Below are 121,896 nucleotides of genomic sequence, written 5' to 3'. Positions count from 1 at the left end.
CAAGGCCATCCTGAACTGGCCATGGTACCATGCGAGAGGCTTGTCTGAGGCAGGCAGCATCACTTAAGACAAAATGACTTTCTTTTCTGGTTTCGAAAAACATCTAGAGACTAGAGCTGAAATGTAAAGTGAATCTGTAAAATTCGAAATGACATGTATGTACTCCTGGTAGAAAGTGGAAGGAGAGGGCTGCGACACGTGTTTTGAATCTCATAATCGTGAGAGCAGCAGGTGTGTCGGGAGAGGTGCAGCAACAAACTAGACGCTTACATGCCTACACTGCACTCTAAAATGAGCCCTGTAACAAAATTAGCTAGTCGTATAAACTCTCAGTTCTGATAATACGGTTTATCTTGTTAGGGAGACAGAGTGGCTGTTTAAAGATCTGACTTAAAGGGAAAAGATGAAAGGCACAAAGAGCTTAGTAATTGCATGGAAAATATGTATATGCTTATACAAAGTTCCTGTAGATCGCTGTGGTTAATCCATCCCCTGAAATTTCTAGTAGAAGGCCCCAGAAAATGTTGGGCAGCAAAAAGTCTGGAACAGAAATGAAAAGAGAATAATTCTTTCACTCAGATTAAAACACAGACAAGCAGAACCGTGGTTGCTCCACACACATCCACACCCATGGGAGATGGTACTGAGGCAGTTCTGTGACTGTCCCTGGAAAGAGAGGTGGTGGTGTCAGAAACTGCTCAGAAAAGTCCACTGCAAAATTTGACAGGGCTCAGGCACGGGGAAAGACTTTTTAAAACAGTACATTTCATTTGGATATGTGACAGCTGAGCAATAGCACCGTGTGACTCTCTAAAGACCAGAAACAGTGAGGGCACAATCACCATGGCTTGTTTACAAGGATCAAAGGATGTCCCGTGGGGCTTCCCTGGTGGCGCAGTGGTTGGGAATCCGCCTGCCAAGGCAGGGCACGCGGGTTCGTGCCCCGGTCCGGGAAGATCCCACATGCTGCGGAGCGGCTGGGCCCGTGAGCCATGGCCGCTGAGCCTGCGCGTCCAGAGCCTGTGCTCCGCAGCGGGAGAGGCCACAGCAGTGAGAGGCCCGCATTCCGCAAAAAGAAAAAAAATAAAAATAAAGGATGTCCTGTGAAACTTGTTTGAGATACGTTTATAATACATATATTTTTTTAAGACCATACTTCATTCAGATTTCTTTTGCTTTTTTTTTTTTAATTTTACTTATTTATTTATGGCTGTGTTGGGTCTTCGTTTCCGTGCGAGGGCTCTCTCTAGTTGCGGCAAGTGGGGGCCACTCCTCATCACGGTGCGCGGGCCTCTCACTATCGCGGCCTCTCCTGTTGTGGAGCACAGGCTCCAGACGCACAGGCTCAGCAATTGTGGCTCACGGGGCCAGCTGCCCCGCGGCACGTGGGATCCTCCCAGACCAGGGCTCGAACCCATGTCCCCTGCATCGGCAGGCAGATTCTCAACCACTGCACCACCAGGGAAGCCCTATAATACATATTTTTAAAGAACTATTTCACATAGCAAGCAGAAAAAAAAATCTTTAATGACTTGGACACATTTATGAATGACAGAGACAGAAATGGCTATTCAGCAGAACGATGGTATCTAACTTTTAAGGACAACCATGCTGTTCTGCCAAAGGACTGCTGTTGGTGACAAAAATACCCTTAGCACAATCGGTCACATTCCATGTGGCAATCCTTTAATTCCTATGTGATAAATTTCATGCAAACATTTTTGGAAACTGAGTCGTATTACTACTACTAATATTATATTTTATCTCACAAAATATGAGGTGCTATACCATTCAAGTACCATTGTACTGACCAAAGAAGACTGTCATTAACCATATTCAGGCTTAAATGTTTTTGGAAACAATTCTAATGTAAAGCAAAATGGTTTAAAGATATATCTGGAATGGAAGGCTTCTTATGCAGACGAGGAAGCCTTTAAGGGAATTGAAAATATGCTGTAAAAATTCTTAAATATGTAAACAAGTCAAAAAATAAACGAAGATATGTGATACCAAATAGAAAAATCAGAATATCCATAATATTAAAAGTAATGCCAGAAAGAGTCAAAGGTGTTTACATCTAGCAGTAGATAACACCTAGAGACAGGAAATATTAACACTTAAATTCTCATAAATATTGTTTGGAGCTTTCTGAAAACATCTTGACGGTCGTAAGTAAGTCTGATAGAGTCCCAATGGTAAATTTTAGGTTGCATTTTTCTTCTTAGAAATGGTGAATATTGAAGCAAAATTTGGAGGAGTTAAGGCTATTCATAAAATAAGAAATAGGTCCCCTGCTGCTCTCCTGAAGTCACAGGTACCAAAACCATGCTTTCTCCTGCATAACCCAGGATTCCAGTCTTCTGTTCCTTAACAATGTAAGATCTGGAAGATGAGCCCTGTCAGATTTCCACTCAGCAAACAACTCTGAATTTACCAAAACTTACACTGGAAAAAACCTCAAAAGTGAACTTTGATGAAAGGAAGCTGGTTTTTGAAAAAAAATGTTCCTAAGCAAACATGCAGGCTGAGTTTTTTTTACTTCCTCCATCACAAGTGCCATGGTAAGTTTAAGCTTCTTCAGGTCTGAGTCAGTAGAATAAATGTGCCTGTCTTACGTGTGTCTGTTGGGTAAACCCTCAGGAGAATTGTGAAAGACGGTACCTGGTCACTTGTTGGTTCTTCATCTGTCTCCTGTCTCCCCTGCCCTAACCTTCATGGGCATCCACTGTTTACTGGGCTTCTCTTTAAATGCTCAAAGCTCCCGCACAGCAATCAGATCTACACAGATCTCTCCCCTTCTTAGAACACCTGTCCTTCAAACACATATGTGTATTCCTCTTTTCTCCCAAACCTAAACCTAATCGTCAGGTAGCAAATACAAGGAGGAAAAAAAAAAAAAGTACATTCATACTAAAGTGTAAATGACTAATAGTGATGCTTAGCAAGCCATCTCTTATAAAGGGTGGTTTAGTTTTAAACAGTTGCTTATTGGCCAAATAATTTCCCATTTTTTTCCTTAAACAAGGGCACACTTCATTCTTTCCTACAGTGTGAGGTACATAGGCTTAGTATTTTCAGTAGAAACGGTAGTTGGGAGGATACTGAGAAAAGCTGTTGCTGAGCTGGAGGTGACACTTTCAGTACGTTGGTGAAGGGGAAGAGGTAAGGGAAAGTTTGAACGTGGAAGGTTTTGGTTCCTTGAGCCTCATTTTCTCTTCCTTATTTTTATGCTGATCGGATCTTTTTTCCTTCCTCGGCAACAGACTGTTTCAGTCCTTTGTGGCATCATTTATTTCTTTTGCTCCTGCTGACAAGCTGGAGGCTGAATTATGTGCTCATTCTGAAAATGTTCCTTTAGGCTCTTGCTTCTGAACTTTCTAGCCAATGCAGAGTAAATAGGTACTGTGCTGTATGCAAATGTAGGCATATTTGTCCATGTAGGCAAAGGTGGGGGGGGGAGCATTTTGCAAAATGCCTTTAGAACAGAACCAGACTTTTGAGATGGAATATTTTATAGCCTCATGACAATAAGCTAAACTTTTCGGAAAAAAAGGACAGAGGAATACTTATCTATAAAGTACGTTGGAAAAAATACACACAAAAAACAAAACAGGACTAATACTTCAACAGTGAGTTCACCTCAAGCATTTCATGAATTTCACATGACCCACCCACTTTTTCTCTGTACCTCTGAAGATTACCATATCAGCGGCAATAATACTCTGTTGTTCTAGTGCCAGATTTACATATCAATGTAGCCATGACATTCCTGAATGTAGAATATTGTACTGTTCCCCTTGTTTGTGGTTTCTAAATAAGGTTAATTTTTGTTCCCTTACCCTCCTCTCTTAATCTTATGCCACCCCCTACCTCTCTTCAATCAGTGGTTTGTTTGTTTTTCTTTGAATAGTTTTCCTCTTTTTCTTTCCCCGTCTCTGTGTCATAATCGGGACTATCCACAAATTCACTGTACAACCATGCTGTGTTTTAAAAGTCTTTATCACTCAGCCACAGATGATCAACTCTTTGAGAAGACAGTCAGGGACAGAGAAGTACCGACGGGTCACTTCTGGGGTGACTCTGGGATACCTTCTTCCCCAAATGTATGGTGTGTGTTAAGGTGGGTCAGAAGTTACCATGGTTGATTTCACGGCCACCTTTGTTTCTTTCTTGGAAGGTTTTGTTGTTCATTATTGCTATTTCTAGATTGGAGATGAGTCTAGCACAAATTTGCATGGCAGAATTGAATCAACCAATTTTCATTTCCATTGAACGTTTGGAAAGGGCTGGATAATTTTTAAATTCTTTGACTCTTATGTGTCAAACTTAATGGAAAGCCAGCTGGAGCCTAACAAGCTATTTTAATGAGCTTCCTTTCTCTCTGATGTTCCCCAGGGGCTAGTGCCAAGCAGACCCATGTGGCCCAGGGAGTAACATGATCATCTTGGCTCTGTTTAGACACCTGTGCTCTTTTAGCCAAGCAGTAAGGGGAGCAGGAGAAAGAGAGAGATGAGGGCATGGAAGGCATGCAGATCAAGTAGGAGTGGGTGTGTGCCATGCTGCTTAGGAATTCACTACAAGAAACTCCACAGCAACAGCAGACTTGACGCATCACAGGCCAACAGTGCCTCTATGTGGGGTGTCTGAGAGCACATGAAACATGTTTGTGTGTGCTGGGGAGGAAAGGTGGGGAGGGGAGGGAGGAGACAATTATATGCATTTTTTAAAGGAACTGAATGCTTTGGAGGTTCCCTTCGAGAAGGCAATATAGGAAGAAAAGATTGAAAACCATGGATACAAAATATGTCCAGGACCCTGAGATTACATTCTTCATCCAAGCTTCCTCCCACTCCTTTAAAAAAAAAATTACTGTGTTCACTTTTCCTTTCCCATGAATCAGCCTGATGCTTGGCTCTCCCTACCCACTCTGAACAACTTAGCACATAGATATTACACTTGGTCTGTATCGTTTAGTGATTGTTCTTAGTCTCCTGTATGTGTGAATTTCTCCTTCCTGGATTATAGGCTCCTTGAGGATTTAAATTTACAGAAGCAAATACTTTTCTTCTGTTCTTCCTCACCCCTTTGTTACCAATCCTGGGTACTTCTCAGCAAATGTTTAACATATGACTATACAATACTTCTTCATAAGATTTTCTTCCCTTTACCAAGTCTTATTTTATGATGTGATTGTTTGTTTCTATAAATTAAATTTTTAGTAAATAATTTAAAGTATTTCCACACTTTCTCAAGTGAGCATGTTTATGGTTTCTCAATGTACAGAAATACAAAGACAACAATACACCGTACTCTCCACCACGAGATTTCACATATTTGCTTCATCTCTTTAAAAGTTAAATCTAGGGCTTCCCTGGTGGCGCAGTGGTTGAGAATCTGCTTGCCAATGCAGAGGTCACGGGTTCGAGCCCTGGTCTGGGAAGATCCCACATGCCGCAGAGCAACTAAGCCCGTGCGCCACAACTACTGAGCCTGCGCGTCTGGAGCCTGTGCTCCGCAACAAAAGAGGCCGCGATAGCGAGAGGCCAGCGCACCGCGATGAAGAATGGCCGCTGCTCGCCGCAACTAGAGGAAGCCCACGCACAGAAACGAAGACCCAACACAGCCAAAAATAAATATAAAAATAAATAAATAAATAAAAATGTTACCATTCTTTAAAAAAAAATAAAAGTTAAATCTACACCTAACCACCGCAAGACCCTCTCCATCCCATTTCTCTCTCTCCCTCCCTAGAGAAAACCCCTCTCCTGAAGTTGGTGTACATACTACTTCCCTAGCACGTGTTTAAATTTCCATCACCTGGTTCAAAAGGTCTTAGTCCTCTTTCCTGAGGGCCCGGCGCACTTTTGTGCGCAGACAGGGATGCAGACAGAGTGACAGAGGACTAACCCCAGGGGAAAGGCAGTTCCACCCCGAAGAGGAGGGCTTAGCAGCGGCAAGGGCATAGCTGGAGAGGAGGACTGAGGCCTTACTGGGCGCGGAAAAGGGGTATTAGGTGAGGAAAGAGGAGAAGAACCTGCAAGGAGCACAGGCTTTGCTCCCCTGATCATCAGAGAGGATGCGGCTAGACGTCTCTGAGACTGCCTGGAACGCGGTTTGGAGGTTACAGATGCCCCCCTACCCTGGCTGGGCCGAAAGTTGCAACCCCACATGATGACCTGGTTAGGTGGCCTTTACTTCTGAGGGACTGACCTGCTTTAGTTCCTCTGAAGCGTTGTACAGATCGGACAGAGACAATTCTGCTTTTCTATTATTACTCTTCCTCAGTTTGGAGTTGTCAGATAAAATAGAAGACACATAGTTAAATCTGACTTTCAGATAAGCAATGGATGCTTTTTTTCGTAAAAGTGTGTCTCAAGTATTGTATGGGACATACTTATACTAAAAAGGTACTTGTTTATCTGAAATTCACATGTGAGTGTCCTCTACATTTATTGCTACATCTGGGAACTCTACCTCATTTGAACTTTGGAAGGGTTTAGCAAAGCGCTGTAGGAGTCTGAAAAGGAGTGAGTCAAAGGGCTCTCCAGAATAACATTAATGAAGACAATCTGTCAAATTCTCAATGGCCTAACACAGGCCAAAACAACAAGCTCACTGACTTTACTAAATCAGGAGGATGCCAAGACGTTCTTTGTTATTTACTATTGAGATGTAATTCACATACCATAATATTCACTCATTTAAAGTATACAATTCAGTGGTTTTTAGTATATTCAGAGTTGTGCAGCCATCCCTAAATCAATTTTAGAACAGCTTCATCACCTCAAAAGAAACCCAGTACCTATTAAAAACCACTCCCCATTCCTGGCCCCCCTCCCTCCCTGCTGTTCACCAACCCTAGCCCCCTGCAGCCACTCACCAGCTTTTTGTTTCTTTAAATGTACCCATTCTGGACATTTCATTATAAATGGAATCCGCGATATGTGGTCTTCTGGGTCTGGCTTCTTTCACTCAGTGTGTTTTCAAGGCTCATCCGCGCGCATCCACATTGCAGCATGTATCAGTACCTCATACCTTTTCATTGAGGAATAATACTCCTTTGAATATAAATACCACAATTGGCCAGCCATTCATCCACTGTTGAACACTTGGGTTGTTTCCACTTTTTGACCACTAAGAATAACGCCTTTAGGACAGAACTTTACTGCACAAGTTTTCGTGGGGACACACGGTGTCATTTCCGGTGGGATTGCTGGCCATATGGTAACTCTGTCTAATATCGGGAGGAACTGTCAAATGGTTTCCAGAAGCAGCTGCACCATTGTGCATTCTTAGGTGTTTTGTTTGTTTGTTTTGTTTTGTTGGGGGGGGTTGAATTTTTAAAATAAACAACTTTCAGGGTTTCCTCGGTGTCTATGAGGAGGGCCTGCTCCCAGGGCCCCTCCTTCAGGTCCGCCTCTGCGGGGCTCCTAGGGTCCCCTCCCCACGCCCAGACCGCTGAAACCCAGGGACCAAAACATTGTGGGAAACGTAGTTTCGGCTCCTCCTGCGTAGCGCTCGCCGTCAGGAAAACGGACGCCTTTCTGAGGCTCTGTGGACATTGTAGTTTCCTTTTTGGTTCGCTGCGCAGAGACCGCGGTAAAGAGAGCTACAATCCCCAGAATGCCGCGGTGCTACGGCGGCCGAAGTGGCCAATCCGCGCGCCGCGCTGCCGCCCTCTCTCCGGTCCGGGCCTCTCTGCAGGGCGTTTGTAAACACAGCCGGAGCGTGTCATGGAGGGGGAGGAGGAGGCAGCTGCAGCGAAAGGAGGCGTTCTGCGCCGCCTCCAGGGTCCGCTCTGCCATCCCTGAACTGGTCCCTCGTCCCCGTGACTGTGGCATCAAGGGAGCGAACTGTTAGGCGAGAGGAGGAGGCAGTCAGAACCTTATCCCGTTCTTCCCCCGGGGCTGGGGCCGGGCCGGGCCAGGCCGGCTGAGCCGGGGGAGGGCCGGGGGAGGGAGCGCCCGGCCGGGCCGGCCTGTCTGCCGAGATGGATGACAGTAAGGTAAGTCCCGGGGTTCGCACGCACAGCTGCTGCCGCCGCCGCCTGCTTGTCGCTAAGTGCCCGTCCCGCCGCTGAGCCTCAGCCCCGTAACCCACGCAGCACCCAAGAGACACCGGCCTTAGACATCTCTGCGCCTCCAGCTGTGACCCCAGCTACCCAGACAGGAATTGAGGGAACAGGGCGCTGCGTTCTTCCAGCAAGGGCACACTCCTCTGGAAAATCACACCCAGGGCAAGCCTGTTGGTCAGCTTTTCCAGGTGGTGTAAACCCTAGTCCTCCCGAGATAAGTGAAGAAACTACTGTGCTTTTTCTTTTTGCCTTCCTTTGCCCCCACCCAGCCTTTCTCCACGTTGGAGACCTTAACTAGGGCACCCTGAACCGGCCCTGTTCCCCCTGACGGTCCCCCTTTCTTCTCCCAGGCTCCCTTACTCAATGCCCCATTCATATAATCGGTTCACTCCCCCTCTGAGCTGTTCTGCTAAATTCCTGTTGCTATTCGTCCAGAGTCTGGAATCTAACCTCCTCTAGAAAGCCTTCTCCAAGAAAAGGAATGAATTCCTTCTTGTTAATCTATCTTAATATTCCATCCCCATCCCCCTTTCCCTATCCAGATCACTTATCCCTATGATGATAAGATGATCGACAGTATTCATTATTGGTTAATTCATATAGTTTATGTATAACCTTTGTCTATCCGCGTTAGTGTTGTCTAGTTATATGTCATGAAGATAGTGATGGTCAGTTTATTCATCATCAGCTTATCGATGTTTTAGAGTGTTTAGGAAGTTGGACTTTTTTTTTTTAAGGAATCAGACTCTAGAGTTTGCCAGTTTTCAAAATAGACACTCTTCCCTATGCTTTCCAGAGGTCTTACTTTCCACACTCTCTGGCATGCCGCTTGTGATAGCTTTTCCTTCGTTTGGGTACCCTTTCCCCCTCCACCTAACCAGTAACATTTTGCTGCTATCAAGTTTTTGTTTCACCCATCCTCAGAGAGATTGAAAAAATTTCCATCTTCTCTGTGCTGCTCGTGTTATTCTACCTTATCTTCTCTTCCTGTTCCTGCAGAAGGCTCCGAGAGAAATGCAAGCAGGGAAAGCCCAAGGCAGTACTCTGGAATCAGGACTCACCTAGAGGAAGCTTATTTGTGAAGTAGCAAACCCCTCCTAATAGGAAGTGGTATTTCCCAGACAGAAAGGAGGAGTTCTGAAAGTTTTCCAGAAAAACCAGAAGATAATTTTCCATGACAACCTTTGCTAGCTTGATCTTTCAGTGTTAATTCTGAAATTAAGTCCAAATACTGTGTCCACTATCTTTCCTAGATATGGCTGGGAAAGGATGCTAAAGCAACATATTCTTTAATGTCCTCGGTTTGAGACTCTCACAGTATATTCTACATAATTTTCAGTTGTTTCTTTTTTGAACCTTTGAGACATGTAATAACTTTCTCAGAGTCTTCAGTAATCTCAAATAAATTCAAGAAAAATACATAGGATTTTGAGTTACCTTATCTACCTATAAAATAACATAGGACTTATTTCTAGAAACAGGCAAGCTCTAGTGGAAGGTATAAAGTGTTATGGTTTTGCCTAAAGAGTGAAGTTAATTTTGGGGGGTAGGCTTTGCATAACTTCTTAGAAGGTTCATAGCTAAGCAAAACGAATTCAGTACGCATTCTTTATTAATTCATTGTATTGTGACGGTATTTAAAAACCAGCAGTTTCTTCAATCTTTAATGATTACGGAAAAGAAAAACCACTTCAGATGTCTGTGGATGGATAGTGCCTCTGTGAATACACTACTTTCACTTTGAATACATGTCGTAGCTGTGGTTGAGTAATATTTAAATGCCACGTACGGCAAGACTGGACTGCTCTTTCAGCAGTCAGGTGGTATGAAACAGTCTTTTAAAAAGGCTCCTAGGCCTGCCTTTCCCTGAGCTCTAGTTGTTACAGTCCTGCAAAATTGTATTCTCCTCCTAGTAGATACCTACATACTCACACACAAAACACACTTTTCCCTCACATTATGTATGGGTGATGGAGTCTCAGGATCCGTTCTCCCCTGTATAAGGGGAAAGTTGAGGCTTGGAAGTATATGGTGGTTGTGCTGGTGAGAGCATAAAAGATGACAAACTGGCTGACAGCAAGACCAGGGCAACAGGAAGAGGACAAAGTGGGCAGGAGCAGCAGTTACAGAGAGGCAGTATCTGAATGAGCAGGTCAGGAAACATGATGATGATGTGATGACCTCCCTTTATAAAGATTCTGTATTCTGAGTTGTTTTCATCAGTGGTGGTGAATATGTTTGCCAAGAGCTTTCCACCTTCTGCCGTCTAGTTTCCTGGAGTCAGGGCAGGACAGTTTTGAATGGGAGTGCAGCTTTGCCTTCCAGGTAGGTAGCAATGTGCCTCTTATGTTACATCATAGAGTACTGGTTAATAGTGATTGGATTGAATTGGAACAGAGTGGCATTAAGGAGACTGCCCTAGATGTACCTGGGCTTTATTAATCAGTTTGCTCTATTGAGCCAGCCAGCCAGAGTATACAGACTACAGCTAATGGGAAAAATAAAGCAAGAGACAGACTGGGCATCAAAAAAGGGGGCTTGGGGAAGTGCTAAGTAGCAGATCTCAAATTCTGATTGAATAGATTTCTACTTAGGCTAGTTGGGAAGGAAAAAATCTTGGCTAAGTTATTTAACCTTTTTGAGCTTCCATTCTATCTGTTAGATGGTCAATACCTTCTTCCCAGGCTTTGTTGAGGATTAGAGATCATGCATATGAAGCATCGAATACAGAGTCTAACACATGATAGGCATTCAGAAAATATTATCCTTATCATATTACCTGTCAGTGACTTCCTCTGTCTTTAACACAGTGCAGTCGGCACCAGAGATGCTCATTTTAGTAATTTTTAAGTGTGCGCTGTTGCATGACATTTGCAGCTGTGTTTCCCCCACGCTACCCTCTGCTTCTAACTATGCTCCCAGTAGGACAGGGACAACGGGGTGGGGCATGAAACGACCTTAAACTGTGCCCTTAACTGTCAGATTGTGGGAGAAAGGTAGTCTGCAGAGCCTACCTGCTTGTCCACCGCTAAGAAAAAGCGCTTGTTTTTATGAAAGCCTCTTCTCCCTAACGTGCTGCATTCAATTACAAAGAAAATTGAAATGTGTTATTTTCAGAGGCTTTGATCATAGGCAGAGGGTTTCTTATTTTCTATTTGACTTTCACGTTTATCGAATGAATGAATGAGTAACTTGAAATCTCCTAGACCAGCTGTGTTCCTGCCGCAGACTAAGCTGGGAAAAGACCACCATTCTGTATTGCCCAGCCTGACAGTTTAGGGCCCCAAGTTCCAGCTGAGGGACTGGTGAGAGAGCGGGTCAGCCACTGGCCACAGGATGCTAATATGGGCTGCCCTCCTCCTGCATACTTCCTTTCCACCTGTGCTCCATGTGATTATTTGAAAATGAGGTTTCTCATACCTTCCTCACCCCTTAGGTCATTTGTTCCATTCAGTTGTTCTGAGTACTGCTGGTTCTCACAAAAATTTTAACCTGGCCAAAAATCTCTTTGACATTCCCAGAGCTGTCCTTTGGCCCCCAAAGTCCCTCCTGTTGGCCCCTTAGCCATCCTTTGCTATAGTTGGAACTACCCTCCTTGGGCAGTGCCATGGAGCCCAGAGACTTTCTGCTTTTTCTGTCCTCCTGCTCTGCCCATGCTTTCCATGATAGCAAGACAGAAGAGCCAGCTCGTTTACCAAACCAGACAGTAGATAGTCATGGTTTAAATGTGCCTTCCTTACCTGCGCAGGCTACGGGTACCTTTTAACTAGGGTACCTCTACAGATATCAGCTGAAATCTAAGTTTAAATAACCTTATTCAGAATGTTTTGCTCTTTAAGGTTTTCCTAAAAGTTTGTTCATTTATTCATTCATCGTCAAACATTTGTTGGACACCTAATATGTATGTAATACGAGGCACTGTGCTAGAGATACAAAGACAGGTAAGAGTTTATAAGTATTCTCAGGAGCTTGTGTGTCAGTGGGCTAGACAGACATACAGAAAAATAATTACAACGTGGTGAGGTAAGAAATGAGGGCAGTCATGGCAAAGTGCTTTGGGGGCACTAAGAATGGATGCCTAACTGGGTATGTCAGACATGGGTTCACACAGTAGGAATGAATCTGTAAGGAAGAATAGGAGTCCCTCAGAAAATGGGAAAGAGGGAATATCCTATACTAAAGCATATTGCACTGGGAAATAAGTATTTTGGTACAAGCTAGAGCAGGAATTGGGGAATTTTCTTTAAAGGGGCAGATAGTAAATATTTGTGGGCCATGTGATCGATCTCTGTTGCAATTAACTCTACCACTGCAGCGTGAAAGCAACTGTAGGCAGAATGTAATGAATGGATGTGGTTGTGTTCTGATAAAACTTTATTTCCCCAAACAGGCAACAGGCTGGCTTTGGCTTGCCAGTTGGGCTGGAGTTTACTGATCCCTGAGCTAGAGCATAAGGCACAAGTAGAGGTGTGGGCAGAGATAAGGATGGAAGGATAATCAGGAGCCAGATCATGATTTGCTTGGCAAGTTAAGCTCAGAAATTTGGGCCAGTATTTTTCAAAGTGTGAAATAAAGAAGACTGAATCAGAATTTTGGGGAAAAGGGCCTGGGAATTTGAATTTTGTTTGAAAACCAAGGCACCATAGTTGTTGAGGAGCTATTAAAGGATTTTAAAGCAAAGGTGATAATATCAGATTTGTGTTTTCAAAAAAAATGTTCATGGCTATTTGGAGACTGGATTAGGGTAAAGATGTAGGAACTGGAACAAGACTAGAGGCAGATGGTCCAGTTAGGAAGGAACATAGATTTTGGCATATAACCAGACTTCAAATCTGATTTCCACCACTTTAAGCTATTATGATTTTGGACAGATTATTATTTTTTTATTGAAGTGTAGTTGATTTACAGTTCTGTATTAGTTTCAGGTGTACAGCAAAGTGATTTAGTTATATATATATTTCAGATTATTTTACATTATAGGTTATTACAAGGTATTGAATATGGTTCCCTGTGCTATACAGTAAATCCCTGTTGCTTATCTATTTTGTGTATAGTAGCATGTATCTGATAATCCCATAATCCTAATTTATCCCTACCCCCCTCCCTTTCCCATTTGGTAATCATAAATTTGTTTTCTATGTCTGTGAGTCTGTTTCTGTTTTGTATATAGGTTAATTTGTATTATTTTTTGATTCCACATTAAGTGATATCATATAATATTTGTCTTGGTCTGACTTACTTCGCTAAGTATAATATTCTCTAGGTCCATCCATGTTGCTGCAAATGGCAATATTTCATTCTTTTTTATGGCTGAGTAATATCCCATGGTATGTATATATATATATACTGCATCTTCTTAAGCCAGTAGTCTGTTAATGGGCACGTGGGTTGTTTCCATGTCTTGGCTGTGGACTGCCATAGTACTGCTGTGAACACTGGGGTGCATATATCTTTTTGAATTAGAGTTTTCCTCTTTTCCAGATATATACCCAGGAGGGGGGTTGCCAGATCATATGGTACTTCTATTTTTGTTTTTTTAAGGAACCTCCATACTGTTCTCCATAGTGGCTGTATCAATTTACATTCCCACCAACAGTGTAGGAGGATTTCCTTTTCTCCACACCCTCTCCAGTATTTACTATTTGTAGACTTTTTGATGATAGCCATTCTGACAGATGTGGGGTGATACCTCATTGTGGTTTTGATTTGCATTTCTCTAATAATAAGCGATGTTGAACATCTTTTCATGTGCTTGTTGGCCATCTGTATGTCTTCTTTGGAGAAATGTCTATTTAGGTCTTCTGCCCACTTGTTAATTGGGTTTTTGTTTTTTCGGTATTGAGTTGTATGAGCTGTTTAATATTTTGGATATTAACCCCTTGTCATTCGCATTGTTTGCAAATATTTTCTCCCATTCTGTAGGTTGTCTTTTTTGTTGATGGTTTCCTTTGCTGTGCAAAAGCTTTAAAGTTTGATTAGGTGCCATTTGTTTATTTTTGCTTTTATTTCTTTTGCCTTGGGAGACCAACCTAAGAAAATATTGCTATGGTTTATGTTGGCCAATTATTTTAATCTTTTCAGAACTGTATTTCTTTACCTATAAGTTGGATGTGTTAATAAAGCCTTATTGAGTTAGTGTGAGAATTAAACATTATATATGTATTAAAAAAAACTTAGTACATAATGGGTTCAAAATAAATGCTGGTCCTCTGTGACTCCTCACCAGCTTGGTTAGATTGCTCAGAAGAAAGGCCTGAGCTGAAGACCATGCTAGAGACCATTACAAGGTAGGTTGTGGTTGATGCAGCATGCATAAAATCCTTGAAGGATGAAGAAGGTGGACAGAAGAGAGAGCTAAAGAGACAGAACCCTGGAAAACTTTAAAATGATCAGAAGAGGCCAAGGAATATGACTCAGCAAAATAAACTGAAAAGGAGAGGTTAGTGATACAGGAGAACCAGGAAAAAAAAGGTTGTTATTCCATCTAAAGTAAGTAGTGAAAAAGTATCCATTGGACTTCAAAAACAGGAGATTGTTTATGAACCTCGCATGAGAAGTTTCAACAGAGTGATGGAGCAGAAGCCGAAATGTAGCGGTTGAGGAAGAGTGGGTGGTAAGAAGCAGAGACAGGTAAGTAGACAGGCCGACCTCTCAGAGATACTGCGGGTTCATTTCCAGACTACTGCAGTAAAGCAAATATGTAATAAAGCAAGTCACATGAATGTTTTGGTTTCCTAGTACACATAAAAGTTATGTCTACATTATACTGTAGTTGATGAAGTATACAATAGCATTATGTCTAAAAAAAAGTGCATACCCTACTTAAATAATACTTTACTGCAAAAAAATGCTAGCCATCATCTGACAATGCAGGGTTGCCATAAACCTTCAGTTTGTAAAAAAATGCAGTAAAGTGAAGCACGATAAAATGAGATATGCCTGTAGGCCACTCTTACTGAGTCAGTTTGTAACAGTTTGGGGCATTGCTAAAATACATGTAGTATTATATTTAGCTTCAAACAGTAATAGCTGGGGAAAGGGAGGATTAGGGGTTGGGAGAGGAGAGGCAGGAGTTAACAGTCAGAAATGCCTGCTTTATCTTGTTTCTCCTCTGTTGATGAGAAAAACTGGCAGAAGGGTTAGCAGCAGGAAGATGTGATTGGACTTTCTCTCTTTCTGAAGATCTGGTAAATAAGAAAAGAGAAGAAGCCTAACCAACAGCTGTGAAGGAAGTTACAGGAGCCTTAACACCAAATGAAAGTATAGCTGCTTGTTTTTTTTCTTTAAAGTGGTAAAGAGCAGTGGCTGGCCGCATTCATATCTATCTTATTTTTCTTTAATCGTTGGCAGATAACGTTTCACTTTATGTTTTCAAAAGAAAAGTGAAAAAAGCTTTCCTGCTATTTTCCTTCTTAGCTGGGGCTGACGCTGCCACTTCATGTAAATGCAGTAATTCTCTTAGACTTAACAACTTGAAACTTTTATGGGTTGCCTTAAGAATTAGAGCATTAGGGGATCTCCCTGGTGGCGCAGTGGTTAAGAATCCGCCTGCCAATGCAGGGGACATGGGTTTGAGCCCTGGTCCGGGAAGATCCCACATGCCACAGAGCAACTAAGCCCGTGTGCCACTACTGAGCCTGCACTCTGGAGCCCACGAGCCACAACTACTGAGCCCACGTGCCACAACTGCTGAAGCCCGCGCGCCTAGAGCCCGTGCTCCACAACAAGAGAAGCCACCACAATGAGAAGCCCGCGCACCGCAACGAAGAGTAGCCCCCACTCGCTGTGACTAGAGAAAGCCTGCACCCAGCAATGAAGACCCAACACAGCCATAAATAAATAAATATATTTTTTAAAAAAAGAATTAGAGCATTAGGATGTAAATAAGTGCTAAAAGGGTGGTAAAATAATAAGAGTTATTGATTGGTTTTTGAGATTTTATATCCCTTATGAGAGAGGTTTGGTTTTCTTTTTATTTTTATCAACTTCTATAAGCTGGTGGTAGTGGTGGTCATAGTAATACCAATTTAAATTAAATTGCAAAATATTGCTAATTTTTCTTTGCATTTATTCATCCAATTATCAGTCTTTTAATAAATGCCTTTTAAATGCCTGGCTCTGGGCCAGATACAGTGGGGATTGGAATAGAAAACACAGCTTCTGTGCCTGCGGTGCGCACATCACTTGGAGGAGATAGAACTTAAATCTGTGAGGCCACTAAAAATAACCAGTATACCGTGTAAATTCAGCGTGATGGTGACAATATGTTCCAGAGATTCGGAGACGAAAAATAATGTGTGGACAGAAGGTGACTGTCAGCAAGAGCTTCACAGAAAGAGGGCCAGGGCTGGCCCTAACCAAAGGGAGCATAATATTTGCAGGTTTGGATCGGGCGGCAGGGGCGGGGGTGGAGAGCGTTTAGAGAAATGGTGAGTATAGGGAGGAGTGCAGGGCGTGGGGTGAGCTCCCCAAGGACACAGGCATGACTTGTTGGGAAAAACGAAAGAGAAAATTGGCTCGGTGAGCAGGAGCATGGATGTAGTGGGCTGAATGGTGGCCGCTAAAAAGATACATCCATGTGCTAATGGAACCGGTAAATATCCCCTTATATGGTAAAAGAGTGAATATTATATGGCCCCAAATGTGATTTAGTTAAGTATTTGAGAGGAGGAATTTATCCTGGGTTCTCTGGGTGAGCCCTAAATCCAATGGCAAGTGTCCTCCTAAGAGTGAGGCAGAGGGGGGTTTGACAGACAGCTGTGGAGGCAGTGTGACCACAGAGGCAGAGGTTGGATCCACGTGGCCACAAAGGAAGGAATGCTCACAGCTGCCAGCAGCCGGAAGAGGCGAAGGATGGCTTCTCCCCTAGGGCCTCTGGAGGGAGTGCAGCAGCCCTGCCAGCTTTCTGGCCTCCAGAACAGAGAGAGTACATTTCTGTTGTTTTAAGCCACCAACTTCGTGGTGGTTGTTACAGCAGCTACAGGAAGTCAGTATTCTGGATTTGGTGACCTGGTAAGCAGTGCTGAGCCAGAGGCCTTCCCTTGAGCTGGAGCGTGACATGGCCAAAGGGCCGTTACAGTTTGTTCTTTCTATAATGATCAGGTATTACTTTTTCACAATGAAAAGAAAAATACACTAAAGTTATTTTAATAAGCTGAAAAGAAAGGCTAACTTGGCAGTTCTTTGCAAGATAGATTAACCAGGGAAGTAAGGATGGAAAAGGAGGGATGGGAGGGAGACCCACTGGGAAACCCACAGCAATACTCTGTAAGTAGGGTAGTAATGTAGGTAGTAGGAATAAAGAAGAAGACCTAAATCAGACCTGTTGTAAAGGAACAAACTGGCATGACTTCAGTGGGTGGGCACAGAGGGTCGCAATAGCAGAGGGAAATTTCAGAGATGCATAAAATGAAAACATTTGTTAGTTAGCCTCCTCACCGCTGCCCTCCATCAAGTGACTGATGTCACAGTGAGCTGGATTAAATGAATCCAGTCATTAAACGAATGACTATATAGCATTAATATAGCGCTGCATTTAAAGCATCTGTCAGTTTTAGAGCCTTTTCAGGGAGTTATATGTTCAGGTTAATGAGTCCTACCTAGGAATCTAGAAGGGAAATAGTCACGCTTGATGATAGTGAGTCATCTTGTGACAACTGAGCATCTTGAGTCAGTTGCTGTGATGCTCATCAGGGGACTTGGGTTCTATCTAGATTTTATATCCATGAAATAAAGAGATCACTATGCTTATCTGTGTGTGTGTGTGTGTGTGTGTGTGCATCCCTCTCCCAGCAGCACTCCTGTATGTACTGATATCCTGCCCTTTATAATGGTGTTTATTTCATGTCTGCTGCATTTCAGAAGTCTAATAAATATATTAAAGAGAAGGACCCTATCTTCTTACATTAATATTCCTAGAGTTTGACAGTGTTTGGGGCAAAGTGAGTGTTCAATAAATGGTTGTTAAATAAAGAAATTAATTTTCCCCTCTTTACCTGAAGAAGATGAGGACAACAGTGTTTACCTCCCCTGGTGTGAAATAACATGAGCCTGACACGTGGAGGCCTCGCTGGAGGCCTCGCCCACAGTGAGCGCTTGCTCCCTGCACACCCAGGTTTAGCTCTGAATTTGTTTTTGTTGTTTGTTCCTAAAAAGCCGAAGTAAAATCCAAGAATCTTTGGAATAGGATTTCATCTGGACACTGGAGTCGTCCTCATTTGAAGAAGCCCCTAAAGGGCCGTGCATCTACAGTCACACCTCTTCTTTCCACAGACGTTCAACCCGTTGACTGGGGAGCCTGTGGCATCAGGAACTCCCTCTTGGCTAAATGCAGTAGTTTTATCTTAATTCTCAGCCGTTTGAAACTCATAAATTAGGAGCTTTATGCCTGACCTCTCCCCTCCCTCGTGTTCTTTCTCATCTGCTTGTGTCTCTGTGCCGCCTTGATTCTTTCTTTGCTGCTATTCTTTCTGCTCTCTAAGGTTCATGTCATTTTTTAAAATAGCCCATACCATAAAATTCATCCTTTGCAAGTATATAATTCTGTGATTTTTTAGTGTATTCACACAGTTGTACAATGATCACCACTATCTAATTGCAGAACATTTTCATCACCCCAAAAGAAACCCTTATAAACAAACTGTTATATAATGGAATGTTATTCATATTATTTAGCAATAGAAAGAAACGAGCTATTAAGCTACAAAAAGGTGTGAGGGAACTTAAATGCATATTGCTAAGTGAAAGAAGCCAGTTTGAAAAGGCTACGTACTATATGACTCCAACTATATGACATTCTGGAAAAGGCAAAACTGTAGAGTAATAAAGGTCAGTGGTTGCCAAGGTTTCACAGGAGAGGGAGGGAGGAATAGGTAGAGAGCAGGGGATTTTTAGGGCAGTGAAAATATTCTGTATTATACTCGAATGGTAGATATATGACACGATGCCTTTGTCAAAACCCATACAATTGTACAACACAAAGAGTGAACCCTTAAGTAAACTATGGACTTGACTTCTTAATAATATATCAACATGGGGTTCATCAATTGTAACAAATGTACCACACTAATGCAAGATGTTAATAGGTGAAACTGTGCAGGCAGAGAGAGAGGGGATATATGGGAACTCTGTACTTTCTGCTGAATTTTCCTGTGAACTGAAAACAGCTCTAAAAAACAAAGTCTATTAATTAAAAACAAAACAAAAACTTTAGCAGTCACTCCCTATTATCTCCTTCTCCTTCCAGCCTTAAGCAACCACTAATCTACTTTCTGTTGCTATAGATTGCCTATTCTAGACATTCCATGTACATGGAATCATATAGTATGTGGCCTTTTGTATTTGGCTTCTTTCACTTGGTATAATGTTTTCAAGGTTCATCCATGTTGTACCATGTATCAGTACTCCATTCCTTTTTATGGCTGAATAATATTCCATTGTATGGATATACCGCATTTTGTTATCCATTCATCAGTTGATAGATATTTGGGTTGTTTCCATTTTTTAGCTATCATGAACAATGGTGCTCTGAACATCTGTGTACAAGTTCTTATGTGACATATGTTTTCATTTCTTTTGGGGATACACCTAGAATTAGAATTGCTGAGTCATATGGTAATTCTGTGTTTAATATTTTGGAGGAACTGCCAAACTGTTTTCCAAAGTGGCCACCATTTTACATTCCCAACAGCAATGTATGAGGGTTCCATTTCTCCACATCTATACCAGTTCTTGTTCTTGGCTGTCTTTTTGATTATATAGCCATCCTAGTGGGTTTAAAGTGGTATCTCATGATTCTGATTCACATTTCCCTAATGACTAATGATGTTAAGCATTTTTTCATATGCCTATTGGCCATTTGTATATCTTCTTTGGAGAAATGTCTATTCAGATACTTTGCCCACATTCTAATTGGATTATTTATCTTTTTATTGTTGAGTTGTGAGTGTTCTTTATATATTCTGGATGTAAGTCCCTTATCATATCTATGATTTACAAATATTTTCTCCCATTCAGTGGATTTTCTTTTCACCTTGATGGTGTCCTTTGAAGCAGAACATTTTTAATTTTGTGAAGTCAAAGTTAATTTTTCTTTTGTTGCTTGTGAGGTCATACCTAAGAAACCATTGCCTAATCCAAGGTCACAAAGATTTATTCGTGTGTTTTCCTCTAAGAGTTTTATAGTTGTCTCTCTTACATTCAGACCTTTGTTCTGTTTTGAGTTAATCTTTGTGTATGGCATGTTGTTGGAGTGCAACTTAATTCTTCTTTGTAGATATCCAGTTGTTCCAGCACTGTTTATTGAAATGACTATTCTTTCCTCATTTCTCTATTGTTTTGGCACCTTGTTGAAAATCAACTGACCGTAAATGTAAAGGTTTATTTCTGGATTCTCAATTCTTTTCCATTGATCTGTATTGTATGTCAGTCCTTGTGCCAGTACCACACTATCTTGATTAGTGTAGCTAATAAGTTTTGAAATCAGAAAGTGTGAGTCCTTCATCTTTGTTCTTTTTCAAGATTGCTTTGGCTTTTTTGGGTCCATTGTATTTCCATATGAATTTTAGGATTATCTTGTCAATTTCTGCAAAATGTCAGCTGGAATTTTGATAGGAATTGTGTTGAACCTGTAGCTCAATTTGGGGAATATTGTCATCTTAACAATATTAAGTCTACCAATCCATTAACATGCAATGTCTTTCTTTTTATTAGGTCTTCTTTAATTTCTTACAGTGATTTTTGTGGCTTTCAGTATATGTCTTGCACTTTTTTTTTTTTAATTTTAGGCTGAGTTGGGTCTTAGTTGTGGCACGTGGGATCTTTGTTGCGGCATGCAGTATTCGTTGCGGTGCATGGGCTTTTCTCTAGTTGTGGCACGCAGGCTCTCTAGTTGTGGTGTGCAGGCTCCAGAGCGCATGGGCTCTGTAGTTGAGGCGCGCGGGCTTAGCTACCCCGTAGCATTTGGGATCTTAGTTCCCTGACCAGGAATCAAACCCATGTTCACTGCATTGGAAGGCAGATTCTTAACCACTGGACCACCAGGGAAGTCCCTGCACTTCTTTTATTAAGTTTATTCCTAAGTATTTTATTCTTTTTGATGATATTCTAAATGGAATGTTTTCATAATTTCATTTTCAGCTTGTTCATTGTATATAGAAACACAACTGATTTTTGTATATTGACCTTGTGTCTTGCAACTTTGTTCAACTCATTTATGAGTGCTAATAGTTTTTTTGTGGATTCCTTAGGGTTTTTTATATATAAGATCATATCATCTTCAAATAGAAATAGTTTTACTTTTTCCTTTGTAATCTGAATGCCTTCTCTTTCTTTTTCTTGCCTAATTGCTGTGGCTAGAACCTCCAGTACAATGTTGAATAGAAGTGACAAGAGAAGACAAAAATCCTTGTTTTGTTTCTGATCTTTGAGGGAAAGTATTCAATCTTTCACCTTTAAATGATGTTAGCTGTGGTTTTTTTCATAGATGCCCTTTACCAGGTTGAAGAGTTTCCCTTCTATTCCTAGTTTTTCAAGTGTTTTGGTTTTTTTAAAATCATATAAGGGTGTTGGATTTTTTTTTTAATTGGCATTGGGTCTTTGTTGCTGCGCGCAGGCTTTCTCTAGTTGCGGCAAGTGGGGGTTACTCTTCGTTGTGGTGCATGGGCTTCTCATTGTGGTATCTTCTCCTGTTGCAGAGCATGGACTCTAGGCATGCGGGCTTCAGTAGTTGTGGCACACGGGCTTAGTTGCTCCACGGCATGTGGGATCTTCCCGGACCCCAGGACTCGAACCTATGTCCGCTGCATTGGCAGGCAGATTCTTAACCACTGTGCCACCAGGGAAACCCCAGGGTGTTGGATTTTGTCAAGTGCTTTTTCTGAGTCTATTGAGATGAACATGTAATTTTTGTCCTTTTTCCTTTTGATATGGTGTATTACAGTAATTGATTTTCAGTTGTTAGACCAACCTTTATTCCTGGGATAAATCACATAGTTATGGTAGATAGTCCTCTTTATACGCTGTTAGATTTAGTCTGCTAGTATTTTATTGAAGATTTTTCCATCTATATTCGTGAGGCATACTGGTCTATAGTTTTCTTATGATATCTTTGGTTTGGGTATTAGGCTAATACTGGCTCATAGGATGAATTGGGAAATGTTCTTTCCTCTTCCACTTTTTGGAAGAGATTTTAAAGAATTAGTGTTAATTTATTAAATGTTTGGTAATTTACCAGTGAAGTCACCTGGACTTGTCTTTATGGGAAATTTTTTGATTACTCTTTCAGTCTCTTTATTTGTCATAGGTCTTTTTAGATTTTCTATTTCTTCTTGAGTCAGTCTTGCTACTTTGTGTCTTTCTAGAAATTTGTCCATTTCATTTGTCCATTTCAACTAGGTTATCTAGTTTTTTGGCAGTTTTTCATAATATTCCCGTGAAACCATTTTTACTTTGGTAAAGGTAATAGTGATGTCTTCCCTTTCAGTCTTGAGTTTAGGATTTTGAATGTTTTCTCTTGGTCAGTCTAGCTAATGGTGTGTCAATTTTGTCGGTCTTTTTGAAGAACCAACTTTTGGTTTTATTGATATTTTTTTCCCTGTTGTTTTTCCATTCTCTGTTTTATTTATCTCTAGTCTGATATTTATTATTTCTTTCCATCTACTTGTTTTAGGTTTAATTTACTCTTCTTTTTCTAGTTTCTTAGGGTAGAAAGTTAGGTTATTGATTTTAAAATCTTTCTTCATTTAGGTGTTTATGGCTACTTCTGAGCACTGCTTAAGCTGTATCTCATAAAGTTTTGGTATACTGTGTTTTCATTTTCATTCATCTCAAAGTATTTTTCTTATTTCCCTTGTGATGTCTTCTATGACTCATTGGCTACTTAGGAATGTCTTTTGTGTTTTATCTGTCATATTTATTAAAGACTTATTGTGTACTAAGGTAAAATATGACAGAGTCCTTGGTGCTTACTTTCTAAAAATCATGACCTTTAGTTTTAGCTTATCTCAAAGGAGAAAGTGTTAAAAACAGATAGTTAACAGAAAAGTAGGACCTTTTTAACATATAATGAAGACAGACTTAGAATTGCAGAGGCCCTGCTGAAATCTAACATCTCTAATATCCTACCTTTGTGAAATAAGTTCCCTGTGCAGGGCAAGACAAAATCAATGGCTGGCAGGTTGCTTTTCTTGGTGGTGTGGGTTAGGGAGACAGGCCTTGTGAGTGTTTCCCTTAGGACCTTTTCCCTGCAGCTCACAAATGTGTTTTGGGGAGGAAGAGGAGGTAAAATAGATAGCCGATAAAGAGGTACCATGTTACAAAAACAGCTATTTAAATTTTCATGTGGCCCTATGTCGGTAGAAAGAAAACTACAACAGAAAAAAAGTTAAATTGGGGGGTTATTTTCATAGTTTTCTTTTTGGCGTTTGTGTTGGTGCATAAAAATCAGTACTTTTATTTAGCCACATTAATGTACTTCCTCACAGAATAAGAGAGAGCAAGGGGACAATGTGGTTATCACTGAGTTTATGAAAATTCTAAGAAACATTGGTAAGACTAATTTTTGGCTCAGCACATTTAAGGAATTTGTGGGGTTGATTTCAGTTTTAGTTTCTGGTTCCTCATTTCTTTTTTTTTTCTTTTTTAAAAATACAGCATGTATTTCTTTTTTTTTTTTTTTTCTTTTTGCGGTATGCGGGCCTCTCACTGCTGTGGCCTCCCCCGTTGCGGAGCACAGGCTCCGGACGCGCAGGCCCAGCGGCCATGGCTCACGGGCCCAGCCGCTCCACGGCACATGGGATCCTCCCAGACCGGGGCACGAACCCGTATCCCCTGCATCGGCAGGCGGACTCCCAACCACTTGCGCCACCAGGGAGGCCCTCTTTTTTTTTTTAAATTAACTAATTAATGTATTTTGGCTGCGCTGAGTCTTAGTTGCGGCACGCAGGATCTTTAGTTGTGGCATGAGAACTCTTAGTTGTGGCATGCATGTGGGATCTAGTGCCCTGACCAGGGATTGAACCTGGGCCCCCTGCATTGGGAGTGTGGAGTCTTAGCCACTGGACTACCAGGGAAGTCCCCTGGTTCCTCATTTCTTATTAACTTCCCTTATCCGTTTCCCAGTCTTTATGGTTTATGTAAAGTTCAGTTGTTAAGGCAACTAGTATACTAACCTATATTTGTATAATACCCTTTTTTTTCTAACAAAGTGCTCTCATACATTATTTTACTTAAGATTTATAATAATCCTGTGATGTGTTTCACTCTCTTGAAAACTGGCACACTAATCAGATTTTAGCTGACACCAAAAGCCAATAATTCAGTCTATTACTGAGGAAAAATTAAGCTAGAGAAGTGGTGGTTATGTGGTCTTAAATATAATTTTACAGATGACATAAAATGCAGGAACCCTGGATTCATTTACTGTGCCTTTCTAATTTAAAAAAAGGAATAGAATAATTCCAGTTTAAATATTTTGCTACCATGAAAACTAAACAAAGGGTTATACCTTTTGTTTGATTTTTATGACTATTCTAGCTTTGTGTAAAAAATCAGTGAAGTCTGTGCAGTACACTCTGTCCTCTTGCTGGCTTCTCAAAGGCAGCCATTCCTGAATTCCATTCCTGAATTAATTAAAAACAGCAATATATAAGGTATTGGATTATAGTGAGTGGTATGTGACTGATGACTCATTTTACTACATAAGGAATAGATGTGATTACCATTTATTTCACTATAGATGTGAGTTTAGGCTATAAATATATTGCTTTTTAAAGACTGTATCAATAGCAAATACACTTTGTTTTAATCTAGGGTGATTTCAAAATACTTTATTGAAATTGTGCAGTTGATATAATATAGGTATAATTTAAAATTTAGCCCATAGTAATATTTGGATCAACTAGTTATCCTTCAAGTGCTAATCATATATTTGATTTTGAAAAAGTTTCCTGAGGTATATATTATTATATTGGAATCAAAACGTGATGATACAGAATAGGAAAGCTTTGAAAGACCAGTTTTTGAAAATTAAAACTAATTTGGGAGTAGTACTGAAGCAGCTAGCATTTAAGATGGTGGTGGAAAGGATTTTTTTCCAGAGCCTCAGAGTATTCAGTCTCATTTCAGAGCCATCCTATAAAATGCTAGATGCAGTGGTTAGCCGTCTTGTTATGACACAGTTTCTGGTAAATGTAGCTGATTAACATTTGAAATTTGGTTTTCCTGACCTAACCATGATACTGAGTAAAGATCTGATCTTTATAGGGTACTGGGCATTGTTGGTTTATGGTATTAATAGTGATTCCAAACACACAAACAAATTAGAGTTTTTATATCCAAATGGAGATTTGATCCTTTTAGTTTTGTTACCTGGTAAGACTTCTACATTTATTCCAATGATTTGCCAGTGTTTGAGTTTTGCATCTTCTCTTTTAGAATTGCCTTTAAAGCCTCAACAATATTCCTTTCAGTATACTAAAGTAGTGACATTTTTATTCTCTGAGGGTAATTTTCAGAAAGACCTAGACATCATTTGGAACCTCGTCAGATAAACAAAGCGGACCATCAGATTGGGAATTTAAAGAATAACATATCATTCGAAAATAATACGGTGAAAGTAATATTGTGTTGTGGCTTGTAAGAAACTGGCTCCAAAAGCAGCTTCCAGGAAAGCCTATTCATTGGAATAAATTTACCCCTTTCAAAGTGACTCCTTTAAAGGAAATTCATTTGCTGTATAAGTTCAGTTTCATGTATTTTAAAATTCATCATCTTTATCTCATAGTTACATCTTATATAAGAACTTGGGGAGGTTCCAAAGCTAAACAGTGAAGATTAAATTACTCTGGCAGTCACCAAAAAACTGTGCCTATGCAGGTAAATGAGTAACAGGGATATTGAGAGGATGTCTATGACACCAGTGGGAGCAGGTAGAAATCTCCTGAGACAGTCTAGGGTTATAATTATAGACTTCTAAAGGCAGGAGACAGTTATCCTGAAGATTTCAGGGACTTCTTTGTGTTCCCTTGGGCTCAACAAATTTGAAGAGGGAATTGATAGCCCAATTGTTTAGGATTCTTATTTACTTATTTATACACAATTTTATATACAAATTTTATGTTTTTCTAATTGTAAATATTTAAAAATCATTAAAAAATACAGATGAGAAAAAAGCTTTTTATAATCACACCTATCAGAGAAATCCTCACTGACCTTTTTTTTTTTTTAATCTTTATTGGAGTATAATTGCTTCCCAATACCGTGTTACTTTCTGTTGCACAACAAAGCAAATCAGCCATATGCATACACGTCTCCATATCCCCTCCCTCTTGAGCCTCCCTCCCATCCTTCCTATCCCACCCCTCTAGGTCATTGCAAAGAACGGAGCCGATCTCCCTGTGCTATGCTGCTGCTTCCCACCAGCCAACTATTTTACATTCGGTCGTGTATATATGTCGATGCTGCTCTCACTTCGCCCTCCCACCCCATGTCATCAAGTCCATTCTCTATGTCTACCTCTTTATTCCTGCCCTGCAACTAGGTTCATCAGTACCACTCGTTTTTTTTTTTTTTTTTTAGATTCCATATATATGTGTTAGCGTACGGTATTTGTTTTTCTCTTTTCTGACTTACTTCACTCTGTATGACAGACTCTAGGTCCATCCACCTCACTACAAATAACTCAGTTTCATTTCTTTTTCTGGCTGAGTAACATTCCATGGTATATATGTGCCACATCTTCTTTATCCATTCATCTGTCGATGGACACTTCGGTTGCTTCCATGTCCTGGCTATTGTAAGTAGTGCTGCAGTGAACCTTGGGGTGCATGTCTCTTTTTGAATTACGGTTTTCTCAGAGTATATGCCCAGGGGTGGAATTGCTGGGTCGTATGGTAGTTCTATTTTTAGTTTTTTGTTTGTTTGTTTTTGTTTTTTTTTGTGGTACGCGGGCCTCTCACAGTTGTGGCCTCTCCTGCTGCGGAGCACAAGCTCCGGACGCGCAGGCTCAGCAGCCATGGCTCACAGGCCTAGCCGCTCTGCGGCACGTGGGATCTTCCCGGCCCGGGGCACGAACTCGTGTCCCCTGCATCGGCAGGCAGACTCTCAACCACCGCGCCACCAGGGAAGCCCCTATTTTTAGTTTTTTAAGGAACCTCCATACTGTTCTCCATAGTAGCTGTATCAGTTTACATTCCCACCAACAGTGTAGGAGGGTTCCCTTTTCACCACACCCTTTCCAGCATTTATCATTTCTAGCTTTTTTGATAATGGCCATTCTGACCGGCGTGAGGTGATACCTCATTGTAGTTTTGATTTGCGTTTCTCTAATAATTAGTGATGTTGAGCATCTTTTCATGTGCCTCTTGGCCATCTGTCTGTCTTCCTTGGTAAAATGTCTATTTAGATATTCCTCCATTTTTAACTGGATTTTTTTTTTTTTGATATTGAGTTCCATGAGCTGTTTGTATATTGTGGAGATTAATCCTTTGTCTGTTTCATTTGCAAATAGTTTCTCCCATTCTGAGGGTTGTCTTTCTGTCTTGTTTATGGTTTCCTTTGCTGTGCAAAAGCTTTTAAGTTTAATTAAGTCCCATTTGTTTATTTTTGTTTTTATTTCCGTAACTCTAGGAGGTGGGTCAAAAAAGATCTTGCTGTGGTTTATGTCAAAGAGTGTTTTTCCTATGTTTTCCTCTAAAAGTATTATAGTGTCTTGTCTTACATTTAAGTCTTTAATCCATTTGGAGTTTATTTTTGTGTATGGTGTTAGGGAGTGTTCTAATTTCATTCTTTTACATGTAGCTGTCCAGTTTTCCCAGCACCACTTACTGAAGAGGCTGTCTTTTTCTCCATTGTATGTTCTTGCCTCCTTTGTTGTAAATTAGGTGCCCATATATGTGCATGGGTTTATCTCTGGGTATTCTGTCCTGTACCATTGATCTATATTTCTGTTTTTGTGCCAGTACCATACTGTCTTGATTACTGTAGCTTTGTGGTATGGTTTGAAGTCAGGGAGTCCTCCAACTCCATTTTTCTTTCTCGAGATTGCTTTGGCTATTCGGGGTCTTTTGTGTTTCCATACAAATTGTAAGATTTTTTGTTCTAATTCTGTGAAGAATGCCATTGGTAGTTTGATAGGGATTACATTGAATCTGTAGATTGCTTTGGGTAATGTAGTCATTTTCGTAATATCGATTCTTCCAACCCAAGAACATGGTATATTTCTCCATCTGTTTATGTCATCTTTGATTTCTTTCATCAGTGTTTTATAGTTTTCTGAGTACAAATCTTTCGCCTCCTTAAGCAGGTTTATTCCTAGATATATTATTCTTTTTGTTGCAGTGGTAAATGGGAGTGTTTCCTTAATTTCTCTTTCTGATTTTTTGTTGCTGGTGTATAGGAATACCAGAGATTTCTTTGCATTAATTTTGTATCATGCAACCTTACCAAATTCATTGATTAGTTCTAGTAGTTTTCTGGTGGCATCTTTAGGATTTTCTATGTATAGAATCATGTCATCAGCAAACAGTGACAGTTTTACGTCTTCTTTTCCAATTTGTATTCCTTTATTTCTTTTTCTTCTCTGACTGCTGTGGCTGGGTCTTCCAAAACTATGTTGAATAAGAGTGGCGAGATGGATATCTTTGTCTTGTTCCTGATCCTAGTGGAAATGCTTTCAGTTTTTCACCATTGAGTATGATGCTTGCTGTGGGTTTGTCATATATGGCCTTTATTATATTGAGATAGGGTCTTTCTATGCCCATTTTCTGGAGAGTTTTTATCATAAATGGGTGTTGAATTTTGTCAAAAGCTTTTTCTGCATCTATTGAGATGATCATGTGGTTTTTATTCCTTAATTTGTTCATGTGGTGCATCACATTGATTGATTTGCATATACGGAAGAATCCTTGCATCCCTGAGATAAATCCCACTTGATCATGGTGTGTGATCCTTTTAATGTACTGTTGGATTCTGTTTGCTAGTATCTTGTTCAGGATTTTTGCATCTATGTTCACCAGTGATATTGGTCTATAATTTTTTTTTGTGGTTTTTTGTGGTATCTTTTTCTGGTTTGGGTATCAGGGTGATGGTGGCTTCATAGAATGAATTTGGGAGTGTTTCTCCCTCTGCAATTTTTTGGAAGAGTTTGAGAAGGATCGGTGTTAGCTCTTCTCTAAATGTCTGATAGAATTCGCCTGTGAAGCCATCTGGTCCTGGACTTTTGTTTGTTGGAAGATTTTTAATTACAGTTTCAATTTCATTACTTGTGATAGGTCTGTTTATATTTTCTAATTCTTCCTGGTTCACTCTTGGAAAATTGGACCTTTCCAAGAATTTGTCCATTTCTTCATGTTTGTCGATTTTATTGGCATATATTTGTTTGTAGTAGTCTCTTATAATCCTTTGTATTTCTTAAGTGTTAGTTGTGATTTTTCCTTTTTCATTTCTAATTTTATTGATTTGCATCCTCTCCCGTTTTTTTCTTGATGAGTTTGGTTAAGGGTTTATCAGTTTTGTTTATCTTCTCAAAGAACCAGCTTTTAGTTTTATTGATCTTTGCTATTGTTTTCTTCATTTCTGTTTCATTTACTTCTGCTCTGATCTTTATGGTTTCTTTCCTTCTACTGACTTTGCATTTTCTTTGTTCTTCTTTCTCTAGTTGTTTTAAGTGCAGGGTTAGATTGTTTATTTGAGATCTTTCTTGTTTCTTGAGGTGAGATTGAATTGCTATCAACTTCCCTCTTAGAACTGCTTTTGCTGCATCCCGTAGGTTTTGGGGAGTCGTGTTTTTGTTGTCATTTGTTTCTATGTATTTTTAAATTTCTTCTTTGATTTCTTCAGTGATCTCTTGGTTATTTAGTATCAATTAGATCTGTCTGGTCTGTTGTGTCATTTAAAGCTTGTGTTTTTGTATTTATTTTCTGTTTGGATGATCTGTCCATTGGTGTAAGTGGGGTTTTAAAGTCCCCTACTATTATTGTGTTACTGTCGATTTCTCCTTTCATGGTTGTTAGCATTTGCCTTATGTATTGGCGTGCTCCTGTGTTGGGTGCATAAACATTTATAATTGTTATATCTTCTTGGATTGATCCTTTGATCATTATGTAGTTTCCCTCTTTATCTCTTGTAACAGTCTTTTTTAAAGTCTATTTTATCTGATACAAGTATTGCTACTCCAGCTTTCTTTTGATTTCCATTTGCTTGGAATATCTTTTTCCATCCGTTCACTTTCGGTCTGTATGTGTCCCTAGGTCTGAAGTGAGTCTCTTGTAAACAGCATATATATGGTTTTGGTTTTTGTATCCATTCAGCCAGTCTGTGTCTTTTGGTTGGGGCATTTAATCCATTTACATTCAAGGTTATTATTGATATGTACGTTCCTATTACCATTTACTTAATTGTTTTGGGTTTGTTTTTGTGGGTCTTTTTCTTCTCTTGTGTTTCCTGCTTAGAGAAGTTTCTTCAGCATTTGTTGTAAAGCTGGTTTGGTGGTGCTGAATTCTCTTAGCTTTTGCTTGTCTGAAAAGCTTTTGTCTTCTCCATCGAATCTGAATGAGATCCTTGCTGGGTAGAGTAATCTTGGTTGTATATTTTTCTCTTTCATCACTTTAAGTATATCCTGCCACTCCCTCTGGCCTGCAGAGTTTCTGCTAAAAAATCAGCTGATAACCTTATGGGGATTCCTTTGTATGTTATTTTTTTGTTTTTCCCTTGCTGCTTTTAATATTTTTTCTTTGAATTTAATTTTTGTTTGTGCGATTAATTTGTGTCTTGGTGTATTTTTCCTAGGGTTTATCCTGTATGGGACTCTCTGTACTTCCTGGACTTGGGTGACCATTTCCTTTCCCATGTTAGGGAAGTTTTCAACTATAATTTCTTCAAATATTTTCTTAGACCCTTTCTTTTTCTCTTCTTCTTCTGGGACCCCTATAATTTGAATGTTGGTGCATTTAGTGTTATCCCAGAGGTCTCTGAGATTGTCTTCAATTCTTTTCATTCTTTTTTCTTTATTCTGCTCCTCGGCAGTTATTTCTACCATTTTGTCTTCCAGCTCATTTATTCGTTCTTCTGCCTCAGTTATTCTGTTATTGATTCCTTCTAGTGCATTTTTCATTTCAGTTAGTGTGTTGTTCATCTGTGTTTGTTCTTTAGTTCTTCTAGATCTTTGTTAAACATTTCTTGTATTTTCTCAATCTGTGCTTCCATTCTATTTCCAAGATTCTGGATCATCTTTACTATCGTTACTCTGAATTTTGTTTCAGGTAGATTGCCTATTTCCTCTTCATTTATTTGGTCTTGTAGGTTTTTACCTTGCTCCTTCATCTGTGACATATTTTTGTGCCAACTCATTTTTTTTTTTTAAGGTGTGGGATTGTGTTCTTATCTTACTGGTTGTTTGGCCTGAGGCTTCCAACACTGGAGTTTGTAGGCTATTGGGTAGAGCTGGGTCTTGGTGCTGAGATGAGGAACTCTGTGAGACCTCACTCCAATGAGTATTCCCTGGGGTCTGAGGTTCTCTGTTAGTCCAGTGGTTTGGACTCGGAGCTCCCACCGCAGGAGCTTCCCCCTGACCCCGGGCTCGCGAATCAAGATCCCGCAAGCCATGTGGGGTGGCAAGAAAAAAAAAAAGAAAAATAATAAAGTAAAAAATAAAATTAGACTAAGAAACTAACAGATATGTTAGAAAGAATGTAAAAATAAAAATTTAGATATGTCAATAACCAGTAGGTATATCAGTACCACAATAGTAAAAGAGAGGAGGGAAAGGAAAAAAAAAGGGGGGGAGGCCTTGGCTGTGGAGGGCGGGGCCTAAACAAGGGTGAGTTTTGGGCGGTAGGCGGGGCCAATGCTCAGGACCCACAGGGCTGGAAAAGGCCCTGGGTGCTGTTGGGAGTGGGGCTTAGGCTCAAGGAACAGAAAGGGCCCAGGCATACCCCCCACCCCAGTCTCAGAGGGCAGGGGACCTCACCTGGGAGCCCAGCAGGCTCCCTGGGCCTGAGTGGGCCGGGTGATGGCCCTCCACTCCTCTCCTGCTTTTCTTGGAAGAGTCCCTCCCACCTGCCTCTCCTGATCTCCCTGGCCTCAGTGGCGCTGATCCTGTCTGGCCTCCACTTCTCCTACCTCCTCGGTCCCCATATGTCCTACTGGTTCACTTTGGGGTTCCTCCCGTCTCCTTGGGGGTCAGAGTCTCCCCCCACCAGCGGCCATCAGGTGCCCTAGTTGTGGGGAGATGCTAACTCCGCGTCTTCCCACACTGCCATCTTGATTCCTCCCCGCCACTGACCTTTTATGATCCTTTCTTCTATGTGTTGTTTTATAAGATTGAGATCATACTGAACTTACAATTTTCAATATTTTTTTTTACTTATTACTTAAGTCAATAAAAATTCTATGTGAACAAAATATTTAATGGTAATCTTTTAGTTTTTTACTATCTAGCTACATATGGTTCATAAAGTTTACTGTTAAGCTCTGTAAAGTTTATTATTAAAAAAAGTTTATTATTGAAGAAATAATGAAAACTTATACTATTTCTTCTCTCACATTCATGGTATCAAAAGTATCAGAAAAAGAAATTATGAAGCAAAGAATCATAAGGCATTTGATGGGATTATGCTTTCTTAGTTCCACAGGCTCCATTTATTTGTTATTTGTAAAGGTTTTCCTTGCTAATATGCAGCTGCAGTCACTTTCCTAGACCCAGAACTAGGAACAAAATTAACTGCTTCTCTCTCTTGCTGAAGGTGGTTGGAGGTAAAGTGAAGAAGCCCGGCAAACGTGGTCGAAAGCCAGCCAAAATTGACTTGAAGGCAAAACTCGAGAGGAGCCGGCAGAGTGCAAGAGAATGCCGGGCCAGAAAAAAACTGAGATATCAGTATTTGGAAGAGTTGGTATCCAGTCGGGAAAGAGCCATTTGTGCCCTCAGAGAGGAACTGGAAATGGTAAGAAAGTCTGTCAATAAACGCATGAAACAATCAACCTAAGCTATATTAAAACATGAAGATACCAGTTTTTAGCTATCCAGTTGACGAACATGGGAAAGCATATTAATCTGTTAGCCAGCACATAGGCAAATAAGCATTTTCATACATTGCTGGTGGGAGTGGAAAGTGACTATTTCTTTAAGGGATTGTTTATGACAGAAAAAATAAATTGAAAATAACCAAAATATACAACAGTAGGGGATTGGTTAAATTATACTACATTCATGTATTGGACTACTTTGCAGCCCATGAGAATCACAGTGCACATGTATATTTACTGATGTAGAAAGACACAAGATATTGCTAAGTGGAAAAAGCAGTATAACAGTATATAGCAATATGCATAGTATGATACTATTTGGCCTGGTTTTATTCATTCATTCATTCAGACTTTAGGTAGTAGCTGTAGACACATAAAAGAATAGGTAAAAGGGAATAGAAACCCCATTAGTACTGTGAGCTCAGGGGAGGAGGTGACAGGTTGGAAAAGAGGGAGCTAATACTAACATGATCATTACAAAACTGGGACAGGCTACCCCCAGCTTTTTAGAAGGTAAGAAAAGTCATGAAGAGAGTCCAAATGTACACTATTCAGTAGACTTTTTTTAATACGTTGAATTTGACTTGTAAATTATTTTTCACCTTCTGCACTGTAAGCCACTGGAGGACATATTCTTTGGACTGATTAGTCTTTTATACCCCCGAAGTCCATAGTACACACTCTGGTAGAAAGTAGATGTTTAGTGAATATTTATAAAATAGAGAAAGGAAGTTACAAAATTATTTATTTTAGGAGTAGAAATAATAATGTGACTGTCAGCAAAAAGAGATGAATTCTAATGAGTGGCACTCCATGGGGAGATATTCTATTAGCCAGAGGGCCCTTTTTAATCTGAGCACTACTCCAGCACATCACAAGAAGATTCAGCAGTAGTTTTTCACCCTCTTCTGAACATAGCAGGCCTCATCCATGTCCCAGGTTATAAACAGGAATACAACAGAAGGTGGGATTCCCAGCAGCCACTTTGACCTCTAGTTATGGGAGTTCTTATGTCTAGGATTTCCACCTGTGGCTGCTGAACTCTGACTAGTAAAATTTTATTTAAATATATTTTACATATTTCAGTACAAGCAGTGGTGCATGGCAATGGACCAAGGGAAAATCCCTTCTGAAATAAAGGCCCTACTCACAGGAGAAGAGCAGAACAAATCTCAGCAGAACTCAAGCAGGCACATGAAAGCTGGGAAGACAGACGCTAACAGCAATTCCTGTGAGTACAGTACATGGGAGAGTTTATCTTTAGAAGAGTGACTTAAAGTAGACTTTCTGTTGACCACTTTCCTTGCTGTGTCTTCAAATAAAATAAAATGTTTATGTCATTTGTAATACACTAATAAGCAAGTGCACTGGCATTAGATTCTAAATACTGAAATGCATTATACATGGGGTCTATAAAGAGCAACTGATAAATTCATGGAAAAATTTTAAAGTAGATCCAGTCAATAAGTGAGAGTGTACCAGTCTAGTTATTTTTTTGGCCGCACTGCATGGCTTGCGGGATCTTCGTTCCCCGACCAGGGATTGAACCTGCACCCTCGGCAGTGAAAGTGCGAAGTCCTGACCCCCGGACCGCCAGGGAATTCCCTAGTTACTGTTAATAACAACAATACCTTTTATTCTGATTTTGATTTACAAAGTACTTTCACTTATGTTTATCGTAATTATTTCCTCCAGTAACTGTATTACGTATCATTGTACTTTTTATTTTATAGATGAAGAAATAGCACAGGTGCTGCTTGGTAAGGTGCCCAAGGTCACACAGCTATAATGGTAGAACCTGTCCTCACCTAGTTCAGGCTCTATCTAGTACAGTAGCCCATCACCTGTAAGGATTTTTTTTTAAATTAAGGAGAAATTCACATAACATAAAATTAATCATTTTAAAGTCAGAATTCAGAGGCGTTTAGTACCTTCACAGTGTTGTAAAACTACCACCTCCGTCTGGTTAGAAAACATTTTATCACCCCAAAAGAAAACTCCAAATGCATTAGCAGGTTGCTCGCTATCACCCCCTCCCACCAGCCCCTGTTAACTATGAATCTGCATTCTGTCTCTGTGGATTTACCTCCTCTGGATATTTCGTATGAGTGGAATCACACAGTGTGTGACTTCTTGTGTCTGGCTTCTTTGACCTAGCATGATGTTTGCAAGGTTCATCCACCTTGTAGCACGTATCAGTACTTCATTCCATTTTATGACTGCATAATATTCCATTGTATATGTATACCACAATTTGTTATCCATTTATCCACTGATGGATATTTGTTTCTACCTTTTGCTGTTGCAAACAGTGCTACTATAAACATGCATGTACAAGTATGTATTTGAGTACCTGTTTTCAGTTGTTTTGGGTATATACCTAGAAGTGGAATTGCGGGTCATATGGTAATTCTATATTTAACTTTTATTTATTTTTAAAATTATTTATTTATTTATTTATTTTTATTTATTTCGGCTGTGCCGGGTCTTAGTTGCCGGGTCTTAGTTGCGGCATGCTGACTTCCTTAGCTGCATCGTGTATGTGGGATCTAGTTCCCTGACCAGGGATCAAACCCAGGCCCCCTGCATTGGGAGCACGGAGTCTTACCCACTCGACCACCAGGGAAGTCCCTATATTTAACTTTTAGAGGAACCACAAATTGTTTCCCACAGTGGCTGAAATATTTTACATTACCACCATAGTATATGAAGTTTCCCATTTCTCTGTGTCTTGCCAACACTTTTTATTTTCCATTTTTGAAAACTGTAGCCTTCCTAGTGAAGCGGCATCTGATTGTGGTTTTGATTTACATTTCCCTAATGACTAATGACATTGAGCAACTTTTCATGTGCTTGTTGGCCATTTGTTTATGTCTTCTTTGAAAAAATGTCTCTTTATGTCCCTTCCCTGTGTTTTAATTGAGTTGTCTTTCATTATGTTGTTGAATTGTAAGAGTTGTTTATATATTCTGGATTCTAGAACTTTATCAGATATATGATTACACAGATTTCTCCCATTCTGTAGATTTTTTCACTTTCTTGATAGTGTGCTTTGGTGTACAAAAGACTTTAATTTTGAGGAAGACCATTTTATCTATTTTTAATTTTGTTGTTCATGCTTTCGGTACCGTATCTAACAATCCATTGCCAAATCGAAGGTCATGAAGATTTGCCCTGTGTTGTCTCCTAAGGGTTCTATGGTTTTAGGCCTTATATTTAGATCATTGATCTATTGAGTTAATTTTTCAATATGGTGTGAGATAGAAGTCCAGCTTAATTCTTTTGCATGTGAATATACAGTTGTCTCAGCACCATTTGTTGGAGAGACTGTTAAGGTTTTAGAATGAAGATGCCATATGTTGATTCCTTCATCATTGTGATTGCTTTGGGAGCACTTGAAAGTAGTTATAAGGAAATTTACAAACTTTTTATCTTTTAAAAAATTTTTTATAAAACTGAAGGATTGGCTTTTTATAGCTTTTTTTTAGATGAGGTAACATTTGCCTTAATCTAAATTCAATTAATGAAAAAAAGCCAAATCAGTTCAGTTTTCTTTCAGTCTGTATTTGAAAATAGCCTTCCCATAGATACTAAATTTTTAAAAAAAAGCATGCATTTTGAAACAGATTAACCAAACTTCATTGACTTTAAAAGCATTCTTGAGACTTCCCTGTGCCTGGTGGTGCAGTGGTTAAGAATCCAACTGCCAGTGCAGGGGACACGGGTTCGAGCCCTGGTCTGGGAAGATCCCACATGCCACAGAGCAACTAAGCCCATGCGCCACAACTACTGAGCCTGCGCTCTAGAGCCCACAAGTCACAACTACTGAGCCCCCATGCCACTACTGAAGCCTGCGCACCTGGAGCCCGTGCTCCGCAACAAGAGAAGCCACTGTGATGAGAAGCCTGCGTACTGCAAGGAAGAGTAGGCCCCGCTCACCGCAACTAGAGAAAGCCTGCGCTCAGCAACGAGGACCCAACGCAGCCCAAAATAAATAAATAAATAAATTTTTAAAAATAAAAAAAAAATAAAAGCATTCTTACATTGGTAACTTTATTTTTCAGGGTGAAGAGCATATAAAATGATGAGTCAGTGATTGAAGCCAATATTCTGATTCTTATGGAGGATGAATAGGCAAGATTGTACTTCTTGGCTCCATTTACTACCTACTGCTCAGTCATCTCTGTAAATTTGCAATTTCTACCAAAATGTGTGATCATAGATCTCAAAGGATTTTGCTTTAGTTTTCAACACTTAGAAAATTTACAGACATTCAGACCTGTTCTGGTTGGTATTGCCACCCATGGCATTTAACATGTTGCAATGCTTGAAAGCACAGTAGAGAGAATGAGTGAAGATTATATTTTTTGCACCTCAACTCCACATTGCTTTATTGGTTAATTTATATTCTTTCCATGTAATTCATGTAATTGTATGTGTATGTGTGTTTAGATGTCACTTCCTTTCATGTTTTTGATTGCCCTACAAAGAGAAAACAAATGGGCTGATTACTGACTATAATTTCTCAGCCTTTATGGACCTAATCTTATTTCTCTATATTTACTTGAGTAATGTTTATTTTCTGCACGAACCATTTCTCCTGTGAGCCATTCCAGCATAAGCTGTGAATATGTATTAACAAATATATACATTTCTATTTTTATAATCCATAATGGTGTGCCCGTTTTAAATAATGTACACATTAACAAAATCCATCAAGAAAGCCCTTAAGATAGCCCCTATTTAAAACTTTTGTTGCTGTCTTTTCAAACTGTATTTATACAGGTTTGCTAGGGCCTAATCTGTACTTGGAGAATAATTAGTCAAACTTTATTTTTAAATAAGAAGTAACCTGTTAGGCATTTTAGTAACATACATTGTCTTGACAACCCATACAGTGTGTTTCTATTGCATGTCTATATATGTATAGGGGGAGGGCAGGAGTGAATGTTCACACACATTTCGTTGGGTAATCCCCTAATTTGGAGAATTTTTCTAAAGAAACTAGGATGAAATTAGCTGCTGAGGTGGAGTTTCTGCCTCAAGAGATCTGGAACGAAATGGGGGACACATTGCTGGTGGATTAATGGCGGTAGCCATAACCGGAACACTTGGTTTCTTCCCTGATTTGAGTTTCCTTACGAGTGTATTCTGAGCCAGAGAGAAACACACTGTGGGTGTACATCCGATTCCGCCCTGGCCGTGCCTCCACTCTGGAGTGAAGCACGGAAGCCAGAGTCGCCGGGGGGCCTGTCAGGAGGGGCAGGAGGCAGAGGAGTTCCCTCCAGTTCCCATCACAGCGACCTTTGCTTTCTTCCTGGCTACCAAATGGAGTGATGGTTGAGGAATCACACTCATAACATGATACACTCAGACCTGGGAATCTTTTGATGTCCCGACTGGGGCACTGTAACACTCTGTCTCTTCTCCTTCACATCGTTAAATCAGGAGTTGTGTTCTCTGTTGCTGCTAAATTGTAACTGTTCTTTGCTCTAATGAAGCAAACATTTGGCTTCCAAACAATATGCGTTTTGTTACGAAGTAGTTTAATAGTCTAGCTTGTCTGTGAGGGGGAACATGAGATGGACCACGTGGTTTCAGGTGATGAGGTACCTCCCTCCTTCTCTGAGGCCATGCATTTGAATCAAGTGCTTCCCCTTAGCCTGAGTTCCCGAAGATCTCTTGTGCTTAGGTCGCAGACTCAGATCTCTAGTCTAGTACTGTGTGACAACTGATATACCACTAGCCCAGTCTGTTGGGCCTCTCTGTGTTTTGGAGGACTGGGGGTTTAAGAGTATTTAATGTCCTTTTAGGATCACAAATATAGATAGATTAAAGATTGTTAATATTCAGGCCTTCAGAATTTAAGTTTTTTAAATATAGTGTTCAGATTGTAATGGGTATGTTTTTGCCATCTGGTCTACTCAAATGTATATTTTTATTTTGCAAAACAGCCCAAGACTTACTCTACGTTGCTTTGTTCAGTACCTTTTGAATTCCCCAGAAGAGCTGTTTTCAAAACAAACATTCCAAATGAACGGGGCTCTTCAATGGAATGTCCCCGTTGTGCTTGAAGTGTTTCTCCTCTGGTTGTGATTTTCAATTAGAGGCTCATCTGAGCTACTCCCCTTCCCTCCAGCATCTTTACAAGAGCAGTGACTTTGTCCTCAGGTAGCCGATGTGTAATTTTGGGTGAAAGTAAATTACAGTTTATTTCAGTTTAATCCTAAACCTATCTATTTGGTCTTTTGGAGTAGATCAAACCGAGAGAAAAATTCCTTGGTCTTAAAAAGGAATATTCTGATTGCTTTGGGTATTGTGCTGGTTGCACGCTTTGGCCACGTGAAGCATGTTAATAAACGTCACTGATTAAAACCGCTGGAGCATTTCTTGCCCCATTCCAGTTAAGGAGCAGCATGCTGAAATCCTAGCATCTCTCACTCACCTATAAGGACAACATACAGACTGAGAGAGAACAGAAGCGGGTGGAAGAGTCAGTGAGCTCAGTCCCCCCTTCATCTGTTCTGCTGTTCTCCTTGCTCTCTGAGTAGACAGAGTAATATTTCCTTTTTCCTTTTCCCAAAGAAAGGAAGGTAAGGGGGAAGATAAATTTACGTATTTAGACCAGTCATATTCTGTCGTTAATTTAGCATAGATCCGTTGTATATTAGAGCAACTGAGTATAATATGGAATAAGTTTGACTAGATCAAATTTTAGGATATAGTTGAAGTTCTTAAATTTTTTTCTATTTTAACTAAAATCTTTCTAATATATCTGAATCACAATCTTTTATGCTGCAGCAAATTCATATCACTGTTTACCAGCTAACTGACAGTATTTATCAGCATCACCATTTAGCATTTTATTTTATCAACTTTGAATTGATAGGCTTGATTTGGGTTGTTCCAAAAAGTATAGGTTTAAACTGGACTTAGTTAAAATAAAGGCAAATAAAATTTAAAAACGTAAATGCGATGTTTCACAAGAAATCAGTTGCACATTATCAATTACATTTTTAGTTTTAAAAGAGAGGAAAATTACTACTAAACACATGGTATTTGGGGGCATTGAAGGAATTTTTCTTTCTCTGAAGAGCATTGTACAATTATATTTTTATGAAAAATAAAATATCTTCACCGGAGCCATTTTAAGTTGTGTGTTTCACAATACTGAAGTATGTCTGTATAAGCCTAGTAAAAAGAGTATGAGATTTAGGCAGAACTGGTCTTGAATCCATTTTTTGCGTCACCTTGAATTATGTACTCTCTCGGCTTACTTCCTCATCTGTAAAAAAGTGGGAGGATAACTTTCCAGAGTAATTGGTAGGCTAAATAGAGTTATGAGAAACTGCTTCTTAAGCAGTAAAGAATTACATTAAATTTTAAATATTCATGTGTGCCTGGGTCTGACTATTAAGATTTAAATCACTAACGATAAATATATTTAATGGGCTGGAATCTAAATGTGTAGTGTTGCAGGCCTCATGTTTCTGAAGTCTTTTTAGCAATATCATTATGTCTATCCCTGGAATGGTGTATCGTTGGGAGCTCTTCTTAGCAATAATAGCCTTCTATTAACTAGATTAATTTTAAGAACAGTTAATGTTCCACCTGGCAGTAATCCTATCATCTGTATAAAGCAGGTGTTCAGGCTGCTAGGTAACCTGGCCCACTTTTCCCTTATTCCATCCATTTTACTTAATTACACGGTATCATGAAGCGAAGCGGGACTGCTATGTGAGGTTGTGCCGAATGTGCACTGCACAAAGGCACCCAGTTGAGGAGGCCTAACACCGACCTCACGTTCCTTTCGGCAAGCCGCGTGAGGAGGACAGGGAGCCTGCCACTGCTCACCAGGGCACACGTGTGGTGCAGGTCTGCCCAGAGAGGAGCCTCTCTTGACCTCTCTGCCTGGAGGGGCCTTTCATAAAACGTGCAACACAACAGTGCGCTGCAGCTGGTGTATTGCTGGCCCCAGAGGAGAGCCAATCATGCGCATCCGTCCCAACTCCATGCTGAGTGACAGCACATTGGTAGCTTTTAATCAGCAGTGATGGGAGTACGGACACCACAGAAATCAGCAAATGCTACAAATCAGGGATTTCCCTCCCCTGCCAGAGAGTTGGTTTCCAGCCGACCACTGTACAGGCCTAGTGTAGGCCAGCATGGCCCTGACCTGAGCAGCCATATTTGAGGCCCCACGTATCTGACTGGAGGACACATGGAGCTGGAAGGACTCTTTGTAAGTCTCTAGGAAGTTTGGAGGCATCCATGTCAAATTCAGATTACTTCACAAGACAGATGGTGGTCGTGACGCAGAAACGGTTATGGGTTACAGAGAACTACCCGGGTGAATTCTAGAAATGACCGGGAGGCAGATCAGCTGAATTCGTAAAGCAAGCCTTGGGGTCAGAGTGGGTACAACTAACTTACCTATTGCTTTGTGACCCAGTGCTCCCAACACTCCTGGGCTGGGGGTTGGGCTGCAGTTGGACAGTCAGCTTTGGCTTACAGGCCATTTTGACTCTGTAGTTAGATAAGTATTTGAGCAGGAAAAATCTCCTGAGATCCGACAGAACCCAATTCAATCCTTCCATGCCTCAGTGCCCCTTTCCTGAGAGGCAAACAGTGCCTGACAAGCACTTTACAGCCCCGAACCTGGTCAAGTCAGCAGGCTAGAAATGACGACTCCTGTGCCTCCACTAGGTACCCTTGGATAACCCCGAACCAGCAGGCCAAAAGCCCACACTGAGTTCTGGATTTTAACCACTTTAGTGGAATGAACACCATGCTTGCCGATAGCACAGGAAAAGAAGGTATAGGGTTAATGACAAAAAGTAAATAATCCCCTCAAACCTCAGGCCCTTAAGGAAATGAATTCCAACAACCACCACGTGATCCTGGAAGCAGATGCTACCTCCACTGAACCTTCAGATGAGACCCTGACCCTAACCCTGTGATTGCAGCCTTGTGAATCACAGGACACAGTAAAGCTGTATCCAGATTCCTGCTCACAGAAGTTATGAGATTAAAAAAATGGGGGTTATTTTAATCTGTCAAATTTTGGGGTAATATGCAATAATAGATAACTAATACAATTGTTCCATTTTCTTCCATGTGAAATATAGATTTCATATTCAACTTATAAAAATAAACTAGTTTAAAATATCTTCCAAATAATAACAAACAAAAAAATAACCATATTCCTTTTTGTCAGATCCCATATTCACCAAGCAACTTCCAGATTATACTTCCAGATTCCCAATTCCAAAATCAGTAAGAATGTGCCCTGAATAAGTCATCTAAGCATTCTGGTCATTGAAAAGGAATATACCCCCTTGAAAATCAATACACTGGCCTCTGGTTAATATACTTCAGTCTCCTGTGAGGGTGACTAGGGAGTGGAGAGTCAACCTTAGTCTGTGGGGTCAGTTCTGGGACAGGTGGAGCCAGGTTGGGATAATACTACTAAAATCACTAGCAGTTTCCTGAGGCCAGGTGATGAATGCCGCACCACCCAGCCTGCGTGCGTCCAGCCTGCAGGTGATCTTAGCTGCCAAAGGGCAAGGTCTCACTTTCACCTTCCACAAGGTGTGACAGCTCATATAAACCAAAAAACGGAAACAGGTGCTATTGGAGATCTCTACCTAGTCTATGAAATTACATTGAGTTTTAATATGTGGCCTGTTTTAGTTGAGGGTTTCTTTAAACCACAAAACCGATAAACATAGGCAGTGTTTTTCCCCTTTGTCCTCCAAACAGTATACTCACATATCTTTTCTTAAAGAAACAAAAAAGCCATAAACCATTTAGCTGTTTTAAATTTTTCTTCAAAATAAACTTAAAAGTTCCTTACAATATTTGTGTTTGTAAGTTTGAGTCTGGATTTTCATTGTGTTTCTTTGCCCTTTCACTCCAATTATCAAATAGCTTTAAAAAAACAAACAAAAAAAAACTATCTTGACTTCAATTTCACTTAGATTTGTTTCTAGTTACAGTACAATTCACTTATGGTTCAACTGAAAATATATAATGGTTACATGTTTTTAGCTACAGAGTTGCCTACAATTAACTATGGCCAAGAGTGACTTAAGTCCCGTTTCACTGGGTTTTTTTATATTCGACTAGAACGGTTAAATTAACAGTTGAAACTGATTTCCCTCCATCAGTTCTTTCTATTGTACATGTGGAAATCGCAACACAAGAATGATGGTACAGGCTACATTCTCAAGTGTTTTCATATCCTGAATTTAGACCGTGCCTTCCTAATAGTTCAAAACAATCCCCTTTGGAGTGAGTGAATAGAAGTAGCTCCGTCACCTACCTCCCATGCAAGTTCCTGTTCCTAGTTGTTCCTTCCCCCTGAGTCTGCAAAATATTAGCGGAACTAAAAAAGAAAGAAAAGAAAAAAAAAGCTAAAGAAGGAAAGCAATGCCACAATTTGAGAATGGTATTAAAAACCTGTTTCTACTAGTTAGCACATAGCAATAGGTGCTGAATAACTTGAAAATGGAAAAATCCATTGGGTTAGCAACAACTAAATTTAAATAACAACAATAGAAAACTTTTTTTGAGGGCTTCCCATGTGTTTGGTAATGCACTGAATGAATGATTTACATGGGTCTGGGCTCATTTTATTACAATCCTATAAGGTGGTATGATAGTCTTACATGTCAGCTACGGTAGAATACCAAGTTATTTAATCAACACTAACCTAGGTGTTGCAGAGAAGGTATTTTGTAGATGTGCTCAACAGCTACAACCAACTGACTTTAAGAAGATTATCCTTGATAATATGGTTATCTAATCAGTTAAAGGCCTTAAGGCCAAAAGGCCGAAAAAAAATGAGGTTTCCCTAAGAAGAAATTCTGCCTCAAGACTAGCATCAAATCCTGCCTGCTGGCCTGCCCTAGATTTCAAACTGAAGACTACAGCAACTACTTGAGTTTCCAGCCTGCCACCCACCCTACAAACTTCAAGCTGGCTGACCCCCTTAATTGCAAGAACCAGTTTCTTAAAATACTGTCATCTATCCATCTATCTATCTGTCATCTATGTCCTATTGGTTCTGCTCTTCCTGGAGAACCCTAATATAGGTAGGCATGTTATTTTCCCCATTTTAAAAATAGAGAAGCTGGGGTTTGAGAATTTGCTGGTTAAATAGGTGGTAAGCAGAACCTGAGCTTCAACACAGAAGTTGATTCCAGAGCCCTTGAAAACAACCATCATACTTGTGATTAAGGAAAACTTTGCTGGCTGGAGGTGTCACTGGAGTCTTGTGCCCAATTTTTACTAATTTTTAAAGGGTCATTCAAGTATATATAGTCCATCTACCTGGAGAATCAGCCCAGAATTTTAATGAATCTGGACTGATGAATAGAGTACAAATCCATTCTTCTCAGACACTGTGCTCCCTACCCTCTCCACCATAAAACTCTTCACAACTCTGTTGCTGCCCAGGTATCCATGCCATGGTCCGTGTAGCACATTCAGGGTCCTACTAGCAGAATATAGTCTCCTAAACCAGAGCACTCTTTGGAAGGTACTGCAGGGAAGCAGAATAGAGAGGATTCACTCAGAATTCCCTTATAGTTTTCATTTCCCGTATCTAGCTGTTGTGGGCAAACAGCTGAAACTGCTATATTGACTGTCTGCCACTGAAAACCAGATGATGTTCTCAAGCTTCTAGACCTGCATCATAACCCTGAAACCAGACACACACACCCAGCATTTCTGGGGCATTCAGAATTCCCTTATAGTTTTCATTTCCCATATCTAGCTGTTGTGGGCAAACAGCTGAAACTGCTATATTGACTGTCTGCCACTGAAAACCAGATGATGTTTTCTCAAGCTTCCAGAGCTGCCTCATAACCCTGAAACCAGATACACACACCCAGCATTTCTGGGGGTCATTTTCCTGAAGAATTAAAATCACACATTCTTCAAATTATAGGTGAATCCTAATTGTATAACTCAATTAGGGTTGATGAGAGTTTTTAAAAAGCAATACTTTTAAAGAGGCTTCTTCTAGTAAGTCAAACAGAAAAAGACAAATATCATATGATATCATTCACATGTGGAATCCAAAAAAATGGTACAAATGAACTCATTTACAAAACAGAAACAGACTCACAGACATAGAAAACAAATTTATGCTTACCAAAGGGGAAATGTGGGGAGGGATAAATTAGGAGTTTGGGATTAGCAGATGCAAACTACTATATACAAAATAGATGAACAACAAGGTCCTACTGTATAGCACAGGGAACTCTACTCAATATTCTGTAATAACCTATATGGGAAAAGAATCTGAAAAAGGGTATTTGTATATTATAACTGAATCACTCTGCTGTACAGCAGAAACTAACAACATTGTAAATCAACTATACTCCAATATAAAATTAAAAATTAAAAAAAAAACAGAAACAGATTCACAGACATAGAAAACAAACTCATGGTTACCAAAGGGGAAAGGAGGGGGAGGGATAAATTAGGACTTTGGAATTAACAGATACACACTACTATATATAAAATAAATAAACAATGACCTGTATAGCACAGGGAACTATATTCAATATCTTGTAATAACCTATCTGATAATAGAAAAGAATCTAAAAAAGAATATATACTTTTACCTTCCGGTGTCCAGTTTACACCTTAAACTAACACAACATTATAAATCAACTATACTTCAATTAAAAAATAATAATAAGGAGGCTTCTCCTAAGAAGACAGAGCTTTTGAACAGAAGTGTTCAGTTGAGCAAACAATTCAGAATGGCCCAGATTGTAGGTAGGGGCTCAAAAAATTAAAGAGGGTCTGAGGGAAATGAGACGGGTCAAAAATAAATTTAACCTAAAATAAATTTAACTGCCTACCAACCAGGAACACAGGAACATTTACTTTTAGGGAAAGTCTAGATTACACTGCTATGGAATCCATAAATTCTGAGAGTCAAATAACAAAAGGAGAAAAGAGACAGGCCCTGGTAAGTGTGGGTGGCACAACTGCGTGTTTAGTGAGATGATGGGGTTTTTCGAAAATGCTACCATTCGTAAAATGGGTTTAAAATAATATTTTGACTAGTGATTTCATGTCTGTAAAGGGTATTAATTATTTTGGGATTTCCTCCTATGTTTAGATGCTTTGTGTTTTGAACACACTGATTAGTTAATCTGCAGCTGCTGCTCTGGGTGCTCAGCAATTTTCACTGTCTTGTTGCTATGCAACGAGGACTTTCCCCCCAAATCGCCAGTGTGCCAGGCCCCGTGAAGAGCTGGTGGGGTCTGCCTATTGGCCACAGTGCCACCAAGCGGTCGTTCTGCAAAACAGTGGCACCAAGCTGGTTCGTTTCCATGGCTGTCTAATCACGGCCCCCTAAGGTCGTCTCTGCTCCAGATGAATTAGCAGGTTCACTAAGCAATGGGGAATTGTTTATTCTTTTCATATTCTTCCCAATACAGTGAGGATTTTTTCACTCCAGTGAAGGCATCATGCCAGCAGCACGGCAAATTTAAAGAATGTTGGACTTGTTGGCCGAAGGCATTTTTGTTTACCCCTACTTTGACCTCTCTTCTAAACAGTGAGGGGCTTGGGTTAGGTCTCTCAACGTCCCATTCCTTCTACTCTAAAAGTCTACTTCTTTGCTTCTGTTACGTGTGGTTTTTATAAGGAGCATAACCTTGAAGCTGATCCTGGTCCAGCAGCTCCAACAGATCTTGCTTCTGTTGCTTCAAAGCAAGTTTGGCAGGTGGCAGCAAGGCTGGAGGGTGAAGGGAAGCACTGCGCCCACCAGGAGAGGCAAGAGTGCCAACCTTATCTGGCAAATGACTGCTCCCCACATGCTTGGTGGAGGTCCCCCTGGATGAAACTGCCCTTGCTGAGAACTCTGGCCCAGGGCATCCATTGGTCCCAGGCACCCTGGGGAAACCTGTGACGGAAGGTCCACAGGGAAGTGTACCTGAGCAGGATGTGCTGATGGACTCTGGGCAGCAGGCTGGTGGCACTGATGATTTCACTGAAGGTTAGAAGGAAAGGAGAAATTCGAATTCCACCTCAAAGGATGTGACCCTGCCCTTCCTCTGATGGTCTGTGGGCACCTGGAGACAGGGAGGGGAATTGCTCTCCTCAGAACCCTGCTCCCCGTTAGCTTTCCTAAACTCCTGTTTGGAGGCTACGTGAATCCATATTTGTGATGCACCTCGTCATGTGCCTGGTAAGGAGACCGGAGTCGTTTTCTTATTCCCCCCAACAGCCTGCCTCCCTGTGCTTGGCAGGTAAACGTGAGGTATGGTGAATGTTGTTCCTGTACTGCTGGGACTTATGCAAATCTTCATCAATCTGTGCGTTACATCCAGTTTCTTCCAAATTCAGGATCAAGTGAGAAAACAGGAATCCTAAATATTAAACTAAACTAAAAAAAAAAAAAATACAATGAATTATCCACATGCTGAGAAAATGTAGCTGAATTATCATAGGTCATAAGACTTTAGAGCTCTCTCCATTGTGATTTCATTAACACTCTTAATTTGTCATTTTTGGGGGGGATTTAAAAAATAAACTAATCTCAATAACAAGTTTGTAAGACGTTGTCTCACTGCATTTCCACCCACTGGGGTAAACTCACAGAACATTAAAGACAGAATGGAGCTTTGTAACCATCTAGTCTTTTTTGGTTTAAACTGAGACCTAAAATACATATATAAATAAAATTAAAGTAAATGAAATTTTACTTGTTACAATCTGACTTTAAAAATAAATTAAAATAAAAAGTACTGCAGGGTCTTTTATTTTTTAACAACTCTGAACCACAAAATACAAGGGCCATGTGACATAAACATCTGGCTCATTTTGTCTGGTCAGTCATTGGCTGATAGGATATGGAAGAATATGTGGAGGAGAAAGAAAAGGAAGAAAATACAAGACACTTTTTATCTTTTGACTTTGATTAAAGAAAGTACCTCCACTTAAATGCATCAGCTCTGTGGATGTTTTGTGGATGGAATACTTTGTTGTTCTCATTCTTTGCCCCAAATACCAAGCCTAATCTTGTCTTGTTTCCCTGTGTCTGTGAGGTGGGATGTACAGCTTCTTTCCCATTTCATACGTTTAGCACCACCAGCCCAGGAACCTTGCCACAGCCAAGGAAAAGGTGAGGGCCAGCTCACTGAATTTCTAGACTCTCCTGTTAAGAATGCCACGTTCTCCCAGACCTCAAGATTTCCACGCAGGCAGCAGCCATTAGGCCCACAGAGGTCTGGATGAGTTTGGCTACTCATGTATTCCCTAGAGAGAAACCTGTCATGTCAAGGAAAGAGCAACAGACTTGCAGTTAGGGGACCTGAGTGTGAAAAACAGCTCGGTCACACTCCAACTTGGGCAAGTCACGTAGACATGATAATATGAACATCACAGAATACTTGAGAGGATAAAGTGAGATAATACAGGTAAAATCACTGAACAACTATTATTATTTGCAATTCTTGTTAACTAGGGTGTGAAAATGCACACCAGTCTTGTCTGTAAACCCGGTATTGTTTGAATAAGTACATCTTTAAAATGTGCTCGTCCTAGATTTGAAATAATGGAGACCTAGCAACCAGAGAAGAAAATCTCGAGTTACCACAGCCAAAGAAGAGTCTGAGCTTAGTGAGGGTATGATGATACATCCTGGAGAGAGATGAGGGGTAGGAAGTGCTGGCTGGAGAAACGGCCTCATGTCTGAGTGTCCAGGAGAAAGAAGAAAGTGCTCCTTGCCCTTGCTGTCCTAGGGTATAGGGGCAGCGCCCGGCAGCCAAAGGTGTCTGCCTGAACTGCAGAGCGCAGGGAGATCCCATCTGCGCTTCTCCCTTTGGCATTTTCTGGGCTTGCCCAGCCAGGGTCCCTGCTCATTTTCTTGAGTTTAACTCAGAAGAGACGTAAACATCCTGGACACAGCCTAGATGGGACACAGATGTGAGGAAAACAGCACGGCCACTTCAAATGCTTCAAGGCATCATCAGCTGGTTAGGTTAAGGGAGAATGAAAGAGAGACAGAAAAAGAGACAGAGACCAAAATTAGGCAACTCTATAAGCTTTCTTTCCCTAAGAATCCTGATTATAATTCGATCACAGAAGACTACCCAGCAAGTTCCAATATATTCCAATATATGGAGTGCTCTCCAGAACAGATCCGGACAGAAGGTAATGTAAAAACATATACAATATTAAGACTTTCTAAATGTTGCTTAGTAGAGAAATTCAAGTCTCTGAAATGTGTCACACAGGAGATTTCATTTGGAACAGAAGCCCATAGTTAACAAAATTTCAGTAGGGAGGAGAAAAAGGAAACAGAATAAAACCAGGTTGAATCATTAATCAAAGACTGTGTATATGGTTTATGCTTTTTGGACCTAATGGTAAATAAAAAGTAGGAAAGCATTCTTCTTTTTAATGCATGTGACTAATATAGTAAAGGGACTGTTGACCATAAGCTCAAGGTGAAAGCTTCCTCGAAAACAAAAAGCAACTAAAATAAAAAACACAGAAACTAAAATCAATAGTGAGTGCATTTTACAAAATCAAACATTTCCCACAGAAAGTTGATTGAAAAAAATATGTAAATAGCTTCTGTTTTTACAGTTAAACTTTTTAATCTCTGGTGCATAACAGTAATTGAAAGAATTCTGAGAAATCAGACAAAAGTATTCGGCAGATTTGAATTAATGGGCCAAGCAAGCTTTTTTTCCTTGGCTTCCCTGTCAAATGAACCATAGCTTGAGTCTTTGGCTACAGCTTTGGCCGTGGGGAGGATTTCTGAGATGCCGACATAGTTTTTTTTGGCCATCCTTGAACTGGTTGTGATAGTGTAGGCATTGCTTCGGTAACACTTCATCGAGGACATGCAGAAAGTCTCTTTCATTCCTCTCCTAAAATTGGCATTATAAATGGAATACAGAGTAGGTTTAGAGGCTGAGGAGCTAAAGGATATCCATGTGATAGCTGTAAAGACAAGGGAACTTTTCTTATAGTCTCGTTCATGGGGGTGCCACAGCTGAGCAACATGAAAAGGCAGCCAGGAGAGCAAAAACAGAAGATTTAAAATGAGGAACATCTTGATAGTTTTCACTTTTGTCCTTGGGACGATGTTCATTGTCCTCCTCACTGTTCGACCATCGGTGCCGATTCTCCAAATGTATTTTATGACCTTCTGGTAAAATAAGATTATGAGGACAGATGGAATCACAAAGCTCACCAAGAAATGGATGACGGCATAGGCAGTTCCTTCCCAAGAGGAGGGGAGGAAATAGTTACAATGACTGTCCCAGTTGGAGCCATAGAAAAAGAACACGGGGGTCACAAAGGCCGCCTCAAAGATCCAGGATGCTGCAATCATCTTCTTGGCTTTTTCTCTGGACACCTTGAAGCTCAGAGGGTAGACGATGGTGTAGAACCGGTCTATGCAGATGGAGAGGAGAACGTAGACCTGGACGCCTGGGGTGAGATACTGAAAGTAGCGCACGGCCTTGCACGTGGCGCTGCCCAGGGCCCACCGGCCAGTGGTGAACTGCAGCAGGATGAAAGGCATGCCAGCCATGCTGATGAGCAGGTCGGCACACGCCAGGGACACCACAAAGTAGTTGGTGGTGGACTGAGTCCTCCTGCTCCGGTGGATGACCAGACACACCAGGGAATTGCCGAAGATAGAAAACAACCACAGGGCCCCAAAGAAAATGCTGGCTGTGGCCACTTCCCCGGGGTTTGGTCTGTAGTGCAGGTCTGTTCCATTGCTCCTCCAGCCGTGCTCCTCATAGAGCTCTGTCAGGTCTCGGCTCAGCAGAGGGGAGGCCATTTCTGTGCAACTGTGGTTTTGGAGGGGCACCAGAAGTGTAGGAACAACCAAAGGCGGCTTGCTGTTATCCATTCTGTGAGCAAAAACCATATTCATTTTTTCCCTCTTAGTTCTGGATAAGAAAAGAAGAATGAGGGCTCCTGTTAAAACGGTGTTACACGGATTGATTCCTAAGACTAACAATCTTATTTGATGCTTAGATCGGTTGTCATCTGTCAATGAGTAGGACTTGTGTGTTGGCAGGAAGACATGACTACTACCCAGAAAAAGCTCTGGCCCCGTTTCTCTTTCATTTTAGGATGGTTTCAGCTGATCCCAGCTCAGGCTTTCCCTGGCCTCCCCCTCTCCTGACCCTTAGTCAAATGTGGTGGAACTCATAGCAAGCCCCACTCCTACACTGAACCTTGTCCCCTTCATATGCTGGGGATCACGGAGGGTTAGAGAGCTCAAATCTGGCTCATGGTTAGGGTGTTACCCCAAATGAAGTGCTGCTGGAATCCTGGGAGGTACGTGAGAAGTTCCTGAATGTCGTAACACTAAAGTAACGAGGCTGCAAGGGAGGAAAACTTGGGCAGGTGGAAACACACAGGAGTCAGCTATGGAAAAAGCTAACAGAAATCTGTGAATACAGACTGACTGGCTACTGGGAACGACCCTGTCCTTACTTACTGTAGAATTTCCATTACAAAAGCATCATGGGAGCACATGGAGCAAACATAACACTTTCACATGAGCCAGAAGTAGCTCATTTAATGACACATAAACATAGCCTGTTTTTTTCCAAAAGATGATAGGCCACCTGTCAGTGATATATTTTGATGCTATTCTGTTGTTAGTGTTTCACAAAATGACCCTGACTGAGGAATATACAAGATGTCCTCTAATGAATGTGTAACCAGGTCACTAGAAACCTTATGGCATTCAGATGATTATAAGCAACCAACTCTAACTTTACCCAGCCTTTATTTTAACATTTTTTTCCCTACTATTCAGTGAGGGGGGAAAAAAAGGTATACTTTTTCATAGGGAAAAAGCCTGTATCATTGTGGGCCATTCAATTAAAATTGAGGTGACTGGTTGCAGTCCGATCATTAGGGTTTAATTTGGTCTGACTCTATTAAGCAGAAAGAGAAAGCACAGCGACTGAATCCATAATAACCAGAGCGATTCCACCTGGCCGGTGGTGCAGGGGAGGGCACACCAGCAACAGGCTCAGTAGGGCCTCCCGGCCCTCTCCGGGGCTCCTGTCACTACACCTCACAGAGAAACGTTTCTGGGCTTTAGAGGTGAGATGAAAGAACAGTTCTTAATGACCCATTTTTCCTTGAAGGGTTTTCCCAATGACTTGTGGTAGGGAGAGGGTGTTAATAGATATTGTCCTCACCAAGAAACCACATTCAACAAAAGTCTGGGGCTCAGGGCAACGCACTAAAGGCCAGGTCCAGGTTCCCTTCAAGGCTTTTTTTTTTTGTCCATGAAACAGCCCTACTTAATTTCTCAAAGAGAAATGTAAGGTAATTAGCCATTTTAATAACTAAAAGACCTTTAAGCATGGCTGACTGGTTGATAGTAAATTGTAAGACTAGCTACCATAATTTCCATATAAAAAATTAGGATACACGGTCTGAAGACAGGACATAAGATCTAAAATTAGCACTGTTGTAGAAAATCTGGAATGCATGACTGTTATCCTTACAAAATTGAAATAATCTTTTCACCTTTATATGTGTAAAACCTACAAAATTCAAAAAAACCCAAAAAACACCCAAAACCCCCCCAAAAAAACCCTACAATTTTTTAAAAAGATTTAAAGTTTAAAAATAAAACAGGTGAGCTATTTTCCCAGACAGAAAGAGCTGTTCTAAACTCTTTGGGGATGCCTGTGGCCTAACTACAACGGGGGCTGGTAGCGCAGGCACTTTCCCATAGCTCCACACACACTTTGAAACCTGTGAACTTCCTTCTGTTTCTTTCTTCCTCTCACAGCAAAACTCTGCAGATGAAACTCAAGATCTCCACTACCACCAAAGCGCTGCGAGGCCTTCATCCATCCTTTCCTCCAGCTGCTTTACATCAACTAGTGTGTCCACCAATTTCTCTGACGTCCCGCCCCCGCCCCCGCCCCCCACACTCCTGCCTGGAAGCACAGGATCCCACTGCTCAGAAATGGGACGACGGAGCCTGAGGAGTTCTCGAGTCTAGGTCTCCCCTGCTTGATGGCATGACTTTTCTGACTGGACCTAAAAGTGCTGCAGCTCTGTTTACTCATTCAGTACACCAAGAAACTATGCTAGGTACTAGGAGAACAACGAAAAGTAAGGCTCATGAAAGGGTAAATGTATAACTGAGCTGTCTGCCATAGTATAACTAAATTCTATAATAATTATAATTAGTAGATAAGGAGCTAAGTGACAGAGGAAAATAGGGACCCGATTCTTCTTGGGATAGGGGGAAGGAAAGGAAAGGCTTCACAAAGGAGGTGAGGTGTAAGCCGGGGACCTGGAGGATGAAGGTCCTTTCTTCAGGAACACAAGGGGTTTTTTAAAAAGCCCCAAACATTCCAAGGGAGGGAGAAGCATGTGGAATGATTTGGGGGTCATCCTTCTAGGGCTGATCTTTTTTGGGCCCTTTTCCCCTTAGAGGTATAGTCTTCTGCAGACCACACCTCCCAGACTATACAGTCTCTAAATGCCCTACAATCAAACTGACCTACATTTTCCCCATGGTTATAATGAGAGGTTACATTTTCCACATTCATGGGCTGAAATGTGGTCACACAGTGGATAAGAATATACAGAATGGCTGTGGATCCCTTGTTCATAGAGCATGTTGTTACTCCTTTTCCCAGTTTGTTTTGCTTTAGAGCCATGGTTCTCTAGCTTAGCAACACACTGAACTCTCCCAGGGAGCTTTAAAAAAAAATAGTGATGCCTGGGCCCTACCCTCAGGGATTCTATCTATCTATCTATCTATCTATCTATCTATCTATTTATTTATGGCTGTGTTGGGTCTTCATTTCTGTGCGAGGGCTTTCTCTAGTTGCGGCGAGCGGGGGCCACTCTTCATCGCGGTGTGCGGGCCTCTCACTGTCGCGGCCTCTCTTGCTGAGGAGCACAGGCTCCAGACACGCAGGCTCAGCAGTTGTGGCACACGGGCCTAGTTGCTCCGCGGCATGTGAGATCTTCCCAGACCAGGGCTCGAACCCGTGTGCCCTGCATTGGCAGGCAGATTCTCAACCACTGCGCCACCAGGGAAGCCCCCCTCAGGGATTCTGATTTAATTGCTCTGGAGTGCAGCCTGGGCATCGGGATGTTTCAGAGTTCCCCAGGTGATCCCAACGTGCAGCCCAGACTAACAATCCCTGCTTTAGAATGGCTTCCATGTTTCCGTCTTCTCTCATTAACTGTGGGGTCCTGGGAAAAGGGCATTATTCTTTGTCCGTGCTCTGCAGCTTCCACTGAAGTTCTTTACATTAATAATCGCTTGTTAGCTATTTACTGAATTGACTCCATAAGTACAGAGAACTGAAATACAGGCCTCCTACTCTAGGTGGCTCTGCTAGGAGAATTAAATGCAGAGACAGAAAATCACCGTGTGTTCTCAGAGAGCCGAAACGCTGGTGCCATGGAGACAGGGGAAAACATGGCTCCAGAGCAGGGCAGGTGAAACTGAAGTCACCCAGGTCAACTCTCATTTAAGGGACAGTCAAGGTAGTTTAGGTGACCGCAGCCAGGCTCCTGCACCCCCTCCCAGAAAACATGGTCTGCCATATTATAACTAAATTCTAGGGTCCCAAAGTAAAAGTTCAGAAAGGTCTCCCCTGCTCCATTAATTTGGAAATAAATACATCTTCAAGGAAGTGTTTCTGAAATACAAGGGCTGGGGAATTCATAATTATGTCTGGGTCATCATATTCAGTAATTACAGCAGCAACAAGAAAGACTTCTTCACCTCTTTCCTGCTCAACCTGTCTGTTCCCAACCAACTCAGAGACTGCCACATGACACACTCCATTGGGTTGATATTGAGGGCCCCTATTTTAAAATATATCTCTATCTATATATTATCTGAGAGGAATTATTCATCTATTGGGTTCTAAGAGATGGGTTTTAATATATAGGTGGGGAAAATGGTGGATGGGTTGACATGGTGTAGAGCTAGGGACTGGGGAACCTCTGAAATAATGGGACCCTGGAGAGTCCCATCATTACAGAGGTCTGGGTCTAGATATAAAATGATATGTCTATCATTTTATACTGTAATTTTTATTTTGAACATTGTCTCCCCTGTTGCATTATGAGTTCCTTAAGGACAGTGACTGTGTCCTTATATCCCTGGGGCATTCAGATATTAATAAAGGTTTACTAAATAAAAAAATGGATAGAGGTGTTAAGAAAAATTATCCAATACTTGAAAATAAGGCAGAGAGCATAGCATAAGTTTTTTTTTTTTTTTTTGGCTGCGCCCTGTCCAGGGATCGAACCCAAGCCCCTGCATTGGAAGCGTGCAGTCTTAACCACTGGACCGCCAGGGAGGTCCCCATAGCATAACATTTTAATGTCATGCTACAACATTGTTAAATGGGCTTCCCCAAGGATTATTTAATTCTCTGGAAGAATGTATCTGTGCTTGATTTTGCTATTACTATATGACTAGAGCCCAGATATTACACGCTAACATGGAAATTTCTGTCTAGTAGAAAAAATAACCCCAAAGGTTATAGACTTATTGCCCTGTAGGACAGTAACCAGCTCTGTGCCTCCTGGCAATCTTATGCTCACATTATTTACGGAAACAAACGACAGCAATGACAAAAAACCCTATAAATATCCATTTATTCAAATGCTCTTGGAAGCAACCTCATTATCTGATCAGTTCCTTCAGTAATAAGTTAATAAATCTTTGACATGGTCTTCATTCTATATTTGAAGGAGAGTCATGATGAATGACAGTCATGATTTTAACTTTTTGAAAATTGTGACAGTCATGATTTTAACTTTTTGAAAATCTTATTTTGATGGATGGCTGAATGTATGAATGATTAGAAACTAATGAGAGGACCACAAAGAGGAATAGAGGGGCACAGATGAGAAACTGTGTTTACTTCACAGTCTGCCAGTGGCTATTCCTGGATAAGCATATCCTTGCTGGTTAGGTTTCTTCTAGACTCAAAAAACCCTAACAACGGATTCTTTTTCCCTCCTGAAGTTACAAAGATCCACAGATGTTCTCATAATATAGGAAGACCATTTTTTTCTGACATTTGTTTAAAAATTTAATGGCAAATTAGAATTTTATAATGTTGAATATTTATATGATTTGGTTGGGGAAAAACAAATGAACGGAAACATTTTCTGTAGAATGGAAAGTATCTGCTGCACCTAAGCAGATACATTGGCTGTTTACTAATGAGCAGTGAGATTAATTACAATGAGGACAGTACTTAAAACATTACTACTACCAAGAGTTAGTATTTATTTTGTGCTTACTATGTGTCTGGTACTTCATATGCGTAGCCCTTCGAGGTAGGCAACATGATTAGCCTATGAGAAAAACTGAAGTTCTTCCCCAAGGTCATACTGTTGGAAAGCCACAATGGGCTGGATGTGAATTCAGACAGTCAAACTGGCTGTACATGGACTTCTCAATCAAACATAGGAATATGAAGTTATTCCCCCACAGCCTCTTGCTACCCACAGATACATCTGTTCAATATGCTAGCTGAGAAATATGTGACACAGTGAACATTTGGGGGAAAAAAATCACTCCCACTATATACTGCACAGAGGCTTAGCATCAAAAGTGCAGTAGAAATGTTGGTCTAGAAATACAGCCTTTCTTCAGAATAAAGAATGTGAGAATATTGGAAATTCATTATCGCAGATGATTAACTTGTTGCCTCTTAAATGCGGAATGAAAGCAGAACTCTAGACTTCAGTTTGATTAAAGTGCAGAAAAAGTTTGATCAATAGTATTTCCCTGAGTAGGAAATTCCCTTTTAAATTTTAATTGTTGTAATTTAGGAAATATAATGGTGGTAGATATTTTCCTTAAATATTTCACTGTTATGTAGGCTTGATTTACCTATATATGAAATAAGCATGGAACAGAGGTGGACTGGGACTGGCTTGCATGGGTCTCCTAAGAGACAGCTGTGCACATTCCTTCCCAACTCCAAGTTCAGTGACATCATGTTGGTATCATGAATCAGCCATGGTAGGAATATTCACACCATGAAACTGACAAACATCACAAATAGGTTTTTTCCCTGAAGAGCCAGTTGTTAAACGTTGACCGGCCCACCGCTTCCAGTAGGGCAGAGTTTAACAGGGCAACCTATCCCGAAGTCCTGAACTTACACACATCCCTGAATTTACAAATGGCTAAGGAGGTCCCATAGGCTCTTCAGAAGCTTCCTGAGTTCGTATCTTGCTTTCTGGCTCTGAGCTATGGCTCTGGTGTGGACACTGAGCTATGTGCTTTACAGAACTACGTTAAGGCCCAGGTAGCCACCAGCATGACTGTGGTGGGGAACAGGAAAACCAGAGAGACAGAGACATGTCTCATAATGTGCCACCCAGATAGGGTTGCCAGATAAAATACAGGATGCCCAGTTAAATGTGAATTTCAGATAAATAACACATAATTTTTTAGCATAAGTATGTCCCATGTAATATCCCCTACAATATTTAAATGGTGTCCTGTATTTTTATTAGCTAAATCTGACAAACCTACACACCCAGAACATAATCTTCTGCTGAAAAACATTTATTTTTCATCTCACAATACAGGAATATTGCAAAGTGGTTATGTGTGCAGGCTTTGAAGCAGACAGCTGAAGTGTGCGTGCTTCCTCTGTCACTCACTAACTAGCCGTGTGATCCAAAACAAGTTATCTAACCCTCTTGATTCCAGTGTTCTCATCTGTAAAATGGGGACAATTCGTCCCTATCTCATTTGATTATTATGAGGATTAAGTGAGATAACAGATACACAGGAGTTAAATGAGTTATTACAAGTCAATCTGTCTGGTATGAGAAAAACACTCAATCAGTGTTATCCTACTGCAGTTCTAAAACACACCTAGCTTGGTGTCTGGCACATAGCAAGTGCTGAAAAAATTAGCACTCTTACCACTGTCAGCCCAGAAAAGTCTTCTAAGCCATATGACAAGCAAATTTTAGTAACCACATCACATACTATAGTGATAATACTAACATTAGTCACATAATTTAGCACTGTTAAGGATGAATGGCTTTTGTGAAGGGGCCTGGGTACCTAATCATCATTCACAACATTGTTTTTAAGGGGAAACTCATTGGGGTCCAAATAAATAAACATAACCTTTCTCCAAGTTGGGGATGATTTTATAGTGACATGTTAGCCAGATAAAACCTTTTTCTATACCCTAAACCAAAAGATGTAATATAACTGGATTGACTATGTCTTTCTCAAAAGCATATAGAGTCTATCCTGCTTAAATTATTTCCTTTAGATAATTTTGAGTAGTTGCAAAAGAACCTCATACTTTCAATGAAAACCAAGTTTCTTCTCCACCATCTGAGGCCACTAGCATCGCAACTTATATGCCTGGAATTTTCCCTAATGCCCTTTTCCCTTTCCTCCTGTTATATAAGATATATAAATATTCCTCTGTAATATTTCCAGGTCTATGCCTTTCAGTCTGTTTCCCAACTGGGATCAAGCAGTTTCCTGAGATCAGACTTGGCACATTTTCTTTTTGTTTGAATATTGGTTATGCTTTCAAGGAGAATATGATTTTTTGAACAGAGAAGGATTTTCAGAACAGCCTCTTCTAACATCACAAAATCACCCATAACGACATTTCTGGGTGAGAAATTCTAGATATCTAGATTTAAGGAACTATTCCTCTTCTATCACCTTTACCTTTCTTTGTTCTTTACACGAATTCTAAAATATTAGAAATAAACAAAGTCAGCATCCTTGGTGTGATTCCCAGAAACCAGGAAGGCTTCTGGAATAATTTCAATGTTTCAATGTTTCAATTTCAATGTTTCAATAATTTCAATGTTTCAAAATCAATGTTTCAAAAATTTCAATGTTTCAGAACCATCAGAGCATCATTCTTTTAAAGTCAAAGTCCCGTTTTAGTATATGTGCTGCCGAAGTGAGCACCAAGGTTCCATTTAAAATGTAACTACTACTTAAAGAGTAAATTTTTTTACATATTATCAGTAGAGCAGTGACCTCTGAGACTCCGTCTATCTCTGAGATCTATGAGCTCAGAAAGGAGCCTGAGCTTCACCCCACGTGGAGGTTTATGTTGACCACGAGCTGCAATCCTCCCCAAATTCTCTGCAAACCAAGTTGCAGGAGAAAATGTTAGGTCATACTGGCTCCTCTTTGGGAGAATATATAAAGGACACTATCCAGTATTTTCCACCCTAACGGCCACTTAGTAGGGTTCTGTGTGGAATGGTTTAATAACACAGAACTTCTCTCCCTACTGTTCTCACAAAGTTGGTGGTCAGATAAAATGGGAAAAAGAAAAAGAAACACCAAGAAACTTCACCGTAAGAAATGACTAATTTGTTATGATGGTATACGCAAAGTAGTCCTCAATCACACAAAATATCCAAATTTTTATCACTTAGTATGAGCCAGGATTGTGCTAAATGCTGGAGATACAGAAGTTAACTAGACAGACAAGGTCTCTGCTTTTATGGAGCTTTCCTCTAGTGGGAGAAACAATATTACACAGCTAAATAAGAAAAACTACCCAATTAATAAAGAAATGGTTAGTGCTATGGAGAAAAATAAAGCAGAATGGGGAACCAAAATGGATGGCGGATGGTTGGTTGGTTACCCAGTTCCCAACTCCTTCCTTGCCTTCCTCTCTCCAGAGGCTGAAAAGGAAAGATAATCACTTCCCACCATTCCTTGCAGCTAGGGGTGGTCACATCAACATCACCTGCTTCTGGCTACTGAGACAAGAGAAGGTCTCCTGGCAGGGTGCTGGAAGGCTCTTGGGAAAATCTTTCTTAAAAATCTTTCTTAATAAAAGGAAAAGTGCGTGTGGGGAGTGTTCTCTCTTATGCACTGGCTGCCCCTCACCTCCTGCCTTTGTAAACTGTCACGTGATGATGTCAGGGCACTGGGTGGGATGTTATGAGGTCAAGGGAGGTCCTAAGACTCACAAAGATATCATCCAGTGCCCTGACACTGTGGAGTACCACAGGTAGGTAGGACACCTACCTCCAGACTACTTATTAAATAAGTAGTAGGTTCCATTATGGCTTAAGCTCTTTCTGAGATTTCAGTTATTTGCCTCTAAATGCATCCTGACAGATACAGGTCTTATTTCAGATAGAGTCACCAGAGAAGGATTCTCTGAAGAAGTGATACTAAAGCTGAAACCCCAATGACAGGAAGCCAGCCATGTGGAAATTAGAATAGAATTCTAGGCAGAAGGAACAATGAATGCAAAGGTCCTGGGGCAGGAACGAGCTTGTTATGTGGCTGGAGCACATGAATGTGGAAGAAAATGAGATAATCAGAAATGTAGGCAGGGGTCAGATCACATACGGCACTGTAGGGCACCGGTGTTATTCTTATTGCAGTGAAATCCACTGCAGGTTTTAAGCAACAGAGGGATATGAGTATGACCTGATTTGTGCTTTAAAAATACAACTTTAGTTGCTGTGTAGGTGGCTGAGAGTAGAAGAAGGGAGACCAGCTAAGAGGCTCTTACAATAACCTAGGTACATGATGATGGTGGCTCAGACCAGGGCAGTAGCAGTGTGGGTGGAAAAAAAGTAGATGGATATTGAAACTATTTAGGAGACCACAGAGCCACCAAGATTTGCTGATGTTAGGGGATGGGGATGACTCCTAGGTTTGAGGGTCTGAGATGGGGCAAGAAAAAGTCTGGGGAGCTAGAAATCAACAATTCTATTTTGGCTGAGTTAAATTCCTATTAGATATCCAAGCAGAGCTATCCAGTTAGCCGCTGAATATATGTTTGGAGAAATGTCTCTTCAGATTCTTTGCCCATTTTTATTAGTTCATTCATCATTCCATAAACATATTTTAAGATCATACTACGTGCCAGAACGTACTGTGCTAAGAACTGGATATACAATGGCAAACAAAACTGTCCCTACCCTTATGAAGGTCATAGTCTAATTAGTTGTGGAGGAGTGGAGAGAAGAGTAAGAAATAAGCACAAATAAAGACGGTAAGTTGTATAAGTTCTACAAAAGACGTGTTATAAGAGAGCTTGGCAGGAGGCCCCTCTCTTGGGCTGGGAGGTTCTGGAAGCCATGGAGGCAGGAGAAGCAGGGACAGAGAACAGGGTCATCTACGGTAGACTCGCCAGGACTCCTGCTGCAGACAGACGACAGGACAAGGAAATCTGGTCGCCACGCTGCCCCGGATCCCCAGCCTCCTTCCAGATCCTGAACAATGTTTCAGGCTCCTTGGGGCCTGGCCTTAGGACAGCTCTTGTGATAGGCTGTTGTTCTTAAGTTGGCTGAGAATTCTTTGCAGTGAAAAGAACCTATCCCATGGGGGTAGGGAAGAGAGAAAGCGGGGTAAGTGGGGCCTGGAGGGACAAGGTGCCTCTGGGAAATTCCTTTCACTCTTGTGCCACAGATTGGCTCCCCTATTCTCCCTCTCCACTCTGCACTATGTACCCATCGGGTCATTTAAGCTGTGATCAAAGAACACCTTCCTTCTGCTTAGAGAGGAAGAAAGGGGGGAGAGAGGAGGTCTGACTCACTCCCCCGCAGGTCATTGCTCCATGGGGTCAGCGGCTGCCCACTGATAACTGCAGTTGGGAGACTCCACCGCCTGGTACAGAGACAGGATAAGTTGTTGAGATACTGATGTGCATGCGCTGTGCTCCTTGCTAGGACTGTTTTCCTATCCCCTTCTGAGGATGAACCCAGGCCCAAAGTACTGTCTTGTCTTAGAGGAGAGTTGTCTCACCGGGCCTGAGACAAACCTGTTTCCTTGGCTCTTGTCTTCTGGAAGCTGGGTTCTCTGGGGGGATTTCTGTAGAGGGGAGGAGGGAGAAACAAGGACCTCTGAACCAGGAATGTGGCTGTACCCCTGTGGAGCCCTGCAAAGGGGAGTCCTGGATGAGCACAAGGGAGCTTTTGAAGACGATGAAAATGTTCTGAAATTGGATTATGTGATGGTTGTACAACTCTGTAAATGGAACAAAAGTCACTGAACTGTACCCTTAAAATGAGTGAATTTAATGGTATGTAAATAAAGCAGTTATAAAGGAAAGGTAGGCCTGGGACCCTTGCCTCACTTACACGCTGTGCTCCAGGTAAGGGACTGGTGGTGATGGAGCCATGTCCAAGGAATAGAGTTCCCCAGCTGGAGAAGAGGCCACTGCTCCAGGGTGGGGGTGGAGGCGCCCCGAAGCAGCAGGTCCATCAGCCTTCAAGGACACACACCAGCTCAGGCCATAATTACATCTCTGCTATAATCAGAGGAGATCCAAGCCTAGAGGGACCGCTCTATACATTGTGTTGTGTGTAAGAGCCCCAGGACCTAGAAAGAGGAAGAGAGTCCCAGTAGTGTTTGTCATCGACTTTCCCATTATCCTGGTAGGATGGAGCCTTGCTATTATTTAAAGGAAATAATGTGTGAAGTAGGCAGAATGGCCCCCCAAAGATGCCCATGCCCCAATCCTGGAACCTGTGAATATGTTACATTATATAGTAAAAGGGACTCGGCATATACAATTAAGGTTATGGAACTTAAAATGGGAAGATTATCCTGGATTATCCAGGGGGACCCAAACTAATGAGCCCTTACAAAGAACTTTCTCGGCTAGTAGCAGAGAGATGCGGCAGAAGACAGAGAGAGATTCCAAGCATGAGAAGGAATCAACGTGCTGTTCTGGCTCTGAGATGCTGGAGCCCACAGGCAAGAACCAGGGAGAGGCCTCTGGGAGTTACCAGTGGCCCCCAACTGAGAGCCATCAAAGAAACGTGACCTTGGTCCTAAAGCACGAGGCACTGGATTCTGCCAACCACCAAAATGAGCTTGGAAGGGGAATCGTCCCTGGAGCCTCTAAAAAGGAGCATGGTCCTGCCAACACCTTGAAGCCTTGTGAGACTCTAAGCAGAGAAACTGGCCAAGCCCACGCAGACTCCTGACCCGCAGAACTGTGATGTAATAAATGGCCATTATTGTAAGCCACTACGTTTGTGTTAATTTGTGACGGCAGCAATAGAAACTAATTCAATATAGCATTTGTTATATAACTGAGTGTGAAAACTGCAACTCATACCAGCCATTCTATCTTTCCACTACCCCACCATCATCTAGAATATTAGAAACCCCCAAAAGCTTAAAGAATGTAGTACTTTCTACTTCACCTTAAATGTTAGACTGGAGACTAAGAAACCTAAGTTATAGTTATGATTATAAGCACTGAACAGCAAGCCAAGAGGCCCAGGTCTTATTTTTACATCAGTGTAAGGACCTTAAGTAAATTAATCTCCCTGAATCTCTATTTCCATATCTACAACATGAATGAGTTGGTCTAGATGATTTCTAGGATCATTTTTGCTCTATGAACTACAACTGATAGGTAGACATTGTGACAAGCAACACACTTTCATTTAACTTATAATCCACCGCTTTCACCTGGCGGAGAGTGCATCCCGAAAGTGCACTGTGATGGGAGGACAGGGAAGCTGTGTAGGGCTGCTGGGGCCCAGTTCTTGAGCCTCTGCTGTCCAAGACTGGTAGTCTGGGTCTCCAAAGGAGAGATGAATTGTACAGAGGGGGCAGCCAAGCCCTCCTCACTAATTATCCTGGATGTGCCAATAATGTCTTACTGAAGATTCCTTGCAAGAAGCGGTCTGGTCTAAGAAGACCTGCCACCTGTGTTTGCTTCCCATCCCATGTAACACCAAACTTCTCAGCAGGGAGAAACACTTGCTAGAACCCCTGACTGTCCTTGACCGACTTTCCACACCTCTCCTCCTCGTAAGGGATCTTTCAAATTTTGAAGAAAACAATTTGGCCCCAGAATTTGCACCTCGCCAAATTCTATTTAATTTATTACAACAAACATTTTTTGAATAGTTGCCGTGTGCTCACTGAGTCCAAGTTTGGGAGGGAGATGTTCAGTTTTATGTCCAATCTCTGATTTCAGTTGTACGACTGAAATAGGAAAGGGGGGGAGGCAAAGACCAGACTCATTACACTCAAAGCAAAGAGCTGTACAGTAGATATGATTTATAGCTATTTGAAAAGAAGGTGAAGGATTCGTTAAGAACCGGGTGTAAGCACCGAACAGGGAGTTACTAAGGACTTCCGTTTTTCAGAAGCATTTACATTGTCTCACATCAAGTTCACATCAACACTCTGGGGAAATTTTGATCTGCACCACTGTCTTCAATCAGGGTTTTCCAAGAAAGCAACCTTCAGGTTCATGGAGCAGAAGTTAGATTTGAATTTGCAGTAACATGTATTTTTCATGGACAAATTATGCAACTATATATGTGGTCAGATGTGACTGAAAATATGGCTGAACATGTATTTGCATATGTTTCACATGGTTAATATATTTTTTAGTGCCATATATTTTTAGACATTTTATAAGTTAAAATGCTACTGCTATCACTTCTCAGTGCTTCTTATTTTAATCCTCTCTGCATATCAGCAATGATTGACCAAAATCACCAACACCAGCAATTTTCAACCTCTTCTTCAGAGGCAGATGTGACAAATGTGTCCATACATGTGATACACTCCTACAGACACATCCAGAATTACGTGTAACACCAAGAGCTCAGCCTACAATCTTCAACCTAAGAAGTCACGTTGAAAAGAAAATAATTATGTAGATATCCTTACATTTATTCTAATTAGTTTTTTAAAAAATGAACCACCAGCAAACTTTGGTATTTTAAAAGCTAGAAATTATTTGCAATAGACATTTTTTGTTTGGGACATATTTTGACACTTTGGTTGATAAGCACTGCCCTGCTATACCGTAAGTGTAGAACTGAAATCTGAATTCTTGAAGGGTAAGGGTGCCTGACACATAGAACCACGGAAAAGGTAGTAAGAGAGAGAAACATGGCTATTCTCCACACTGGGCAACGGTGGGATATGACAAACCTGTTACAAAAGTCTAGCATTTCCCTGGAAATAATTAATTTCCTACCTATGCTCTTTAAAGCCACTGACATCCCAGGGAGTCTTCATAGCCTGCCTCCAAATTCAAAGGTGTATTCCCTTCTTTAGATGTAGAAGAAAATAACTCTGAACACATTTAAAATGTGAAGAGGCTACGTTATCTCAACCATAATGCGTGGTTGACAGCACGGGCTCTTAGACTAGTGGTTCAGAGGTCATTTTGCCTCCCAGGGGGCATCTGGCAATATCAGGAGACATTCTTGGTTGTCACAACTCGGGGAGGAAAGTGTTGACATCTGGTAGAGGCCAGGGATGCTGCTAAACATTCCACAATGAAGAGGACAGCTTCCCCCCAACCCCCAACAGAGAATTATCCGATCCAAGAGGCCAATAGTGCTGAGATTGAGAAACCCTGCTCTCAAGCCAACCTGCCTGGGTTTCAAATCACCTGTTACCTATATAAGTTACTAAACATCTATGTGTTTATTGAGTGTCTTTACCAGTAAAATTAGGATAAAAACAGTGTCCACCTTCTTGATTTGTTGTGAGAATAAAATAAATGACACAGACAGGAGCTAAGAACAATGTCTGGAAAAAAGCTAGTGTTTAACAAATGTGTACTTTCATTACCATTATATGCATCGAAAAAGACTGAGAGGAAAAACACCAAAATTTTAAAATAAGTTGTTTCTAGATGGCCAGACCATGACTGGTTTTTATGTTCATTACACTTTTATATTTCTTTATATTTTCCAAATTTTCTAGAACTGTATTTGTATTACCCTAATATCCAAAAACATTGTTTTTTTAAAGAATGTAGAGGAAAGAACTTTACTTTGTGACATAGTGGAAAGAGCACAGAATCAGAAAGACCTGGATTCAGATCCTGGCTTTATTTGTTGTGTGTGACTTCGGGCAGATTAGTTACTCTGAGCTTCCGTTTCCTGATCAGAAACTGGGGCTAATAATGCATATCAGAGAGCTTCCATCAGGATTAAACATGACAGGCATCCAGTGCCTTGGAAATACGCTGAATGACAGGCTCCAAGAGATGGGTGCTTTCAAAGTTTGGCCCAGGAAAAATGACTCTATAAACAGGGAAATATAGTCATGATGGTAACTCCCCTCTTGCTTTTGAAACTGTCCTCTTGGAGAAGCCACCTCCCATCTCAACCCACTGTTTGCCTGGGTTCAGAGGAGAAACTGCATCCACACTTTGGTCCTTCTCTCTATTCTTTCCACCTCCGCACATATACATCCTAGGAAAGGACCAGATAATTCAGCAGGCAGGGCTTACTGGCAGCGGGAAGTTACTAAGAGTGAAAAGCAGGACCCAGGCATCACTTTCACATGCCCACTGAGGGACATGTTCATTGTCCTTGTTCTTGTTTCTTCTTTCATCCCTAGCCTCCAAGCTGAAAGCATTCTTGGCAAGGCCTCTCCTCCAGAGGAACCGCTCCACTTTCTCTCCATTCTATCTTCTCCTGTTCAGCTGGTAGAGAGCACTGCCCCCTTTCAGTTTTGAGAGGGATGAGTAGGAAGCCCAGAGAGGCTTCCAGATCTAGCCTCTTGTGTGCACTAGCCTGGCTCATCTGAGAAGGCCGGCAACCGTGCGGTGGGCAGGCAGCACTGGCCTGGCTGTACTGTGCTTCCAGCAGGGCTGTTTCTTTTCCACCCCTCATTCACTCCAGGTCACACTGAAGACCAGGAGGATGAGTAGACAGGATTCAAGGACCCAAACCGTAACCACAAACCCCACTATTAATGCTCCTTAATGACTTAATCAGATGGAAAAAGAAGAGAATAGGTTATATTTGTGTATATTATCAGGAGGGGTGACTATTTTAAGCCAGGTTAGCCTGCTAACTTAAATTCAAATCCTAAGCAACCTTTCAAGACGCCCTGAGACAATCCTTCGTACTCAGGTCCTAACTGCCACGGTGTGGAAAAGGCAGTCTGGCTCAACCCACTCTGACTCTGAAGACCCCATGGTTCTCCAGGGAGGAGTCTGGTAGTCCTACTGGGTGGGCTCTTGGTGCAGTGTTCTAGCGACTGGGAGGCACAGCTGATTAGGGCAGGAACTGACCTTCTCACGACATTCACTCTCAACCCAAGATGAACTATTTCAACACGGGGAGACGGTGCCAGGCAAAACATCAGAGGAAAATGAGAGTATTTGGGGTGCCCCCATCTAGATGTAAATAAAAATATCAGGAGAACTTCATTCTAAATATAAATAAAATGTCAGGGGGATTGGTAATACCCAGGAAATAATTTATGGATCCTTCTGGAACTCTAGTCTGCTATTGCTCCAGGGTCTGACTAGCATATGTACATTTCAGACATAATATTGACTGTTGCCAAGTTCTCTCCTACTACACTTTTACCTCCTCACTATCCTCCCCATAAAAGCGTGCAAAACAAACTAGGCATGGGCCCCCAGAACGCTGTCAGTCTTGAGCCTTCCCATTCTTCATTCACAAGGGTACATTGAGATGATATCATAAACGGGCTGGGTGCTAAGTGCTAGAAATCCAGAGATGGAAGGAGATGGTCCCTTCTGTCCAGAAGCTGACTTCGGATGACTACAGTAGCTAGCGTTAAGTGTACCTGTTCCAGGGAAATGCTGATTTCAGCAGGGATCAAATCTAAGAACTAAAGTTCAATAAAGTTTAAGGTGTCAAGGGGACTCCTTCCTCTCAAAGTATTCTTCAACTGAAACCGTGAAGGAAACACTTCATATAGTGAGGAATTTCACAAATTTTGGATTCCTACCCCCTTTTACTTCCTCTTTGTATCTCTGACCTAGTAACTTCTCTAAGTTTTCCCACAGCATATAAGAATGAGATCAGTCATCTTTTCTTGTCAAGGGCCAAAAGGGAAACTACACAGACCAAAAGGAGGTAACCCTTATATTTCAGGTATTTCCAGAAGTTAAAAAAAATTCCTCTTTTCCCCTTAAAAACCTAAATTAATTTGCAAAAAGGGAGAAATCTGTTCCCTATTTTAAAGTATGATAATAGTATTTTAAAGCAATAAATCTAGTCAGTTTGATAACATAGTTTGTGTTTATAATTTCAGAAGTTTTTAATCTATTTATTTTATTTTGAAAACCAGGTAAGTAGTGTCAATATGCTTAGGCTGGTCTTATTACTAGGTCCTGAGGATGAAAGAATGTTTCTAGGTTTGATTAAAAAAAAAAAAGAACCATGATGTAATTTTAGATTTCTCTTTTTCCTTTAGACATCATTTGGTCACCACCGCAATACAGTGTTTTACTACCAGATATCTATACAGCACAAGGGGAAGAGAAGAACAGGTAATTACTTACTGGGTTATTTGGGGGTACAGAATGTGACTACTGGGATAATTCAAGATTACTATAGATTTCACTGGGGGTCTGTTTTAGCCAGGAAAGATGATTCAATGTTCTAGTAGCATCAGCTGAACAAAATGTGTAGCCAAATCAACTGCTGACATCATTTGAAATCATAGGAGCAGGGAAGCAGCATAGTTCAGTGGTTAAGACCATGGACTCTAGGGTCAAGTTTCTTGGGTCCAAACCCTGTTTCTCCTATTTGCTAGCTGTGTGGCCTTGGGAAAATTCCCTAACTTCTCTGTGCCTCAGTTTCTTCGTCTCCAAAATGTGGGTACTAATAATAACTCCCCCAGAGGGTTATATAAGGATTAAATAACTGATTGTGCTTAGAATGATGCTTTACACGTAACAAGAACTTTACAAGTATTCGTTAAATAAAGACAAAATAAAATGTAAATCTGCTAGCTTGTCTCTTTGTGCTGGATAGAAATAGTCAAAGATATCAAGATTTGAAATGTGCATGGCAGGTTCTTTTAGCCTGTAACTTTGGAAGGTTCCTTTGAGAACTTCCTGGAAGCCTTCTTGGCAGCTATTCTGAAAGATATGGAATTTGGTGACAGTCTACTGTCCCTAAGAGAGCTGGAAACAATCACAAGCACTCCTGGTATCAGGAACATCAGAAGGAAGACGATCACACAGCACAAAGAAACAGCACGCCAGCCCACTCAGGCTCCCTAAGCCACTGCCACTAACCTCGGGGAACATGCCACAGAATAAGCAGCTGAAAAAGGATGAAACAGGATTTTATTGCAGTGACAATGAAATCTGGCTGGTGTCAGTAATATTATCTTTTCCCCTCTTTCCAGGATTCAATGAAAAATATCCTTTTCAGCAATGAGTGCTTTGTTTTATTAATTATCACTATATACAATTTCCATCTCATTTTTCTTCAACAGGCAGTGACTGTGGCGAATTGTTCATTTTACAGAACTACCTAGGCATCTTTTCTGGACCTGTGACAAATCTAAAGCCCCGAACCAGCGTCTAAGCCGGGACAAAATCTCCAAATTGTCTGGAAAACAGAAGGTATTATGTCCTCTGAGCCAAATTTCAGCCACGAAACTGCGGGATCTCTAGCACGTACCTTCATCCGGACTTCATTTCAGAGACGGTCTCCTTGGGTCTTCTTGGTCAGGAACAGCCCTTGCAGAGGAGTTTGGAGAATGCCATAAACCACCAGGGAAGCTTGGGAACACATCCATATCTGTCCTCTGCCTTCCCCTTGGCTCAGAGCCTGCTTCCTGGTAGGAAGACAAGATGACGCTGTGCAGGGTTGACTGTTAAACCATCTTCCCGCCCCCAGCCCCACTCTCTTGGTGCCCCCCTCCCTTCTCCTTTCCAGGGCTCTGGAATGTGTCACATGGGAAATGGATCATGTGGCTACAGGGGAGAATGTGGCCGGCTTCTCTCTCCCTTCCCCCACTTTTCCTTTCAGGAGCACAGCAGCAGAAATCTCCGACCTCATTGGCTCGGACCAAACATCTCCACATGAAAAGGGGAAGATTCAACCATCCAAACCTCCAGCCTTCTCCACTTTCTTTTTTGTTTTATTTTTCACCTGAACATTTTTCCTGGGCATTCAGAATTGCTTGGAAGGGAAGGAAAGAATGCTTTCTCCCCAGGCCATCTCTTTCTTTCTTATCATCAGTACCCTAACATGGCAAGGTGTTCCCTAACCTCCCTCCGGAGCCCCCTTGGCACATCTGAGACAATCAAGTGTTCAGCACCACGGACAGCATTACACCCCCTTCAGAGCTCCTTAAAGCCATTTGTCTATTTTACTCTCAGGTAAATAAAAATATTTTAAAAATATTTCCCCTGAGGTCTTGTGTCTAAATATACATCAGGCTATATATATGTAAGGCTCCAACCTCCCCTACTATCAACTTACTGTAACCTTATAAACACAAATATAATTTTTACGTATCATTAAACCTAAAAAGACTATCCCATGTCTACCTCCCCAGCCCCATCCCACCACCCATCCCCACCCTTTAAACATGCTCCATGTTTTGGGGGGGGAGGGGAAATTCTCATTACACAGTTTACCATATGCCCATCTATCTACGTTCACAGGCACAACGACAGACAAACGTAAGATTTCTTGAGTGTGCACGTCCGGATGTCTTTAGTCCCATCCCTAGGCCTCAGGCAGGGCTGAGTCCTCCAACTCAGAGAGGGAGCCCGGCAGGAGCAGTTTTGTGCAGGGTCTTTCCTGCTACACTGACGTCCCGGTTGCCATGGTAACTGTTGAAGGGGATGATTTCGTTCAGAACCAGTCACCATGGGACCCTGCTGACTAAAGAAAGGAAGAGGGAACAGGACTGAATTGCAGAGGAGGACTTTCAATTAGCATTTGCAGAGCCAAATTTACCTAATGGGCCCTTTCTTTACTGAATTGTTGTTGACCCTAAATCTTGAAAGGATTCTAGGAATTAGTATGGACACTGCAATGGTAACTCCCTCCATCCTCCACTGCTTCTTTCCTTAAAAATCTATTTAGGTGCAACTAAATGAAAATGCCAGCTTCACAGAATGACTGTGGCATGCCATCACAGCATAGGGAAGAACACAGGAAACGTACTTCTTCTCAGGCTGAGGCTTCTGACTGTTATGAGGCCATTTATCTAACAGTCTTAATTTTAGGGAGATACTTTAGAACCACACCTGAACCAGGAACAATTTGTGAATGCTTTACAACTTTACAGCAGAAAAGATAAATATGGTTTAATGTGCCTTGCTGGATTATTTTGAATAAAAATAAATTTGAATAATAAGGTCAATCCCTTGGATAGCCTTTGGACTATCCCAAGTCAGAACTTAAGCTAGCTATACACTTGTCTCATTAGGCATGCATATAGCTGACTGTTTCTAACTCAGAATCCTAAGCATGGCAATTCTGCATATTTATTTTGAGGGATAGAAATGCTGACTTTCAATGTGCAATAATGCAAACTCTGTAAGAAAAGAGGTAGCATATAGGAGCTGGAGTATAATTTCAGGAAACTGAAGCGCCTTCCTGGTCCAACATCCACAGCTTAAGACATGTTTACGTCTTTTATTTTGGGATAAGAATCAAGTTAATTCTAGTTTTTCTATGTAAGACTCGCAGAGAAATTCAACTCTGTTCATTCTAATATTTGTCACTTTCAGAAAATTCATTTATCAGGAAAGCTGGATATGTGTTTGAAGAAATTTTTAGAGAGCCAGCCAGATGGTTACTTAGATCTCACCTCTCTTCTTCTAGTGAATAATAACAGCAACAACAAAACCGGCTAATATTTATCATGCACCAGGTATTCAGTACATGACGTCGTTTAATCCTCCTATCAAACCATGAAACAGGTGCTGTTATTAACATTCTTGTTTTACAGACGAGGAAACTTGGAGAAGATAAGTAACGTGCCCAAGACCACACCACTAGTTAGTGTGGGAGCTCGGATTGGGGAGTATTTAATATGACTCCAGAGCAGGCATATTATATGATAGGAATCTGTATCATGGATAATGGACTTGATCAAAATAATCTGTCAATTTAATGTGACTGATGTGATTCATTACTATGGGCCTCTGACAGAAGAAATCAAAAAGATTTCTTTAAATCATTTGAGATACAAAAAAAAAAAGACCAAATTATTCATTCTTTTTATGATTGCATGTGTACATCACAGCTTAGTGATAAAATAATAAAAACGATTTTATAAGGAATCATAATCTGAAATATTATTAAGGATGGATATAAAACATGTTATGTAATATACTAATTTTGTTAAAAATATTAAATTTATAATTACCAAACTTATTCCCGGCCATTTGGAAGAAAATAGACAGCTGTCTTCTATCCAAACCCATAAAAATCACATAATACTGTATAGCTAGGGTAATATTTTGAAAATAATTTATGTGATTCTTTTCCCCTCTGCCTGCCTGGGGAATCGATTTGCCTTGGGGATAGGGAGTGTGGCACTGTTCAGAAATTATAAAAGTAATAGAAAGAAAGAAGGAAATAATATTCAGCTTCTGAAATTCAAAACAGGAGCGTACAGCAAGACAATAGGCTTGAAATCCAAGCTACCGTTTTGAAAGCCATTCTCAAAATTCCTTTATCTGTCATCAACCAAATATGGAAGACTTTGCTCAGACTGTCTGGTACCATAGAGCAGGCCTTCACACTGGGGCAGGCAAAAACTTTCCAAGGGGTCCCAGAGCCTGCAGGCAGTTCTAACGGAATTTCTAGATTCTCAACTTCCACAAGCTGACTTTCCTGAGAACTGGTGCAGTCAAGATGCCATGCTGGTTCTTGGTTCCCATCTAGTAGTTTTTCTTCCCTTTTACCATAGATTGGTGAACCTCTCACCCACCTCTACCTCAAATCCTACAATGGTGAACTGCCTGAATTTTAAAAAGCCCTGGGAAACAAGCAAAGAAACAACTGGAAATATTGAGGATGCCTTTTGAGATATTAGTGAACTCAATAATTGAGTTAACGCATCCTTTTAAGAAACAAGAGCTTTCCAATTGCTTTAAACAAAACTGAAAGCAAACCACTATCCAATTGTCCACTGAGAGAGTCATTACAACAGTTCTCTTAAAAGAAAGCTCTTGGGCTCCCCTGGTGGCGCAGTGGTTGAAAGTCTGCCTGCCAATGCAGGGGACCCAGGTTCGTGCCCTGGTCCGGGGGGATCCCACATGCCACGGAGCGGCTGGGCCCGTGAGCCATGGCCGCTGAGCCTGCGCGTCCGGAGCCTGTGCTCCGCAATGGGAGAGGCCACAACAGCGAGAGGCCCGCGTACCACATTAAAAAAAAAAAAAAAAAAAAAAAAAAGGAAAGCTCTTTTTACAAAAGAATGACAGCTAAAAGGCAGAATACAACAGTTAGAACACCATCTTTACAGGCCCCAGTGAAATAACTGATTCAGGCAAGGACCACATCAGGTGTTCAAACTATGAGATGAAAAGTTGTTGGGAACAGGTTGTTTGTACATTATTTACAAACTGCAATGGGAAATGTGTACTTTTTCAAGGGTGAGACTGGCAGGGGCTCACCATCTTAACCAAGTGACCAAATTTAGCATCACTAACCTAACAGTGGGACAACCTGAAATTAGTGCCTAACATAAAGCAAGGTGACCTACCCAACATTACTAATGAAGTATTCTTTCTAAAAGCATTTAACCTGAATCTAATCAAACCTCTAGACAGAGTGCCCAGTTGGGGCGGGGGGTGGGGGGGGGAGGCAGGGGTTGGAGAAACAGATTAAAGACATCATGAGAAAATAATCGACCAAACTGAGAAAACAGAATATTCTACAAGAGAACTAGTCTGGACTTATCAGAAAGTCAATGTTATGAAATAAGAAGGGTGAGCTATTATTAAAGAGACTAAAGAAAACCAATTGAAAAGCATGTAACTTGATGAGATGCTGACTGGGGAGGGAGGGAGAGTTGGTATAAAAAAGCTCTAAAATATTTTGTGGAAATTGGGGAAATTTGTCTTGTGAACTGGATATTAAGATGGTATCATGGAATTATTATTTCTATTAGGTGTGAGAAACAAATTGTGGTTAATAGGTGGATTTCCTTATTCTTCGGAGATGCTGAAGTATTAAGGATAAAGCGTCGAGACGAATGCAAGTTACCCACAAATGGTTCAACAGCAACAAAAAATATGTATGCACATAATAAGAAAGGGAAAGTAAATACGGCAAAACATTAACTGGCGAATCTGGGTGAAGAGTGTATGGGTGTTTACTGTACTTACTTTCCAATCTGCTGTCTGAATGAAAATTAAAAAAGTAATAAATTCTGCTCTGTGGTGGACAAGGACATGTCACAGGGAAAGTAAGAGTCTCTCCCTCTAGGTCTCAGGTTCAGAGAGAAATAGAGGAGAATAAAGCAGCCAGTCACTGGGCCTGACCTCTTTCTAGACCAAAGGCGGATATGAGTGTATTCATTTTCTCTTGTGGCTGTTTCAAATTACCACAAACAGTAGCTTAAAACAACCCAAATCTATTATCTTACAGTACTATAGGTCAGAAACCTAACATGGGTCTTACTGGGCTAAGATTATGGTGTCAGCAGGGCTGTGTTCCTTTCTGAAGGCTACAGAGGGAGAATCTGTTTCCTTGCCACCCACATTCCTTGGCTCGTAGCCCCCTAACTCCATCTTCAAAACCAACAACCTGGGATCTCTCTAACCAGTATTCCACAGTCACATCTCCCTTTGTCTGACCTCAGACTGGAAAGTCACTTGATTGGGCCCGCCCAGATAATCCAGGATAATCTCCCCTCTCAAGGCCCTTAACTTAGTCACATCTACAAAGTCCCATTTGCCCGGTAAGGTAACACAGTCACAGGTTCCGGGTGTTAGGTGAATATCTTCAGGGGTCCTGACTCTGCGTACCACAGTAAGTTACCTCCATGCTGAGAGGGGCACTCAGGGCAAGAGCTCTCTGCCTTTGCTGCCCTCTGGGGACCACTGCCGAGGCCCCTCGTACCTCATCCTCTGCACTCTGCACGGCCTTTCGGGCCAATGGCAAGTTTCTCACAGTGTACGTAGGCATACAGAGCAGTCAACTATCCCAAGTGTTTCCTGTTCCCTTGAAGCATGGGTGTTCAACTAACAGCTGGGGGCCTGGTGTGGTCAGGTGAGGGGACTCCACAGCCGGGGCCAAGGGGAGACAGAGTCCCCAAGGGGAGGAGGCCGATTCTCCCTGTGGAGATTTGCCTGAAGCCAAAAATGGGCCAGGAATTCACCAGCTGCAGGCTTCAGCATCGCAGGCCGGCAGGTTCCCCAGTGCTCAGGCCAGCAAGGGGCATCATGCCGGAACCCTGCCAGTGCACTCTCTAGGTCCAGAATGAAGTCGGGGATACCCCCCTCTCAGCAATTCCACAAGGATGTGTATGTTACCCCTCCCCACCCTCCATTCAAATGGATGTTATCTTCAGAGAGGATGACAGGACCTCCTTGGGAGGCATTATGAAAGAGAAAACATTTTTACCCAAAGGAGACTTATACTATTTAAAGAAACCACTTAAGAAATGAAATTGAACTATACCTGAGACTGAATTGGACACTTTGCCTGTTTTTTTCTCTGTACCCTAACAGTTGTGATGGTTTTAAAATATGTCCACAAATTTTTGATATGCCTCCCTTCAAATGGTGACACCTAATACTACTTCCCTTGAACATGGGCCAGACTCATAACCTGCTTCCAGTGAAGAGAATGTGGCAGGAGTGATTCTCTGTAACGTCCGAGGCGAGATTATCATAAGGACAGTTTCTGCCTGGCTCTCTGCCTCTTGGATTGTTCAGCCCCCATGTCGTAGGGACACCAAAGCCATCTTGTGAAGAGGCCCACGCAGGTAAAACTGAGGCCTCTCACCAACCAGCACCAACTAGCAACAGGGCAGTGAGCCACCTGGCAACAGATCCTCCGGCCCTATCGAGCGACTGCAGTCCAGACAACATCTTGAGCTCACTTTGTGAGGCCCCAGGCCAGAACTGCCCAGCTAAGCTGCTCCCAACTTCCTGACCGACAGAAATTAGGAGATAATGTTTATTATTAAGTTGCTAAGTTTGGGGGGATTTTGTTATGCAGGTAACTTACACACAGGTGAAAACTATAGAAAACAATGACGAGAACTACCTTTTCTTGGCATATTCGAGCTGCAGTGAGTTACATATGTGTCCATGCTGCGTATGTGTGTTCCTCTTGTGGAAAGCATGTGGTTTCATTAGGTCAAGAACACGAGGAAGGGGAGAGCACAACTAGCCACATTAGAGTGCTGTCTAAGGGGAAAAAAGAAAGCCACTGAGGTGGAGGTGGATTTATTATAAAAACTCAGAAGAAGTGCAGGGAACCCAAGAACAGGAAGTGGCAGTTAGACCACAGATGGGACTGCAGGAAGGGACAGAAAGCTGTCAGAGCCAAGAGACACTGACTCCATCTCCTTCTCTCTCAGGCTACGGGACCAATTGTCCCCTATTTTCTCTCTCTTAATTAGCTGCATCCACCTGCTTCTCTTTTGCGATCAGCTGGTTCTGATTACTGGCCCCCAAATGGTGGCCTTGGCTCTGAAAGTTACATGACCTTACAAGTTCAATGCTCCTATTTAAAGGACCCAGTCTCAATTAAAAATAGAACTACCGTATGATCTAGCAATCCAACCTCTGGGTATATACCTAAAGGAAATAAAATCACTGTCTTGAAGAGATATCTGCATTCCCATGTTCATCGAAGCATCATTCACAATAGCCAAGATATGGAAACAATCTAAGTGTCTGTCGACCGATGAACGAATAAAGAAAATGTGACATACAAATACACTTCACACGCATGCACACACACAATGGAGTATTATTCAGCCTTAAAAAAGAAGGAAATCCTGCCATTTGTGCCAGGGTGGATGAACCCGGAGGACATGATATTAAGTGAAATAAGCCAGACACAGAGAGACAGATACTGCATGGTCTCACTTATATGTGGAATCTAAAAAAGTTGAATTCACAGTCACAGAGAGTAGAATGGTGGTTACCAGGGCTGGGGGATTGCGGGAAATGGGGGAGATACTGGTCAAAGGGTACAAACTTTCAATGATAAGATAAATAAGTTCTGGAGACCTAATATACATACAGCATGGTGCCTATAGTTAATAATAGTTGTATACTCAAAATTTACTGAGAGATTTCAAGTGTTCTCACCCCACATACAAAAATGGTCACTATGTGAGATGGGGTGTTAGCTTGATTGTGGTCATCGTTTCACAATGTATATGTATATCAAAACATCATATACTTTAAATATACACAATTTTTAGTTGTCAATCATATTTCAGTAAAGCTGGGGAGAAAACATATGACCCAGGCTCTCAATGTTCTGATCTAAACTCTTAGGAGGCAGTCTGTCTGACTCGGCTTAAGTCGGGTATAGAGCGGATCCAACCAGCTGTAGGCACTGGGATGGAGCAGTTCCTGTGCTACCCCTCAACACTAACGAATTTGGCAAATTTTATAAAGGGGAAGGACAAGGAGAGGGAGGAAGTGATTGACAGAGGAAATGACTGGCATCTTAGTGTGTGTGTCTGTGTTTTTTAAATTCCATGACCTCTCCACTGGTGAGCCTGCCAACAGGCACACCACCTTTGGCCTCCATGTCACCTCCGTTTGAATCACCCACCAGAATACGCATACCCTTCACACCGCCTGAGTTCTCCCACATGGACCCCATGCTGTGTCACGCTCCCACAGGTTAGACCTGAGGCAGTTTCCTCTGCCGTGTCCACCTGGGGAACACGTATTCCCATCTCAAACCCTGCTGCCTTTCATCTTCTCTGAGGTTCTAGGTCCCTCTTAGCCCCACCCCCTCCAAAATAAGTTACTCCCACCTTCTTTCTTACTACAGTACTTCTTTAATTTTCACATATATTACTTCTTTTATTGCATTGTGTTCATAGATTCCTATAGGGAGCAATGTCATTTAATTCATCTTTAGACCTCTAGGATCTCAAAAACAAAGTAGGTTCTCAACAACAGTGTTCCAGCACACTGAACAAGCATGATTTCAGGGACTAACTTAAAGCAACTTAATTTTTATTTCCCACTGTCCCAGTGAAAACACTCTGTAGTGCTTGGTACTCCCATCCCTGAATGAAAACCTGAGCTGCCCCATTCCTTTTTATGATCATTGCTAGGTAAGAAAAGTTAGTGATTAAAATTTCCAGTCCAGTATCATAGTCGAAATTTGCCCCCTGACTTAACAGTTAAGGCTTTCCCCTTCCCGCCAGTTTGCAGCTGCTGTACCCGGGAAAGCTGACGTTCAGGCAAAGAATGGAGCCACGTCCCTCTCTCCCTGGTTTCTCTGTCTACTGGCACTCCAACAACTCCATTCAAATATCCTCTGCAGAAGCCTTTCCCAGTCTTCCTCGTGACTCCTTTATGTCCCTGATATGGGTGAGAGTTTAAGAGCAGTCTAATCAGTTCTCAGCCTCCTACATCTTGCAGAGTCCTACAGAGCGGTCTGTCTCTGGTATTTCTTGTCACAGGGTCTCAGGAAGCACTCCTGTTCTGACATACTTTTATAACCGTTTAACTAAACTGTCAGCACTTGGGATTTTTCTGCTTCGAACTTTCAATAGGTCTCCCTCCTCACCCCAAGTCTCCTATCCTTCTATCCCGTTCCACTCCTCACTTCTGCATCCACCCACTTCCATAACCTCTAGTTACTGACCCCTGCAGAGTCTCTGAATCCTGTCTTCTTACCTAGGCAACAATGTTTGGCCATTTCATCAACGCTCTTGCTAGGGATTAAACTAATGTGCTTCTCAAGAAAAGGGACCCAGTGAAAGACAGATTACCCCCTCCCCTTTTGGCAGAAGATACTCCTGGCCATTACTGCTACGTTTGGGTCTTGGCATCAGTGACTGAAGTAGTATGGTGGTTTCAACTTCTAAATTACCTGTATCTCTAGAAACCAGAGTTGTCCTAAAAGAAAGTACCTTGTCTCTTAGAACCTCAAATTCTTGACCCAGACACGCCGTCCCTCCTATTCTAACTGATTCTCTACTCACTGAAAGTCTACAAAACAGACTTGATCCTCACCTTTCTCACCTGTTAGTACTGACAGGACCACTTGTATAGTCAGAGCAGCCACATCAACCCTATGAGGCTCTGGGAAGAGGCTTCCTTATCAATGGCCTTTCCACGGGAGAACACTCACGTACATACAGGTCAACGATGACTCGATGTCCCTCCCTAACCAATGGAGCAACTGTAAAAGGTCCCCACAGCTCACTACTGCAGTCCGCCATGCTCATGGCCCAAGATCCACAATGCGGTAAAGCAATAAAGACGTCACCTTCTGTGTCAAAGCTGTTAAATTAGCACCACGCTCTAACCAACTGAGCTAACCAGCCAGAATTGTGTCACCTGTGCTAATCAAAGGCCCAACTTAGGAGGCTCAAAGTCTTCCATCTCCACAGTAAATCCTGTGTATTCCTGGGGCCTGTATTAATGACCTCATGACTGACCTTTCCCAAATCACGATGCTTACCACCTTCTTATCATAGTGCCCTCTCTCCTGAACGGAGCTCACTATGCCCTACTCATCTGCCCATCTCAAGCTCTAGCCCTTATACCTCTAGAAATTTTTCAAATATATAGCTATCCAGACAAGTGGTCTTAAACCACAGGCCTAACTTCTTTTCTCCTCCTGCTTAAAGCAGTGGTTCTCAATTTTAGCAGCAAAATGAAGAGCTTTAAAAAATACTGATGCCCAGTTTCCACTCCCAAAGATTCTGATTGAATTGATCTAGGGTGAAGCCTGGGCATTAGGACTTTCTAAAGCTCCCCAGCTGAGTCTACTGTGGAGGCAAGGTGACGAATCTGTCTTAAGGCTCTCTGAATACGGATGCATCCATGCTACACAGAACATCCACATTTTGGTGAGGAGATGGCACGCGTAAATGTGGTGGGAGGCTCAAGGCGGAAACTCTTATTTGTTGATCATACACTACATATCAAGTTCTACGCTAGTAACTCATGCAGTCCTTTCAACTGTACCTCATTTCCTCTTTACAGTCATCCTATGAGGTAGGCACTATTGTCCTTATTTGACACACAGGGAAACCGAGGCCCAGGGAGGGCACACAGAGTGACTGGTATGCTCAAGGGTCAAACCCTTTCTGTGACACCATCCTGAAGAGGTCACGCCTCTTACAGCTGGATGACCCTGTAACGGAGCGCCGCAGGGCGCAGCCCTTAGCCCTCCGCCGTTGCTGCCCGCCCTCACCCCGCACCCCGTTACCAGGCAACGGTTACCGGGAGATCATGAACGCCGGGGGTTGGAGCCTCAGCGAGAGGTCTTGCTCAGCCATTGGTCGGCACCACAGAGGGCCCCATTCAGCCATTGGTCGGCGCTGCCGTGGGCCCCGCCCCCAAGCGAGCAACTGTCAAGGAGCCACCGTTTGAGGGGAGTTTTTGAGCCCACGGTCGGCGGAGCGGTGGTCGTCCACTTGGAGCGTGAGGTAAGAGGCCGATCCCAGCCTTCTCCCCGGGGCCCTCCAGCTCACCCGGCCTCGGGCTGGCAGACGAGCTGGGGGACCCAGGGAACAGGCTGGGGGTGTGCCCTGCAGGGGAGGCTCCAGAGCCTCGCCAGGACCGCCCACGGGCCGGGCCCAGGCCCTGAGGCTGCGGTGACCCTCTCCCCTATGCCCGCCTCTACGACCGAATGGCAGCGGCAGTCTGCATGGGACACAGTCTGGGAGACCTGGCCCCCACTGTTTACGCGGCCTGAGGAGCCTGAGGGCCAGCTGGGCCCCGGGCGCCTGGCTCCCTCAGCGATGACAGCTGGGCAGGGTCTGGGGACCTGGCCCGTCTGAGATCTGCCTCTTCAGCCTGGGCGCTGGTGGGAGGAGCCAGACTGGGCGCTGGACGGACGCTCCGAGGTTAGGGCGACCGCCCCCCTTCTCTCCGCCAGGCCTGGACCTTGGAGGGCGAAAGTCGTGCCTTGGGACCTTCCCCTTTTCTTGTCAGAACAGAGAGTAACATTTGTTTTGGTGGAGATTTACAGGAATATCGTAACCTGACCTCAAGCTCTGACACCAAGAAGTGTGCACCAACTAATTACGCCCCTCCCTCGCCTTTCCTATAAAAGGGCTTTGCTGATTGCTTTCAGGGAGTCTGGGGTTTTTTAAGGCGTGAGCCACCCATCTCCTTGCATGGCCCTGCAATAAACATTTCTGTGTTCCAGACTCCAGCATTTTGGTATTGTGTGGCCTCACTGTGCGTCGGGCACACAGGCCTTGCGTTTCGGTAACAATCCCACTCCCCCCAAAAACAGGCTCCAGCGCAGAAACCCTAGTCTATTGCATCCATGGATATATATTTTTTTTTTTCCTGGAACATTTTCCCATGAACTCCACACACACAGCCCAGTTACTAGGCTATACTTTAGGCTGCCAAAATGAGGTGAAGTGCTCCAGGCAGAACTTCTCGATAGGGGACTACTAGGTCTGGGCCTTTATCAAAGTACTTCCACTCTATTGACCGATACCTGGATCCTTCTCCCTCACTGCTAACTTAAACCCTGCGGCTTTCTATACTGTTTTTCTTACAGATGAAGCTATATTGCTTACCTACAAGCCATTCCTTTGCTGGTCTACTAAAACCATGTATTCCACCATTCCTCTGCCTTGTACTCCAGACAGTACACAGAGCATCAAAATATACTGGCTAAGCTGCATACGACTCCTGCTAACATCAAGATGGGGCTCTCTGGGCTTCCCTGGTGGCGCAGTGGTTGGGAGTCCGCCTGCCGATGCAGGGGACGCGGGTTCGTGCCCCGATTCGGGAAGATCCCACATGCCGCGGAGCGGCTGGGCCTGCGAGCCATGGCTGCTGAGCCTGCGCGTCCGGAGCCTGTGCTCCGCAACGGGAGAGGCCACAGCAGTGAGAGGCCCGCGTACCGCAAAAAAAAAAAAAAAATATGGGGCTCTCATACCTAGTGACCTGGGAGGCCAGCGGCGACAAGTCGGTACTTTTGTTACGCGCCAGTGTCTTGGTAGCTCAATTCCACCACTTCACTCCATGCAATCCACATTGCATTCCGCCTGAGGGATGCTTCGAGGGGCCAGGGGACCCACTGGGAGAGGACACTGCGGGTGGTACCTTTCAGACGCTGCAGGGCAAACTCCAGTGCTTGCGCAGGTGTCCCACATACCCTGAGAGAGAAAGAGGTCAGATGGGTCAGTTCTCTCAAGACACTTGCAGAATTCCTGACTCCCGTTACCTTAACTGTCCTTCCTCATCCCAACCTCAGCCCTTGCTCACGACTCTGGCTTTTAGAATCCACCTTGTCCCACTCACTTAGGGACTCCCCGATTTCCACCTTACCCACGAGGGACTAAATGTGGAGCATTTCTGCCTTTCTGTTTACAAACACGCACAGGGTCACACTATTTGAAGCAAGACGTGCTCTACTGCCAAGAGTTCTGTTTTCCCAGTTTCCCCTCTCCACTGTGCTGCATAGCTACTGCCTTCAAGCACCGCTTCAACTTTCCCACCTTCTCCCTCCCACTGCACTACCTTATTCACACTCACATTCTCTCTTGGTTTCCAGAAAAAAAAATACAAAGAAAACACAAGGTTTTCTTTCTTGGCCCCTCAGATTTATTCCTCTATGTCGCTCCCAGGGTTATCTTTCCAAACACAGAAAGCTCACCACTCTGGTTTAAAGCCTGGACGGCTCTCCCACGCCCACGCCTTTACTACTCGATTCGCGGAAACCTCCTCACAGAGTTCACGGCCGAAACAGAGCAACGCAAAGGAGTGACGAACGTATAAGCATGTGGAGTTGTGACTGCAAAATCGCGAAGAATGTGGTGTTGTGTGCTCGAATCCATCGCGTCCACGTGAATTAACCTCCGACCTTTCTCGAGGGTCAAATTTGGTTGACTATTACCAGCCAAAACGTTTCTAAATGTTTTCGCGCTAAAAATGATCAGTCAAGCGCATGAGCAAACGCCCGGAGAGTGAGGGGGCGTCCGCTGTTCGCGCAGGCAGATCTCGCGATGTTTGGGCCAGCCCGGGGAGTCGTAATGTTTTTTGGGGTGCTTTGAGGCCTTTTTACGCCCCCCCTCCTCCAGCCCCGATGGATTAATGCTGTCGTCAAAGAAAAAAGATCAAGAGTCCGCGGCGAGAACAAACGAGGCTAGAAGTAGGCGACACGCCAGCGGCAGGTCTCCGGGGCCGAGGAAGGGCTTCTCTACGAGGCCCCGAAGGCCGCACAAGTTCTTCAGAAACAAAAGCCAGAAGTTTGTAAAAAACTGGAAAAAAGCCAACCAGTTTATCACCTTAGAATGCGGTGTGGGGATTTTTGTTGTTGTTTTTTCACTTTTCACTGTACGAAAAATCCCATTGGCTGACAACACCAAGTTTCCCCCTTCTGCTGCTACTGCGCCTGCGCGGGGCTTTGTTTACTACCTCGGGCGGCCGCTGGGTACCCACTTCAGAGTCCGGAGTCTAAGGTCTTGGTGTGTAGTTTATGATGAAAGTCGCGTTTTCAGCCGGGAACACGGGTGGGAGGTTAATAACAGGACAGGTTAAGTGTAAACCTGAAACCAGTGAAAATACGAGCCGTAATGAAAACCAATCTTGATCACTCAGAAATCGTTGCCTTTTCAGATCTGTCGTGGAAGAACTTCATTATGAACGTAATGAAGGTGGTAGCTCCACTCTAACCATAACTAAGAAGTGGTAAGCAGCAACAGTACTAAACCCAAAAGCGTAGGTCGTATTTAGGTACCTGTTAAGAATATGGACTCCTGTAATGGAAAAGATGCAAATAACACTAACCCTAAGCCCCTCTTGCTCAAATTTCGAGCAATACCTGCATCGTTAAGAATGACTATTTAAAAAAAAAAAAAAAAAAAAAGAATGACTCTCGAAGCGGAGTCAAAAAGGGAGCCATGCAAATTTTGAAACTAAAAACAGATGACTCTAGAAGCAATAGCCAGAAAAAGCACAAACCAACAAGCAAATTTTTGAAAATGGTTTTAAGTTCCCTTCAGAATCAGTTTCAGATGGCTTAGAAGGCTATGATACTTACAAAATGAGAAGATATGGTGAAACTTTGTGTTATAGATATGACTGGATCTGTTTGAAAACAAAGAAAAAGCAGGCAAGCTGATTTTTAAAAACTATCCTTATGGAAGAATTTCCAGTGATGCGTTTTAATGTGCTCAAAACAGCCTTAAGCAACTGATAGATTCAGCTAAACCTAGATGTTTATCTTAGAGTTGGATAATAGCATAGATGTTAACAATTTGGAAATTTTGTTGGACTCTGTTAGGTTTTAAATGATGAATTTGAAGACTAATTTGTAATAGAAGAAACTTTCTACTAAAGGAAGGTGAAATTTTTAGGTAGCATGAAATTAAGTAAAGGAAAAGTATGGACATGTGTGCAGATGGGGCCAGATTTTGAAGGCTCTGGACACTTCCAGCATGGTTCACAGAGCCTTCACCTTAAAAAATCAGCCTCTGGGTTTTTCTCATTATGTTCGATATGATAGTAAAATTTAGAAAATGTAGCAATTTGAATACTTACCCTTTAAGGCAACAATTTGTACCAAAGTCACAAGGAACTTTAAAATCCTGCTCCGTTATCTAGAGGTGCACTCGTTTGGTTGAAGTAAGGTGATAGCCAGTTTTCTAAGCCAGGACTGAATTGACATTTTCTTCCTGAAGGAAAAGAAACGTAGATAAGCTGAATTGATTCTTTGTTCGCCTACTAAGGTGATTAAGACTGACTCATAAACACTGCTTACTTTGTCAAGGCAATCAACAACTGTAAAAGAAACTGAATGCTTTTATTGCACATGATGAGATGGTTCTAATGGAAATAGAGAATGGGAATTGGATGAAGAGTTGATATAGAACTATGAATCCTTTGAGACTACTGGTTCATTTACATGTGATGAAAATGTTAGTGTAACACTGGTAAGTGGTCAAATAAAACTTCGTCTTTGTTCACTGAAAAAAAAATCCTTTGATGAGTAAAAGAAACTCACTACTGAATTGGTTATCCATTCAGTCTGTTATACGACTCAGGAAATAGACTTGCAGAATTTCCACAATCAGTAGCTAAAAAAGTTATCCATACCATTTCTTTAGCAGCATTCTGAGCATGCTCTCCTGTCATTACCCTGACATTGTAAAGCAGTGAAAATAACTGCTGCCATTTGTGTCCACATATTTATGTAAACCTGGGTTCTTGAATTATTGTGACCCCAAGATAAGAAATTGCTGATCAGTGAATCTTATATGCATTCCCAATTACCCCAAATTGGTTGAATCAACACAATATAATCTTACTTATTAACTGAGTGATAGAACTTTTCTCAAGATAGATAATTTTAAACATTTTTTAAAGTATTAAACATGTTATCGCCAAATTGCAGTGTTTGTGCGTGAATCCTTAATGATAAACAAGGGATTTCAAGAAAACTGTGCTCCTGCTTCTAGCTCTGCTCTCTTGCAAGTGTTGGGAGTAATTCCAGTACTCTTGTCACACCTGAAGAAAGAATGTTCCAGTCAGATGGAAGGGAATCATTAGCAAGGGGGTGGGGCATATGGGAGAAGAAAGGGTGACTTTGATTGTGAATATTAAGCAATGCCCATTAAGGATGTATCTGCTGAAGCACTCTTCCTGCTGCTAGGGAACTCCTCTCCTGCCTCCCTCCGACCCCCATCTTTGCCTGGCTGGCTTCTTCGTTGCATTTACGTCTCTGTAAAGAAAGATGCCTTTCTTTTCTGCCATCTTCAACGTACCAGAGTCTTCTGTCATAGTCACAGAATGGCTGCCACAGCACCAAAAGTCATGTTCTCATGTGAAATGTTCAAACAGACAGGAAGAGATAGAGGGAGAAGAAAAAGAAAAATGCTTTTTCTTTGTGGCCTCCCTTCTTATCAGGGTGAAACATCTTTCCCATATGATTTAACAGGCTTCCCTTCACATTTCATTGCTCAGAACCTTGTCACATGACTACCTCTAGCTGGGAGGAAGGGTAGGAAAATATGTACAGAAGAAACAAGTATTTTTTTAAAAAGTGGTGCACGAAAAATAATAGGACTTATAGAATATACAAGCTTAGGAGTAGACCACTGAAAGCCTATGCAGTTTTGTTACCCTAGGACCATAAAAGTTACTAGGCTAATAAAAAATACTAACACAATTAAACCTCCACTGGCATTTGTACTCAACATCACAGTCATCTTTTGGAGCTATGCTGTCCAATATGGTAGCCACTAGCCAAGTGTGGCTCTTGAGCATTTCAATGTACCAATCCAAATTGAGATGTGATGTAAATGTAAAATACACAGCAGATTTCAAAGACTTCATATGAAAAAATAATGTAAATATCTCATTAATAGTTTTTATATTGATTATATGTTGAAATATTTCACCTGTTTCTTTTTACCTTTTAAAAATATAGCTATTAGAAAGCTTAAAATTGCAGGTGTTTCTCGTATTTCTATCAGACAATGCTGCTTTAGAACCTTTAAACCTGGGACATGTGCTTTCTCCTTGGACATATATGTCCTTGAGGGCATTTGATTCCAACTGAAAGCAGTTTTGTCAAAATTAAAAATCTGATCTACTATCTCATGCTCTTGGATTGGAAGAATTAATATTGTTAGAATGGCCATACTACCTAAAGCCATCTGCAGATTTAATGTGATCCCTATCAAGTTACCCATGATATTTTTCACAGAATTAGAACAAATAATCCTAAAACTTACATGGAACCATAAAAGATGCAGAATTGCTAAGTCAATCCTGAAGAAAAAGAACAAAGCTTGAAGCATAACCCTCCCAGATTTCAGGCACTACTACAAAGCTACAGTAAACAAAAAGTATAGTATTGGCACAAAAACAGACATACAGATCAATGAAACAGAATACAGAGGCCAGAAATAAACCCACACACCTATGGTCAATTAATCTTTGACAAGGAGGCAAGAATATACAAAGGAGAAAAGACAGTCTCTTCAGCAAGTGGTGCTGGGAAAGCTGGACAGCCACATGTAAATCAGTGAAGTTAGAACACACCCTCACACCATACACAAAAATAAACTCAAAATGACTTAAAGACTTAAATATAAGACCTGATACCATAAAACTCCTAGAAGAGAACATAGGCAAAACATTCTCTGACATAAATCGTACTAATGTTTTCTTAGGTCAGTCTTCCAAGACAATAGAAATAAAAGCAAAAATAAACAAATGGAACCTAATCAAACTTACAAGCTTTTGCACAGCAAAGGAAACCATAACAAAACAAAAAGACAACCTATGGACTGGGAGAAAATATTTGCAAATGATGCTACCAACAAGGGCTTAATTTCCAAAATATACAAACAGTTCATACAACTCAGTAACAACAAAAAACCAAACAGCCCAATCAAGAAATGGGCAGAAGACCTAAATAGACATTTCACCAAAGAAGATATAAAGATGGCCAATAGGTACATGAAAAGATGCTCATCATCGCTAATTATTAGAGAAATGCAAATCAAAACTACAATGAGGTACCACCTCACAGCAGTCAGAATGGCCCTCATTAAAAAGTCTACACATAACACATGTTGGAGAGGGTGTGGAGAAAAAGGAACTATCTTACACTGTTGCTGGAAATGTAAATTGGTGTAGCCACTGTGGAAAACAGTATGGAGGTTCCTTAAAAAACTAAAAATAGAGTTGCTATATGATCCAGCAATCCCACTCCTGGGCATATACACAGACAAAGCTATAATTCAAAAAGATACATGCACCCCTATGTTCATAGCAGCTCTACTCACAATAGCCAAGATATGGAAACAACCTAAATGTCCATCAACAGATGAATGGATAAAGAAGATGTGGTACATGTATACAATGGAATATTAGCCATAAAAAAGAATGAAATAATGACATTTTCAGCAACATGGATGGACCTAGAGATTATCACACTAAGTGAAGTAAATCAGAAAGAGAAAGACAAGTACCATATGATATCACTTATATGTGGAATCTAAAATATGACAGGGCTTCCCTGGTGGCGCAGTGGTTGAGAGTCCGCCTGCCGATGCAGGGGACATGGGTTCGTGCCCTGGTCCGGGAAGATCCCACATGCCGTGGAGCGGCTGGGCCCGTGAGCCATGGCCGCTGAGCCTGCGCGTCCGGAGCCTGCGCGTCTGGAGCCTGTGCTCCGCAACAGGAGAGGCCACAACAGTGAGAGGCCCGTGTACCGCAAAAAAATAAAAAAATAAAAATAAAATAAAATATGACAAAAATTAACTTATTTACAAAACAGAAACAGACATAGAATATAAACTTATGATTACCATAGGGGAAAGGGGTGAGGGAGGGATAAAGTAGGAGTTTGGGATTAGCAGATACAAGCTACTGTATATAAAATAGATAAACAAGGGCCTACTGTATAACACAGGGAACTATATTCAATATCCTGTAATAAACCATAATGGAAAAGAATATGTATATCTATCTACCACTGAATCACTTTGCTGTACACCAGAAACTAACACATCGTTGTAAATCAACTATACTTCATTTTTTTAAAAATCCACTAGAATTACCATAATGACAGCCTCTCTTTAAAAAAAAAAAAAAAAAAAAAACTGAGCTAATGAAAAAGAAGAGTCTGATCCAGTATTTAGCCTTCTTGATCAATCAGTCCCCCAACCCCCAACCCCACACACAGGACAAAACAGTTTCACACCTTCATTTACACTGTGTAGCTTTACCACATAACAATGTCATAAAAATCTTAAAGGTTTTTGAAGCCAAAAACAAGCCTCTATTTGTACTAAAGGAAGGCATTCCTGAAGAATTTCCTGCTTTTTTTCTTAAAGTGTTTATATTGCTAAGGTTTTGTATTTAATTGTAAGAAGACTTGCCCCTGATCACTTCAAAATGTAAATGTGCTGGGAAAAATAATGAAAGAACCAATGTGATTTCTGAATTATATTGACATTATTTCCCCTTGTATCAATTGTATATGAGCTAAAAATGACTATATCTGGCATACAGAGCTCGTACTGTGGGAGATAGGACTGCCGGTAGGCAAAAGGGAGAGAGAATTCCAATCTTATGTTTTCAAAGGGGTGGTATACATTTATGAGCTATCTCGGACAGTGTCAGTGAACAATAACAGGGGAATAAGATAATTCTTCTCGTTACCAAGTTTACATTTAGTAAATTTTCCCATTTAATTAATGCAGTTCTCTGCCTCTCCCAACTTAACTCCATTGAATTCTCAAGACCCTTTCAAAAGCAACCTCTGAATCCTTCCCTGATCTCACCTCTAGAAACCTCACAGCACTTTGCTTGTACCATCTTTTTAAAGCACATATATTTGGCCATACATTAATGTTATTGTCTCTTTGTTTAACTTTTATATATAGAATAAAGCTCCTGTCATGGAAGATGGTAATTGTATCTTTTCAAATTTTCTCTAGCAGGCTTCCCCGGTGGCTCAGTGGTTGAGAATCTGCCTGACGATGCAGGGGACACGGGTTCGTGCCCCAGTCTGGGAAGATCCCACATGCCGCGGAGCAGCTGGGCCCGTGAGCCATGGCCACTGAGCTTGTGCGTCCGGAGCCTGTGCTCTGCAACGGGAGAGGCCGCAACAGCGAGAGGCCCGCGTACCGTAAAAAAAAAAAAAAATTTCTCTAGCGATTGGCCTTATGGTTCTACTATTTAATAGAATATTTCTAAAATTTAAAGTATGAGTTGGTATTTGACTTACATCTCTAGTGCTTAAAAAAACTACAAGAGGACCCTCTGCATATTAGAAAATCAAACCAAACATATTAGAGTATGTACTGGTGGATTTTTTAAAAATATTTTAAGTGATTAAGACTGAATCCACAGTTAACATAGACCTATGATAAATCTGGATCCACATATTGATGACATGTTTTAAAAGATTGGTATTTTAGATCTCCCTCCTTCTCCCTTTTCTCAGGGCCTTTCCCCTTTTCTCCTCTACTTTAAATTCCTTATGTTTTCTTTAATTATCTGTCTTGATAATCGCTCAAATCAAGAAATCAGTAAGTAATGTCTAACTTTTCAGTCTAAAACATCATAACCACATTTAAAGTCTTGAGAAGCCAGCATGAAGCAATGGTCATGATGAAAGTGGTAATTATTAACCCTGTCCATCTAATTACACCATTGTACATCCCAGTCATCAGGGCACTCAAGAATGATGATATGATTCTGTTCTCATCTTTTCACTTGGGTATACAGTATACTAACACAAATCTCATGTTGACTGATAAACTGGACTTGACTAGAAGAGCCCTTTTAGAATGACTTACAAGCAAAAAAGATCTACCATTTATGCAATCAGTATACATACAGTTTCCCTAAATTTTCTCAATTTGTTTCCATTCTTGTATGATGCCTTTCCCACTGAGGTGGGAACCCCTCAAATACAGAGACCTTGTCTTATTTGTCTCTATAACTCCAGCTCTCACCTAATGCCTGACACATAGGTAATCAATAGATACATAATGAGTGAATGAAGTACAGCTTTGATCAAGCAATCATATGTTCCATGTGAGCTTGGTTGTGATTAAATGTTGCTTATTTTGGTTATGGAGCATTATCTATGGGTGGTGGTTGGCTAAGTTCTTTTGGTTGTAAGGAACAGTCTCATTTGTTCCCTTGAGTGGTGTGTGAATGTGTGTTCACATGTGTGACGGGAATCTTAGCCATACTGCCAAGTCCTTAGAACACGGACACCCAAACCACGGGGCCTTGAAAGAGTCACATGTAAACAGGAATTATAAGTTCATTTGGAATGTTGGGAGCTCTAGACATCTTTGCCATGGAAGTCCATGGCCTGTGAGTCCAGCACATAGTGACTCTATGTCCCTACATGTCTTCTCTCTGCATCAGTCTATGCTCTTTTCACTGTGACCTTCTGGTTTTTACTATACTTCCCAGTTCTAATTCCTGAGTAAGAGTATAAGATTGGATTAGCTAATAACCATCTTCCTTTTGGGCAGAGGTGTCCGTGCCAGGCCCCATCATAAAACACAATTCTTGGTCAGGAGCCCATGCCGTGGCCCATGCTAGGGGTGGGGCATTTGCTCTTGGAAGGAGCTGTAGATTTGATGGATTCCATGACTGCCATATCGAGGACCTAACAGAATTCACTAGGGGATATCTCTTTGAGCTTCACTGCAACTGTGTATATTTGCCAGTAATATCTATTAGGTGCTACCTACTCTGTATTTATTTTGTTTAGAGGATGGAAATTGGCCTCATTGGAGGATACAGAAAAGGTTAAAGACTGTAGATTTATATCTGAAGTCAAAGTGAATATGTCACGAAGGCAGTGGAATGTATCCGTGTGTGTTTGGGGGATGGAGGGGTATCTTTCTGAAGAGCTGAGTTTAGTGGAAAAGGATCAGGCTTAGCTTGTTATCTTTACACCTAATTGTGATGACCATAGGCAAATCACCTTTTATCTTTATTTCTACTTCCTCACTTGTTAAGGGTTATAACACTTACCTTGACTGCACAGACAATTATTAAAACTCTCTGCTACGGTAAAATACATAAATGTTAAATTCAGATTATTATGTGAATAATGTATGAAAATGATCTGAAAATGTTTAATAGGTAGAGTCTATGCAGATTTAGAGTTCAGTTAAATTTGGTGGGGATTAAAACTCTTGTGTATGCATTCGGAAAAGTAGACCATAAGTATGGTTGTGGTTTGGAATACTTGCCGGATTGGGGCCAACAGTTCTGGCCTTGTGCTGCCCTCCTGTGCTGTTTAAACAGCTCAGCAGGTCGATTACATTCCTGCTTCATGAATGCTCTGCGGGGGGAATTCTATCTTATTACTTACCCTCTTCTGTCCTCATGTGGCCACAGAGGGCCTAGCTATTCTGGATGTTTCTGTTTCTTCGGTAAAGGAAGAGACGGAAAACTACTCTGAAACATTCTAGGTCAGAAAATCAAATCCCAAGTTAAGGCAAAAGGCAACAAATTTCAAACTGCATTAGACACTTGTTGTATAATTGATCCACTGATACAGGAAGGTCTTAAGGAGATTACTGAGGTTCGGAGAAGAATACCATTATGACAACGTCAGCAAAGGCTTTTTGTCAAGAATAAATAGAAACGCAACTCAATGTCCTTTTATTATGCTAAGAATTTACAATAAAGCCTTACACTCTTGATTTTCTATTTCTTAGCTGGGTGAAATATGAGGCTCACAAACAAAGCTCATTCTGTGCTAACTCTCTTAGCATCGTCTCCAAAAGGGATTCCTTTCAAAGAGCTTTAAGATAATTTGTCAACATGACAATTCTTAGGAAAGTTAAGAAAAGATATTGAAGGAACCATAGAATGCGAAAGCATACAATGAAACAAGTTAAGGTAGTCAGTGGGTGGCACCTTCTTCACGTGCTTACTTCCTCATCTGCCAGTACACAGACCCCACCCCAGGCCTGCTTCCAGACTGGCTCCCTGATATTAGAACCTAGCCACCCTCTACTTAGACAAGGTATATGTGTGCATATTTTGTTCATGTGGGTTTACAGCATGTATGTACATGACTTTCCTCTTAGTCCACTCCAGTCAGGATTTCATATCCTCTACTTGGCCAATACTACTCTTATCCAGATCACCAATGACCTTCATGGCCAAATCCAATAGTCAGTTTTCAGTCCTCATCTTACTTGACTTATCAGCAGCATTTGAACCATCTGATCTCTTCTTGTCCTTGAAATACTTTCTTTTACTTGGCCTCTGAGTCATCTCTCCTTGGCTCTCCTTCACTCCATCAGCGGCGCCTTTATATTCTCCTTTGTCTAGAGCCTTTCCATCTTTTTGATTTCTAAAAGTTGTAATGCTCAGGCCTCTTCCCTGTCTAAACTCATTCCCTTTGTGATCTTATCTAGTCCCATGGCTTTAATATCATCTAAATGCTGAAAATTTACAGATTGTATCTCCAGCACAAACCTCTCTCCCCTAAGAGAGACTCATATATACAACTGCTCACTCAGCAACTCCACTTGGATGTCCATGGATATCTCAAACTTAACACATTCAAAGCAAAATTTGTTCCTCCCTCAGTCAACCCCATTTCAGTAAATGGCTAAACTTTCTTCAGCTGCTTAGGCGAAAAAGCCTTGGAATCACTACGGACTCCTCTCTCCCATACACACATTCCATTTCCAATCCTTCAGCAAATCCTGTTGGCTGTATCTTTAAAAACACATCTATTAATAACTCTACCCCTTTTTCTACGTACATTGCTACCACCCTGGTCTGAACCAGTATGACCTCTTTTTGGATTACTGCAATGGTCTGCTAACTGGTCTCCCTACTTTTCTCTCGCTTTTCTGAAGTACTTCCCACTCAGGAAAGTGACCAAAGTTAGCTGATCAAAACTCTCTGCTCAAAGGTGGCTTACTTCATTTGGAATAAAATCAAACGTCTTTATCATGTCTTATATAATATACATGATCCAGACCTCTACTTTCTCTCTGATCTCATCTCCTACCTCCCAGCCCCTACATACTGTGTCTGGCTTACTAGTTCCCTTATTACCCTTTAGCCATCTCAGGCACATTCCTCAGGGCTCTTGGATTTGCTATTTCCTTTCCCTGGAACACAGAAAATGACATAGTCCATGCCCTCATTTCATTCAAGTCTCTATTCAAATGTCAGTTAATCAAAGAGTCCTTCCTTGTTAATACAGCATCTGCCTTCATTACTCTCTGCATCCTCAACTACAGTAGTTTTTTTTTCTTTTAGCACCTATAACAAAATGACATACTATGCTTATTTATTTGTGTCTTGTCTGCCTTCCACACTTGAGTGTAAACTCCATTCCATAAAGCAGGACTTTGGCTATCTTTTTTTTTCTGCTATGTCCCCAGAGTGTCTGGCATCTGCTAAGAGCTCATTAAAAATTTAGTGAATGAAGGAATGAACAAATATTCATGTGAACAGTTATTCAGAGAGTGGTCAGGAGCAAAAAATGAGCACTTTCCAGTTTTTTTTTTTTTAGGTATAAGTTTGCATAAACTGAAGACTGAGCTCATAATTGAGGGAGGTTTTCTCCTTTGTATCTTCTCAATGACTGTAGTTGAAAATGGTGAGTTGGTGGTGAATATGTTTTTTTGTTCCAAATTCCATATTCTACTCACAGAGGTTGTCCACTTATGTTTCAGTCATGGAAATTAAGGTCATGGATCCAGGGTTTGCCATTTATTTCCCATTCTTATGAAACCAGTAATACTGCATTTGCTTACTACATTTTACTTGAAAATGAAGATTTTTCTCTAATTAAAATTGCCTGATGCATTTTTTCTTTAAAGTCTGACCCCACTGGATCAGTTTCAAACCCTTTCTGAGTCCAGTTTCTTTCGAAGATGCTATTTTTCTTTTTAGGATTGAATCTCATTTTCCCCAGAACCTTCTTTTTATGAATAGTGCACTGTAGGTAATTTAAGCCAATGAGCCTCCGTGATAAAATTTACAAACCCACCAAGTCATTACATCTTCAAGAGTCATCACAGTGGACCCTGGACTCAGCTTCCGAAGAGCAGGCATACTGGTCCTAGCGCCTTGTCTGCTCTTTTTTGTGGCTTTTGAGCCCTCAGCCTTCTATATCTCAGGACCTCAACTGCAAGAGAGGATAATAGCATTCGTCTGGAAACCGTGGTCTTATGAGGGTCAAATGTGATGACACCTGAGAATCTGCTTTCAAGTATGTAAAGTATCGTGTTAATCAGGGATGTCTTGGGTTCTAATAGAAATCAATAACAAACTAGCTTGGAGCAAAATGAGAGGAACTGTTTTACAAACACACGCTGTCCCACAGAACTGAAATCCAGGGTGTTGGACCTCCTGAGCTGCAGGATCCAGAAACCGGGGAGTTTGGGGGTGCTAAGTGTTATCAGTCTTTCTAAAACCTGTGGTCTCTCTTCTCTACCCCTCTTTGAATGTCCCTTTCTTTCTTCTGACACTGCAGGCAATCTTAATCTGCATCTCCATCACACATGTGCCAAAGATAGCTTTCTTAAAACTGCACTTTGAATTCCAAATCTACATTACCTTATTAATCTCTAATTTACAGTTTACTAATTGAAGTTTCTGAGACCTGGTTTCAAATTTTCAGGAGAGAGAATTTGGCCAAATTCGGGTCAGATAGATACAGCCTCTCCCCTCCTCTGGTCACCTTCAGAAAGAGAATGGGGGGAGTTCCCTGGCGGCCTAGTGGTTAGGATTCTGTGCTTTCACTGCCGTGGCCCAGGTTCAAACCCTGGTCTGGGAACTGAGATCCTGCAAGCCACGTGGCTTGGCAAAAAAAAAAAAAAAAAAATCTAGAGAATGGGAACAATGGGATATAATCTCTCAGCAGAAGAGCCTAAGGGAACAGACTTTCTGAGAAGCGAGGGTGGGACAATGAAGAAAGAATGAGTATTACACAGCTCAAGTGTGATGAAAAATATTGAGAACACCACACACATCCTTATTCCCACACTTTTGAAAGCTTTAATCTACTCAGGATCTGATCTGGCCATATGATTACTGGCACATTTGTAAATATGGACAGGTAGGTCTCAGAGAGCCCCGCCAACCATAGCATCCTTTTACATTATGTATCAGATTCATGTCTCCAACATTGTCTCAGTTGCCCTCTTAAGGAACATAACCTCTTATTCTTTTTTTCCTCAGGGATCCAGCTAATTTCAATGCACATACTGTCTGCATCAAATCAAATTCTTAATCTTCCCTATTCCCCATCTCCCAAACTTTTCCCTCTGTATTAGTTCGGACTGACTATAAAATGATATAACAAATGGACCTCCAAAATATCACAGTTTAACAAAATAGAAATTCATTTTTTCTCTTGGGTCAGGTCAGGGACTCAGGTTGATGGTGGCCCTATCACCTTCAACATGTGGCTTCCAAGGTTACAGTAATATTCACCTTTACAGCCCATGGGAGAGGGAAGAGAGAAGCAGAAGGGAAGGAGTCATGTGATAGGTTTTATGCACTAGGCCTGAAAGACACATATCACTTTTGCTTACATTCTGTTGGAAAACACCTAGCACCAGGCCACATCCAACTGTAAAGGAGGCTGGGAAATTCAGAGTAGCTGGGCAGCTGTATGCCCAGTTACAATTCCGATACTGAGGAAGAAGGTGAGAATGGAATTTGGTGGACAACTAGCATTCTCTATTACATCATCTCTCTGTGTTACTTCTCTTAATTAATGGCATTATTCTCTCAAATACCCAAGCGTGAGTCCTTAAAGCCATCCTCCATTTCTCCATCTTTCTCCAGCCCCTGTATCTGTTCTGACTACCTAAGCAAGCACACATTCATTCCTAGTTTTCCATTCCCTCCTCTGCAGTAGTACAGCTTAAGGCCATTGTATCTCTTGCTTGAGCAACTGCAGTCAGCCTGCAAAGTCACCTCCCCGTGTCAGCCCCTCCAGGCTCATCACACCCATCCTCTACTCTGCTGTCAGATGCCACTACCGAACACAAACATCTGATTGTCCAAGACGGCGTGGGCTTCTTAACACTTGCCTCCGCTTCCCGTCAAGGCTGTGCGCACCACATACAAAGCATGTGCAGCTGTGCCTTCGTAGCTCAGTGGCTCACACAAGACAGCCTCCTATTCTCTGTTCCAAACCCTCTTATTGTGGTCTCATGGCTTGTGCTTCTCCCCTCTTGCCTCACACCCGTACTCTGTCCAACAACCAGCTCCCTTTAGATTAAGACCATAATGGGACACCCAGCTTTCATCCGGCTCTGTGCCTAGACACTGTCTCTCAGGGCCCAGGCTTGCTCCGGGTCAGGAGACAAGTTTGGACAGTGATCACGATATTCTTTTCACCAAATGCTCCATTGCTTACTGAATAAAACATTTTTTTTTAGCATGTCATCCATACACCTGCCACTGTCTGATCCCATCCGCCAATTAACACCCCTGCCAATACATCTTTATAATCTTATGGACATTTTCTCATTCTTCAAGACCTCACTCATATCACCTCCTTGAAGGCTTCCTCTTTCTCCCTCCTTTGTAGTCTATCTTTGGACCGCATTCTTCCAGGTTTTGCTTTCTGTCTCTGGAGTTTTTGTGCACATGGTGGTCTCCCCATCTAGGAGGTATACTCCCCAAAGGCGGGGACTGTGACTTTGTCATCCTTAGGCTGCTGAGAATACCGCCTAGGGGAATACCTTACCCATGGTAAGAGCGCATCATTCCACTGCTTAGAACCTCCTAATGCTTCAGTGGCTTCCCCTATCACTCAGTCATTGATAAAAACCCTCCAGAGGCCTGCATGGCCTTGTATGAGCAGATGTTCCGGCTGCTACTCTCCCCTTGCTCCTCGAAGTTCCTTGAACACATCACAGAAGACCACACTTCAGAGCTTTTGTGTTTGCTGTTCCCTTTATCGGACACTCTCCCCAGGTGTCTGTATGGCTGCTCTCTCTTGAGTCCTCGGGGCATCTCTCCAAGGCCACTTCCTCAATGAAGCCTTCCCCGACCACCACTCCAGTCCCACTGGGACCTCACGACACTCCTTCTCCCTCCCCTGCTTGTTGTTTCTCCATAGCATGTATCACTTCCTTACACAGTGTATATATTTCACTCATGTATTATTGTGTATCATCTGTCTCCTCTCCCCCTACTAGAGTGTAAATTTCATCCCAGTTTAAATCTGTTTGTTTACTTCTGTATCCCCAGGGCCTCGAATATCAAAGGCACTCATCAATTATTTGTTGAAAGAAAGAATAAGCAAATTAATAGAAGATGCTCAATAAATATTTATTAAATTGAATGAAAAGTGTCAGAAACAGACGAATGTGACATTTCCAAACTCTAAAAATATGTCGGTTTAGAAGAAAAGTGAAATTGAGTTAACGTTGCCTCACCATAAACATCCTGGAGGAAGGATTAACATTGTGTGCTTGTGGTGGGAGGGGCAACAGAGCAAGGAAACCTGCGCCTTCGCAGAAATTTGGGGCTGCCTGACTTCCCCCCTGAAAGGACCACACCTGGGAGGCGAGCTTGACCTGCCGCCCCGCCGGGACACTTGGCTACCACACAGGTGTTTTCTTTTAAGTTATTTTGGGCTTCCTCTCTCTCCTCAGCTGGTGAAGGACACGCAATCTTGGGTGGCTTATGGGACACTTCTCAGCTCTAAGGAGAAAACTACCAGGAGTGAAAATGACAGGACTAGATTCTGGGTCTTGGGCCAGCAGAGCCCTTTTTAGAGCAGTGCCAGTGGAACTTTCTGTCTTCCCCCCAGGCTCCGCCTTTACGCTGTTTATTGGAAATTCTTCTCCCCCGCTCAGTCTTTTAAAGCCGCCGCCTACTTTCCGCAGGAGGATGGCGCTCTGAGCTCCCAGTTCCCTCTTCCCCCGGGGACTCCATAGTATTTTTTCACGCTTCGTCGCTACTACAGCAGACGCCTGCCTTCTCATTATTTGCTGTGCAGATCTCCGGTGCCTTGACTGTAAACAAACCACTTTAGATCATAGCAAGGTCGGAGTAAGCACAGCCTTTCTGCTGGCAGCCAGACGTCTTAAGGTGGCGTGACTGTGACTCGTTTACTTTTCAAGATTAACAAAGCGACAAAATGGTGGTCCTACATATTAGTTGAAGAAATATTCAGGGTGTGGAGGGGATAGAAGTATTCATTTTTAACTTTTCTGTAAGATATTAATTCCACGAATAAAATCAAACATCTGTGGCAAGGTGCAATACTCTAGAATATCTCCATTTACATATATGTGGTAGTTTGTGTATTTATGCATCTGAATTGATGCTTATATATAACATAGAATTCCGGTGTAGTCTAGCAATTGTGTAAAAATTTCAACAACAATGATCTAATTTCAGGAATAGGGTATAAATTATGGTATTGAGACCTACCCTAATTTTCCTGTCCCTCTCCCCCTCTTCTCCAACTCAGCAAACTAAGTGAGGCATTCAATGTAAAAAAATAAAGATGAGACCTTTTACTTTGATCCCAGGTGAAATATTTTCTGTCAGTCAGGTAGGAAGTCCCGACCTTGAAACAACTTTTGGGCACTACCTCCCTCACAGCTCTCTGGGTCTCACCCTGCCCTTTTGGCATCTGCATTTTAGTCAAATTAGTGCCAAGGTCATACCAAAGGCCAGTGACAGCTGTAGTAAAATATCAGGGACCACAGGCCACGTCAAGGAAACATCTGCAGGCAGCCCAGGTCATGAGAAGGAGCCATTTTGAATCATTTGTAGGAGAGGGACACAGGCGAATCCAGACGAAAACCCAAACCAGTTGGGGTCATCAGGAGGGAAAGGAACAGAAAATGAACCAGCTTTAGAGTCAGGAGACCTGCCTCTAGTCTGCTACCAACTGGTTATGTGTCCCTGTACAGGAATCCTCTCGGTCTCTATTTCCTCAGTGGTAAAAAAGAGAGGGTTGAACCACAGGGTTCCCAAGGTCCCTCCCAGCTCTTACATTCTGGAGTGTATGAAGCAAGGCAGGGACACAAAGTGGACGAATAATACGTGGTTAAGAAAACAAGTTAAAAGTCAAACTCATTTGTAGCATAGAGGCCCAAGAAAACTGTTGTGTACAATTGCCATTGGGTACTGTTAGAACTGGAAATTAGTTTCCAGTAAAATGTGTAACTTTGACCCAGACCAAGATCATATACGGGGCTGGGGGGAGGCAGTTAAAGACTCTGAGCTCTGTTTCAGATATGACAGCCCTGTCCATCCTGTTTTAACGTCCATCACCTTGCTCAAGATCATATTGCTTAGGTAAATTTCAAGTTGCAAAGGGGAGCAGAGAAATGCCCAAGTAATCGTATCAGACGTGAGAACACGGTGGTGGTGGTTTTCTACATCACTTCACAATCCGGACTTTCCGGTTACTTTCACTCTTCGACGACCTGCAGCCCTCTGAAGGCGTCACTTGCATCTGAATGGTGTTCTGGGTGGGTTCCGAGAAGTGAGTCTGGTGGGAGAGAAAGGTGGAGGAAGGAAGGAACTGTTGTATTTGGCGACGGGACTCAGGGTGAGGAAACTGCTACAACCCGTCAAAGAAATGAAAAATACAAAGAGGAGACGAGTTCCCACACGCAGTCCGTGTCAGTGGCCTTAACTGTGACTGGGAAGCAAGAACCTGGGCCAGGGGTGTAATCTCGCCTTTTTTTAACTAAATGTGTCTGAGACAGTTAACAAAGCTTACTGGGGACTTGGGAGACCAGTCGACTTTTTGATCTGGAAATCCTTTCTTATTTTTTACTGAGGGAGAGCTTGGGTTCCGAATACATTATAAGTGCTGCGTCTCTTCCAGGCTAATTTATAGAAAGCCGTTCGCTGTGGCTTCTCCCCTAAGCCCCATGCCCGCCCCCAGACTAGCACAGACTTCTAGGTTAAGGGTGAGCTAACCACTGCTCACCCCCACCTAAGTAAGGCACCCAGGCCGAGGAGCTCCCCGCCTCCCCCGCTGTGCGAGCGGCTGGGGCCCCGGGGGAGAGCTCAGCTGGGGGCCGAGCTCCCACCGTCCGCCTCCGCCCCCCAGCTGCCCGCCCCCACCCCCGCCCCCATCCCTCGCTGGGCGAGTGCGGGGAAAACAAGATTGCCGGCGAGGCGCACAACCAGCTGCCGGCAACCTTCGAGCTCCCCAGCTTTCCCGGGCGAGGAGCGGGAGGTCGGGGTTCCGGAGTAGCCGCGCGCCGGCCCGCGCAGCGCCGGGACCAGAACCCGCCGCCCCGCCGGCCCCGCTGCACAGGCCCCTCCCCGGCTCCCCGGCCGTTTGGCGAGCTTGTTTGTCTTATTTTTAATTTCTCCGAGGCCAGCCGGAGCAGGTTTGCTGGCAGCCGTGCGCCTCCAGCAGTCACGCGACCAGCCCATCTCCGGGGCGCGCGCTCGGCGGCGGCGCGCTCGGAAGGCGGGGAGGCGCCGCGGCCGCCCCGGGGCCACCTTAAGGCCGCGCTCGCCAGCCTCGGCGGGGCGGCTCCCGGCGCCGCGACCAATGATCTCCTCCTCTGTTTAAATAGACTTGCGGTGTCAATCATCTTCTTCTTCGTCAGCCTCCCTTCCACCGCCATATTGGGCAACTAAAAAAAGGGGGCTCGTCTTTTCGGGGTGTTTTTCTCCCCCTCCCCTGTCCCCACTCTCTCGCCGCTCCGCGACTCCGACGCCGGCAAGGTTTGGAGAGCCGCTCGGTCGGCGGGACCCGCGAGCTCGCAGCTGCCCGGACTCGGACTGGCTCTGCCCCCTCCTCTCTCCGCGGCGCTCCTCTCCCCTCCCCTCCCCGCCTCCCGCTCGCCAGTCCACTTGATCGGCGGGGACTCGGGGCTGCCTGGCCGGGGCTGCCCCTCGCCCCCTCCCCCAGCCCCGCGCGCTCCTGACGCTCGGGCACTTACTCGTCCGTGTTTGTTTCTCTTGGCTCGGAGGGCAGTCGCAGGGCTTATAAGAGGGGCTCGGGCTGGGTCGGGGCGTTTTGTTTTGTTCGTTTTGTTTTGCGAGAGCGCAAGAGAGGCGGTCGCCGAGCCCGGGGAGGAAGATGTCAAACGTGCGAGTGTCTAACGGGAGCCCGAGCCTGGAGCGGATGGACGCCAGACAGGCGGAGTACCCCAAGCCCTCGGCCTGCAGAAACCTCTTTGGCCCGGTCAATCACGAAGAGTTAACCCGGGACTTGGAGAAGCACTGTAGAGACATGGAAGAGGCCAGCCAGCGCAAGTGGAATTTTGATTTTCAGAATCACAAGCCCTTGGAGGGCAAATACGAGTGGCAAGAGGTGGAAAAGGGCAACTTGCCCGAGTTCTACTACAGACCCCCGCGGCCACCCAAAGGCGCCTGCAAGGTGCCGGCGCAGGAGGGCCAGGATGTCAGCGGGACCCGCCAGGCGGTGCCTTTAATTGGGTCTCAGGCAAACTCAGAGGACACGCATTTGGTAGACCAGAAGACTGATGCACCGGACAGCCAGACGGGGTTAGCGGAGCAGTGCACTGGGATAAGGAAGCGACCTGCCACAGACGGTAATGATCCTTTCAAATGAGTGAAATGTCTTTCTGTGTGTCTGTGTTAGCGGCACTGCTTTGCCTGCCTGAGGGTCTTTAAACTCAGCTTTGTTTTCAGCGCATTCTGATTTAGCTTTGGAGGCGCACACTTTCTTAATCTGAGGTTTTAAATGCTGTTTATTTAGCTGACTGCTTGTCTGTTTATGACTTTTAAGTCAGAAGCCTGAGACTGTGTTATCTGGTAATTTTTCTAACTGAAAACATCGCGGCTCCTCCCCGCTCGCCAGCGGTAGGTATGTGACAACGTTGGGATGTTTATCAGCGGCCTCCCTCTTCGCTTTGGAGAGAGAGCTTTGGGGGCGTAGAATATACTTTCTGTTATGTGAAAACAACCTCATTTTGTGCCCTTAAAGGCCACTGGGAATGACGGATCCAGGATTGTGGGTGTAGATGGTGGGTTTTTCGTCTCCTGATTCTTGGGTCCACTTCTGTCAGCCATTGTTTTTTCTAATAAAGATTGTTTGTGTGTGTTCTTTTTCAAATTCCCTCCTGCCCTTAGATTCCTCTCCTCAAAACAAAAGAGCAAACAGAACAGAAGAAAATGTTTCAGACGGTTCCCCGAACGCGGGTTCAGTGGAGCAGACGCCCAAGAAACCCGGCCTCAGAAGGCGTCAAACGTAAAGTACTCGGTAAGTTGATTACTGCGAGCAAAGAAGTGACCCCCGAATTGGGCTGCAGGAACTCGTGGGCTTTCAAGCCCCGGGATAACCCGATCTCAGTGGTGGCTGGCAGATTAGAGCTTGTGGGGTTTTGTTTGGTTTATATTTTGGAGGTCAAAAAAAGTAGGAATGGGGAAGACTGAGAATTAGTGTGGAGGTACTGTGATTCTTCCCAGTTTCTACGTCCTGAGATCATTTTCCTTTGAAGTACCAAATGATTAGAGCAAGGGTCCCAGGCAAGTACTTGTAACCAAGGTCCTGTGGGGAGGAAGGTCAGTACTCTGAGAGTTCCATCAGAACATGTTGGGAACAATAGGTTCTTTTTCCATCTGAACAAGAGCGGGGGTCTGCCTCCATCCCACTTCATGAGAATTCATCTTCCGGAAGACCAGGTTGACTCAGATTTTGAGCCATACGTGGAAGAATGATTTAATTCAAATAAATGATTTAATTCAAACTTTGAGGGAAAAGTGAGGCACAAATGGCTCATAACTGGTTGTTCAAATGGTTAGAAACGTGACAAGAGAGACATGTGGCTTCCTTTGGTTTTTATCATTTTCACAAACTCTCACTTTCTCTGTCTTCTGATAAGTTTGGGGGATGGAGAAGGAACGTGTGTATTTAAAAAAACCAAAATGGAAGGCTCAGAAATCCTAAGGTTCCGACGGAATTTCTGATAACACTGAAGTTGCAAAGCAAAAGTTAAAGTAACTGCCAGAGTAAGCAGTCCAGGAACACGTCAGCATGTGTATGCCAGTCGCGCAATAACAGGGGAATTTAGATACTTGTAGGGGAAATGGATAGTAGATATCAGGGCTGACGGGTAGGTGTACCCCAAACAAGGGAAGTGGAGATTTTTGCCATCTACTAAAATGTGATCAACATGAAAAGCTAATTTGAATAATTCAGCCCCCAGCTTTACGTGGATTGGTCTCCATAATGATCAAACTACATGTATTAATAGTTTGTAAACTTCTTACAGACAACGACCGTGCCCTCTTTTTTTTTTCCAAAACACCCTCATAGCCTAGCATATAAAGAGATCCTAAGAGATGTTGATATTAACTTTTAAAATCCTCATCTATAAAAATTAAAAATTAAAAGAAAAAGGGATGAAGGTGGGGTTCAAGTTGTTGTATTTTTAAATCAGTGCCATATATAGGATTTCATTACATACATATTTTTCAGAGCTTATACAAAACGGCGCTATTGAACTTCTCCATCACAGCTTATGTATGAAGTGGGTAAATTGGTTGAAAAAATTTTCTGAAGCAACCTTACCACCTGAAGCTCTTGTTGGTTTGTGACTTGTGGCCTAGCTCATCAGATGAGCCACAGCAAATCAGACCTACTGGATTTTCATCTGGCCCCATTCTGACATACAGAGAAGCATTTGTTAGTAAATATTGCCAGTTCAGAGAATACAGGAAATAGTAGTAAGGACCTATTCATAAACATTCGTGTGTATATTCTACATATGACTAAGACTAAAATATTTTGAGAAAAAAAAAAGTGAATAGAATTTTCTTTGGATAGTCTTTTTAAGTGTGATTTCCAGTTATTTTTCAAACTTAGAAAATTTGGCTACTCTTAAGTGTTATACTTTCTGAATTTTCCTGTGTCTGTCCTTTCTCACTATCTTTGACCCCCGATTCTCTAGACCAGGGTTTCTCAACCTCTGTACTGTTGACATTTGGGGCCGAATAATTCTTTGTCGTGGGAGGCGATCCTGCGCATTGTAGAATGTTTTGGCAGCATCCCTGACCTCTCCCAGCAGATGACAGTAGAACCCCCTCCCCACCCAGTGTGACAACCAAAAATGTCTCCAAACATTGCCAAATGTCCCCCGGGGGTGGAGGGGGAGGCAGAATTACCCACTGTTGAGAACCCCTGCTCTAGACAAAAGTCCACAGCGCAGGGGAGAGTAAAAATCCAGTGAAGGAAATGTTGGATGGAGGTAACTCTCAGCACCAACTTTTAGTACGTTCTTCCTTTGCTATTGCTCAGGTATTTCCCAACAAAGACTGTAACAAAATAATTCCCGTAATATATTGGCAATGTTGTTCTCAGTGCTTTTCTCCTAATTCTTTCTTCTTGTTTCTTTTGCAGAATTGAGAGTATGTTTCCTTGTTTATCCGATACATCACTGCTTGATGAAGCAAGGAAGATATAAATTAAAAATTTTGAATACATATCGCTGACTCCACGGAGTGGACATCCCTTATAAGCACTGAACAGCAACAACCCGATAACACTAAAGTTTTAGGCACTCTTAAATCATCTGCCTCTAAAAGCATTGGATGTAGCATTGTGCAATTAGGTTTTTCCTTATTTGCTTCATTGTACTACCTGTGTATATAGTTTTTACTTTTTATGTAGCACATAAACTTTGGGGAAGGGAGGGCAGGGTGGGGCTGAGGAATTGGCATGGGGGGCTGGTATGAAGAGCTTGCTTTGATTTAGAGCAAGGAGAAAAATATTTGACTTGCACTAAGAGAAGCAGTTTGGGGGAAGGTTTTGTTTTCTGTAAAGATGTAATGTCCCTTTCAGTGAGAACTGATACTTCATTTAAAAAATCATCCAAATTTGAACACTGGCTGCAGATAATTGATACTTATTTTTACATGAAGTTTTTCTCATCTAGGAGCTCTGATGATTCCGTTATGTAGCAGCAAATGGCTTTTTTTTTTAAACAAAACTCTACTCAGTGCTCCCTGGCTTCCCCAGTCGCCCTTAAAATTGGAATTTACCAGTTAAAGTATTCAGCTGCTTGGTAATCACTCCAGGTACCTCTGGGCAAAAATCTGGCATGTATGGGGGGAGTTCTGAATGCTCAGAATTGACCATTTAATTTTTATCAGACTTGTTGAGAAAATTTCTTAATTTTCTTTTCACTTCAGGGTGTGTAGACACAGTCAAAATAATTCTAAATCCCTGGATATTTATAAAGATCTGTAAGTAACTTGACATAAAAAATAATGAAATAATGTTTAATTTACAGCTTCTCATTGTATTTGTTAATTTGCCCAAAGGAAAGTGGTGTTATTAAAGGAAAGTGCCTATAGAGAAAAGTACCCGTGGATAGGTGAAATGGATACTACATCTTTAAACAGTATTTTTACACTGCCTGTGTATGTGTATGAAACAAAACCATTTGAAGTGTACCTGTGTACATAACTCTGTAAAGACACTGAAAATTATACTAACTTATTTATGTTAAAAAGAGATTTTTTTTTTTTAATCTAGACAATATACAAGCCAAAGCGGCATGTTTTGTGCATTTGTAAATGCTGTATTGTGTAGACTAGGTTTTCCCCCTTCTTCTTTTAAATAATATGGCTGTGCTTAAAAGGTTGCATACTGAGCCAGGTATAATTTTTTGTAATGTGTGAAAAAGACGGCAATTATTGTTACACATCAAGTAGTCAATAAAGAAAACTTCCATAGCTATTTGTTGACTTGAACTGTATGTAATGTACCTTATTAGTAAGCTTGAGGTATTTGACCTAGCTTTGTAGTCATATTTCCACAAATATAATATGAAGTGGCAAACACCTAGATAATTTAGGCCCACCACTCAGATGATGTTTATGTAGGTCCGAATGTAGTAGTCACTCTTTTCCACTTAGTTCTGTATGGGTGGACAAAGCTTTACAAGTGGAAAGTAGGCAAGCCACATTTTCATATTAATAAGATGGTCAAAGTCTCCATTAGTTCAAATATTTATGTCTCTAGGATATGAATGTGTCAGAACCAAAAATTGTTACATAAGTGTAGACCGATCACACGTTTGCAGGATTGAAAATGAAACTAACATGGTGATTTCTCTAAATTCTGTATTTACACATGCAGTATTGTGAGGAATTAGAGCGATTTTTCAGACTATCTAATCTACACCTCTCATCCAAAATATTCAGATATATAGGTCCTTTAGAAATGGGTGTGCATTCCACACTAATTTATGTAGAACAGGTATTCTTCAAATTGAACTGGTCATCACACATGAACTCCTCAATTTCTAAATTTCCTGGTTATAATCTACACAACCTAACACTGGTTAATCTGAATACCGGATCTGAGAGTTTGAGGATCCCATATCCACAGAGCAAAGATATTTTTTATTTAAATAAGAAAAAAAATTAAACACGGCATTTTAAAGTCAGATTTATTAGGATAATCCCTGCAATTTGAAATTCTCATAAAATGTGGTTAAGGTGTAAGATTAAATTATTTTTTTCTGGGAATCTGCAAATGGTTAAATGCAAAAATCTGGATTTGGGTTGAATTGTTTCTCTCAAATACTTGCATTGAATTTATTGCACCCCAAAAGGGGCTCTAAACAAGATAATTTCAGCTTATTTTGACCCGAAATTGTTTATCAAAAAAAAAAAAAAAAAAAAAAAAAAACCAAAAAAACAGGGTTGAGTCTCTTCGACTGCCAGGAAGGGAAAAGTAGGTCCTTTGGTGGCTGGGCCACATCTTCCAAGTTGGTATTATTTTAATTAAAGACTAAAGGTGTTTTTGTGATTCTATTCAAAACACGAAGGCAGGGTGTTTTTCAGGAAGAGACTGAGAAAGCAAGAAAAACAATTCAAAATGGGGAGGAAGGAGTGGAGAATCAGGAAATAATGAAATAAATTCTCACTGAGCCAAAAAGGATACTTTAAAAAGTGTCTCTAACAGATAGGGGGAAAAGTCCTCTTCTAATTGCTGCTTTTATAACCCCTGTTTCTTTCCCAAAGAGCCATCTTTAACGTGAATTTTTAGAGATTGCGTTTTAGGAGTGCTGGGCCAGGAAGAAGTGGATGCTCGCCGCGCCAGGCACGTTCACAGGAACGCAGCCCCTAAAGTCACCGTGTCGGTCCTTCACGCGTTCTATGTCAAGTCTCCAAACGTGTCCCCGGGATTCGGAGCGTCCTCTCCCCGATCCCGGACTGCAAGGTCCGCCGCGGGCGTCCCTCCGAGGGGATGCGGCCGCCGGCGCCAGCCACCCCCTACCCCGCTACCCGGGCCACTGCGCCGTCGTCTCTCCACCCTGCCCCGCAGCCCCGCGCCGGCCCGCCGCGGCAGTTGCGGGGTCAGGCTGGCTGGAGCCTCGGGACGAAAAGGCTATCAAGTCTAGCTCCTCGTCTGCAACTGGCGACTCCCGCACCGCCCGGATCGCTGCGCGCAGTTCCCGCGCCCCGGGCGCCCGCAGGCCATGGAGGGCGGCTGCGCCTCGGCCCCCGCAGCTGGGCTGGGCGGTTTCTCCGAAACTTGCCTCCCTCATCATCTCTCCTCTGGGCTAAGAAAGAAGCGAAAACCCCCATTCCTCTCCACAATCAGATCCTGCACATCAGTACCCCGCCAACTCCAGGGCGCTGGGGAGATTTGAGCGGAGGGGAGAACCTTTCCGAGTTCGTGGACCCTCCAGGGCAGCAGCCCGCTCCCACCCCCACCCCAGGCTCCAATGATCCGCAGCCCCGCGCATTTCGAAAGGCTTTTCGGCTCGCCGGCGGCCCAGGAGGGCCGCAGCCGTGCGCAGGAGGGGCCGCGCGCCACTGCCGCTCGCGGGGGTCGCTTCCTCCCTTACACCCGCTCTGCCAAGTCCCCCGGTTGCATCCCCACTGCCCAGTGCGGGGAGCCAGGGCAGGGAAGAACTAGGAAACTGTGGGTCCAGAGGCATAACTGGGGACAGAGGGGACCGTGGAAATCAACAGGAGGGGAGCGGGGCGGGCGGCCTTTCAGGCCACGGTGTGCCCACCGGCCGCGCGCCGGGACCTTTCCGGGCTGCCGAGGAACGCTGCCTTCGCCATTTCATCTTCACCCTCGTTAGCGTAGACACTTGCTCTTCCGAAGCTTTTTTGAATTGAAAGAAAGGTGTTTTAGAAGCTCGTCTAGGATCTGCGATCTGTTTTCCAGAGTACGAATTTCTTTTTTTTTTTAAAGTTTGCCATCTTTCACCTGGGCCACACCCTACGTTCGCTCCCCTCCCTCCCGGCCAAAATTAAGGTAAAAATCCTGCGAGCAGAGCTGGGCGGGGGGCTGGGTCAGAGGGTCCACGGTCACGCTAGACCCTCTCCTCCGCCGGGGAAGTGGGGGTTGGTGGCACCCCCTGGATCTCGGCGCGCGGGCGGGGTAGGGCGGGGTGGGTCAGCGCCAGCCAGACCCCGCAGAACCGAAAGTGTAGCATTTACACGTACACTCAAGCCCCCGTGCGGCCATCCGCGTCCCGGGCCTGTCTCGCGTGGGGACACACACAGAGGAGGCAGGAATCCCCAAGTGAAAAATACAAAAAGGAATCGAGGCGTGCTGGGAGCCAAACGTCGACGCGCCTCAAAACGAACGTGAAGAAAAGACAGGGAGAAGGGCGCGCAGCCGGGACGCGGGGCCGGGGGATTGCATCATTGCAGCTCCCCCTCCAGAAAATGGGCTCCGAACCGCGGCCACCATCATGGCGCTCGGGCCGGGCCGCGCTTCCCGTGCGCCTTCCCCGAGCGCTCTGGCCACGGGCACCGAGCCTCGAGCGAGAGTTCTGCAAACATGTCCCCCTTCTCTCTCGAACGCCTGTCCCCCACCCCCTCCTTCCTTTTGTGTGCTTGTGGACGTGTGTGTATGCGTGCGTCCGTGTGAGTGTGTGCGCGGACCAGAGAACTTGAAGATTTCTTTTTTTTTCCTCTCTTTTTTCCCTCCCGTGCTGGTGGTTGTAAACTTGATTGGCATTGGCTGCACCCACTGACCCCTGCGCCGAGTCCACTGAAGATTTAAGGTGGATCCGAGAAGCTGCAGCTTCAGGCGGAGTCTCGAGCTTTAGCTAGTTTTGGAGGAAAAAAAAAAAAAAACAACCCTAAACCGTGCGCCCGCCGCGTTTTTACGAATCCCCTGCGGTACCAGCCCCCGCGCCCGCCCAGCCCGTCGCGCGCTGGCTCCGCCCCCTCCCGCTTCTTCCTCATTGGCCCGCGAGAGCAGTTTGAATTTTTTTTTTTTTCCTTTGGATGCTTGTTTTCTCGTAAAAAAAGACGGTGCCCCAGCTCGTGTGGCGAAACCTACTTCGGCGGCCCGAGGTGCGGTGTTGTAGCTGGTTTTGTGAAGGCAGGAGGGAGGAGGGTGGGCGGGGCTTCCGTTCCCAAATTTTATCCCGAAGAGCGGTAGACAGTGTGCGGGCTTGTGGGGGGGCCTGGGGCCTTGGTGTACAATCTGGAGAAGCTCCGGCGGGGCCAGAGTGTAGTATAAAACGTTACTGGACGTCCAGGGCGCGTCGCTTCACCGGCTGCTGGCCAGAGGTACTAGGAGTCGCTGGCAGGAGCCCTGGCGAGGATGCACCTTTCCCCTGCCTTGGAAAGGTAGAACTGGGCAGGGCGGGAGGGTGAAGGTAGCCCGGAAAAGAACATTTACTCATTTCCAAGGGAAAAAAGAAACAGAAGAAATACAATTATAGCAACAATGTATTATTTCAAAGGTCACCCAGTCAGAATCCTTCAAAATTCAGGCAGTCAGTATCATTTTTACTGAATTAAAAAAAAAAGTTTTCTGTCTCTGATTTCCAGGGTGTTTTTGAGTAAGGAGCATGTTAAAATAAAATCGAGATAGGGATTAAGACTTTGAAATTGCCTCTGATTTCTGGGTCTGAAATTAATTCTTTTGGTAAAGTACTTTACCATTTAGGATATTGTTATTTGTAATACAGGTCTTATACAAGTGATAGCCTTCCTTAATTTATAACCCAGTTATGTTTTACTTTACTGTGAAATTTTTTAAAGTTTATGGTAATTCGAATTATTCTCCAAATCACTGAATCTCCAGATTAGTGAAATCAGCATATGTACAGTTGTTTTGGGTCCGTTACTCTTGTTGCAGTGTGGCTGACGATTTTAACCAGATGTCCAGACCCAGCCTTCAGTCTAACGGTTCCTATCCTGTCCAACCTACAGTCAATTTTTTAGTACTAAACTGCCCCAATACTTCCTAACCCAACTAACCCCTTAAGGTTAGCCCAGACCAACCAGGCTCCTCAGACCACCATAAACCAACCTGCTTGTGCCCTTACCAAGGACTTTTGGGAGTTAAGATTGTCCCCCAATGGACTGGCTAGCTTCAGGAAGCAGTGATCTCCTCATTCCTGGAAATGCCAGTCAAGCACTAGTCTGGATGACCCCTTAATAGGGACATTGTAGAAAAGATTCAAATATCAAGTGAATATTAGGACTAGTGATTTTGAAAGTCTGTTCCAGACCCTTGAGATACTGTATTTCCAAACTTGGAGTTTCTGGATATCTACTAAATCAAGCCATTTGCCTTGCTCATTACCATTTTCTAGAGTTGTGCTATCCAATATGGTAGCCTGAAGCCATATGTGGCTGTCGAGCACTTGAATGTGACTAGTCCAAATTGAGATGTGCTATGTGTGAAATATACTCAGGGTTTCCAAGAATTAGTATGAAAAAGTGTTAAATATCTCATTAATAATTTTTATATTGATTACATGTTGAAATAATCATATTTTTGGTTATTGGGTTAAAAATATTAAATTTAATTTCATCTGTTTCTTTTTAACTTTTTTTTAGTGTGGTTACTAGACAATTAAAAAAAAAAACTCAAACATGATTTTATTTTTTAAATTTTTTGGCCCTGCCTTCCAGCGTGTGAGATCTTAGTTCCCCAACCAGGGATTGAACCCATGCCCCCTGCAGTGGAAGCTCAGAGTCTTAACCACTGAACCTCCAGGGAAGTCCCTAGACAGTTTTAATTTATAGATGTGACTCGCATTATATATTTCTATTTGGACGTTGCTGTCCTAGACCAACACCCATGGTAACTCGAAGCCCCATCTTTGAGATTGGTGGCTGATAATACTGAGGAGTAGCTGATAACTTCTAGTTGCCGTCTTAAGTTCTCAAGTTAAATCAAGGCCCAAACTCAGCCTCAGGAACCCTTAAAGAATTCTACCAACACCTAACACCTACGGTTTAATCTATAACACACAGTACTTGTTTTGAGCCCAGCCCATGGAAATATGGTACAGCTCTGTCTGATTAAATCAGACTTGATCACAGCTTTCCACATTTATGTAGAGAACCTGGCAGAGCCAATATGTTAGGAATGACTCTGGAAAAAAAATGTAGATCCCAAACAAAGTCTCCATGAGTAACTTTTCAGTAGCACTTGTCAGCAGAGAGGTAGGTGGTGGGGGGAGATGGAGCAGTGTTCTCATTCTATGATTGCGCCTCTATCAGAAGATTGGAACGAATGAAACGGTGTGCCATGTTTTTGGATAGGTATACGCAAAATGATAAAAATGGCAATAAATTTATACCTTTTAAGTTAAATTTGTACCTTTGCACTAAATTCTAAGTCTGATCATCCTATTTCGTTCCATTGTTCAATCAGTTTAAACACTGAGGACCATTTACTTTAATTACTGTAAGTTTAGAATAGTTATAATTACTCATAGCACTAATCCTCCACACCCCAACCAGTACCTTTACTCTTCTCTTTTTCAGAATTTTCCTGGCTTCTTTGCTTGCCTCCCCTCCCCCCTCACCCCCCCACCCCCCACCCCCCACCCCCCGACCCCGATGGATTTAAAATGAATTTTGTCTAGTTGCAAATTCCTGTTGTGTTAAAATAAATAAATAAAGTGGGATCCTTATCTCCCACTTCATACCAGATAAATTCCTCAAGAATTAAAGAGTGAAATTAAAAAAAAAAGGCATAGACATACGAGAAGAGATCTCAGAGATTTTTTTTTATTATTATTTATAAATTTATTTATTTATTTATTTTGGCTGTGTTGGGTCTTCATTTCTGTGCGAGGACTTTCTCTAGTTGCGGCGAGCGGGGCCACTCTTCATCGCGGTGCGCGGGCCTCTCACTGTTGCGGCCTCTCTTGTTGCGGAGCACAGGCTCCAGATGCACAGGCTCAGTAACTGTGGCTCACGGGGCCCATTTGCTCTGCGGCATGTGGGATCTTCCCAGACCAGGGCTCGAACCCGTGTGCCCTGCATTGGCAGGCAGATTCTCAACCACTGCGCCACCAGGGAAGCCCTCAGCGAATTTTTAAAGATATAATCTTAGAGTGAGGAAGGTCTTTCTAAGTATGACACAACACATAAAATCCATAATCTGAGTCTCTCCAAAATCATTACCTTATTCTGGCTTTCCCTTCATATTCATAAATTCAATGACATAAAAATATTCTGCATGGAAAACCCGCCATAGAAAGTCAAAAGACAGTGACATGGTGGTGAGAGTGGCACAACAATGTGAATGTACTTAATGTCACTGAACTGTACATTTAAAAACGGTTAAAGTGGGAAATTTTATGTTATGTTGTAATTAACTATAATAGTAAATAAATAAATATGCAGCTACAGTGGTCCCCCCTTACAGTGGATGTCTGAAACTGAGGATAATACCGAAACCTATATATACCGTGTTTTATCCTAAACTAAGGAGCAGGTAACATATACAGGATGGATATGCTGGACAAAGGGATGAGTTTTGTCCTGGGCGGGAAGGAGCCAGACTATTGAGAGATTTCATCATGCTACTCAGAAGGTCCTGCAATTTAAAACCTATGAATTGTTTAATTCTGGAATTTTCCCTGTAATATATCTGGATGCTGGTTAACGGCGGGTAACTGAAACAGAAAATCGAAAACTCGGATAAGGAGAAACTACTGTACTGGAAGAATTTTGAAGTTCATCCATGTTCCATCTAAAAGAATCTCACAGGATTCTGGATCCCATCCTTTTTGAGGCTCTGGAATGAGACTGCTTGGGGTAGAGTCCTATTTACCTAACTTATTGCCTGTGAGACCCTTTTGCAAGTTACTTCACCTTTTATAGTTTCTATTTCTTTAGCTATATAATGAGGATGCTTATAGCTCTCTCAGAGGGTTATTAATACTGTTTGGTGGATAATGTGTGTGCAGTACTTAGCACAGTACCTGGTATATAATAAATAATAACCATTATATACATAATTAATAGGGACATCCAGGGGTTTTTTTGGCCATGCCACGCAGCATGCAGGATCTTAGTTCCCTGACCAAGGATCGACCCTGTGCCCCTTGCAGTGGAAGCTCGGAGTCCTAAGCACTGGACCTCCAGGGAATTCCCCGAGACATCCAGTTCTTATTTTGGATTCTCAAGTAACCACAACCAGCACTATACTAACCTTGTAAACATATTTTCTCATTTTTAATTACTGCTATTGTTACCCTTAAGAAGAACAAATAATTTTGGAGGCGGGTGGTAATTTAATAAACAGAATGAATATACTGCAAAAACTGGTCGAAACGGTAAGTTTAATGTATATTTTACCACAATTTTTTTTTTAAAGTTTAAAAAATAGGGCATTTGTGGGAGTTCCCTGGTGGCCTAGTGGTTAGAATTCCAAGCTTTCACTGCTGTGGCCTGGGTTCAATCCCTGGTCAAGTAACTGAGATTCCACAAGCCACATGGTGTTGTCAAAAAAAAAAAAAAAAAAAAGCTTTTGTTGACTCTAGGGCCATATCTAATTATCTTAGAAAGGATCTCGTATAGATTTGTTTGTGGTACTAAATCAATAACACTCACACCCATACACAAAGACGATGGCAAACTGGAAAAAGTGTTGGCAACACATATATCAAAGGGCTAATTTCCCTGATAAATAAAGAGTTTCTACAAATCAATGAGTAAAAGCAAACAAAACAGTAGAAAAGTAAGCAAAGGTTGTGACCACAATTTTCAGAAAAGGAAACACAAAAGGCTCTTAAAATGTGAGAACATGCTCAGTTGTAATGTGAGACTATGGGATAAAAGTTATATACAGAATATATAAGTTTAGGTAGAGTTACAGTTAGCCTCACTCTGATACAAAGTTGGCCATTATCTTTTCTTGATAGTGTAACATTTGCTTCACTCCCTTCTATCCAAAGCTGAGTGATTTTTTCTAGCTTCAGTGATGACCAGAGAAGCAAGGAGTTTGCATATGTGGAAGCCATGACCACCTTTCAAGTTCAGTGTGAAATCCCTCTCATCCAAACTGTCTAATTTTTGGCTTATTGGCATCACCTTACTTTGCCCATAGAAACCCCCAGAATCAGCCTCTTAAAACAAGTACAACGACCTTTCTCAATACATCTCATCCATTCCTGCTTTTAATGCCTGTATATCGTTGGATAACCTGAGTTTCTACAAAATCATTGCCTTATTCTGGTTTTCCCTTCAGATTCTCTATTCTTTTAAAAGGCTTCAGGCAGAATTTATTGTATGATAAACATGAAATGTCAAATCAGTAGAGAGAGACAATATTATGGAATAATTGGCGTTAGGTTATAGCTTATCATGTGGGAAAAATGTTAAATCCCTCCTACACACACATATACACACAGATTGTATTTTATGTTATGTACTGTGGGTTTAGTCTTTCATTTAGCAGTTCTACAAATTTCGGAAAATAATCACATATATGACTAAATATATATTTACCAGAATGATCCCTGTTTGTTTAAAAGGAAACAGACAAGTAAATGACCAAACAACCTCCCCTTTGCTATAGGATTACAGGATTGATTATTTGATTGAACCAACTGTAGAATATACAAGAATGACACAGATCGCAGCTATTAAAACACCTCAGATAGCTTTATATGTATGAATAGGAAAAGTCCATAATATTAAGCCAGGCACAGAACAATATTTATGGTATGATCCCATTTTTGTAAAAAAAAAAATTTTAATTCATATATATGCATGGTCCTGGCCTGAAAGGTTACCTCTCCAATTTCTGAGAGGGGGAGTATGAAGAGACTTTAACTTTATACATTTCATTATTGGTTGTATTTTTTTTAATATATATATATATATATATTTTTTGCGGTACGCGGGCCTCTCACTGCCGTGGCCTCTCCCGTTGCGGAGCACAGGCTCCGGACGCGCAGGCCCAGCGGCCATGGCTCACGGGCCCTGCCGCTCCGTGGCATGTGGGATCTTCCTGGACCGAGGCACGAACCTGTGTCCCCTGCATCGGCAGGCGGACTCTCAACCACTGCGCCACCAGGGAAGCCCCTTTAATATTTATTTTTTTTAATTTATGTATTTTTTTCTTTAATTTTTTGGCTGCATCGGGTCTTAGTTGTGGCACGTGGGCTCTCATTGCGGTGCGTGGGCTTCTCTTTAGTTGTGGTGTGCGGGTTTTTTTTTTCCTCTCTCTAGTTGTGGTGCGTGGGCTCCAGGGCGCATGGGCTCTGTAGTTTGCGGCTTGCGGGCTCTCTAGATGAGGCACGCGAGCTCAGTAGTTGTGGCGCACGGGCTTAGTTGCGCCGCGGCATGTGGAGTCTTAGTTCTGTGACCGGGGATGGAACCCGCATCCCCTGCATTGGAAGGCAGATTCTTTACCACTGGACCACCAGGGAAGTCCTTGTTGTATTTTTTATAATGGATTTTAACAAGAAAAAAAACATAAAGATATTTCAAATTTGAAACATAATTATCCTGATAACTCTTGAACACAGAATAAGTTTCTCTTTGTGTCTCATACAGTCTCTTTTCAGACATTAGCAAAGAACAAGGCATTTCTAGAATTCATTTCCTCTCCATTTTTCTATTTAGTTTCAGATATCGTTAAATGCATATATGAGTTCTGAGGAGTGTGTGTGTTTGGGTATACAATTTTGCTTCCAGGGCACATAAGAGAGGTGTAAATATCATCCCCACTAACTCAGGGATATCTTAACAAACCATGGAAAATTGAGCCTGTTCCATCTTTTTTGCCACATGGGATCCCATTGGTAATATTATCCCGAACCTCACATTCCTTGATCTTTGGCATTTGGCATCAACTCCCTGCCATAGTTTAGTTACTTAGGACCTAGCGCTGGGGAGATCGTTTTAAATTTCAAGTTAGTAGGCCAGTCTTGAGCTGCCACGCTCCATGGGACTGACCTGGGGCAAAACTTAGAAACCTCACAGTACCCGGAATGGGAGATCACTGCATCCAGTCTTCATTTGACAGGTGAGAAAATTCGAATCCATGATTTCCTGTAACGTGAATAAGTTAAATAAGATGATTTATAGGTTCCTTCTGGCTTACAATTCTGGGATTCCTGTTTCCTAGTCTAGATCACACATTCCATCCCTGTGGATCAGGTTATTTTCCAGGGAAGCTAGATTCCTGATTTTTGGCCACAAACCACATATTCACAGGAGTCGAAGGAAGATGATAGTACAAGAGTATAGGCTGAACCGTTAACATGTATTATCTTACCAGAAAAAGGCATTTGAAGGTATAACTTCATGGTTGCTCAGCGGTGCCAAACACTGCTTCACTGTTGCCTGAATATCATGGAGCCCCTTCTAGGGGCCAAGCTCTGTGTCTTCAACATGGCAGACAGGAGCACTGCCCTCATGAAGCCACAGGCCATTGGAGGAGACGGACAAGGAATCGTAATTGATTGCTAATGATTGCTAATGAGCGTTCTGAACGATGAGTGCTATGAAGGAACCTCGGAGCTTCTGCTTTGTGCTCCAACAGTTTGGGCCCTACACAAAGGTGTCCAGCTGAGGTATCAGGCAGGGGCTGAAGTCCGAACGCCAACCCCAGGCCAGCCTGTGTTCACCAAAAAGAAACAAGCCTTTAAAAAAATCCATCCCTCAAAAAAATAAATAAATAAATAAATAATAAAATAAAATAAAAATCCATCCCTCTCTGTGGTGCCTTCTGCAGTCCCCCATGTTGTAGTGGCTGCCCTGCAGGATGCTGCAAGAATTTGGGACACAGGGTCTCACCTAGCGGTGGGGACCAGTTGGAAGAAGAGTGATCCAGGCAGAGCCCTGCCCAAGGCCCCAAGTCTGGGAAGGCCTTTGAGGAAGTGAAATAAGGTGCTTGTGGCTGGGATGCAGCAAACGGGGCTAAGCAGGGCTGATCAGGGCTCCGACTGGAGCGGCAAGTCCATACAACGATGGGCTTTTAAAACCACGTAAGGAATGTTGGACTCTACGTCAAGGTGCAATGGGAAACCATTGGATAACTGAAGAGAGTGACTTCAATTAAGCTTAAATTAAATTCTCTCATTTCCTCCTCTTGTCTAATTCTTTTCAAAACCCTTAGGCTCATATTGGGATCATTCCAATAGGGTGTGGGAAAGAAAGTCCAGGCACACACCTTTGAGATGCTGCTCAACATACACAATATAAAAAGCATTTTAAAACTCTGGCCTCAGTGAGTGAAGGAGATGTGAGGTCCTTGGACCATCAGAGCAGATGCCAGTCACAGCTGATGTATTTCAGGTTTTGAAGGAGGACCCAAGCAAGTCCCATGGCCTGGTGTTGGTCTGCTGAATCGGCCAACTGATTGACTTCCGCTCCTTCTGCTACGGATTCAGCTTGCATTCTCTTCATTGTCACAATGAGCTGGCTGCTTGTGTCATTTTATGGACCAGTCCACATTTTGTCCTTTGCCGGTACAGTTGGTGTGAAGCTTCTAAGCTAGTGAACAGCTTAGGGGTGAATATGGAATCATTTTCTTCAAAGAAGCTCAGCATTTTAGTCTTTCATCTTGACTGAGCAATTGGATTCAGGGTTCACGAATACTTTGGCCAAATGATTCATTATTTACATGTTTGGTTTTGGAAAGTGACTTCAAAAGAGGAATAATAAAAATGGACAACCCACGGGGATTTTTGTTGCTGTTTGGTTTTTTTCAATTGAAGATTAGTAAAAGAGAGACCTCTGCTGGCTAAACTGTTATAGTGACCTAGCATTGGTCCATGGCCGTTAAGCTTTCACAGGTGGTGTTGGCAAATTGATTGCTCACAGTTTGTTCATTATCTCTGCTATCAACTCAGCTTCTTTTGGAGCTGGTCTAAGTGACCCGTAATTCCCAGCTCCAATCACAGTTGTTTCTGCTTCAGTCTTTGGTGTTAGGCTTTCAAATTTCTCAAAAATAATAGCCCTACCTGTCAGCCGCAGCCAAAACCCAGACCTGAAATACCTCCTGTATCTTATCTTCTCTGTTTCCTTTCACTCTTCTGCCCTCCATCTCCCTTCCTCCTCTCTTGCCAGTAAAATAAAATAAAACACGTCTTCACTCAAAAGAGAGAACTGCTGATGGAAAGTGAGAAGGAGGGAACAAAACCCTTATCTCTAGCATATCCTCACCTGGCTCTGGAGGCCTGGGGCCCAGGGTTGGAGTTATATACCTGAGAAGAGCTGTGAATCCCATTAGCATCTTCTGATGGATTTGTGTGACCGTGGGAATGTGAGATTTGGTGAATGGGAGACCGAGGACACTGCAGAATGTAGAGGGTGGTTACATGCGAGGAGAAAGGGGAATGTCTTCATGAGACCTTTTGTTTGTCAACAATAAAAACAATGATTGGGGGCTTCCCTGGTGGTGCAGTGGTTAAGAATCCACCTGCCAATGCAGGGGACACGGGTTCGAGCCCTGGTCCGGGAAGATCCCCCATGCCGCGGAGCAACTAAGCCCGTGCTCCACAAGTGCTGAGCCTGTGCTCTAGAGCCCATGAGCCACAACTACTGGGCCTGTGCTTTAGAGACCGTGCTCTGCAACAAGAGAAGCCACCGCAACGAGAAGCCCGCCCACCGCAATGAAGAGTAACCCCCACTCGCCGCAACTAGAGAAAGTCCACATGCAGCAACGGAGACCCAGTGCAGCCAAAAATAAATGAATAAATTTATATTTTAAAAAAAGATACTATTAGAAAACAAAAGATCTGTGCCTACTGTGTGCGAAGCCCTGAGCCAAGCCTGTGACGCACCTTAATTCTGTTTCTTGCTTTTTCTCTCTATTGACAATCCTAAGAACACTTTTCTATGGAAAAAAAAAAAAGTATTTGGGAAGAACTTCGAACAAGGCCTGCATAGAAATAATAATTATGTGTGTATTTGCTATTTTATCATTATATTTTTACTCTGGAATATGCAACCACCCCTGCACATGAGCAGTGGCCTTTCTGTGCTGCTAGAGTAGGTCCTAAGCTCACGGCTAGAACAGCATCTCCGGCCCTCTGGAGCAGACATGCCTCTGGTTTGGCACGTTGCTTCCACACAATGGCCTGCATTTCCTGTCTTCCCAGACCTAACCCACTCTCACTCCTTTATTTATTCTCATACATTTTTTTGGCCACGCAGCCTGGCATGCATGCCGACCAGGGATCTAACCCACGCCCCCTGCAGTGCAAGCACCGGAGTCTAACCACTGGACGGCCAGAGAAGTCCCTTCATTCTCATACTTTTCAGCAACCTCTTCCGGATTGACTGACGCATGAGGGTCAGTATCAAGTTATATTATTATCCTGTTATATACTAATGTTAATGTATCAAGTGATAATCATTTTAATGCTCATTAACGCTAAGCTCATCTCGCCCAAACCACTCCTCTGAGAAAACTGAGGTCCAGAGAGGTTGTCAGTGGCTCAAGGTGACCCAACCAGCGGGTGGCTGGGCAGGGCTGGAACCCAGATCTCCCGGATTCGGCCTTCCCTGTATGACACCTGCACTCTCCTTGTTCTGCATTGGGCAAGAGACGCTTTTTACTTGTACCTTCTGCTCCCCTTCTCAGGTTGCCTATCGTCCCGTTTTCTAAGGCCCTCACTCCTCCCTGCTGCACACAGGGCACCCAGGTCTGTCAGCACAGCCACTAGGCAGCTTCTCTGACCAGCCCGGGACAGCCCTTCCTCCTTCTCCTCAACTTATTTATTCTGTTCGGGCCTTGGCAGGGCACTGACACATCACTTGACTCACACATTTACCAAAAGATGTTTGTAGACTTTTATCCTTCTCTGAAATGCCTCCTGATCTTGGCATTTCTATGCTGCTTGATAGTGTTGAGTATTTTTTTTGTGTGGATGCTATAAGTTTCCATATGTTAGAAGTTGCCTTATACGTATTTGAACTCTCCCTGCTCCCTCAGCATATTTCCTTTTACTGCAAATATAGTCTCTTAACAGAATAACTCTCTATAAATTAGGCGTTTGGGATTAACATAGACACGCTACGATATACAAAGATAGGTAAACAACAAGGACCTACTGTTTAGCCAAAGGCACTGTATTCAATACCTTGTAATAACCTATAAGAGAAAAGAATCTGAAAAAGTACATATATATATATATTTATATATATATATATATATATCTGAATCATTTTGCTGTCCACTTGAAACTAACACAACATTGTACATTAACTATACTTCAAATAAAAAAATAAAGAAAACAACCCAGAATAAATCTCTAACTCTGGGAATTTCAGGTACTGTGGCAAGCGAATTATAGAGATATTTTAAAGCAGGGTGTCAGTTTAAGAGTCGCAATTTACACCTTATAGTTTCTAATATGAGGCCCTGGGTGTACTGTTAAAATCTGCTAAAGTTTTGTAAATGATACATCGCCCTGCTTCAGTACTGCTGCCAAATTAATTCATTTGTGGATCTAGCAGTTATTAAAGAGGGTTCATGAAGTATGCTGGACTGTGTTAGGCCCCGAAGGCGTTTGAAACGAAGTTTGACATCTGCCTGTCTGTCTCCTTCTGGCTGCCTAGAAGGTGGATAAGATGGATGCAACTTGAGGAGGTATCCTTTGTTCCTGAGCATAGAAGGTGCATTGTGGAGCAGAAAGATACAGGAACTCTAGGCGATGCCGTACCAGCTCTGCATTGCTTATCTCCAGAATTCCTTTAAAAGAAAAGAAAAATAAACTTTTATCTTGTTTAAGCCACTATTATTTCTGGGCTCTGTTACTAGTTGCCAAATGCAAATCTTAACTGATACAGAAGTCCTTGAGGATTTTTGAGCAAGGGACTATTCTGATTGGTAGCTATGCAAGAGACTTGATTCGGGGAGGGGGGTGTTCCAGGGCATACAAAGAGATAAAGTTGGCTTGGCAGGTGGGACAGATAGTGGGGGGAGACTTTGAATGAGGAGAATACACATCTTGCACAAGGTCATTGATTTTGTTTTTCTTTTCCCCAGAACACCTCTGCTCAGCTCCAATTATACGGTGGTTACTTAAATGTGTAGTTACTGAGTAATTTGCATTCTGTTCTTGTCCAGTGGCCTGAAAGCTCTGGAGACTGAGAAGATGGGTACTCTTTGTATCTTAAAAAGAAGCAGGCAAAAGCTGGAACAGGAAAAGAGTATCAGTGTTACAGTAAAGTGAAGTT

The 121,896-nt window shown here is 42.3% G+C and overlaps 3 protein-coding genes across 6 annotated transcripts; 2 read left to right on the top strand and 1 right to left on the bottom strand.

Annotated features, from left to right (window-relative positions):
* Positions 1 to 7,687: 7,687 nt before the first annotated feature.
* Positions 7,688 to 40,748, top strand: CREBL2 (cAMP responsive element binding protein like 2). 2 transcript variants are annotated; one of them, XM_082637088.1, is made up of 4 exons: positions 7,688 to 8,005; positions 32,815 to 33,012; positions 34,181 to 34,325; positions 37,159 to 40,748. In XM_082637088.1, exons 1-4 carry the CDS (start codon positions 7,991 to 7,993, stop codon positions 37,161 to 37,163), a joined length of 363 nt encoding a protein of 120 aa, XP_082493214.1. In that variant the 5' UTR covers positions 7,688 to 7,990; the 3' UTR covers positions 37,164 to 40,748. The 2 variants fall into 2 exon arrangements, with proteins under 2 accessions (XP_082493214.1, XP_082493213.1); XM_082637087.1 differs by lacking the exon at positions 37,159 to 40,748 and adding an exon at positions 36,749 to 37,144.
* An 8,000-nt stretch (positions 40,749 to 48,748) lies between these two features.
* GPR19 (G protein-coupled receptor 19) lies at positions 48,749 to 82,946 on the bottom strand. 3 transcript variants are annotated; one of them, XM_082637084.1, is made up of 4 exons: positions 82,676 to 82,946; positions 81,956 to 82,175; positions 69,542 to 69,698; positions 48,749 to 51,036 (listed from the first exon to the last, which is right to left on the bottom strand). In XM_082637084.1, exon 4 carries the CDS (start codon positions 51,018 to 51,020, stop codon positions 49,767 to 49,769), a length of 1,254 nt encoding a protein of 417 aa, XP_082493210.1. In that variant the 5' UTR covers positions 51,021 to 51,036; positions 69,542 to 69,698; positions 81,956 to 82,175; positions 82,676 to 82,946; the 3' UTR covers positions 48,749 to 49,766. The 3 variants fall into 3 exon arrangements, with proteins under 3 accessions (XP_082493210.1, XP_082493212.1, XP_082493211.1); XM_082637086.1 differs by having other exon boundaries at positions 82,123 to 82,175; XM_082637085.1 differs by lacking the exon at positions 69,542 to 69,698.
* An 18,181-nt stretch (positions 82,947 to 101,127) lies between these two features.
* CDKN1B (cyclin dependent kinase inhibitor 1B) lies at positions 101,128 to 106,201 on the top strand. The gene is made up of 3 exons (XM_082636077.1): positions 101,128 to 102,050; positions 102,592 to 102,721; positions 104,861 to 106,201. The coding sequence occupies exons 1-2, from the start codon at positions 101,576 to 101,578 to the stop codon at positions 102,711 to 102,713; spliced, it is 597 nt and encodes a 198-aa protein (XP_082492203.1). The 5' UTR covers positions 101,128 to 101,575; the 3' UTR covers positions 102,714 to 102,721; positions 104,861 to 106,201.
* The last annotated feature ends 15,695 nt before the right edge of the window (positions 106,202 to 121,896 follow it).

The sequence above is a fragment of the Mesoplodon mirus genome (genome assembly GCF_964341445.2).
Source record: "Mesoplodon mirus genome assembly, chromosome: 11".
Lineage (NCBI taxonomy): Eukaryota > Metazoa > Chordata > Mammalia > Artiodactyla > Ziphiidae > Mesoplodon > Mesoplodon mirus.
Note: the sequence above shows the minus strand (reverse complement) of the source record. Positions and strands in the feature narration are given on the sequence as shown.

Coding starts and splice junctions, on each gene's coding strand:
- CREBL2 (XM_082637087.1), top strand. Junction 33,013..34,180: donor TCAGAGAGGAACTGGAAATG/GTAAGAAAGTCT, acceptor TACATATTTCAG/TACAAGCAGTGGTGCATGGC. Junction 34,326..36,748: donor AGACGCTAACAGCAATTCCT/GTGAGTACAGTA, acceptor TGACTTTAAAAG/CATTCTTGAGACTTCCCTGT.
- GPR19 (XM_082637084.1), bottom strand. CDS start 51,020: ATGAATATGGTTTTTGCTCACAGAATGGATAACAGCAAGCCGCCTTTG.
- CDKN1B (XM_082636077.1), top strand. CDS start 101,576: ATGTCAAACGTGCGAGTGTCTAACGGGAGCCCGAGCCTGGAGCGGATG. Junction 102,051..102,591: donor GAAGCGACCTGCCACAGACG/GTAATGATCCTT, acceptor TCCTGCCCTTAG/ATTCCTCTCCTCAAAACAAA.